This window comes from Lissotriton vulgaris, chromosome 1_1 (genome assembly GCF_964263255.1).
Source record: "Lissotriton vulgaris chromosome 1_1, aLisVul1.2, whole genome shotgun sequence".
In the NCBI taxonomy this organism is placed as follows: Eukaryota; Metazoa; Chordata; class Amphibia; order Caudata; family Salamandridae; genus Lissotriton; species Lissotriton vulgaris.
Genome location: NC_141685.1, coordinates 984,927,849 through 985,072,027, shown reverse-complemented (window position 1 = coordinate 985,072,027; position 144,179 = coordinate 984,927,849). Strand labels below are relative to the sequence as shown.

At 45.4% G+C, this 144,179-nt stretch overlaps 1 protein-coding gene across 2 annotated transcripts; it reads left to right on the top strand.

The window, feature by feature from the left end:
- The first annotated feature begins 33,980 nt into the window (after positions 1-33,980).
- Positions 33,981-109,313, top strand: LOC147748351 (macrophage mannose receptor 1-like). 2 transcript variants are annotated; one of them, XM_086936421.1, is made up of 8 exons: positions 33,981-34,614; positions 45,595-45,696; positions 52,476-52,589; positions 60,547-60,609; positions 61,975-62,376; positions 64,544-64,689; positions 82,603-82,712; positions 108,056-109,313. In XM_086936421.1, exons 1-8 carry the CDS (start codon positions 34,542-34,544, stop codon positions 108,183-108,185), a joined length of 1,140 nt encoding a protein of 379 aa, XP_086792547.1. In that variant the 5' UTR covers positions 33,981-34,541; the 3' UTR covers positions 108,186-109,313. The 2 variants fall into 2 exon arrangements, with proteins under 2 accessions (XP_086792547.1, XP_086792548.1); XM_086936422.1 differs by lacking the exon at positions 82,603-82,712.
- Positions 109,314-144,179: the final 34,866 nt, after the last annotated feature.

The window sequence follows — 144,179 nt, the reverse complement described above, 5'->3', positions numbered from 1 at the left end:
AGTACTCTCGGAGGAACTCTGAGAGCCTGCATGCTCATTGCTGCGACCCCGGTCGGCTGCCGGATACGAGAATTCCCGGCTTGGACAAGAGCCCCCGGACTGCCTGTGCATGGCGAATGACCCCGACCGCCCCCCTGATGTGATCGGCGTCGGGACCCGAGGCATCGGGACCCAGGGCACGGGGGAAGAGTTTGCAGAGGCAGCCAGCGAGAGACTGCTGCGGTGGGACGGGGGGGGCCCCCAACATTAAAAAGGAATCGCTGGCGCTTCCCCCGATCCGGGTCCCACTGGAGTCCCTGCAGAAGCGCGAACTTTGATTAACGGCCCGAACAAAATGGCAGTGCTTACTGGTTGGCAGTGATGGGGAAGGGAAGCGCATAAATCGCCGCTGGGGTGAGGGGAGCACGGGCCCACCGGGACAGGAGGCAGCGGGTGCCCTGGTCTCCCCTTGGCCCGGCCGTGTGATTCTTGACCGCAGCGGGAGCGGACCGCACACATAGAGGGAGCCGGACTCTAGGGTGGCCGCCGGGAGAACTGGAGGGAACGGAGGGGAGTAGCGGACGAGAGGCCCCAAATGAGGTGATGGGATCCATTAGGATGACTAATCAGCAGCAGTAGTGCACGGGCATAGGAGCCAAGACAAAAGGACACTCACAGAAAGCCGTTGGCCCTGCTAGCCGCCCCTGTGCACAGGGACTGAGCCTAGGAGTTGAAGGACATAGGGAAGAACTGAAGAGGCACGCACTCAAAGTGGAGGGAACCCGTGGGGCGCTCTGGAGGCATTTTGAGTCAGGGGACAACAGGGAGTCCACAAGAGCCTCACCACTGCCACCATCTGTTCGCTGAACTCCCCCCTCCCCCCAACTACAGTGCCTTTTTAAGTCCGGTAACCCTGGGACCTGGCGGTGCGGTGAGACAAATGAGCGGACCGGCACAGAACACTTCCCGACACCGGCGGCAGTAGTCATCGCCAATACTTAAACCTTTGCTGAGAGGCCCTCATGCTACACAAGACAGAAGGATCCACTAAGAGAGGAAGAGGAGGCAGACTGCGCTCCCATCTAAGAGATAATCACAAGCTTTCACACAGGGACCGCAACAAGGGATCAGTATCCGACCAGCACATAATGGGGAGGCAATGGATCACAGTCACAACGCCAGCCCCAGTGACGGGTAGACAGTCTTCCCCAGGCCCCTCGGGGGCAAAGCAGAATGAGGAACCCCCGCACTCGGACACTATGTCCGCCAAGCTCGACAAAGTCCTGGCAGCGATAGAACAGTTCCGGGTGATAATGGAGTGAGAATTCGGTGAATTCACCACGGACCTCAACCTTCTACGGGACGACCATAGGAAACTGGCGGACAGAGTCAAGCAGGGAGAAAGGACACTACTGGTCGTGGAACCACAAATCCAGACACATCAGGAGGCCATCAGAGAGCTACAGACCAAAGTGAAATCCTTGGAGCGCAAGACAGATGATCTGGAGGGCTGCTCCCTCCGAAGCAATATCTGGGTTCTTAATCTGCCGGAGGGAGCGGACAACCATACGGTACGTAGAAACATGGATCAGAACTTTCACCCAAGCACACAACCTATCACCATTCTTCTCGGTGGAGAGAGTGCACAGGGTTCTGGCCCGGAAGCCACCTCCAGGTTCCCCACCCAGACCGTTTCTGCTCAAACTACTTCACTACTGAGAGCTTTTTTTAGATCATTAGCCCATGAAAACCATTTATTTGGGCTCAATTTAAATTGTGACTCACCCATGCCAAAGCCTGTACTGAAGTCTTTTTTAAAGAAGTCTATAAGCACGATTAGTACAGCAAGAGATATAGCTTTAAGTCATCCTAAAGTTCGTAACGAGGTGATCCGTGTGAGTGCAACGGGGAGCGGACCCCAGCCCTATCTCTCATGGAATGTTCCACATGGCATCAGAAGGTTAATACTTCTTTTAAGAACTAACCGGTTGCCCTTGAGAGACGTAACGGGCATTTTGGAAAATACTCCTAGAGAGGAGAGAATTTGTGAACTGTGCCGCTCCCAAATACAGGATCTCAATCATGTGCTATTTGTGTGTCCAGAACTTTTAAGGGCAAGGCGTATGTTTTTGAGACCCTCTTTTATTAAATTTAATATTTGTTCCACTGAGGAGGCCCGATCTTTTGTGTTGTCTCCTCCTAATGAAATGATCTGCTATAGATTATTTCAATTTTTTAAAACATTTCTGGCTATTTATTAGAATTTCTGATTTTTAGTTCAGTTGGTATGTGTAATGTTTTGCTGATTGCTTAAGGCAGATTTTTGTATTTGTTATAAAGCATGTTTTTTTTATTGTATTGGTGTATTTTTTTATGGACCTCCGTTGGAGTTCCGTAACAAATAAATTAGTTGACTTGACTACTTCACTACCAGGACAGGGATACAGTACTACGAGCAGCCAGACAAGCAAGAACACTCAGTCGAAGACAAACAGGTGATGCTGTTCCCAGACTACTCACAGGTGGTTCAACGACAACGAGCCACATTCCTGGCGGTGAAACGCACCCTACGTCAAATCAGCATACAATACGCACTCCTATTCCCGGCCCACCTTAAGATCATCCACAGAGGATCCACGCACTTTTTCGCTGATCCGGCAGAGGCGAGGAGTTTGGTGGAGCAACACATCGGGGAACTGGCCGAACGCAAAGCCACAAACAATCAACGACCCCCCCAATGGGTGGCGGCAACAGCCTAAACGGGTCACTCTTACACAGCTGAGTCGTCCATCGGTTTCCATCACCAAGAGTTCCCCAGATCTGGAACAAATAATAGCGGAACGCAGAAGAGCCCTACAGGCAGCGACGGTGGCCCGGCAAGTGGGAGACAGTTCGGAAGGAGAGCGGGGACCACATCTCTTCACATCAGAAGAAGAACTCAGTGAGGCGCATACCTCCAGAGAAGGCTCGGTCAAACCACCACTAGTGACCCCACAAACCGCCGGCCCACTGATCTGATGAACATGATGAAACCGGACGATATGGGAGGAGTGAGGGGGGGCCCCATTCCGGCACATGCCATTTGGTACACCAACACACACTGGACACGAGCAGTCATGGCACAGCAGCAGCCAGGGCGTCCCAAGACTCCGTCAACCGCCAGACGTCACGAAAAGCAGAAAAGAGGAATGGACATCAATAGGCATATTTACCTCTACAACATGAAGTGGGCAGTTGCGACACTGACCCCCAGTGACGATGCCTAGGCACCCCCCACAGGTAACGGACTAGAGACAGTACGAGATGTACAGTTTGGACTTATTGTTTCGAGCAGTAGGCCTTTTAAGTTGGGAATGTTTCCCGAAATGTGTTTTCAGGTTTCCCCTTTTAAACCACCTTTCTAGAACCTCTGTGGGAGCGAACAGCTGGGAAAAGGCATTTGATACCCTGTTATGGCAGTATTTAGTTGAGGTCCTTAAAAAAATCAACATCAGTCCGGGTCTGATGGCATACACAAAGCTTCTTTACAAGCGCCTCACCTCTCGAGTCAGAATGGACAAATACATCTCCCTGGGGTTCGCAGTAGAAAGAGGAACCAGGCAGGGATGCCCACTATCTCCTCTTCTGTTCGCTGTTCTGGTCACCTGGCTCTACAAAGCTGTGCGGGAATTGATCCTTCCCTCATCCAACCCTTACGTCAAAAGTGGGAAACGGACATAGAATGGGTAGTCAATGACAAAGAATGGAGCACAGCCTTGAAGGACCCCAAAAAGGTTTCCAGGAATGCGCGATTTCGGAACATACAGTTCAATATCCTCCATAGAGGTTATCTCATGCCGCACCGTCTCCATAAGTTCTTCCCAGACACACACTTTGCATGTCCTCGTTGTCAAGCCCCTGATGCTGACTTCAAGCACATGTTTTGGGACTGCCCCACTATTCACAATTACTGGTACAGGGTCCATCGGACACTCAGGGCAACGATCAATATCACAACTATGTCCCCATGGGAGGCATGTGCTCTCCAGATCTTCCGCAGGCGGAAGACCGAAAAAGTGCAATGCCGCTTTATGTCCCTAGCCATCCTACTAGCGAAGAGAGGAATAGCCATGCACAGGAGATCCCCCACGGGGCCCCCAGAACCAACCTGGATAGAAGCTATGAAAAAATGGGGGAAAGCGGAGGAAGAGAGCCTCAGGAAAGAAGAACTAAAGGGAACCCGCAAACACCCTATCTCCTTAGAATGGGCATAATTAATACATACGTTTACACAAGAAACAAACCCCCCGGAGGCGCCCGCAGCTACACAGTCTCAGACCCCACCAGTCCCTCTAGCTAATCCTGACACATAGGTGCCACGAGAGACTCCGCCACTCCAGAGCCAATCCTGGGTAGTAACCACGTAGAGAACTCCCCCCTAGATGGAAAAGGGAATACCATAGAGGCTCACACCCCGACCCTTCCTCCGCACACACACTACCATGCCTTCACATCCTACTGAAGGAATACCACCACTGACATGAGCGATCCCATTAACTCTTGGTTGGAAAGCTCCCTCCCCTTTCTTCTCCTTATAGTTTACCCCCACAGTTGAAAAGTTCGTAAGATTGTGCAGGCGGATGACCCCGCCAGCGATTTATTGGGAACGCGTATAGGTACGATTTGACAAGACAACACTGGGAAGTTCACACAACAGCGAACAAGTCATGTATGCCCAGGGGCGGCAAACTCCACCCGATCATGACACAGTGTTGCTGACAAGTTAAGAACAATGTGTAGACTCCCCCCGACAGGCCTTTACCATGGGCAGTACAGTACTGACATTGTGGAACAGCAGAATGTACGTAGGCACGGAGTACACAGTTATAGAATTGCTAAACAGCAAAATAAACGCTGATGATCACGAGTACTTGCATTCCCTTGTAACTGTGTTTTAAAACATTGCGCTAATGTACTGAGTCAAAATGTCATAATAAATGTTAAAACCCAATAAACAAGTTTAAACAAAAAAAACAGCATACCAGTGTTCTTTTTCTTACCTGATTCTATCACAATACTTGACCCTATATATACAACAATTTCAGCCATGAAAAGCCCTAGGCCTGCATGCCTCAAGGGGGCGAAATACGTGTTGGCACATCTATGAACTATTAAGAATTTACATATTTGGGCTCTACAAAGAACATTTTGATTCATTATAAAAATCACTATCATAAAAAAGACTGACTGAAAACAAAAATATATCTATATACTGTCTGAAACTGTCCACCTTAATTTAACATTTTAGTGTTGCCCCATGTGAGATTAGGGGTTTGGCCCACATTGGGTTGAGGTAGTACTCAAAAAACCATAGTCATTAAATAGGGAGGCATAGTAAAACCACCATTTAATGAAGTCCTTATAGAAAAGCCCTTTAAGAACTTGGACAAAACAATGTTAAGGAGTATCTGCTAAAAGGCAGGTCGCTTATCACCATCATCACTCACCAGGCGAACCAGACTTTCTTACTCAATGCCCAAAGCCAGAGAGCTTGGTGGTACATGCGTCCACAAACTAACTTCTCAAGCTTTTCTCTACAGACAGTTTGATCAAGAATCTAAAAGAATAGACATGTGGAAAACTTATTTTTTCTCTATGCGCCTTGTCCTGAAGTAAGTGAATGCTAGCTGCCATTAAGGTCGCTACTCTCCTTCTCTTTGAGGTACAGTGGCACAAGTTTTATTGACTGTTCCAGATGACCTTCGGGCGTCATTTACCCAGGGTTTATAAGATGGTCTTGATGCTGCAATGTTTGTCATATGTTGGGGCATGGCCTCAGCACCGTCCAAGATGGCTGCGCAATACTGAAGCTCGGATGGCTCAAGTTGGGGAAAACTCGGTAATTGACCTGTGTCTACATCCAGCATAATCAACCTCTGCCTATATGCATAGGTGGCAACCTTGCGATATACATAACACCGTCAGAGCGAGGATGAGAGATCAGGACTCCAAAAACACAGTGAGTCGACAGGCGTCCCCGGCCCAACCTCGGAGGCGCCGAAGTGACAGCGCGACCACATGTGAGCCTGAGTTCAGGGGCCGTCGGACCCCATTGAGAAGCCCGCATCTCTCCCCGCTCCTATCTACCTGCAGCGCAACATATTTCTACCCCTTGGCTCCCCCAAAGATCCTGCACTGCTACTTGCCCAGGGGATCGCGACTCCTGTTCTGTGGACCGTCCTTGTTGCGAACGGACTACTTTGCCAGGGGCCCACATAACCCCTCGGATGGCTAGGATCATGTGATTTTGCGATGCCAGGTGCTGTGCTGCCTCTCACCCACTGATTACCATACTACATTGGGCTGCAGATCTGTGGGCCTACCAGCCATCTTTAAACTTTTTCTCCAGTACGGCCTAGTGGGCCTTGCGGCCACACCCACACTACGGGTCATTGTGCAGATACATAGCGTATGAAGATTAATCACCGTTAATCTATGTGGTACTATCCAGACTGAGTTGGTAATACTATGTTCGAGGCATATGAGCTGCAGATAGTACTCTTTGCAGATAGTACATTTTGCATAAATCTCCATCTGGTGTTGGACTCGGATGCTTGCACCTTGTTGTTGTCTTGGAAGAAGTCTTTTGTGGTCACAAGATAGGTGACTCCTCCCTTGGACGATAGTGCGCATGGGCATCGACTCCATCTTCAGATAGTTTTTTTCGCCATTGGGTTCGGATGTCACTTCTGCGCTCCAGTTCGGCACCATATTATCCAAACCTTTTCGACACGCAAAACCATCATAGACTCGACTGTATTGTTTCCGATTGCGTGATCTTTGACGCGCTCCTCAAATACTCAATTCCGGTCATCGATGTGGGCCGCTGGGCCTATCGACGCTGTTTGGGCCTACGGCTCATGGAAAGGACTCCATTTAAAAAATACCCTCAGTGTGGAGCTAAATTTCCACACAGTGACCACTACAAGGCTTGTGTCTCTCACCTGAGCACGACGAGAACAATTGGCAGGCCTGCGCCTCCTTTAGATCCAAAAAGACCATTGGTGATCGCCGGGCCCGATGACATATCATGACACAGAGAGCAGCTCCGGCACCGGCGGGCATCTTTGATGAAGGCCCCAGTATTCCACAAGAGGACTCTGAGGATCTGCAAATCGTGTCCGAAGCAGACGACTCCAACTCAGACCACCCCATCTCTCCAGGTCAACGAGTGAGTACAACTGCCCCTGCCCCACTCCCACCTCCAAAATAGAAGGCCCTGGTCAAAACTTTGCCTGCTGGCCCCAGTTGCGACCAAAAACAAGCTTCAAAAGCATCGCCCTCGGCTCCGAAGATTAAAATCAAGCCTTCCGGTAGCTCGGGACCGAGCAAACCGCATATCACTGTCCCACAAGCGCTACCGGCACCAAAGCACGGAGCGCAACCTACTCCCAAAAAGACGTCTGCATCGACCACCCCCGTGCCAAAGGAAAAGGCATTGGATCCAAAACCGAAACATTCGGAACCGAAAAAGATTTCCGCCTCCACATCGAAGCCAAAGGACCCAAAAACACCTTCCAAGGCTCTGGAGCAGAAATCCAAACCTCAATTGGACCCGAAAAAATCAGCGCCGAAAGTATCTACAGAAGAGGAAGAACGTTTTCGACCGGATCCTATTGATCCAAAACAAACAATACTCCATATAGACCCTAAAACAGGACATGTGTCTACTGTTCCACACAACAAAAGGAAATTGGACACCCCAGACATTCCTGCAGTGCCTGTAAAGAAGAAGGACTGTGCTACTTCACCTTTGCAACCCTTTTCTACTGTTCTTCCATCTAAGCCGGTCTCTCCTCCACACTCTCCTATACTTCCACCAAACCCACCACTACCACCCGGTGATGATTATTTAGGGGATGGGGGGACACAACACTGACCCTGTTGATGACCCTGATAACAATACAGATGTACTACAGGATGATTGGGACGATTATGATGACCCAGTGGATCCTCCAGACCTCCCTAATCCTCATGCATATACAACAAAGCCATCTCCCCCACATGACAATATTGGTTTTAACCAGCTTGTAAATAGGGCGGCTCAATACCATGGTGTCCCAATGCATTCAGACCCCGCAGAGGAAGATTTTCTACTAGACTCCTTTGAACAGTCACTAAAGACTGTACAAACACTGCCAATGTTAAAAGGTGTCATTAAACATGCCCCTGACATTTTCAAAGGCCCTGTTAGAACTAGGATTCTAAATCCAAGAATTGACAAAAAAAATAAGCCCGCTCCTAGTGATCCCGCCAAAATCAAAGGTCGACTTCCTTTAGATTCCCTAGTGTTAAGGAATGCTAGAAAACGTGCCAACTCTCAAACCTCTGGTGACGCGCCACCTCCGGACAAGGAGTCTAAATTATTAGATGCTTCTGGCAAACGAATAGCTGCCCAAGCTGCTGATAACTGGCGGATAGCCAACACACAAGCATTACTTGCTAGATATGATAGGGCTCACTATGACCAACTAGAAACCCTATTGCAACATTTACCTGATCAATTCAGGAGGTTAAGTTAATAACTAATGCATCAATCAAATGTGCCCTTGATGCAGCAGACACCGCCTCTGGGGCCATTAACACTAGCGTGTTACTCAGACAACATGCCTGGTTGCGCATCTCTGGCTTCAAAACACGAGATACAAACAACTATCCTCAATCAGCCGTTCATTCAGAAACAGCTTTTTGGATCCACTGTAGACACTGCTCTTGAGAAAATGAAAAAGTACACAGAGACTGCTAAATCCATGGGAGCATTGCAGTTTCCATCCCCACATGGTTCAGTTTGACGCTCCTTTTATAGGGGAGCACCCAAAAACATCAATACGGACACTGCTTCATACAAAAACACCACACAAACATCCCCCAACAGGGGATATTTTAGAGGGGGATACAGGGGAAACAACAACAAGGAAAGAGGCTGAGGTAATAACAACACTCCCACCTCCCCCAGTAATAAGCAGTGACGTCCCTCCACTCCCTCCAGACCATTCCACTCCGGTCAGGGGAAGACTATCACAGTTCCTACCTGTCTGGAATTCCATCACTACAGACAGGTGGGTAAGACAAATTATCCAATATGGTTACTGCCTGGAACTTACTGCTACTCCACCCAACATATCACCCAAACAGCGCTCAATGTCCGGGGAACATCTAACACTCCTCAAACAAGAGGTTCTTTTAGTGCTTCAAAAACATGCAATAGAACCAGTTCCCATGCAACATCAGGAAGCAGGGGTTTAGTCCCTGTATTTCCTAATACCCACAAAAGAGGGGACCCTAAGGCCAATACTGGACCTCAGAACTCTCAATTTCTTTATACAATCAGATCATTTTCATATGATCACTCTTCAGCCAGTTCTTCCCCTGCTTCAACAAGGCGACTTCCTTGCCACACTAGATCTCAAGGACGCCTACTTTCACATTCCCATACACCCTGCTCACAGAAAATACCAGGTTCACAGTGGACGGCCAGCACTATCAGTTCAAGGTCCTTCCATTTGGGGTGAACACAGCACCCAGGGTGTTCACAAAGTGCCTTGCAGTAGTAGCAGCACACTTGAAGACAGCAAATTCATGTATTTCCATACCTAGACGATTGGCTGATAAAAGCCAACTCATACAACCAGTGTATTTACCACACTTATCAAACAAATCAACTGTTACACAACTTGGGGTTCACACTGAACTACACCAAGTCACACCTTCAACACTCCCACAGACATCAGCATCTAGGAGCCACAATAGACACTTGCAAAGCTCTAGCATACCAAAATCCAGCAAGGATAGCCAGCATGCAAACCCTCATCAACAGGGTTCAGCCCCAACACACTCTCCCAGCATGAGTGTTTATGCAGCTCATAGGAATGATGGCCTCTTGCATTTTTTTCGTACCTCATGCAAAACTTCAGATGTGCCCTTTACAAGAATGTTTGGCACATCAGTGGAACCAGGCTACAGATCTGGTGTTGGTGGACAGCCGCACACATCGCTCTCTGCAGTGGTGGAACACACAAAACCTGTCCAAAGGGCGGCCATTCCTAGAGGAGCCGGTTCCACAGATAGTGCTAACATCAGACGCATTACTCACCGGCTGGGGACCCCATCTCCTAAACTATAAAATTCAGGGCAGGTGGCCCACCCAACAAAAACTGCTCCACATCAATCACCTAAAACTACTAGCAATATTTCTAGCCTTAAAGTCATTCCAAGTACATCTTCTCAACAAGACTGTCTTAGTCCGGACAGACATTATGACAACAGTGTATTACATACAAAAGCAAGGAGGAACACATTCTCTGCAGCTCTCTCGCCTAGCGCAAAGCATATAGAGATGGGCTATTCCACAAAACATATATCTTCTGGGGGACCATCTCCCAGGAGTAAACAATAAAATAGTGGATCTGTTAAGTCGGCAGACTCAACAAATACACATATGGGAACTACATCCACAAATTCTTCAACCTTTTTGCCAAATGTGAGGCCAACCAGACATAGATCTGTTCGCCACACGCAAACGCAAAATGGCCAACCTTCGCCGCCAGGTTCCCACACCTGCTCTCCAAGGACAATGCGATATGGTTGAGCTGGTCAGGCAGATTTGCGTACGCTTTTCCGCCACTCCCACTCATTCCACTAGTAGTACACAAGCTCAAACAACAGTCTCTCAAAATGATCCTAGTTGCTCCCACATGGCTAGAACAACCATGGTTCACAACACTACTCGAACTATCACTAGACCCTCATCAAAAATTACGCCTCTCCCCAAAACTGCTGTCGCAGAAACATGGAGAACTAAGGCACCCAGATCCAGCGCAACTTAATCTAGCGATCTGGCTCCTGAAGTCTTAGAGTTCGGTTACCTTAACCTGCCACCGGACTGCATGAATATTATTAAAGAAGCCAGGCGCCCCACTACTAGAGCTTGCTATGCAGCCAAATGGAAAAGATTTGTTATTTGCTGCAAAAACAACAAAATTAACTCATTAGATGCTTCAATACAAAACATTATTTGCTATTTGTTCCATCTACAAAGATGCAATCTTGCATACTCGTCAATTAGATTACATCTGACAGCCCTTGCTGCCTACTTACAAAACAGACAACATTTGTCATTGCTTCGAGTACCTGCTATCAAAGCCTTCATGGAAGGCCTTAAAAGGATAATTCCACACAGACTGTCATCATCTCTGGTGTGGAACCTGAACACTGTTCTTACTAGACTCATGGGTCCCCCATTTGAGCCTTTACATAAATGCGAATTACAATTCCTTACATGGAAAGTAGCGTTCCTTGTCGCAATCACATATCTTAGAAGAGTAAGTGAGATCCATGCTTTAACCGTACAAGAACCATTTTTACAAATACATCCAAACAAAGTGGTTCTTAGAACAAATCCTGAATTTCTTCTAAAAGTAATTTTTGCTTTCCATCTTAAACAATCAATAGAATTACCAGTGTTTTTCCAAAATCCTGATTCAGTAGCAGAAAGTGCTCTTCACACGCTCGACGTCAAAAGAGCTTTACTTTATTACAAAGACAGAACTAAAACCTTTAGGAAAACAAAACAACTGTTTGTATCTTTCTCTCTATCTCATAAAGGCAACCCCATCTCCAAAACAGGAATTGTCAGGTGGATAATCAAATGTATTCAAATTTGCTACCAAAGAGCAAAACGCACTTTAACAATTCCCTCTAGAGCGCATTCAACACGCAAACTAGGGGATACCATGGCATTCTTAGGGAACATTCCCCTAGAAGACATTTGTAAGGCAGCAACTTGGTCTACTACACACACCTTCACCATGCAGGCCAAGCAACAAGCTTCTGTGGGCCAAGCCGTTCTTAAAACACTTTTTCAAACTACTGCAACAAATACAGGTGACCACCGCTAGGGGAGATACTGCTGTACAATGTATGCAAAGTGTACTATCTGCAGCTCATATGCCTCGAACGGAAAATGCTACTTACCAGTATGCATCTGTTCTTGGCATGTAGAGCTGCAGAGTAGTACACACCCACCGCCTCTCCGGGACCTGTATTTGTTCCAGTTTTTATCTTAATTAGATACACTTACATGGACATCTATTCTATTTCTTGCAAACTCCATCTTTTCCCTTCACGGCGAAAAACAATCTGAGGATGGAGTCGATGCACATGCGAACTATCGTCCAAGGGAGGAGTCACCTATCTTGTGACCACAAAAGACTTCTTCCAAGACAACAAGGTGCAAACATCCAAGCACAACACCAGATGGCGGTTTATGCAAAGTGTACGATCTACAGAGTGTTCTACTCTGCAGCTCTACATGCCAAGAACAGATGCATACTGGTAAGTAGCATTTTCCTTTCTCCATCAGCAGAGACAGACAGTTCACCAGTACTTTGGCTAGGATTTTGTTGTCTAGATATAAAAGTGATTAGGGGCATCGATCTCTTCCGAGCTTAGGAAGAACCTTAATGACAGCTCCTGTGATGTTGAGATGGCCTCCACTAATGCCCTGAACAAGTGGGGTGCTAGGATGTTCTTGAAGGTTTTATAAAATACTGCTGGGTGGCCATCAGAGCCTGGATCTTTGGCCCCTGCCAGACCCTCAATGGGGTGGTGATTTTGAAGAATAGGTTATAGCAGTTATTCAGCTAAACTAGTGCAACCTTGTCTAAGTATCTCTCAATGAGTTTGGGTGGCTCAGTTGCCAGTGGTGTGTAGAGTTGGTTATAATAACCAATTCCCCTCTAATGTCTTCATTAGCTGTCTAGATTTCCATCCTTAGTGGTCACCTGTAGTATATGACTCAAAAGCCAGGCCAGAGTCTTACCCTGTCTCTCGCACTCCCTATACCGCTGGTCCTGAGTGTATCTGCCCACGTATTTCACCTATCTATCTGAGAGTTGTGTTGGAATTTAGGGCTCAAGTCCTTAAAAAAGAAGTGGGGGCTTATCAAGTTAGGCAGAATGGATATGACATCACTGCATGTGATATCACATGAAGTGACATCATCATGTGAGCCATTACAAGAAGTGAAATCACAGGAAGTGACATCACGGCACGTGACATTGTATGTGGCATCACAACCCATGACCTCACAGGAAGTGACATCAGATTTTAAGACCTCACATATGTTTAGCAGTTCTATCATGAGAACATTTGAACGGATTACAATATTTAACAAATTATATTTTGCATTAGTGTTGTGCCAAAATATTGATGCAACCCTGCCGCAAAATCTGGGTCTCAACTTTTACATTAATTTTTTTTAAACCCTGCCCCAAACAAATGGGCAACAAGGAGAAACATGACAGTAAATCTGTTCTGCTTAATTGGTTGCAATGACTTATTTTAAAATATCTTATGGGTTTAAGGCACCTGCTGCAGACATCTTTGTGTGCTCGCTAAATCTCAGGGAATAATAATAATGGTAAAATAATTCTGGAGGAGAATGTATATGCTGGAGAGATCTGTGTTTCGCCTAGTCCTAATTTTGAAACAAAGTAGCATATTGAGGTAATACTTCTCCTGTAAAGCACATTATGTACCACAGAGATGACAGGTTTTTTAATTTTGTGTAAATGGATAAGCGGGTTACTGCTTTTAAGACAGAGGACCTTTCGTTACTTGCAGTTCATAAATTGTAATCCTTTTACATTGAGGTATGAAGGACATGTGGCTCCAGCACCTTAAAACCCTCACTGTCTTATGTAACATATTCTTTATATTGATGTACACACATTTGATTTATAGTCAATGTAAAATCTGTATGTGCTGTGTAAAGTGCTCTGACACCCTGCATTGGGATGGGTAGTGCTAGTGCGCTATAAAAAAAAAAGTGATATTTATAAAATGTTATTTGTGTAACTACTCGGGAGACCAACACATCTGACATTCTTACACATCTCTTACATACAGGGAACAAAGTCAAATGCCTTTCTCTCTTAAGTATCTGTGAAGTGATAAGATGTGAGCCTTTGTTTCCCCTCCATTTCATCTAGGTGAGAGGCTCTCGATTGCTCCCAGCGAGGATACTCCAACAAAAAGAGGCCTAATAGCCCCTTAACTTCGGCTTTTGTTATGGGTGAAACTAGAATCTGATAGGCCCCTTCCTGCCTGCATGTTGCTGCTCAGAACAAAAGCAGATAATGTGCAGTCACTGCTGAAAGTGTCATGGTGTCAGATAATTACACTGGGATGAGTTCAGCATATATCTGTGAATTCCGGGAGAAGTAGAAAAGGAATGTGGCTCTCTGCTGAAGGTGGCCAGCTTTGCAGTAGGGTAGATGGTGTCTACCCTTGACTTGAGCCTTGCTGGTATTTCTGCAGGAGTAAAATTGTGGAGAACTGTATTTCCAAGTTCTTGTGCTCATCCTCCAATGATCCCAGTGGGGTGAGAATTTCTGTGAATATGCTATCATTTTGGGCGATTGCTGCACCCCTGATAAAGGCCTTCAACTCCTCCCATTAGTTAGCAATATCACCCACTGAACCCTGTCTTATCTAAGAATATTCCCCTATGTCCCCTTGCAGTTCCTCCTTGAACACCGGATCTATTAGCGCTTTAGGAGGGAACCTCTGCATGAAGCTTCTCAATCTAGAATGTGGAATAACAGGTGACCTCAATACTGGAGAGTGGTCGCAGAGGTGCATGGTTGATATATGTCAGTTACCCAAAAGCTCACATCTCTTGAGTTTAGCCAGTTATCTCTGCTTGACATTGAATTATGAGGGTATGAGTAAAAGGAGTACTCTGATCTAGTGGGTTTGCGTCGCATCCAGACATCCAACATATCAAGTAAACCAATTATTTCCTCAAGTTTTTCTGTAGAGAGCTACCGGCCAGTCTCTGCACTACTGATGTGGTCAAGAACTGGATTCCAAGTAAGCCCGAAATATTGATCCAGATTGGAGTGTGGACTTCCGTACTCCCCAGGGTGGTATTTATTTCCTGAAAGACCGGAGTTTAAACGTTGCGTGCATAAATATCCACCAAGACTAGCTTTTTATTGTTCAATGTCTCCACTGGCCTTTATGTATCTGCCCTGTCGATCCATAAACTGCTGGGATAGCCTAAAATCCACTTGCCCATGGATAAGGATGCATACCTTCCTCAAGTGTGAACTATAAGAGGCACAGTATCTGTCCCAGCTCCATTTCTTTGCCAGGCTATGAGAGCCTAGTGTGGAGATATGTGTTCCTGTAACATGCCCACACTTGACTTCGTGTCTGTCTAAATAGGACATTCCTCTGCAAATTTTTGGTGGTATATTCAATCCCCGGGCTGTATTCCAGGATATGAATTTTAATACCTCAACTGTAGTGAACACATCAGATATAAGGATTTTTCAGTCTGCCAGTATAATGTACACTGAATTCTCTCGTATAATTTTCTGTCATGCTCTGAAATTTCTGAATAAGCTTAAACATCCCCGAAGGCCAATTCCTCCTCCTCCCACGCTGACCGCACAGCTTTGAGTACCATGGGTCTCACCCGATCCAAGACTTCTGACAGGTAAAGTACATTATGGTATACATACTAAAGGGTATGGCTGGACAGCAGTCTACTCCTCCTAAGAGTGAATGTTCAGAATATGAATAGCGCCGAGGGCATGAAATAAATCAATAATGTATATATCAAAACATTCAATCAATGCTCACCTTGTCCTTTGGCACTATACCTCTACTTGATGGTGACACTACTACGCTACTTTCTTCCTACCGACCAATATATGAGACACATTGGGTCACTGATTCACCCTCCCGATGCCCTCACTCAGTGCGCTCTCTATACTAAAACACTGGTATAAGCCTGCCACACACCCAAGGTGTACCTGAACACCTCTGTAATTGGGATCAATGACTTGTGCCGTTTTATTACCCGTTCACCTGACTGTATATTGATATGTTTTATGTATTTTATTATTATCCTTTCATGTTAGTGACTACTACATTGCTCCCATTACCTCTGTTCATTCCTACTGCCCCTACCCTGTCATTGTGAAGCGCTCTGATATCTGTAAGGATCTTGTTCGCGCTATATAAAACTTTGAATAAATAAATAAATATAAATAAATTAGCAGAATGTCATCGGCGGTCATTTTCTCTGTACCTGCTAACCCCACCAATCAGAACTTGGTTGCGACCATTCCTAACCACGCAGAAATGTCAGCAATGCAACATAGCAGTAGTTTACCGAAGGATGCAGAGGTAGGAGAAGGACTGCTCCACATGGCTCAAACCCTGTGAAGTGGGTTCGCTGTCGTCCATACCTACTGTTTGATCCTGCTTCTGCAGTGATTTGCCCCATTGATATACATCCTACAGATTTTGGCGGCTTCATAGCTTAAGTGAACGCATGCACCCTATCTCCTAATACCACTCTTAGCTTGGCAGGGTACACAATGGAGAATTAAATGTCTCTGGCTCTGAATGTGCCTTTCAATGCAATAAACTTTTGTCTGGGTTCTTGCACTGCAGGAGTAAAGTCAGGATATATTAACGTGTCGAACACTGATGCTGTAGGAGACCCTGTTCTTTGGTCACCCCGAGGATCATGTCCTGGTCCCAGAAACTGAGAATCCTTGCAAGAAGTGGGCGTAGGGAGGCTCCCGGTGGGAGCTTAGGGAACAGGGATTCATGGGTAATTTCCGCAAGGGACATGCCGGTGAATGCAGATCCTGTGAGAACAGGCACCCCCAGGGGATACAGACCTTCTCAGGTACTGGCAATGCATACAATAATGTAAGACAGACACTCTTTGCTGGGTGACGCTGAGGGACCGCGAGCGGTCACTCAGTATTTATTTATGCCTTCGGGTTGCGCCCTGCCCTGGTTTTGGGATTGTTACAAAGTAAGGTAGAGGCCAGGTGGCACTCTACATCCCTTCCAACTTTTATCTTTATTGGATGACAACACTACATTCACTAAATTGGGTTATGACACAGATGGTCTCAGAGTCTCTGACTGGGAGCAGGATTGGGGCGTAGTCCATACTTCTGGCTGCAACAACTCACTTCCTGACTCACGGTTCGTCCATCATTCACACCTCCCTAGATATGAGGTCTCTAGTTGCTTTGCTCTTGTGAGGTCGCCGCCATTGTTTTTTGCCTTGCTGGCACTGCCTCCGAGCGGGTGTTAAACATGTCTGTTCCTGGATCGTCGGCTTCCAACATGTCACCTTGGTCATTGTTCTACTGGGTCTCTTCAGACTTAACACTCTTGAACCAGGTTGTATTTTTCGATACTGTGAACAGGCCACGTCAGACTGCTACCATTGTCCCCTGGATGTTGGTGTTCTCCTACACCTTTTTTTCTAATGGAGGTCGCAACTTCCATCCCTGGTGTCGATCTTTCATGATTACCTGATCTCAAACGGCAAGATCAGAGACCACAGTCCTTGCTGGCCTTGTCATTTGTTGCCTAACGCTTCTTCTGTGTGGCCTGAATGTCAATGACTGCATGACTCTATCTGGGCCCATCTGGGATGATGTCTCAAGCACATATTCTCATCAAGAGATCACTGGGTGTGTACCCTGTGGTGCTTTGTGGAGTCTGTCAGTATGCCTTCAGGAACCTGGGCAGGCAGCAGTCTGCATCTTCTCGACGCCCCACTCCAATCCGTAACACCCTGTTCAGGGTGCGTATGAAGTGCTTGACCACTCCATTTGCTTAGGGCCATTGTGGGGTCACCTTGAGATGCCTGATGTTTAGACTGTTGAGATATGACTGGAATAATTCTTGCTCCTGAAATGGGGGTCACCTCATTGGTAAAAAATTCTGGCTTTGGTGGGTGTCAAATTCGGTTGCGGCTAGAGTTTGTGGATTTGGTTTGAGTCCATGACATTCACAAATTTGCCCGTGTCAATGAGGGCTGTGATCTGTGCTACCCTGACTTCCACTGTGCACATTAGTGGGGGTCCCTTCCAATGGATCTCTCTCCCAACAAAGGACACAGTGCAAAGTTTGTTGTCATCCTCGGGGTGGCCCAGGATTTTAGGCCTTCTCGCCAAGTGCCCTGCTTCCTCGTCGTCCTGATAGAACTGATGGAGATTAGGATGACATCGACCCCTGTGTCCCATAAAGTAGTTCAAGCGGCCACACTTCAGACATGGCTTCCCTTGGACTGGGCAGATGTTGGGAATGCGGTGTGCCAGAGTACAGTTCCCGTACCCTTTCTCTGGTTGTCTAGGAGTGCCATGGCCCGGGTGGAATGTTTCTGGATGGTGTTGATCTGTTTTTCCTTTTTCTTGGCCGTCCGGGTCATAGGTGGTTGGGTAGTGCTTCTTGCTAGCGCCACCTCGTTATCATCAGCCCTGACGTCAGCAAGCTCATAGGATCTTGCTAGGTTGAGGATATTTTCCATGGAGATCTCTGGTTGGTGAAGTATGAGGTGATCATTAGTTTGCGAAGGAGCGCATAGAAGACATCTATGGACGTGTCTTTGGTTTGTCGGGGCTGATGCAGTTTGAACCTCTCATAATCCTGGTTGAGTTGGGGATCAAAATGTTGGTTGAGGGCTGCCATGGCAGCATCGAAGAAGTCATTTCCACCTGTGTTGGTGCGATGTGCAAATAGGTCATATAGTACTGCCCCTCCCACATGCAGCATCATGGACCTCGTCACCACTCCATCTGTTTTGTGTGTGGCGCGAAAGCAGGTTTGGAAACTCCCTATCCACTTGCTCCAGCGTGGGGCGGCTGTAGTAGGTTCAACCAGCTGGCTAAATGGGGCTAATGTGATTGATGCCTGTGTGCCTCATTGAGGGGCCGGCTGCGCTGCGTCTTGCCCCTACGCCAACATCTCTGTACCTGGCAACATGGGAGTGACTGTCTGTTCACTTGTGTGTGCTTGGCTTTAGTACTCGCACTGTCCTGCGATTTCGATCCCCCCTCTGCAGCAAAATCCTTGCACGATACGTACGTTGGACCCAGCAAACCTAGGTGGCCAGCAGCATGCAATTTAATAATTCCTTCCTTACACTTAGTTGTTTATCTATTTTATTTTCCTTACTGCATATCTTATTGTTTCTCTCTTTCCCAGCACAGTATCCAATAGTGTTGTCTGCACGGCCTCAGCTCCGTTCTCGCAGACTGATCACTAGACTTAGGTGGTGCTCAGGTGCCATTTCTGTTCGATGAGACCATTCCTCTGTGCCATTTTTAACCGCAAATTTGTGGAGGGGTTGCAGAACACTGCATTATGTGACCATCATGGCTTCACAGGAGTCCATCCATCCAGTCATCGTTTATTCAACTAAAAAATCCGCAATTATTCAGTAGATGTATGTGACAATTAATGTGCACCTTGTGATTCAGTAAAGTGAGTCAGGGCATTTTCAAGATGGTTAAAATCTTTGACCAAACTGAACTTGGGTTACGAGGGCTGACAGTGTATGTGGGAAGTATATTATGGTAATCCCGGTTTCCTCACACATCTAACAGTAAAACAAATTTTGAGGCAGGCACTGTACCCACAACAAACTCGGAAACAGAAGTCTGCCAGGAAAAAAGCAGGGTTCTCCTGAAACCAAACAATGGATATACAAGAATTATCTTGGCATCCTGTTCTCTTCCTTTCAAGTGTGCCCCAAGTGTTACACGTGGCACAACAAACCTTTCAAGCAGGTTTTGACACTGCAGTGTCAAAAAATATGCCCACAGCCCCCATCCTGCATATTCTGTGGAGTTCAGAGGAGTCATCTCTGCCCACTCAGGTCAACCTATTGTGTGCTCATGGGAGGCATTTCACATCAGAGCTGGCAGAGGATTATGCTAATTAGCCTCTGATAGTTCAGACAAAAAGGAACTTTCTAAAGCTACTTTTCCTTAATATGCATTGCAATTCGGACTTTGCCATTTCATTTCGATTTGTAATAACCATTTAAAATAGTTGTTTAATTATTTCTCTAGCTGGTTCCTTTTTTACTGATGCAGTAGCATTACCAGTGTGTTAGACCCGTCTGCTTCTGAGAGTCCCCTCACCACTATGATTTCTTTTGTTCCCCTGTACCTCCCAAAATTTGTCGCTTTTCTTTGTCTGCCAGGACTTTTTATGTGCTATTTCATGGGGCTAGATGTTACTTGACGCCCAGTTGCTCACAAGGTTTTTGGCACCTATTTACAAGGCGTCTGGCGAAACCTGTGGCATTATAGACCGGGATTGGCAACCTGTATGTATGGCCCTAAAGTGGTGGACATCCTTTTCCCTCATGTGAGTGACTCCCCTTGGAGCCTCCATGAACTCTGGCCTTTCAAGGTTTTGGCGCCCTTTTGTCTGGCGCACATTCCTGACAGGAATTCCTTTATTTCCCTCAGGTACACAAAATGGCTGCTCTAGAACCACAGTACGGTGGCTGCTAGGGTCCTAAATACACCTCAAAAGTGCCATGTCATTGACACAGCCAGAGAAGGTTCTAGAACCTTCTGGCTCGTGCCAGCGCCTCAGGGCACTGGCTATATAAGGTCCAGTCCCTGGCGGCCATTTTAGAGAGATTGAACAAGATTTGACCTTAAGAAGAAGGAGATTCCAGACTTGACACCAGATTGACACCTGCCCTGTTGACCCCTGAGGTGGCTGGTAGCGCGGGCAGTAGAGTAGCAAATGCCATTGGCATTGATTCTGACTGGTGTTCCAGTCAACTACGTGAGCGGTGACCTTGCGCCTACAGCGCCTGCCCAGCGAGTGCCTCATTACCCCCAAGAGACTGTGGCCAATTTCGTGTGCCTCCCCGCCCCCCCGGTGGTGAATTGCGACAGACTCCGAGTGTCGCGAGGTGAGAGCAAGTTCGCCGCGACCGTGATCATCTTCAGTGCCCCCTTCGCGACAGGCGCCTCCAGCGAGGAGCTCGGACGTCTCCGAGCCCCACCGGCTTAGAGTGCTTCCTGCGCGAACTGAAGGTGAGGTGGTGCGCCGGGGCAGGGAAAGGCCGGCCTTCGTTGGGCGGGACTAGTGTCTCTGCCCCTCCCCAGTGAATCGGGAGCTGTAGCTGTGGGCGGGAACCACCCCCGTATGAGGAAGTCAGAGGGAGGTCCGTGGAGCCCTGAGAACCCCGTCGCTGGCGTGAGAAGTGCTGTGCCCTGACTGAATCGCTTCCCGATTGCAGCCGATGCGAGGTGGGCCCGTTTCTTCAGGTGGTGTGCAGCGTTGTGAAAGAACTGTGAACCGGCATTTATTTGACTGAGCGCGAAGATTGTGTGACCTCTGCGGCAGCCCGTTCGTCAGTCTAAAGAGTTTGAACTGGTGCCGCCTGAGTGCTAGCGGTGACAAAGCCCGTAGGCGCGCCTAGACCCAACCGGCAAGCAGAGATCTCATCCCGGTGGCAGCAGAGTGCAAATGAAGTATTCACAGTGTTTCCTTGCCTTTTAGATACACGCGCATACTCCCCGAATGAACCTTAAAGAGTCCTAAAACTCATTCTGTGCCCAGAGAAGCCCGTATGCATTATCATTGAAACCAACACAAACTGTAAGAGTTATCTTTCCAAACTGAAACGTACTGCAAGTGTAATGTTTCTGAAGTATTTAATTGGTGGCAGCGATACCAGAATGAACATGTGTTTGTTTAGTTAAATGAACCAGTATTTATTCTGCTATGCAAAAGTGATATTTATTCTATTTATTGGTGATATTTATTCTATTTATTGGTGATATTTATTCCTGATATTTATTCTATTTATTGGTGATATTTATTTCTGATATTTATTCTATTTACTGGTGATATTTATTCCTGATATTATTTATAGTATTTATTTCAGAACTGAAACCCAGAAATTTGTGACTAAAAGAAATGTGTATGTGCTTTCCCAATTGAACTGTATTCACAACAGAGAGCTTTTATATAAAGGAATCGTATTTTTCTACAGCAGTGGTGTGGTGTCCTTCTTTTTGGTGTGACTGTACAGAGAGTTATTATTGGGTCAGAGCCGGCTTAGCACTAAAGCCTTCACTTGCCTTGTCACTTGAGCCAAGCTACCCCCTTTGTGCTGGGCTTGCCCATCGCATGTCCAACATAAAATTGGTGCTCAGCGGGTGGGATTACGAGCCATGCTTGTTTTGGACCCCATAATAATTCAGTGTGCGCCACAGGTACACACCCGGAGTTTTCTCCCAGCGGCCCTCCAATTCAATATTTTGCTTTTTCCAAATTCTCTTCTGGAGGTGACCCTCAGAGTTTCCTATCCTTGTAACCTACTTCGGGGTGGTTGTCCACACTTTTCACTGACAAGATGGAATTCGACATGTCGGACCTGGAGACCTATACTGTGGCACAGCTCAAGGATTTCTGTCAGGAAAGGGGAGTGTTCGTTAGGCGAGGGGCCAAAAGAGAGGAGCTCCGTATTAGTCTGCGAGCCTGGGTGGAAGCGCATCCGGAGGGAACGGTAGAGGAGGAGGAATCAGACAGAGGTCCTGTCATTGAGAGGACTGCGGAATGTCCCCCGGGGGTGGGTGAAATGCTAATCAGCCCCAAGGTAGCCTCACGGGAGGGCAGCAGTGCGTCATTAGGAGGGTTGTACGAGACCGAGTTAGCCGACAGAAGAGAGGAAGGACAATTAAGGTGGGAGTTAGCCAAGCTGGAGATGGAAGGGAGGAGGATGGAATACGAGCTCAAGCTACGAGAGCTCGACCTCAGGGCCCATAACATCCCTCCGGAGGGTGTTGAGTCTAAGGAATTTGCCAGGGAGCCCAGGCCTCACTTACCCAAGGACGTGGTCGCCAGTTATACCGCTGGAGATGACATAGCTAAGTGGCTGGCAGCCTATGAGGTCTCCTTAAGAGCCCATGGGATCCATGAGAAGCATAGGGGTAGTGGATTATACCGTTACATGCCTCCGACAGGTAGGGATGCCCTATTGGCCCTAGACCGGGAGGAGCAGGTAGATTACCCCGCCATGAAGGTGGTGCTCATCAGGAAGTTTGGGTTGACCCCAGAGAAATACCGGCAGAGGTTTAGGGGCAGCCACAAACTGAGCTCACAGAATTGGGTTGACTTCCTGGATTATGCCAAGAAAGCCCTGGATGGGTGGGTCCAAGGTAGTGAGGTGGAAGACTATCGAGGGTTGTACAACCTAGTACTCAAGGAACATCTACTCGAGAAATGTCTTCCCGAGCTGAGGCAGCACCTGGTAGACAGCAAACTTACTTGCCCCCGTAAGCTTGCTGAGGAGGCGGACATTTGGTTAAGTACCCGAGTGTCCACGAAGGGGACGGGAGGAGATTCTCAGAAGTCCGGACAGGGCACTCCCCAGAAGAAAGAGGGGGGAGATAACAAGAAACAGGAGTTCTCCAAAGGCCCCCAAAATAACTTTAAGGGGAAAGGGTTCTTTTCCAACTCTAAGGCTAACCCACAGAAGAACCCTAATCCTGGCCAGAGTCAGCAGCCAAGGGTTGTCCATTGCTTTGAGTGCGGTGGTGTTGGACATTATAAGGGAGACGTGAAATGCCCAAAGAGACCACCCCCTCCCACTGGAGGAAAGGCCCCGGGAGTCGCTAGTGTAGCACTCGGGGAGGAGATGCCCTTAGTTAAGGGGAGGGAGTGGGCGGGTGTCACCTTAGTGTCCCTAGGTGATCAGGAGATGGTTCCAAAGATCCAGGTGCCCGCAAATACTAACAAGTATGGGCAATGGGTCACCATCAATGGCCATAGAGGGGAAGCTCTGAGAGATACAGGAGCCAGTATGACTATAGTCAGGAGTCATCTGGTGTCCTCAGAGCAGGTGATCCCAGGCGTACTTCATCCAGCCGCGATGGCTGACGGCAGAATGAGCCACTATCCCGTGGCCGAGGTTCCCTTTGAGTGGGGAGGGGTTGCAGGTTCACTTTGAGTTGCCGTAAGCCCCGCCGTGCCAGTCGATTGTCTGCTGGGCAATGATATGGAGCACAATGTTTGGAAGGAGGTGGAATACCGGACTCATTCTGAGATGCTGGGAACACCTGATTGGGCCTGTGTGAGTACCAGGTCTACGGCTGCTCGAGAGGAGAAGTCGCGTGGGTTGGAGCCTGGAACAATGGCCCACCGAGCTGCTGATGAGGGAGCATCTCCAGGACAGGAGGAGCCTGCCTCGATGTCTGTGACCCGTGAGACAGATAGGCCACCGGAGGAGGTGGACCCGGAGTCCGCGGAGGAGGACATGGTTCCGTTGGAGGATCTGCCTATCCACGCTGAGTGGCAAGTGGAGGGAGGACCATCCAGAGAGGAACTGAGCAAGGGACAGAGGGAATGTCCCACCCTCGAGGGTCTGAGGCAACAGGTTGAAGCCCAGGCAGCAGGTAACGAGTCTGGGAACTATCGTGTTTACTGGGAGGATGGTCTCCTCTACAGTGAACCCAGGGCGCCAGTGCACGGATTGTCACGGGCTCTGGTAGTCCCACAGTGTTACCGAGCCTTCCTATTCGAGTTGGCTCACGAGATTCCCTTGGCAGAACACTTCAGTCAGGACAAGACCTTTGCCCGGCTTGTCCCCTACTTTTATTGGCCTCGAACGAGGGTGGCGTCCGACACATACTGTTGGTCGTGTGGGTCATGCCAAGCCAGTGGGAAAACAGGGATGAAGCTGAAGGCTCCCCTGGAACCACTTCCCGTCATTGGCACCCCCTTTGAAAGGGTGGGCATCGACATTGCTGAGCCCCTAGATCCACCGACATCATCTGGTCACAGGTTTATCCTGGTACTGGTGGATCACGCCACAAGGTATCCAGAGGCAATACCTCTGAGAACCATTACTGCGCCGGTAGTGGCGAAGGCCCTGATGGGGATCTTTACCCGAGTGGGATTCCCCAAAGAAGTTGTGTCTGACAGGGGGACCAACTTCATGTCAGCATATATGCGGGCAATGTGGAAGGAGTGTGGAGTGACCTACTGGTTTACCACTCCTTATCACCCACAGGCCAATGGCCTCGTGGAAAGGTTCAACCAAACCTTGAAGGGTATGATCAGAAGTCTACCCGAAAGCCTGCGGAGGAAATGGAACGTCCTCCTACCCTGTTTGCTCTTTTCCTACAGGGAAGTGCCACAGAAGGGAGTCGGTTTTAGGCCCTTCGAGCTTTTGTACGGGCACCCTGTACGTGGACCTCTCAGCCTGGTGAGGGACTCCTGGGAAAAGTCTCCCCGGAAAGTTCCCCAGGACGTGGTGAGCTACATGCTGGCCTTCCTGAGTCAAATGGCTAAGTTGTGGAAGCAAGCTTCTGACAACTTGGAAGCCAGTCAGGCAGTCATGAAAGCGTGGTATGACCACAATGCTCACCCAGTGGAGTTGGAGCCTGGCCAGAAGGTGTGGGTGATGGAGCCTGGAGAGCTGAGTGCCGTCCAGGACCATTGTAAAGGCCCCTATGAGGTGTTGGAGAAGATGGGCAAGGCTACCTATCTGGTGGACGTAAAGACCCCTCGGCATCCACATCGGGTGTTACATGCCAACCGCCTCAAGCCCCACTACGAGAGGCCCGAAGTCATGCTGGTTATGGTGACTGACGGATCGGAGGAAGAGGACACTGAGCCTCTCCCTGACCTCTTTGCGTCTCAAGAAAAGGATGGGTCGGTGGAGGGAGTGAAACTCTCGCCATCCCTGACTCCTGAGCAGCAGGAGGAATGTCGCCAGGTCTTGGGGTCATTCGCTCCTCTGTTCTCCCTTGTCCCGGGTAAGACCCACCTGTGTACCCATGACGTGGACACAGGAGACAGCCCACCTGTGAAGTCAAAGTCTTACCGGCTGTCTGACAAGGTGAATGCCAGCATTCGAAGCGAAGTAGCTAAGATGCTGGAGCTAGGAGTCATCGAACCTTCAAGTAGCCCTTGGTCTAGCCCGGTGGTTTTGGTGCCCAAAGCTGCTCCACCTGGCGCCACACCAGAATTGCGATTCTGTGTGGACTACCGAGGACTAAATTTGGTAACCAAGACGGATGCTCATCCGATCCCTCGGGCGGATGAACTGATTGACCGGTTGAGAGCTGCCCAATATCTCAGTACCATTGACCTCACTGCAGGGTACTGGCAGATTCCTATGACTGATGGAGCCAAGGAAAGATCAGCCTTCTCCACGCCTGATGGACACTACCAGTTCTGCGTCATGCCCTTCGTGCTCAAGAACGCTCCTGCCACTTTTCAGCGGTTGGTGAACACGATCCTCACCGGGATGGAGTCATTCTCTGCTGCCTACTTGGATGACATAGCTGTCTTCAGTAGCAGTTGGGAGGATCACTTACAGCACTTGCAAGCCGTTCTCCAGGCCCTGGAACGGGCTGGCTTGACGATCAAGGCCAGCAAATGTCAGATTGGACAGGGGTCGGTAGTGTACTTAGGTCACTTGGTGGGCAGGGGAAAGGTGCAGCCCCGTCAGGCGAAGATTGAGGCAATCATGGCCTGGAAACCCCCCAAGACCCAGACTGAGGTCCGAGCCTTCCTGGGCCTCACAGGTTACTACAGACGGTTCGTGAAGGGGTATGGCACTATCGTGGCACCCCTTACCGAACTCACGGCCAAGAAGCAACCCAGGAGAGTCATCTGGACGGAGGCTTGTCAGCGAGCCTTCGACACTCTGAAACAAGCATTGTGTAACACTCCAGTCCTGAAGGCTCCAGATTTCATGAAGGAATTCATTGTCCAGACAGATGCATCCGACATTGTTATTGGGGCGGTGCTATCGCAACTCAATGAAGAGGGTCTGGATCAACCCGTGGTCTTTCTGTCACGGAGACTGCTTCCCCGGGAACAGAGGTGGAGTACCATTGAGCGGGAAGCCTTTGCGGTGGTCTGGGCACTGAAGAAGCTGCGACCATACTTGTTTGGTTCACACTTCCTTGTTCAGACAGACCACCGACCCCTTCGCTGGCTCATGCAGATGAAGGGGGAAAACCCCAAACTGTTGAGGTGGTCTATCTCCCTACAGGGAATGGACTTTCGGGTGGAACACCGACCCGGAGTTGACCACGCCAATGCAGACGGTCTCTCCAGGTATTTCCGCCTTAGTGTTGAGAACTCCCAAGGGGTTGGGTAGCTCTCCCCACTTTCAGCTGGGGGGGACGCGTGTTAGACCCGTCTGCTTCTGAGAGTCCCCTCACCACTATGATTTCTTTTGTTCCCCTGTACCTCCCAAAATTTGTCGCTTTTCTTTGTCTGCCAGGACTTTTTATGTGCTATTTCATGGGGCTAGATGTTCCTTGACGCCCAGTTGCTCACAAGGTTTTTGGCACCTATTTACAAGGCGTCTGGCGAAATCTGTGGCATTATAGACCGGGATTGGCAACCTGTATGTATGGCCCTAAAATGGTGGACATCCTTTTCCCTCATGTGAGTGACTCCCCTTGGAGCCTCCATGAACTCTGGCCTTTCGAGGTTTTGACGCCCTTTTGTCTGGCGCACATTCCTGACAGGAATTCCTTTATTTCCCTCAGGTACACAAAATGGCTGCTCTAGAACCACAGTACGGTGGCTGCTAGGGTCCTAAATACACCTCAAAAATGCCATGTCATTGACACAGCCAGAGAAGGTTCTAGAACCTTCTGGCTCGTGCCAGCGCCTCAGGGCACTGGCTATATAAGGTCCAGTCCCTGGCGGCCATTTTAGAGAGATTGAACAAGATTTGACCTTAAGAAGAAGAAGGAGATTCCAGACTTGACACCAGATTGACACCTGCCCTGTTGACCCCTGAGGTGGCTGGTAGCGCGGGCAGTAGAGTAGCAAAGGTCATTGGCGTTGATTCTGACTGGCGTTCCAGTCAACTGCGTGAGCGGTGACCTTGCGCCTACAGCGCCTGCCCAGCGAGTGCCTCATTACCCCCAAGAGACTGTGGCCAATTTCGTGTGCCTCCCCGCCCCCCCGGTGGTGAATTGCGACAGACTCCTGATATTATTTATAGTATTTATTTCAGAACTGAAACCCAGAATTTTGTGACTAAAAGAAATGTGTATGTGCTTTCCCAATTGAACCCTATTCACAACAGAGAGCTTTTATATAAAAGAATCGTATTTTTCTACAGCAGTGGTGTGGTGTCCTTCTTTTTGGTGTGACTGTACAGGGAGTTATTATTGGGTCAGAGCCGGCTTAGCACTAAAGCCTTCACTTGCCTTGTCACTTGAGCCAAGCTACCCCCTTGTGCTGGGCTTGCCCATCGCAGGTCCAACACAGTGTATATATTTTTTCACACAAGTCTTCTGCTGAATGTTGTCTGGTTGTTTTGTTTAATAAATAATGACACAATGCCAGTTTTTGTTACTGTCATATGAGTTCAGATTGATCTACTAAAAGGTCTTGGTGAAAACTAAACAAAAGCTAGATTTATATTAATTTGTACAACCACAGAAACTTAAGGGGGTTACTTTCTTTTTCACATCACTGCATATATGTAGAAGTAACTCTAAAATTGTTGGTGATATTTCTCTTCCAAGATGGAGGCATGGTCGAGGCCAGGTTAGGCAGATCTGGTGGATAAAAGGTAAACACTGGTCTGGTGCAATTCAATCCTGTAACTCTAAAGAAAGATTAAAACTAATAATTAGGACAAACTCTCCGAGAATTGTACAAAAATATTTATTTTGGAACTTAGAATACAGCATCCGTCGCTTACTTATTTTAGGTCGCTTGAATCTTCTGCCCTTAAATGACCTTACAGTCAACTGGTCTCAGAATCCGAATACTGGGAACATTTGTAATTTGTGTATGCTGAGCACCCAGACTCTGGACCATGTTTTGTTTGTATGTCCAGCATTGGCACTGAGACGTTATCGTTGACTCCGTCCGATGTTTTTACAAAACTCCGTTAAAAAGGTAGCATCAGCTCGAGATTATCTCTTTAGTCCTAAAAACGAAGCAGTGTGCGTAAAATTATTTAATTATTTTAAGGTATATATTTTAACCCTGTAATGATGTTTTTTTGTTTTTTAATAGGATTGTGTATAAAATGTAGCACCAACTCGAGATTATCAAGTTTGGACAAAAAACGAAGCAGTGGGACTAAAACTTTTTAATTTCTCTTGTCTTTTTATTACACTTTTCAAACAGGTGGCTATCCTCTTAGCCAGCCTTTTAGCTAGCTCTCCATCTGTAGTAGTCTTTAGGTTTTTTAATTTGTATTTTGTACATTGATAGGCAGCTATTAACTGCTTTTTTCTCATAATTAGGGTTAGGTTGCTTTTTGCTTCCCACTATGTTCTGTTGTTAATTCTAAAAAACTTATATGCAGTGGGATTCAGGTGGTTTCTCTCTTGTGAGCTGGTTGCTACTGAATTGCCTTTTGAACAGGTCTGATTATGCCCATGTTTTACTTTGTCTTTAATTTTAAATTGATTCTCTAGTTGAAATGGAACTTTAGTTTTTTTATTAAATGAACGGTCAGCTTATATAATGTCCATTATATCATCCTAGGAGTTGTAATGTGGAAAATCTCAAGTACTGTATGATCAGGGCTTTCTGATAATATTGTTTGTTTCTACTTATTAAATTGTAAATTGATACTTGTATAGCGCACTATTCACCCGCAAGGGTCTCAAGGCGCTTGTACGAATACCGCTGTGGAACCCATCCTGGCTTTCCCTGTGAGGCGTCCACTTCTGGGCACTCCCAAGGTGGAGGCCAGGCATCCTTAGCGCTGTGGGGGGCGTTGTGGAGATTAAGCAAGCTATTGCCCAGAGTTTCAGAGTGGGACTCCATGATTGGAATAGGCACCGAGGCGAGAATTATCAGGTCAGTGGAATTTTGAGCCCAAGACCCGCCGAGGCGGGGAATTGAACCCTGTCCCGAGCTAGACCTCTGCATCAGGGTCTGCCGCTCTAATCATTGAGCCACACTTCTCGAAATTGAGCTAATCGAAGGCTGGTTCTTGATATTTTTATGATGGTGTGGGATTATGCTTGTTATGTGTTTCTGTTTTATTTGTAATTCTATGAACTCTTTTTATGTGGACCTCCTAGGAGTTCCAAATCTTTAATAAATATATTGAATTAGCCTGGTGCAAAATTGACACTAGCTAAGCTTATGAGATTCTTTGTATCGGTCAAGCTGGAGCTGTTTGGGGTCTATGTTTGCAAGTGTGGTGGGTAGTAGGACTCTGTGAGGGGTGACATTGTTTGAAGAGTAACTCTGCCCAAGAACTTGACTCACAGTGATTGCAAAAGTGTTTCTTGGACCAGCCTTGAAGTGACTTGGGGTTCTTTTTTTGGGTTGGTAAAAGTTGCCATGGGGAGTGGCTAGAAAGGGGGATGGTCCACCTCCATCAGTTACTATTGGCTTTCTGACGTCTGCTGTTTTTGAGGGATCTGTGCCAAATTGCAAAGAACCACAGGGAAGTCGCACTTGTGCAGACAGCCCTCACCGCTGAACCTGTCACTGGACGTATGTACCCAACCCCATGAGAAAATGGATTCTTCAAAACCAAGTTCTTGTTTAAACACGGAAGTCGGACCATTGCAGTGACAATGACCGGATCAGAAACCTCATACGCCTGGGCTGGACACTTTAATTGTTGCCATTAGATGGGAAAGAGCCCTTTCTGAAAGGCAGCACACATCACACCTTCTTTGAAGGGGCGGGAGACAATGACATGCTTCAGGGTGGCAGTTTAAGAGAGACCATGTCAAATACGAAAAAAACAAAAATATCACTGTTTATACATTTCCATGGGTGCTGCATGCAATTTAAAATGGCGACAGTTGCCCATCCTTAATGATGCCTCTCAGCTTGTTCGTTTCCACCCTGTGATTCTGGGCAAATCACTTAATCTCCCCGTGCCTGAATCAGGGTCGGATTGGCAAGGCGGGCATTCGGGAATGGGCCGAAGGGCCGGTGCCTCAGTGCCCTCTGTGGGCCGTTTTTTTTCTCCCCTGTCCCAGTCCACAGAGAGTGGACTAGGAAAGGGGAGAAAAAAAACCGGCCCACAGAGTGCACGGAGACAGAGACTTAAAATGAAAGCAGCCTCGCTGTGCGGCCAGACAGCGATTGTCAGCTGTGGCCTCTCCTTCACCCCTGCCCTGCCAAGCAATCAAGCTGAGGCTGGGCTGGGGAGGGGTGATTGTTTGTAAGAATCGGCCTCCCTGGGGGCCAGGTGTTTCTCAGGCCTTTGAGCCATTTGCACCTCGGCCCCCTGGCGCCCATGCAGCCCAGAAACGGTGTTAGTCTTAACACCTCGCCCACAGCCCTTCACATTCAGGGCATAGTGGGCGAGGAAGAATGGGTCTTGCTGTGGGGGCCTGGTGATGTTTGGAATTTTTTTGTTTTATTTATTTCTTTATGAGATTTTATATAGCGCGGACTTTACCCGAAGGTGTCAGAGCGCTTCAGACTAGGAACAGCAATAATACATGAGGAGAAAAATTATAATTGGACAAATTACAAAAGCAAACGTTAAGTTACATGAATCAAAAGTGACAATAGTGAGCAACCAAAATACAAGAGGAGCAAACGGTGCATTACAGGAGGAAAAAGAGATATGTGTGCAGGTTACAAAAGCGTACAAAATACAAGTAGAGGTATAATGCTGCAATTAATGGCAGACACTCCAGCACAAGAACAAACGTTACGTAGGCAATGGTGGCACTTGTGCAAGTATCTAAAGCAAACAAAAGTGAGAGGTAGCAAACAGTGTGTTACAAGAGAAAAGTGACTTGTGCAAGTTACAAAAGGGTACCATACACAGGTACAAGGGTAATACTACAGTAAATGTTAAATACTCAAACTGCCAGAACACACTGGGAAGGCACTTCCCATGCACCAGCTTCAGCCCAGCCTCCCCCCCTGGCTACCTGGCTACCTTGGATGACCCAGAAAGCTGTGTTTTGTGCTCCCCTGCCAGGACATTTTCCCAAGGCCTGGAGGGTTGATTAATTTACTAATTGCAGGGGCCTTACCTCTGTTCATGTGCTCCTGAGCTGAAGGTCTGGGGAGGGCTGAGTAGGTTAGTAATAGCAGGGGCTTTGCTGCTTTTCAGGTGCTCCTGTGCTGGAGGGCTGGAATAATTTTGTGACAAAAAGGGGCCTTGCTATTTTTTTTAGTTGCTCAGCATGTAGGCCATTGTCACCTTGGCCCTGTGTCGTGTGCAAGAACAGTATCCTCCCACTTTCATTCCTTGTCTGTGCAAATGGTGTTTCATGAAAGGGCACGCCCCTTGAATGTGGGCCACGCCCCTTAAATTTGGGCCACGCCTCTTGAATGTGGGCCACTTTTTTCATCAGTGCCCGGGCCGAATTGTGATCCCAATCCGACCCTGGCCTGAATGTGTCAAGTAAAAACGGTGCTCATGTAAAGCGCTCCAATACCTTCGGGTCGAGTTCGCGCTATATAATATATGCAACAACAACAACAAAAAAGATCCCACAAGGGATGCGACATAAGGGAATCACCCCGCCGGTGCCACCTCCGTTTCCTGCCAGTCGGTGGCGATGGCGATTGTTTGGCCATTGCTATAGTGAACCCTGGCGCTTCCACATTCTCAAAATGCCCGGTCAGGTGCCCCCTGCTCCACCGCCCCCAACCCCAGAGGTTAATGTAAGGTAATTCGTACAAAAATCCATCCCCTGTTTTTGCTGTCAAACTACGCTCCACGATCAGACGACGGGCGCAGGTGCCGGGGAGGTAGTGCACGGCCAATGATGAGTAATGGCAGGACAGGGGACAGTGGTAAAAAAAAAAATTAAAAAAGAGAGGCATACAGACCTCCCCCCCCCCCCAAAAAAAAAAAAAATAATAGTTGTATTATAATAGAGTGGAGCGTCTACAAATTAACTTCTTCTTTTTTAAATAAATGTAATTGTTTACACAGAAACAAACCCGAAATGTCAGTGGCACACAACAGGCTTTGGCTTTCTTGGGGTGGGGAGGGCAGGGCGTAAAGCGAAGCCCAGTATCCCCGGCGTGTTAGAGTTCAAGCCCCGCCCTACAGTGGCTGAGATAGGACACAAATGTTGCTAAAAGTTATTTGGTTTAAGAACAGTCCAACATTCAATATCCGTCATCATTTAACCCCATTGTGAATGTGGTCCATTTTTAGGCAGCTCTGTTTCTGACACTGTATTCAATTAATCTCATTCTTCTCGGTGACTGCCCTCCGTGGCACTGGCATCTCGAACGATGCCAACTGCTAACATATTATAATATGTCAAATTTTGCGAAAACCCTTCCATGCAGCTCGTTCGTGGTTTACAGCGCTCTGGCACCCAGGCCAGGGCACGGACGCTGCTCTGATAATTCCCTAAGTATATAAAAAAAATATATTAACAAATATGTCAGCAGTGAAAGTTTGACGTTTCCTTGATGCTTTGTGTCTTGGTTGCGCCTGTTCTCTGCGGCTTCCGCCCTCTGCCCGCGAGGCCCAGGCGAGAGATATGCCTTCAGGGTGGAATGTTCTTCAAGGAATATCTCCTCTCTCCAGCAGCTCTTCCTCCCCTCCCTGGGGCACTATCCGCTCACAGACACTTCCTCCTCTTCAGCAAGACCCCATCTCTGGGTGCAACCAAGCAGCGGGCGCGTGACATCCAGAGAGGATCTGTCTTCCAGAGCCTTCGGAGCGGGGAAGAGGATCTGGGCCCATGGACAGTAGAGGGGTCTTCAATTTAGAATGTGTGTCCATGAATTCCTACTGAGGGGTCTTCACACCAGGATCTACACCCAAGTCCCTCTTGTGGGAGTTTTCCTGCCAGGGCCTGCAGATTGTTGTCTCTTCGCATCAGGATCTCCTGCTCATTCACTTCTGCAGGGTCTTTGCGCCAGAACCGACACGCTGTTCCCTCCTCGGGGGGTCTCCAGTCAAGGATTGACACCCAGTAGCCTCCAGAGGGCTCTTCACACTAGGATCTGCACCCGAGTACTCCAGAGGGCTCTTCGCACTAGGATCTGCACCTGAGTACTCTAGAGGGCTCTTCGCACCAGGATCTGCACCCGAGTACTCCAGAGGGCTCTTCGCACTAGGATCTGCAGCCAAGTACTCCAGGGGGCTCTTCGCACTAGGATCTGCATCTGAGTACTCCAGAGGGCTCTTCGCACTAGGATCTGCAACCGAGTACTCCAGAGGGCTCTTCGCACTAGGATCTACACCTGAGTACTCCAGAGGGCTCTTCACACTAGGATCTGCACCTGAGTACTCCAGAGGGCTCTTCGCACCAGGATCTGCACCTGAGTACTCCAGAGGGCTCTTCGCACCAGGTTCTCCAGCTTGTTCACTTCTGCAGACTCCCTGCACCAGGATCTACACCCTGTACCTTCCAGAAGGGTTGCCACACCAGGATCTACAATTGATCCCTGCTGTAGGGTCTTCAAACCAGGATCTCTAGCCATTTTCTGCTGTTGGGGGTCTTCACAGATATGCAGATTGTTCCCTCCTAAGTGGTCCTCACACCAGCCTCTGCGGCCTGTTCCCTCCTGCGGAGTCTTCGGACCAGGATCTACGATTGTTCCCAACTGAGGTTCTTCACGCAAGGATCCCCACCCTGTTCCCTCCTGGTGGGGTCCCTTCATATCAGGGTCTGCAGATTGTCCCCTCCTGAAGGTCTTCACACGAGGATCCGTACCCTATCCCCTTTTGAAGGGTCTTCACAGCACCCAAGACCTGAAGGAACATGTATGGGAACGCTGAGGTCTTTAACCGTCTGGAGGGCCGACAGACCTCATATAAACAGACCCCAGAGTCAGGTAATGTGCTTGCGCCTTCCACCTGCTTTTTTTACCTACTGTTTGGTTTGCGAGGTCAGTGGGCCTTGGGTGCTGTGGCCACCTTAGGCTTGTCTGGTGGTGCAGCTGGTGCATTGTCCGGGAAGTGCTCCTTGAGCGCGCCCAATGATGCTATTGGTATGAGCCTCCACCCAAGGACTCATGGGGCTCAATTTATGAACTGCAATCTTGGAACACCTTCTACAAGACTGAGCCTATTCACGGGCTCAACCTTTGGGATTTAACCTATGGGACTTAAACCATGGAGTTTAGCCTGAATGACTCTACACATGAGACTCTGCCTGTGGTAGCTGAGCTGTAGGACTAACGCTATGAGACTCAAGCTTGTCCTGCAGGGCAGATCTTTGTCAGAATAGACAGGACAGTCTTTTACTACTTCAAAACATGGTCTCTCTCTGGATTATAAAATCCAGGGTAATATTAGGGTTCAACCTCTAAGATCATTCAGTTCCTGGCCTCTTTCGAGAGAGCTCTCTACTCGCAGTCTATTTTTAAAACATGCCCCTTCTGCCATATGCCTACAGGGCTGCTCTGAGGATCATGAGTTTGTCTCTTTAAGTGTTCTTTCAATCTTTCCTCTCCATAAACAGCACACCTGGAAGGGTGGGTCTACGTTTAGGTACATGTCTTAGTCTCTCTGCAGTACTTACCTCTGAGGGTTTTTTGGGGAACCTCAGTCTAGATCTTATTGAGTCATTGGCCTCTCTGCAGTGGTCACCTTTAAGAGTTCTGGGAAATATCATTTTCTGTGATCATTCAATCTTTGGCCTATCTCTTGGAGGATTCTCGTGCTGGGAGAGACGAATATCCCTTCCTGATACACAGCCAGACAAAAGCTCGTCTGAAGATCCTTGCAGCATCTAAATCTGATCAACAAAAGATTTCAATGCTGCCCAGAGGAGCTGACACTTGTCTGTCGGATAACACACCAATACCGCGGTCTGACCTGACAGTCACTCATTGACTTTATGCTTAACTGTGTACTGTGCAACGCTCCTCTGCCTCTTGTGCCAGTTTGCGCTACAGAAAAACTACATTCATACATACATACATAGATATATACATTCATACAAGCAAATATATTCACTGAAAAAAACAAAGGTTACTAGGACGTTATAGTTAGGTTCAGATTTCACTTGTACAAAAACAGTGAAATTCAGCAGTTATAGTTACCTAAGGTAACTATAACTTACACCCCCGCATTGCACTGCTTATGACTTCATATATGACAGCACTCATGACATGGTCAGTGACATCACTGATAACATCACTGATGACATCTCAAATGACATCACTGATGACCCCCCTTTTTCTCCGCCCCGCATGACGGAACCACCCAAAACTTTCCATGCACAACAAAACTCACAATGACACATTTTTTGGAAAATTTTGTGAAGATTTGTCAAACGACGCCAAAGATATAGGCAAGTCAAGAAACGCATTTTCTATAGAAACATGGTCCTAACTATAATCACCTACTGGCGACCGCCAGTAGGTAATAAACATACATATATACATAAGAGAGCTGCCAATGCGAGGCTCATGCCTTTCCAGCGGTAACATAAATGGAGTTACGAGACAAATTCACAGCAAGGGCGATAACATATCAAATGAAAAATCCCTCAGCACAAGAGAGCGTATTAAGATAAAACATAAAAACATTAACATAAATCACCTATCCCCTACCATTCATACAGTTTTAGGATCTAGTAATCTAATATTCTCTTGTTTACCTAAGTGAAATGTCTCAATCAATTTAGTGGTAAAAAGAAAGAATATGTACGAATGTTTAGTCACTAACAGGGTAACGAAATGCAAACAAATGTTAATTGAAAAATGAGAAAACATACCACGGGAGCACCAAAAGGAAAACTATTGCACATAACCTGTTTGTTAGACTTCTCACCAATGGCGGTAAACTCGTAATAAAATAGTTGAGTACAAAAGCAATTCATGAAGGGACCTACTTTTATAGCTGCTCTTGCCTCAGGCAACTTCGCACATCTTAAATGTGCCCGCTTTATATTAAAAGTCCCTCGACTGTGCTCATCCCATAACCTTGTGAGGTGCAGCTGAGAGCCCTATTGAATTGCCCCTCTTCCTTGTTAAAGCAATACGTCTAGCTATCTCTTTACTTGATGAACTGTATTAACTGTATGAGCTGCAACACAAATTCCTCTACAATTCTTTAAAATGTCCACATATATCACTGCATATGGTTTGCAGATTCATTAGGACATATACATTTTTAGTACTCTATATTCTCATAAGGTGACCCCGCAAATTCCCAAATCCCGGTGTATTGATATCTGTATAAATGACTAGATATTCGGGCCCTCTTCAACAAAGGCTATTCTAATATTCCCAGTTCAATTAACAATATTTATATCGCAGGACGGTGAAACATTGGTCTGCCATCGACCAAGTACGTGTTCTTCCTTGTCAGTTTGTGACAAAACTTTATTTAAAAAAAAAAATATATATATATATAAGCGTTTCAGTATTATCCCTGGACATGTAATGTACTTTCCTACTTTTAACACAGACATACAGCTTCTAATAAGTGTTTCGGTATTGTTCCTGGACATGTAATCTGTTTTTCCACTTTTAAAACAGGCAAACAGCTTCTTTTTTATGTTGTGTTCACCCTATCCGCCATCTCTATTGACACTTTAGCTACTTACACCCACAACTGTACTACTATCCACTCTACTCTATGCCACTCCACTCTACTCTACGCCACTGCACTCTGCGCCACTCCACTCCACTCCACCCCACGCTACTCCGCTCTACTCTACTCCACTCCACTCTATTCTCTGCCACTTCACAGCCCTCTATGTCATTCTACTCTATGGCACTCTACGTTCCTCCACTCTCTGCCACGCCACTCTACTCTATGCTACTCTAAATCCACTCTACTTCACTCCACTCAACTCTACTCCACTCCACTCTACTCCATGCCACCCCACTCTATGGCTCTCTACTTTATGCCACTCTCCTCCACTCTGCGCCATTCCGCTCTATGCTACACCAGTCTACTCTATGCCACTCCAGTCTACTCTAAACCATTCCATGCCACTCTACGCCACTTCACTTTACTACATGCCACTCTTCTCCAAAGCACCCCACTCTATGCCACTCTTCTCTAAGCCACTCTAGTCTATGTCACTCTACTCTGTAGCATTCCACTCTATGCCAATCTACTCTATACCTCTCTACTCTGCACCACTCTACACCACTCCACTCTATGCCACTCCACACAGTGGCATTCTACGGCAATTTGTGCCACTCCACTTTACTATATACCACTCTCCTCTATGGCACACCACTAACTTTTAACCATTCTCAGCAGCAGCTACACTGCTGTACAACACGGCTAAAAGAGATTGGCAAAGCCAATAGCACTGACATAGGTGATACATATTGCCTTTCACAATGCATGTGTTTCCTCAAGATAATCTCATTCCCGCTTCTATTCACAGCATCTTGTAATTATTAGAGAGGGCACTACTCAGCTCTGTTCTCTGCAGCGCATATTGGAGTCTTGACCATTGCCTTCCGGTAGGATCAGACTGGCTTATAGGCAGGGCCACTGGAATTATGCGGCAGGGGAGGACCAATTATGCTGCAGCATTAACTAAATTATGTAGCAGGAAAAGGCCAATTATGCAGCGTAACTTGCAATATATTTATTTTACATTCAGAATTTACTGTGATATGAAAAAAATAAAAAAAGTTTTGGTCTTTTTTTTAATGACATTCTTTTTAAGACACAAAACAGTTAAAGAGAAGTTGTGTGATGGTACTTTCATATCCCTGCCCCTTCACTCATTGTGACTATGCTAATTAATCTTCCTCCTTCGTATCACTGCAGCACTTTGTATTGTATTGTAATTGCATTTACATGGCACTTACTACTCGAGACAATGCATTGAAGCACTTCAAGACGAGTAGTACGGTATTCTCGTAGACAAAGTTAGTGGTTCATCCAGAGGTTATTGGTCATTGGTATTATATCTTGCGTTTCGGGGAAACCATTTCATGCATTTATTCTAGTTTCTTTGTGGAGTTTAAATGAATAGGAGTTAGGTGTTATCATTAGTGCGGGTATGTGAATTCGTGCAAGTGGTTGCTTGGATGAATAGAGAGGCTGGAGAAGAAAAGGTTTTTGCTCAGGGCCGACTGGCCGTAGCGGGCACCGGGCATTTCCCTGGTGGGCCGCCAGGGTTGGGGGCCGGTTTTGGGCCCCTGGGGGCTGATTTGGTTACAGGGCCGTTTTTGCAACATAGCTGCAATATCATTCGCTGTAACGAAATCGTCCGAAACTGGCCATGGCAAACAGCTCGGCCGCACCCTCAAACCCCGGGGGCCTGGCCAAGCACTTTGGCAGGGTTGGTTTTGGTTCCCAGTCCGGCCCTGTTTTTGCTACTCTACAGGGTATAGTTTCAAAGAAGGAACAATTGTGATCTATGAAATGAGGTGTGGGCAATTTGCAGAAATACAATTAAAGAGATTAAAGCAGACAAGATATCCATCTTGGAGTAGGCTATACTTAGAAGAGTCATGCAGAAGATGGAAGGTAAGGTTAGGGTCTTTCGAAAGAACGGAAGGCAAGTAAACAATCAAAGTTTTAAGTCACGGTAAGTCTGAATGCAGGCTTTTGGCAACATAGTGAGAAGAGGCTGTTTGAGATAGCATGAAATCCGAGGACTACCAATGAGGAAAAAATCATATTAAGCACTCAAAGGCCCTGGAATACCTATGCAGAGAGACCTGCCCCTTCGTTGAAACTATCACCCGCTATGAAGGACAAGACCCCATTCAGCCCCTATCTTGCCTCCTGATATCTTTGAGGACCCAACTTATTGTTCAAGCCCCCCAAATTACCATCCAGGGGTCATATTATGGAAAGTGCCCAGGGGGGCACAACAGGCATGCACCCCTTGGGCACTTTGGAATTACAGAAAGGACCGCAGATGCTTGTGCGGCCCTTTCTATAAGTCAGATAGCTCTGGAGCACATATAGCGCCAGCGCTATCTCCAGAGGGTGTTCCCTTATTTGCATGGGGGCGTGGCCATTGCAAGTGAGGAAATCCCTTTGCCTCTGCACCCGCACCATATTTTAGACTCCGGCGCAGGGCAGCCCGAATTCAGGGCTGCCCTGGGGGCATCGTAATCAATGTAACATGGAGCACTCTCCTTGATCGCACTGGGCGCACCTTTTGAAAGGTGCGCCCGGCGCAAACAAAGCAAACGAGCCATATTCTATAATATGGCCCCTGCTCTCTTTCCTAACCCTACCTTGCCTTGTTTCAAGAAATTCCTGATTGTTAAAGGCCATTGTGAACTTCAAGTCAGTAGTAAAAGACAGAAGACTATTTTCTTTCAGTTGTCAACATATCATTCAGATACCATCATCACTTACCCAGAATCTATTCTAACATTAAATGTATTGGCAAGAAGAGACATAGGGCGGGCATTCACTCTAATTGTCATCTGTCGCACAAGGAAATGATGCTTTTATTACAGATATTGCAAAGGCAAGAGGGATGAATAACATGTACTGCTTACAATTTTCCGGAGGAGCAGCAGCATTTAAGCGCTGAGGGATATGTGACCTGCGTATGGTTGCCTTGCAGAATACGACCTGGGTAACAATGCCATGCAGAATGGGGCCCGTGCATGGGTGCTATGCAGAATGGGGCCTGTGGATGGGTGCCATGCAGAATGGATCCTGTGCATGGGTGCCATGCAGAATGGGGCCTGTGGAGTGGGTGTAATGCAGAATGGGACCTGTGGAAGGGTGCCATGCAGAATGAGATCTGGGTAATGGCACCTTCCACTATGAGCCCTGTGTATGGCTTCCATGCAGAATGTTGCGTTCATGGGTGCCATGACAAAAGGGAGCTGCCCTTTCAAGTCATATCACAAACGTTTGATATGCTGCCTGACATGTTAGGGCATGCTCAATGTGGCAGCAGGGTGCATGCTCTTCAGCAACAGAAAATGACAGCGAAGCATGTGCAGTCCTCCCATCAAGGTCCCCTACTCAGACCTCTTCCTCCTAGTTTCTTTCTCACAATGTAGGGTAATGGGAGCATTTTTTCTTCTACCTTAGACAGGACATATCCAGAGTGCACATTATTTGCTTTAATTTCCCCCTCCTCATTTTTTTTTCAACATAGCAGTGCTTTTTGCAGCGCGTTCTGGTTTACATGATACTGACAGCAGGAAGCGGTAGTACTAACCAGGGATGTATCCTGTACCTGGGCCATGTGCATCGACTCCATGCTTGGCCCCACTGTCCATACCTCTGGAAGGGCCTAGTTCCACCAAAAGGCAATGTTTAGCTCTAGAGTCTGGGGGCACTTGAAGGTTCCCTCTTCTAACCTTGAGAGGTGATAGTAAGAAGGCTACACTTGTTCACAGGACACTTGTTCTACGTGACATCCTCTTTCTTTCTGGCTTTGTTTGGTGTGTAGGGAGTTGGGTATTCTCTACCAGAGACATGCAGCCACCGCTTCACTCTTCCAGAAGACCTGCACTACTTGACAGGGAGTGGAAGAACACAGCAACTTGCTCATCAGTAGGGAACCCGCCACAACTTCTTCTTGTCTTCATAGAGCTTATTGAATCGCTGTGCATCACTGTTGATGCTGATATCTATTCTTTCTAGATGGTACTTGATAATTCCAGGTGGCACAGATAAAGATGTCAAAAATATAGATGAAAAAATATAGAATTCAAAAATGTCGACTCCCTATACTAAACAAAAAATATCAGAAAAAAATATTGATGTTAAAAATATATTTGTACAAAATATCAATTTTTATATTTATAACAAATAAACATAATTAAAATTGTTAAACACACATACATAATAATAATATAAAAAAAATATATATATATACTTTAACACAAGTATTAAACTATTAATTGTAATTTATTTTATCGTTTTAAAATTATATAAACATTTACAAATATATATATATATATATATATATATATATATATATATATATATATATATATATATATATATATATATATATATATAATTTAAAATCTATTAAAAACACATTCTATTATAAATTAAAACATTAAACTATTTAAAAATCTTTAAACTTAAATTTACCTCTACAGTCAGTGCAACAGTAGGGAAAGTGTTGGATAGCAGAGGGCTAAAATTACTATTACCACTCCAGTTAGTGTAACAGTAGGGAAAGTGTTGGATAGCGGACGGGTAACATTTACGTTTCCCACTGCAGTAAGTGCAACAGTAGGGAAAGTGTTGGATAGCGGACGGGTAAAAATTACTTTTCCCACTTCAGTACGTGCAACAGTAGGGAAAGTGTTGGATAGCAGAGGGGTAAAACTTACTATTCCCACTCCAGTGGGTGTAACAGTAGGGGAAGTGATGGATAGTGGAGGGGTGGAAATTACTATTCCCAGTCCAGTGAGTGCAACAGTCGGGAAAGTGTTGGATAGTGGAGGGGTAAAATTTACTATTCCCACTTCAATCAGTGCAACAGTAGGGAAAGTGTTGGATAGCGGAGGGGTAACAATAATTTTCTCACTCCAGTCAGTTCAAAATGAAAAACAAACAAAATATTAACAACAACACTATTTAAAAAACAAAATAAATAAAAAAGATATAATATGTTAAAAATAAAATACAACTAAATGTAATATTACTAATTTAAAAACATATATATTTTAATGTTAAATGCATATGACACATACCTACAAATATTATATTAATAACATAAAACATTATTTTCGGACAAATACATATTTGTAATTCGAAATTAATTTGACACAAAAACATTAATTATTACAAAAATTTACTTTTTTAAATTTCCTACCCTATAACACCACACAATTCGCAATGCACAGCTAAAGTGAAAAAACTGTACTTACAAAATTAACATAATTAATTACCAATTAAAGAAAAGTATTAATTAAAAACAAATTAAAAGTCATAAAAATAATAAAATTCCCACACTTTACCCCTATAACCCCCACAAACCACAGCTAAAATTAAACTTTAAAAAAAATAATTACACAATTAAAACTTATTTTCAATTCAAAAACTAATAGTATTTAACAACTAATTCTTAAGTGAATAAAATTAATTTACTACCCACCCTTTACACCTATAAAAATGAAACCCACACACAAAAAATATAAACAATTACCCTAATTAAAGATCAATTAATTCATTAATATAATGATCAACTAATTATTAATTAAAAATCGTAAATTACTACCCACCCTTTTCGCTTATAAACCCCACAACCCACACCTAACATTAATTACACAATTTCCATATTTAACTTTCAATTAATTAATTAATTTTAATTAAGAACTAATTATTAATTATTGAAAAATAAATTACTTCCTGCCCTTTACCCCTATAAACCCCACAGCGCACACCTAAAATTATTACACAATATCCATATTTCATTTTCAATTAATTAATACTGATTACCAACTTATTATTAATTAATTAAAAATAAATTACTTTCCTCCCATTTACCCCTAAAAACCCCACAACCCGCACCTAAAAAATGACACATAAATAATTAGCAATTCATTAATTAATATTTATTAACAACCAATTAATAATTCATTAATAATAAATTACTTCCCAAAATTAACACTATAATACCCAATTAAATAAATATTGATAAATAAAAAATAATCATTAATTTATTATAATGAAATTACTTCCCACCCTATTCCCCTGTAAACCCACAACCCGCTACGGAACTTAAAAACACAAAATGTAATTAAAATAAAATAGATAACTACTAAAAATGTAACACATATACTAAAAAGCATAATCAATTCTTATACAAAAAAAAATACATCACATACATTTAAAATGTATACTAAAATACAATACACTAAGGGGCCGATTCCAATCCGGTAAAAAGCGCTCCGAATAGCTGTTCGGAGCGTTTTTCCCATATGAATTGTACCCTGCAACGTCCCCCCTACGTATGACGAAGTACGATTCGTACCAGGAGCCGGACTCCGTACAAATCGTACAGAGACCATACGACTCTAATCTACGTACGAGTCTCACTCTGAACCCGCTGTACGCGACGTCTGTACGCGACATCTGTACCGTTCGCGGCTGGTTTATACGACCCAGCAAGTACGATACGTGTTGGGTACGCACCGTACGACCCTTTTTCTACAGGAGCTGAAAACAGCCGTAAAAGCAGAGTTCACGACGAAACAGGTATGGAACAGCCCCCCCCGGCTACGGCGCGTACCCCCATGATCGGAGGGGTACGGCGTGTACCCCTGCGATCATGGGGGGTACGCACCGTACGGTTAGTATGTGATTGTGTGCTTTTCCGTACGAATTGCCCTTACCTGACGTGAACCGTACGACTCGCGTTCTGATACCCCGGTCCGGATCGTACTTGTCGGGTCGTACGGCATGTGTACGAGTCGTTCGGTTCACTGTTTCAGCCTTGCAATACGTACGGATCGCGACGATCCGGACGGATTGACGGAATACGGATCATACTACGTGACTCGGACGGACGGGTACGAATCGTACCGCGATGGCTACGGATAAAAATCGTACGGACGTTTTTTTTCCAGGATCGGAATCGGTACCTAAGTAAAAAATCGATATTTGAAACAACTATATTTTTGCAAACGATATTAATGACTTCTATATTTAAAAAAACGATATTTCTTACCTTAAAATCGATTTTCTTGACCAAGGTATTCTTGCTGTCGATATTTCTGACTCACGATATTTAAAACTCGATATTTCCGTAGGTCGACATTTCCAACTCTATATTCTGTGTCTGCACCAATTTGGTTTTCTATGCACAGCTTGGAAAAGATAGGATCACTTTGTTGACCTTCTAGAGACATGCTTCTATTAATGTCATCTGTGGTCCAGCTGCTGGGGCATCACCAATCACCTTCTTTGGCAGCCATCCTTTGGATGTCAGTTCTGATTTCCTCTTTGGACAATAATTATTTAAAGTATTTTCACTTAAACTTTGTTGTGGTTTTCTCGGATGATGATCACTATAGGGTTTGGTTGCTCTCCCCAAGATCTTCACATGCATAATGTCTCAAGTTCCTGGAATGTGGAAGTGAATGAACGTTACTCTCTATGGTATCCTCTGTATTCCTAGTCTATTATCCATTTCAGTGACAACGTCTATCCGGAATATGCCCTCTCTCTATATTTATGTTAAGCATGTCTTCTAAGACTTTAGAACCAGGAAAGCACCTCATGGAAGACTGAGTAAGGCATGGGAGATAGAAGTACGGGTTGGGCAATGATTGAACAAGGCTAGGGCTGCTTCAAGCTTGGCCCCACCATTGACTGAGAGTGGATGTCTAATGCAGAAAGGCTGAAATGGTACAAACAATGTTATAGCATATTTGAAAGCTATGAAGAACGTGTCGGTGTGGAAACACAAGGATTGGATTACGTATGACACATGGATTGCGCGATACCTGTGAGATGGATTTGATAGGGTGCCAATTATTATGATCCCTGAGGAAGTCCTTTTTGTTAGGATGAAACATTGGCTTGGCTGAGTATCTTTATTTGAAGAATAACATTGGACTCAATACCACTGGCTCTTCTGCATTAATAGACTGAATGAAGAATTAATGCAGAAATGGGCTTTGATTACACTAACTGGATATGATATATTAAAAGCGTTAGGGTGTTTTGAGATATTTGGAGTGCTCCCTTCATCATTTTCTTCTAAATTATAGTGAAGGATCTGGAGTGGTAGGACCCTGAGGGTTGAAGCGCAACTATTGCATACTGTTTTTGTGATTATCACATGTGCGATCTTGTTGTCTATTACTGGTCTTCTTTCTGGGGTTCTTTTTATGATGTTAAAGCTGTACTCATGTGTTTATTCAATTGTGTTCTTTCATTTGTAGCTGACTGTGACATCTATGAAGAGGAGAGCGTTTATGAGCCCATCCATGCGCTTGAAGCAACCAATAAGAGGACCCACCATGATAAGACTCCGCGAATACCAGGTAAAATATTAAAACTCTCAAAGGGACTTGATTCGCTTAAACCCTCTATAGGTGGTATCTTCAGAGGGAAGGACTCTTCTGCTGAGAGGATGGTGTTAATAAGTTAATAAAGACTTTTCCTAGCCCATGATTGGTTCATTGATAGCCACATATCTGCGAATAACTTGAAATATGCAGGGTGCCTTTCGGGTACACAGTTTATATGTTATGTCATGCCAGTGAAAATAAATGTGACACAATATACTAATAAAGGCAGATGCAGACACGTATTACTGTCCAACTTAACTCTTTTAAGAAAACAATTCTTAGCACCCAAAAATGTCCTTCTAGAATACCTTTAAAAAAGAAAACAACTGTGACCATGTTCACAAGGCCTGAATATTGTGATTCGTTTTTATTCACTGCATAGATTTAACCCTTTGCACTCTGGTTTTGGATAAATAACTTGTTAAAAAAATGAATACACATGAAACAACAGAGAATGCTGTACATGTATACAGTATATGCAGATGCACAGAGTGTAGTTAGCTATTTTCATACCATTGTTGAGGGAAGGGCAATATGACCTACTTGAGGTTTCACCTCTCATGCGTCATGGCCCCACAATGGTTCAAACATCATATTACAATCTGCACATCTGCATATTTTCGTGCACGTCCTATCTGAAGGATAACCGCGTAATGTCAGGCATTCAGGTGAAATCATAAACCATGAGGCATAAGGCCAAGTGTATTGTCACCGGACTCATGATTTAGCAATATAGGACAATATTACACATATTGCTTGGCGTTATGCGTTTTTTATATTACATGTTTATTTTGGGGCAGTGCACTTCAAATGGGACCTATTGAAAACATTAAGGCCTTTATTTACGAAGTTTTGGCGCAGGGCGTGCCACAAGGAATATTTCTGTGCAGCGCTGCCCTGCATCAAAAGAAAAGGGCAGGAATGCACCATATCCATGAGATAAGTCGCATTCCTATCCTTTTCCTCAGCACAGGCACACAATGGGCTGCCATGCACCAACGCAGGCACCCTTGCGCCATGCGCCAACACAGGCACCCTTGCGCCATGGTGCAAGGGTTTCTGCGTTGTAGGGGTGATTGTTTTTGTGCAGGAAGGGACACCTTGCTGCACAAAAGAATCAAGAGAGGTGTTTCCCTCTTTCTATAGAATGCAGCACACGTAGAAAAAGGAAAACCAAGGAGAAATAAGGATATTTCTCCATGTTGCACCTCTCTAACTCCACCCCTGGGGTGGTGGTAGAATCTGACGCATTTCCAGGTTTACGGTTCCTCGTAAACCTGGGAATGCTTCAGATTCCATGGGTGTTGCATGGGAACACCCACAGCATCACCCATATACGGCCCCTTTCACACGGTATTCTGTGTGAAAGGGCACTTATTGACAATGTCATGAAAAGCCAAGCAAAGTGGCTTTGCGGGGCCTTGTAAATATGCTGCGGCACATTGCGCCACTGAAGCATCAGAAAAGTGACGCTCCGGCAGCGCAAAAGTGCCACTAGAGACCTCGTAAATGAGGCCCACATTGTGATACTGGAATATACTGTTCAGGTTTCTGTAGAACGAAACGAGGAAATACACACACAAACACACACGTTTATATACACAATTGTGTCTGTATTGCTCGACAGCAAACAGGGTGCTTTAAGAAACCTCATAGGCATACCTTTCTCATGGGGGATTATTTAATTCGTTTAAACTTATTTTCAGATAGGTACAAAAGAAAGAACTTGCCACAATTGAGAATTATAAGAATTTAAGGGACTCCTGAATGGTGTAGGGAAGGAGGTTTTAGGTGTTTCCAGATTTAGGCTGAGCCTGAAAGATCTTGAGACATATACGGAAACCTGTGAGTCCACATGAGCATCCTTCTACATAGAGCGGCAGCATCTCCAGACGGCCCACAAACGGATAATCCTCACACAGTGTCCTAAGGACTCCTAGATAGGTCATCCCAGGAGACTAAAGCAATGTGCAATGAGCTGTACATCTGGGTGGACTCCTCAAAGGTACCAAGGAACAGGGATGTTGTAGGACTGCCAAGTATAGTAACATCTGAAAGACATTCCCCATTATTTAGTCAGACTAATTGGTGACTTGCTTCCAGGACCTAATAGGGTATAGTCATTGTTCTCCTCACTCTCTCACCCATATGGTTTAAGCTCAATTTCATGTTCCCTCACCCTCCCAGAGGCAGGTAAACATCCATGTTATGTTCCTCTCCTGACCCCGAGGCAGGTCAAACTCCATGTTGTCCTTCCTCCTCTCTACGAGGCGGGTCAACCTTCATGGCATGTTAACCCTTTCCATGAGGCAGGCCAAGCCCCATGTTGTGTCCACCTCTCTGTGGTGTGACTCAGGTTTGATGTTTTTTCCCTCTTTCTTTGTTATAGTTCGTCATATTCATATGCAAAATTCATGTTTTCTAAATATGATTTGGATGTCATGTTCTGGAGTCGGATGCCTGGAATGGCTCGAGCATGACGTCCTGTTTTTCTCTTTCTGATGAGGCTCTGGCTCAAGGTCTTTTTCTAACCTCCCTGGAATTGTTCACCTCTCTCTCTCTCTCTCACTCTCTCTCTCGCTTGTTCTCTCCCCTTTCTCTCGTCCCCTCTCTCTGCCTCTACCTCTCGCGCTCTGTCTCTCTCTCTCTTTCCTCTCTCCTCTCTTTCTCTCTCCCTCTCTCCCTTTCCTCTCTCTCTCTCATTCCTCTCTCCTCTCTCTTTCTCTCTCTCTCTATCCCTCCTCTCGCTTTCTCGCTCTCTTGCTCTCTCCCCTCTCTTTCGCCCCCTCTCTCCCTCTTGCTCTCTTTCTCTCTCTTTCTCTTTCCTCTCTCCTCTCTCCCTGCCCTTCTCTCTCTCTTAACTCTCTCTCTTCCTCCTCTCTCTCTTTCCTCTCTCTCTTTTTCCTCACTCTCCCTCTCCCACCTCCTTCTCTCTCTCTCTCTCTCTCCTCTCTCTCCCTCCTCTCTCTCTCTTCCTCTCTCCCCCCTTTCTCTCTCTGACTGCGCTGGTAAGGTTTATGTTTCATGTCTCGTTCCTATTTCTCACTGGTATGATTCAGCTCTAGATCGTGTTCTTGTCTCCCTGATATGGTTCAGGCTTTTTGTCTTGTTCTTTTCATTCTGATACGGGTCAGATTCCATGTCTTTTTCTGAACTATTTGGCAGTGTTCAGGTTCTGTGGTTCCCTGGCTTGTTCACCATTCTCCCTCTCTGTTGGAAAACGAGGCAGCCTCTGTGGGGCCTGCACAAATAACATGCTTACATTGGTCCTTCACTGGGAACCAACCTCCCAATTGTAGCGCCTGACTCTCAGAGGATAGCGTTGCAGAGCAGTCTGAGGCTTACTCAAGGGAGGTGGTGTGGGCTAGTAATCACCATTTGCAGGTGTGCAAAAATAACTCAATAATTGATTGTCCAGTCTGTACTTTGCTTTATAAAAGTAAGAGTACATTTATTAAACACACACACTACTCAATACTATGCACCAATTTACAAATATACATAAGCTGTTGGAATGACTTTGTGACATTGCATAACATCTCAACCCCTCCCGCAAGGGGAGTGGGGTCTAGTACCACAACTCCCATGTATGCATATCATCTTGCCCTCAAATGCAGGTAGTTGAACATAACCTGGAGCGTGGGCCCTGCGCACTGGCACCATCCCAGTGGTGACCCACCCGTTACCTCAATAAGCATTAAAAATGGGTATACCTGCCTTGGTGACACATGACCCTGACTGTGCATGTCCTACTGAACATGAAGTATGCACCTCTATATATTAGGGGCTAGCAGTCTGGGGTCTTCACCTAAATGCAGCAGGAAGAATACTTGTTTACGCAAACTTTAGAATGACAGCCCTCAGCACATTTGTGGCTCATTAGAATGCATTGCAATTATAGCCCCTAAAGGCATCACAGATGAAATCCATATACAGCAAGACACCCATATACAGCCAGACACCCTAGCTGGAGTGTCTGACAACATAACTACTCTTTGCTTATGACATCACCTTTATCATGTACTTCCCATTAAAAACATGAACTTTAGTCCCCCTACAAGAAATAACCATTGGTAAATGCAGTTCTGGTGCAATTACACCTCTACATCCCCTACTCAGCCCTTCACTCCATGAAACACTTTTCAATTCACCCTCAGCTGAAGAACAAAAGTTCCAGCCCAGAAAGTTTAAAATGCAGGCTGAGCCATTGAGAGGTTATTCTTTCCAATCTCCAAGACTCTTAGGGTGGTCCTTTTCTCCCCCCTTTCTCAGGGCTTCTCCAGCAGATCCCCCAGCACCTGCACATTCATGTGGTGGTGACCCCGTCCTCCTGGGGCCACCACAAGCATAGAACACGCTGTTTTGACCCTGCAGTCTGGTCCTGGCCGGCAAGGCATTATGGGTAGGCTCGCATATGGAAGCAGCGGCCCTCCCGCTGTGCCGGGGAGAGCCACAATCAGCTTTATGGCACCCTACGCCGCCTCCTAGGCCTCGGGGGGCCTGGTTCCACCCCGACCTCCAGGTAAGAGGATGCGGCTTGGGGAACCCATCCCCGGCTCCTCTGCCAGTGGTTAGGGGGCCCGGTCCCACTTGGGCCCGACGCGACTCAGTTGTTCCGGGGGTCCCGGTCCCATCCGGGACCCCCGCACGTCGCCTGTGCTGGAGGGCAGCCCAGGGAGCCCACTCCTGGCTGTCCCTGCCGGCTCCCGGCCCGGCCAGCACCTACAAGTGCTGCCGGTAGAGCTAGCAGTCCATTTCTGGTCTGCAGGCAGACGCGAGGCCGCTTCCTGCTCCAGCGGGCCTTTGGGGGAGTGCGATGGCACTCCCCCAACTCCGCCTCACCTTGTCCCAGGCCCCTCCTCCTCTAGATGGGGTTACGCGACAGTACGCCCCATCACCATTTTCGTCGGGGCCAGGATGAGCTCCGTGGGGGCATTCTCATGGGGGGCGCAACGCGGGGGTGCAATGGTGCTCCCCTGCCTCCATCTTCGGAGGGGGCCAGGGTGGGCTCCTGGCCCCCATGCACGGCTTTACTTCTCCTTGGGGGCAGCCCCCGGGACCTGACTCACCCCGGGGGCATCTCTGAGACCGGCGGCGGAGCCCCACGTGCTTTGTCATCGGTCTTCTTAGGGGTCAAAGGTCACCTACCTTCCGGGGGCTATATCTCAGCCACTTGGGGTCCAATCGGCCCCATGTTCGCGTCTTCTTGCTCCTCTGGCATCCCCCAGCCAGTGGGAGCCTCTCCTTTGCCCTCCGGAATTCTGCAGGGAGCGGTCTTCACTGACTCCCTATGCCTCTCTTCTCCTTGCGCAGAAGCCCCTGCTTCTGCGCACCGGTCCTGGGCGCTTCTTCTGGTGCAGTTAGGGTCCTGGGTGACAGTCAGGGGGTCTCTCTTTCCAACTGCCAATTGCCAGACTCCAGCACCTTCCGCCTCAGCAGACCACACCCCAGAGAGAGATTCTCTTCCTGTGCAAGTATTTTTTAAAAGTTGAGTAGGGGGCTGGCAGGAAGTCTTGGTGTGTCCTATCAAACAGCGGCACATCACTTTCCTGCCCCTGCTCCCTCATTCTTGTCCATCCTCTGGGTTGTTCAAAATGGAGTCGTCCAGTGTCTCTGGCCACATGCCCCCCCTTCCCCCAGTGCTGCCTTCACCTTGGTTCAGCTTGGTGTCTGGCACCCAGCGACCGCAGTTGATGGATTGGCTTGTAGCTCCACCTATCTTTTCTCCTTGGAGGGAAGATCTTCGCTCTGGGAAGAAAGGTCATTAATCTAACCTACCAGGGCCAGACCCCAGCCAGGGACTCAGAGAACTATGACATTTCTGGACGACCCAAAAGCAGTACAAATATGACTTTAGACTCTACAGATTACTTATTTTCACATACTCTACAAGGGACTTTAGTGCGTGTCTGGAATCTGTAGGCCTTGTGGAAGTTACTCTAGCCATGGGTTCCACCTCCCCATAAGGGAATAATGAAGTGAAAAACACAGTAAAACACACTGACTTTCCCTGGCATGTTTCCTTCCATTGTATAAAACCTATTCCATGTCACCACCCAATTCTGCATAAGTCCTGCCACACCATTCACTCTGTAGCTGCTCCTGGACTGCGCACGCTAGGAATCTCCCTTGTGCCGCGCCTACACATGTGCACACGCATGTACACATGTGTCTGCATGTAACCAGCGCGGTGCCCCATACTCCAGCTGCTGCGCAGCGGCCTAGTCAAGCCAGGGGGTCACCAGTAAAATCTCCATGCAGTCTCCTTCATTATGAGTTCACTGTGGGTGAATCCCAGATTATGAGGTTCCCCCACAGTAAAAGCTCAACAATTAGGTGCTCAAAAAGCGAAAAATCCGGGAGGCCCCTAGTGTCAGAACCACCTTCTAACACTCTCTTATATGGCTCCGGATCCATATCCCTTTTCACTGCTCTGGCTCCGTTCTCTTCTGTCTGTCTTGCTCCATGTCTTTTTCTCTGATTAAATGGTATTGAATCTATGCGTATTCACCAGTTTCTCTCTGGTATAGTTCAGGATCAATGTAACCTTTCACTGGTGTGGTTCTCCTTGTACTCGTTCTGATGTAGTTCAAGCTCCATGTTTCAAATCTCTCTCACTCTGATATAGTTTAAGCTCCATTCTTCTTTTGTCTCTGGTGGGGTTCAAGCTTTCTGTTGTGCTCCTAACCATGTGCTGTGTTTCAGGCCTGCGGACTCACATTGCTTTCTCGACTTTATTTTCTTGTTTTTAGTTATGAACTCAGCCAGGAGACATAGGACCCGGATACTGCTTGTCACCCTCTCGGCTCTGCTGGCCATCTCACTCCTTCTAATCTTCCTGCTTCTGGGACTTGGATTTGTGAAGCGTAAGTGATGCACTTTGGAGGTGACACTGAAGATGGGTTTGTTCCCCAAACAACCTCACCAATCTTCATTATGATTATTTTTAATAACCTTGCACAATTTAAATGATTTCCTAATTATCGTTTCATAACTACAAATGCTTAGAATAAATCCAATTCAGTTCTACCTGCATGAAGTATCAATGAAAACTCGAGAGCAACTCTAACAGGTGTTGGTTCCAGTCTCTATGTTTTCTCCTAAATTCCTCTAAATACTTTGGACCTCATTATGATGTCAATCGGACCGCAAAAGGCAGGCGTCGTTTGCGGTCTTACTGACATCTGGCTTTGCGGTCTCACCGCCGCATTATGATGCAGCAGTCGAAGGCAGTGGGTGGAGGGACCAACCGCTGCTTTTCCGACAGGCGGGCAGCGGTAGGAGTCTAATCCCTACAGTAGGGGCGGTGCCTGTTCAGGCACTGCGGTAGGGATTACGATGTCCCTTTCCGACAGCCTGTCTATGGCAGTCCAAACACAGAAGAAAGGCTGTTGGAAAGGGACTTTGGGGACCCTCTAGCAGGTTCCTCATCCCCTCTGGGCCTCCGCTATGGAGCCTGGGGGGCACCCGTAGTGCCCCCTTAAACATCCATGCACCCCACCAGGTGCATGGATGTTTAAAAAGTGGATTTTTTCTATTGTGGCTTGTGCTGCGGCCCGCCACAAATGTCGGAGCCTGTCCAGGAGTGTAACCAATTTAATCCACCCCTCTCCCTGGGTAATGTGCAGCATCACCACCTGTAGCTAATTCCATTGGACTGTATCAAATTCCTTTTGCAGGTCTAGGGATGAGATTACAGCATTTGGGTACTGATCCATGGGTGTCTCCTTAATGATCCTCAAAAGCTGTCTAATATTCAGGGAGGCGGTACACTGGGGTATGAAGCAGTTCTGATTAATGTTTTTTTAACATTGATAGATGCTGATGCAAACGTTACACCAGTATCTTACTAATGATCTTATAATTTAGGTTAAGCATAGTGAGGGTCGGTACAAGGACGCCGCACCAGCTTCCTTCCCTGGATTTCTGAGTAGAGACAATAAATGCCTTCCTTGTCATGTTAGGTAATACACCCCTGTCCCTCACCTCTTCATCGAGTTTTGCAAATGTGGTGTGAGTACTGTTGCATACTTTTGGTAAAATTCAGCAGGGATTCCATCAGTACCATGGATTTTGTTCCGCTCAAGGTCTTTGATTGTCATTTTGATTTCTGCTGTAGTTATCGGTCCTCCTAGCATCTCTCCCACATCAGCCGGGAGGTACGGTAGTACACCCTATCCAGAAACACCTGAATCCCCTTCTCTGATCCAGTTGTCATTACAGGCTCTCCTAGTACTGAATAAATTCCTCATGTACATCGAGCTGTGCACGTACCTCTACTTGGCTCCAGTTTCATTTTAGGAGATAGGGGCTCTCCTGCCCTCAGACTGCACCAGTCAAGTAAGCAGTCTGCCTGCCCTGCCATCCTCTGTGTGGTTCTTTGTGAACATTTGAGATGTGTGAGGGTGCACAGACATGCCAAGAAATCTGTGTGTTAGTCCCTGGCTTCTAGAAGGGCTTCCCTATCCGGTAGGGCAGTGTGCAGTCGCTGTTCTAAGTTAGGGATAGTGCCTTCCAAAGGAATGAGTTTGTTTTCTAAAGTTCTCCTAACACCAATAGCTTGGTCCAAACATTGTCTCCGAACCATCACTTTAAACGCCTCCCATTTGAAGCTCATACTGGTGGTGGTGTAATGACTGACTGAAAGTACTCCTATATAATGTCCCCTAGTCGATCCATAAACATGGGGTGTTGCAGAAATTGCACTGGCAACTACCACATGGGAATCGGACCCACTCTTGACCCCCACTTCAGCGTCACAAGTAGGAAGTCTGGTCTGGAAGTGTGGGACACAGGTACTGGGCATTGGTGAAAATGCCAATTAGTCTATGAGAACAAAGCAATTTGTTCAGCGGTACGTACAGATCGCAGACTGGAGAATAAAAGAAGCACTCTTTAAAGCTGCCATTCTTGTTGCGCCGTGGGTCTACCAGCCCCGGTTTTCAGTCCAGGGTGCGAAGTTCGGAGCAAGACTGAGTATGAGAAATTTTGATAAAGGTGTAGTAAAGAGGTCTAAGTCCACATCCAGAAAGCAGTTAAAGTCTTTTCCAGAAAGTGTAGGTACCAGTGATATGAGTAAGTGGTCCTGCCCCATTTTTGGATATTTATACTGTTCAGTAAACCCCGAGACCTGTCTACGGTCTCCAAATGTATCACATATTATCCCCCTTCGTCTATGTACGCAGTGTTCTTTTTATTGGGATACCAGGCTGCATCCAGATCAAAGACCCCCTTGCAAATGAAGAGGCTGTGATATGGAGCTGGCCCTTCCTGCGTCTCTGTAGCTTCACTACTTCCTGAGTTTCTAAGTGTGTTTCTTGGAGGAACACTGTATCTATTCCTTGTCATTTAAGTAAGGTCGGAACTCTATGCCTCTCTGTCACTGTCCTCATTTCTCTTATGTTCCAGGCTATGAACAAGTATTTATCAATGTATTGTGTCATGGCGAGCGCATGTAAGCAAGGGTGATAAAGTCTTCCTCAACTGGGGTGCTATGAGTACATTAGGGTATGGGGGCTACGTCTTCTGGGCCACACGAATACAAATGAACTTTCCCCAACTCCCGGAACTTCAGGGCTGACTGGCAAAAGCCAGCGTTCCAACAAACCAAAGTCCAGTTTGTGTCTCCATATCAGTTCTGGGTATAGATTGATTAGGGGATGCGTGTCTTGGGTACACTTGCATTCTTTCCCATAAACTGTCCAGCCTGCAGTATGGACGGGGTCCTGGGCCTGTTGTGTCGTCTGCATCTCCTGCATTTAAGGGGGTGGTAGTCTGTGCCATGCCACACCATCCGTGCCTGTTTTATACTGCTTAAGCCAGTCCCAGGTGTCAGGAGTATGGTCAAAGAACAGGGCAGGATCATTGACATATTAAGTCATGAATGGAACATAAGCACGTATTTAAGGCCAGTGTTGCACATTTCCTTTTTACCTGCCATGAAGGATGCTCTTTTCCATTGTGAACAAGTGTGTAGTCCTCGAAGATCATTACACATCTATTCTAAACTTGGAGGATCCCATGAGTTCACGCCTTTTGGAAGATCATATCCCTGTGTCTGAAATTAAAGAAGAGTGCCACCACCGGGCAGGGTGGCGCCTCCGGCAATGGGTGCCTTGCGTGCACCCTGTGCGCTTGCTCCAATACGAAAAAGGGAGGAAGACCCTGTTGTGACACCTCCACCACAATCCATTTCTCTAGATAGCCAACCATGTTGGAGCCCTCCACTCCCTCCCACAGGCCAACCACTTGGATATTGTTTCTCCTGCTGCAGCCCTCAGAATACTCTGCCGTGCGATCCAGGGTCTCCATTCTTTACAGGAGGTGCAACAGCTGTGTCCGGAGAATGCACCTGTCCAAGCATTTCCTCATAGCATTTATTCTTACAGTAAGGTGTTTGGGGTCTTCCCACAGAATACCAAGGTCCAGCCAACCTTTATCTATTTTAATCTCCTAGACCTCCGTGGAAGGGTAATTGGTCCAGCATGAATTCCGGGCTATAATCGGATGTCTCAACAGCATCTTCTGGGATATGCTGGTCTGCGCTGCGCAGGAGGGTGGTGCTCTGCCCTGCCCTTTTGGGTTCCAGGTACCTCCTTTAGGCTCCTGCTCATCGTCTCGTCCCCCTTCCCGCAGCAAGTCTCATCTTAAGAGGTATCCCACCAAATGCCAATTTTCGCTGCACCCTTGGTCTGCACCTCTGAGTTCTTCTTTCAGTGATGGGAGAGTGGTGGCCTGCTAATGAGCCCTTGTGGGGATGGGGGGGGAGGGGCGCCTTCGGGGGCACTTTCTGGATACACTCTCAATGCCACAGACTCACATTAGAGGCAATGTTCCCCAGCTCCTCTCCTCGCTCAGGGAACTCTACCATCTCCAACCAACTCGCCTAGAGTACCCTGTCTCCAGTCAGGCAGGACATTGCCAGAAGCAGCATACCTCTAGTGCGGCGGTGTACCTCTACGTCCCCCTTAGTCTTCAGTCAGGCCCACAGCCTCTCTCTGGTCTGCCATGCTGCATGGCCCTGGACAGCTTTCTCGGCCCAATTGGCCGTGCAACCATGTTACGGGCCAGGCTCTCCTTCAGAAGAGCACACCACGCTCCTAAATTTTCCTGATCCTCATAGACTTCCCTGCCGGGTGCCGCCTTGGCCTGCACATTCAGATGTCTCCAGGCTTAGTCCCTGGCCTTGCTCTCATCCTTCTGCGACGGTTGCGACACTTGAGTGGTGACTGGCCGCAGACAGCTTTTCGGGTGCTGCAATCGGCACGGGCATTGGACAGCCTTTTGGAACAAACAGCGTCAAGCGTGCTGCTCTGCATCCTTGTGAGCAATTAAGTATCGCTCTCTTGACAATACTGAATGTGCATTCTCAGAATTGCTCTTGTTGTCGTTTGTGAACCATTGATGAACAATTTATTTATGGTGTTGGTGAATACTTTCATGTAACCCTGTAATTACACAAACCCCAGCTAATTGTACCTTGTTAGTGGATCAGAGAGGAATTATGCAAAAGTGTAAAGGGGCAGATTTATGTTAACACCTTGGCTGCTACTTGAATTTTTCCCCTGTGCTGGACATTCCAGAACAGGGTGTGGTCGTGACGGAACCATTCCGTCATCAGCACAGCTCAGCCGTGACTGATGACGGAATGGTTCCGTCACAAGCATTGAAGGGGTTAACTGGCGCATCCCCAGGGATGCGCCAGTTAACGTGCGTCACGGTGCGCCACAGCTCCGCCACCCATGGTGCGCCGCATTTATAATGCGGCGCACCATGTTGCAAAAACGGCACAGATGCGTGACGCATCTGTGCCGGAAATGTGGTGCATTGCTGGAGTTGCGTCGTAAGCGCGACGCAGCTCCAGCAAGGCTAGGGGGTACACCATGTGCACAATGTTGCGTCAAGACCTACGCCTGCTTCAAGCAGGCGCAGGGTTTTGACGCAGCATTGCCATGAAAGTGACTGAGTGAAATCTCATAGATTTCACTCAGCCACTTTCAGGAGGCGTTCCTGCGCAGTAACGCCCAACCCTGCGCAGGAACGCCTCCTTATGGCGCAGTGCTTTACAACGTGACGCATCTCCTAGATGCGTAATGTTGTAAATAGGGCGCCTTGTTTCCGCCGCAGTTGCGTCAAATAAAGTGACGCAATTGCGGCGCAAAGAGGCGCAACAGCCTCATAAATCTGCCCCTAAGAGTTTAAAAAAAACCTCCTCTGGATTTATCACCTTTTGTTGCTGCAACCTTGATTTTTGGTCCTGATGATAACCCTCATCCAATTATCTTTATAGGGTCGAAACTTTGACAAATTTACTTGAGGACTGATTTAACTAATGATGTAATACACAATATTCTGATTCAGAGTAGTGTGGATGGAAGGTGTATTCTCATCAGCCCCTAGTTTTGTACATATGCTATGTATATAGCGTTTACTCATTCACTTTCCCTGCGTCATTTTTTGTAGCACCTTTATTGTAATGCAGTGTATTCTCACGTATACCCTGAAGATGTTTCAGAGCAAATAAATGTGATTCTACCCAATATAAAAAAATCTATTGATTTTTTCTCTAAATTCTCCAAGCGAGTTTAGGGTTACACTACCCCCGAGGGGACCAGTGTTTTACCTTATTAGCAATTGGTGGGGAGGCAGATGAGGGCAATTTGTTTGGGCTGAAGGTCCTTAATACATCACGATGGGAGGGATTCCGGGCGGGGGCTAAAGAGCTCATGGGAGTGCGGCCATCTTGCATCCCGCTAGCCGTGATAAGAGTTGACAGGGAAACAAGGAAACCCTATAAGTGAAGAGGGACCGACAAGGTGAACAGTATATTACAAGAAACAGTGGTCCCTACCAAAGGAACATAAAGTCATGGGCACAGAACTACAATTAGAGCTGTGTCAGTATACGTCCAAATGGAAAGAGTTGTAAATATCCAATAACGAAAGGAAGAACACAATATAAACACAATACAGTGGGTAAAAAGAACGGGGTATGGAAATCAACAGATATCCAGACCTCAGGCATTTGCATCCAAGGTGACTTTCAATGATACATATGTACAACAGTCACTGTGTGAGAAAACATCTTGTGCTCCATATAGATCATAATAAACCAATTGGAGTCAAGGTGTGGGTGTCGACGGCGTTTTAATGCTAACTACAATAGGGGAATCATCATCAGGACAAAGAGATCTATATGCCTGAGAGATAGCCTGAGTAGATACACGGGGGGGGGGTGAGTAGTTCCCTTATAAGAAGGTCCTCCGTATGGTATTCGATAACCATAAATATGCCAGCGAACATTGAAATAAGTAGAAGGGCCAAGAGACGATGTCCTGCCCGTAGTTCCCCAGGGCCCAGGCTCCGAATCGAGCAAATTAATTGGAACCTTGATACTACTGTGGTAGCATGAGGATGGAAATCGCCAGAATCTGGATATGGGAACCAGGGAACACCAGACGGAGGACCTTCTTGACTTGACTCCACTTGGTTTATTATGATCTATGTGGAGCACAAGATGTTTTCTCACACTGTGACTGTTGTAAATATGTATAGTTGAAAGTCACCTTGGATGCAAATGCCTGAGGTCTGGAAATCTGTTGATTTCCATACTCCGTTCTTTTTACCCACTGTATTGTGTTTATATTGTGCTCTTCCTTTCGTTATTGGATGTTTAAATAAATACAACTCTTTCCATTTGGACGTATACCAACCCAGCTCTAATTGTAGTTCTGTGCCCATGACTTTTTGTTCTTTTGGTAGGGACCACTGTTTCTTGCTAGCCATGACCTTTGTCAGTGGGAGGTCCACTAAGCCATATAAAGTCCATTTAATACTCCTTGTATTCCTCACAATGTAAGGATTATGATCTGATGTGCAAGGCTGATGTGGACAGTTTGTCCAAATTTTGGTCTCCTACATCAGAGAGTACATGAGACCATCCTGAGGTACTGGAAAACACAAATGGCCGACTCTTGAAAATCACAGCGCTCATGGAGATAAAAACGAATGAGTAGTACCTCCACTGTGAGGCACATACAGTCACTACAAGTCAAAGTTTGAATAGTTTCTGAAATATGAAACAAACTATTTTAAGGCCCGACCCTGTTTGATATGTAATGTTGCATGGTGCTCCTGTTACAGTCGAAGACGTTTAAGGGGAGCATGTGTTGGATGAGAATGGAAATGCCTCAATTTGTGGATGAGGTGGTAAATCTTCCATAGGAAGATTTGCCATCAGTGGGCAACCCTTTGGTTGAGTTACTACTGCCAAAGTGTACCTTTGTGCAGGTAATTCTGATGGAGGATTCTCCATTGGGGAGAACCTTCCAAGGGAAGTGTTATCACTTCCCTCACAAATCGAATGATTTCCCATTCCATCAAACTCATTATCAAGCCCTTGGTCTACATCCGGTTCATAGCCTCCTATGGCCTTTGATGCCCTTTACATTTTTAATGGTTTGTAACACCCTCTGGTTATTATTTTAGTTAGACCCACAATTGCTCCATGTGTGTCTTTTGTCACATTATAGCCTCTCATGCCACTGGCCCATAAATCAAGATTGTATGTTACAATAGCAAGGTCAATAAAATCGCCCTGCCTATTCACTGATACCTAAATGTTGACTACCATCATATTAGGTATGCATATATAGGGAAGTATAAATATACAATACTAAACTCCAGATTTTCTTACCTTAGCGATATGTTGGTTATCGATATTGTCAAGTGGATATAAATGCAGATCCTTATTTAAGGTTTGATATGATGGTAAAAACATCATAAGCCCATATAATTCCAACTCTGACTATTTTTCTATTTGCAGATTCTGCTCTGATTGCAGAACTGGAAGAAATAACATCTGAGAATGGCTTTCTGCGAAGTTACGGTAAGTGAACAGTGTTCGACATGTGACGAACAGTGATTGGTGGAGGCTGATTGACAGCGACAGAGGTGTTTTCTGAGAGAAAGCCGGACTTTGGTCGAATGGATTTGGCATGTTCTGGTCCGGAGAAAGCTAGCAGCAGCATTGCTCTGGTCTGGCTTGAGCAAAAGGTGGCAGTGACTTAGTTGTTGACTATTTAATCTTCCTACCTGGCGTTGATGGACAACTTCTGACTCATATAAACACTAGCTTTTGGATGATTATATGAGTACATATATATCTCTTTATTGCTTTAAGAGCTGCCTCAGCTTCTGCAGGTTCTAAAGTGAGCCTGGCTACAAATCCCCATGAAGGAGTGAGCCGGACTAATAATCAAGAGTGACTCCCAACACATGGGCCCAGTGTGATTTCTAGGCACTTTTCACACAGCCCTCCTGCCTTCCTCTTGGCTTCAGCTTTGTCCCCGTCAGCTTTCCTGCTCGTGTAAAAGATGAAGTGGAGGAAAGTGAAGGATAGGTCACATGGAAAACAAGGAGACTTAAAATGTCTTATTTGAGATCCCAACCTCTACATAGTCACTCATGGGAGCTCTGTAGAAGAGGGGAAACGGCCGGTACTTTCTTCTTGGCTTCAGCCCCCTCCTGATCTTGTTGCTCATTCTTCCTTTGTAATTCTTGGGTAATTTCTTAACTCCGATCATCATCATTATTCCTATTTGTTCATCTTGTTCTTTGGTGCTGGCCCTTCCTTTATTTGCTCTCATTGTTTTTTTTTCCCACCTTCTTCCTAGTTTTTCTTTGTTTCTTTGGTTGTTCCTGAGTCATTCCAGTTTACTGGATTTAATCCTTTTGATTGCTCTTTTTTTTCCCTGTAACTTTGTTCTGGTCCCCCTGTTGTGGTTCTTAGTCCACGCTCTATATTCAACGCCTTCTCTGGTCCTTCCTTTCTTCCTCTTGTCCATTGTTCCATTTCTGATACATTGACTCAAGTCATCCTTCTGTTTCTCTTTTCCAGTTGACTTTCATCTTGCTCAGCGCCAGTCTTTTCTTTTCTTTTTGGTTCTCATCCCAGCTGCCTATGTTCTTAGCTCAGCTGCTTCAATCGCATGTATTATTCCTGTTTCTGCTGTACATTCCTTTGAAATATTTGAGCTATTTCTATTCTTAACTCTGATTCACTTGATGCTCAACTGTCTCTTTGTAGTACTGACCATGTTCTTGATTTTTCCTGTTTCCTAGAATTTGTAGCCGGGTATGGTACTCCACAGCATGCCGACCTAGATGGACAGCCATCCAGTGTCGTTGACTTGACTTCCATTGTGAACCCCGTTTCATGTTACTTTCTACAACAATTTGTTGTTTCTTCCAGCTTCCAGCACCTTACAGATCTTTAATGAAGCCCACAACAAATGCGCAGAAGTGAGGGACAGCCGCTACCTGACGGCTGCGCCCTGTGACGCTAACTCAACTGCGCAGCAGTTCCAGTGGCTCCCTGGGGGCCGGCTGCTGAGCATGGCCGCCCGCCGGTGCGTTGGAGCCCAGAGGAAGGCCAGCAAGTTTCCTGTCCACCTCTACCCATGCAGCGAACGCAGTGAGCTCCAACAGTGGGAGTGCCCCAATGACACGCTGCTCGCCCTCCGAGGGGTGGAGCTCTATTTCAACTACGGCAATAACCGCCTCATGCTGATCATGCTGTACACAGGGGCCGGGCCATGGAGCCGATGGGTCATCCACGGTACCCAGGATAGTGTGTGCTCCTGGTCGTGTGAGGGTAGGTCCTGCAAACCAGTGCTCTGTTCCCTATGTGCAGGGACGCTGGAATTATGTGGCAGGGGAGGGCCAAATTATGCAGCAGTATTGAGTAAGTTATGTGGCAAGGAAGGCAAATTATGCTGCACATTTCGTGATAGTATTACCTAATTAGTTTGTAGTTTTTACACTTGTTAACACTGTCTGGGCATTGATTGCACCTCATTAGTACGTGTTTACCACCCACAAAATAGCAATAAGCAACTGAAAGATGACCAGTCAACCTTGGCAAATGGCCTTTCTATTGCGCGCAAACACATGTTGCTGCGTTTTTAGTAACCTTTGAACTGTTTGAGCAAGAAACTATAGGGCAGATTTACAATAACTGGCGCATCCCTGCATATCAGCAGGGATGCAGCAGTTATTTTGCGTCATGGCAGACACCTCTTGCGCCACTATGGTTGCGCCGCATTTACAATGCTGCGCACCATGGTGCAAGAATAGACAGATGCGTGACGCATCTGATGCCGTAAAGGTGACGCAGTGCTGAAGTTGTGTTGCAAGTGCGATGCAACTCCAGCAGTGCTTGGGGGTGCCCTATACTAGCTGTGCTGTGTCACTCCTAACGCCTGCTACAAGCAGGCGTATTATTTTGACGCAGCGGGGTCAGAAAAGTGTCTGAGTGAAATCTTTTCTGAGGCGTTCCTGCTCCGGAACACCCCACCCCCCTGCGCCGGAACACCCACATGAAACCTGACACAGGTTTCATGTGGAGCAGCGCTTTACAACGTGACGCATCTCCCTAGATGCGTCATGTTATAAATACCCTGCTGCATGGCGCTGGCTTTGCGCTGCCGATGCGTCACAAAAGTGATGCAACGGCGGCGCAAAAGTGGCGTACGGGGCTTGTAAATCTGCCCCTCTTTGTTTTGTTAAATCTGCAGTTTATGGAGCAAATGGTGGAGTATGTGGCAAATGCAGTAAATCCATAATTTGCAAAAAATGCTACGACCGCACAATCGCATAATTCCAGTGGCCCTGCCAATATGAAATTATATGCTGCTTGTGATAACTCTTCTGCATATTACATCACCCCTGCCACCTTTCCCTGTACTACAGGTTGCCACTGCAGCATGCATGCATTTTAGGCCCCATTACCTTTAGGGTACATAACAAAGCCACAGACTATAGGCCCAGCTGCCTCTTTTGTGTACTTAAGGACTTAGGCTGCCTCTATGAGAAACTATAGGAGCCACAATGTCTCTTTCACATACTATAATATACACCTTAGTCCACACTATCCCTTCTATGTGGATGGGTAGATTTACCAACTTTTTACACAACCAAAAGTTGTGGTGCTGAACTATGTGGATGGAGAGACCAGAACAGCATCATAACTATGATAGGGCACTGTTTTCTTCTCTCCCTGCGATGCCCCTCTTTAGGGTGCCAGGCGCCAATGCATACACACTTACACCATAGTGCAAGATTGTTTGCATCCTATTAAGCGTAGGTTTTGTACGGGAAGGAGTCCCTTCCAACACAACAACTATGCTGTAATACTTTTCCCACTTTGTATGTGTGATGTACAGTGCAGCAGAAGTGCAAAGTTAAAAAAAATTACAGAATTTAAACACTTGCTACTGCCTCAAGGGTGTGTAAGTTTTTGGCAGGAATCCCTGTGTACCAATGTTGGTGATAGGGATTTGCATCAAAACCCATCTGAGGTTGCATGGGGCAGCCATGTACCACCCATGGAACGCCATTTGACTGACTTTCCAATGCAAATCCAGGTTTGAGTTCCAAAGTAAATACCACCACAACACTGCACCTGATTTGTGTTACACAAGTAATGCAAACCTGGTGCAAAATGTTAGTAAATTTGGGCTATAATATTTGTCCTACATTTCCTCACCCATGTAGGGCACCAGCTGCGTGTTCTATGCTTTCTAGGGTCACACGACCTGCACTCCGCCCTATATTAAGGCCCCTGCTGCCTGTTCGTATGCTGGAGGACCCACACGTCCTAGTACTATAAGGTTCCCACTCTCTCTTCTATTTGTTAAAGGGCCCTCTTGGCTTCTTCTGCATGATACAATGCCTCCTCTGCAAATCACAGAGCTTTCCTTACAAGTTATGTACTAATTATGTGCCAATCTAAGGTCAGGATGTTATTTTCTGCTCTGCAGGATCATCGCCCTGCCAGAGAGGGTGGACCTTCTTCCAGGGTCACTGCTACTACTTCTCACACTCTACAGACTCTTGGGGTAGTGCCAGCCAGTGGTGCCTATCCCAGGCCTCGGTTCTGGTGACTATTGACAGCGAAGAAGAACAGGTAAGTGAAAAACCCCTCCAGGGAGTGGCCAATAAGGGGTGTAGTGAACATAAGCATAGTTGGGAGGCAATACAAAATATAGGAAATGTCTTGGTGCTGTTGTGGGCAGGAGTGGTCTTGGTGCAGTAGGATTAAAATGAGTGACAAATGGCATAGGTGCAGGCAGCATACATTGGTCTATGGGAATATTCTGTACCTGAGGGTGGCAAAAACGGTGCGGTTACAGGATAGATTTACATGGGATCTTGAGTTGTTTTTAGGCATTTTATGAGAATGCTTTGTTAATGGAACCAAGTTACATAAAACTTTTAGTTCCGTCAAATGGTTTGTTAATGGTTCCTTTCAGTAGTTTTCAGAAAAATGAATTCGTTTGAACAAATGCATGCATGTAAAATGTAATTGCATAATTAAAAGTGTACATTAAGAAGTCTATATCGCTATCCCTTCGCTTTAACAGTTTTTATCCAGTATGTTTGTAAGACCTGTGAGCCAATAATCCTTCTCTCCCACCATTGAATTGTAATAGGGGGTACTGATTTCCCTAGGTCTTGAAACCTTGTTTCGAATACAAGACATTGCAAAGGTAGTGTTGTGTATAGAAAGAAATACTTATAGTGAAGTAGTGTGGCTCACTGGTTAGAGGCGGCAGACCCGAGAGCAGAAGACGGCCCGGGACCAGGGTTCGATTCCCGGCGCGGCAGGTTTCTGGACCAGGGTCAGCGGACTCGATAATTCTCTCGCCTCGGTGCCCACTCTGATCAGCGATCACGCTCGGCAACTCTGGGCATTAGCTTGCCTCATGTTCACTAACGGCCCCATCAGACCGCTGGGGATGCCTGGTCTCACCCTGGAGATACCCATTAAGGGACCATCTCTCAGGGAAGCCAGGAAGGGTTTCGCAGCGGTCGAAGCGCCTTGGGACCCTACGGGTAAGTAGTGCGCTATATAAATGCCTATACATTTACATTTACATTTACATTTACAAAGAGCTATTAAACACAAAAGTGGTGCTTATGAAGAACATATAAAAACAAATAGGGTATTCAAATACAGACATTTACATACGAGTTTAACTTAACAGGGGATCCTAAAAACGAAATAAATGAACGAGAGGGCTGACATTTATGTACCGCGCCCCACACTCAAAAAATGAAAAAATACATGCTGGGAGTACAAGTCAATATGGTCTTACACATCCTCGTGTGCAAACTGCTGCAAACGTTGTATTCATTTTAAAAAGCAATGGCTGGCTAAAGATGTCACCAGTAGGATGTGGCTATCTTGCAAATAGGATTTTGTGTCATAAACAGTTATTTTGTTTGTGTGCGTTTTGAAGCAGACCTACAAAGCAGGACACATTTTAAATATTGGCCTGATTTTTGTTTTTTGAGAACATATATAATCTACTTTAAATATTAGTCACTAATCCCCCTGGAGAGAAGCAGGTTAGAATTTAAAAATTATTGTAAATAAATATTTATAACCTAGTTTGGGGAGGTGCCTTTGTTCATGTACATATATATATATATGCTATCTTTCTGAATCCAAATAACTGACTAGCCTATCCACCACTCAAATAACTTTCATATTTCACCATACTAATTCAACACTAATCCTTAATGGGTTCCGGAGTAGCGTGCTACTCGCCGAAAAAGCAATTTGAGGCCTCGTCAGGGGCAGTAGGTGCTATATAAATGCAACTACAATACAATACAATACATATATACTTGTTCCACTTCTTAGAGATTACACAGTTTATCCCATGCTAATTTCACAGCTCCGAGGCTACAGTGGTTTCCTCAGAGTAAGAAACGAAGGACTTATTTACAAGCCCCTTGTGCGGCCGTGCGTCACTTTTAATATGGGAAAAAGTGATGTACAGGCGGCTCAAGGGGCTTGTAAATAAGGCCCCAGGGGAGTAAGTAATTTATTGCACAGCTATTAAAATACATTACAGAAAGAATTATAGGACACTTCATCATTACAATAAAAGCTGCAATAACATTTTTTAAATATACAGAATTTAAGCTTTCCTATTAGCCTAAAACAAAGGTAGAAAAAATTGAAGTACATCCGAAGAGAAAACTTACTTCATTCAATCTAAAGAAAGCTACATAATAACGCCTCACAGGGCTACACATAAGCCAACCATGTTTAAGCTATTGTTAAGCACTATACATTGAAATGAAGTACTCTACAAAAAAAACGGAATATTATGGCTTAGGGTGATAGTCCTATATTTAGTTTCAGACAGGATGTCGCAGGCTTTATCTAGAGGGCTGCCCACTTTAGTTCTACATTTGTTCTCGTCTGAGATGACTGGAACCCTAGCTAGGCCAAATAACCCCCAACACTATAAAACTAGATTTTGTTCCAGGGTATAAGTGAGAGTAAAGATCTTCAAATATGGACAGGTCTGGTCGATGGTTTACTTTCATCAGGTTCATCATGGCTGTGCCTCTAAGCTTCAAAATTTGTCCAATTTTGATCTGAACTTCTTCCAGCGCCTTTATTGCGTGTAGCATAAATTTCACGGACGTAGCGAAAAGCGTCCCAACCCCAATAGTGGCTCACAGATACAAATTGTGTGCCCCACAGAGTCTGCAGATCCACTCCAAAGATCCAGTTAACCTGCAAAAGGGATATTTTTTATTCTGCACCTTAACCGTAGTAGATCTTTTTTTATGTTTGAAAAGCTTTATTGAAGAAAATTACAGACAAGCAAAGACATCAGCAGAAACAGGAAATATGTTCAAACATAGCATAGAACATTAACAGTGCTAATATCAATGAATGGGAAGCAAAACTCATTTTATGGGGATTTTAAAGATAAAGGGAAAGGAGAAAGAAGGAGAAAAATAGGAAAGGGAGGAAGGGGAGGGGGAAAGACAGTAGCAATGCAAAATATTAATAGTAAGGATAATTACAGCAGGCAATCAAATGGTTCAAATGATCAATTCAAACTGTACAGCATAGAAAGTAATATAACAAGAGAAACCTGTAAAAGATAACAAAATAACAAGAAGGAAAGAGTTGAAGTCCTTCAAGGAGGCTTAACATTTTCTGAGTTAATATGAGCAGATTTCTTCAGAGCCAATTGATCCAGGTATGTAGTGAGAGGTAACCAGTAAAGATCAGTGTTACGTATTGGTTTGCAGGAGGTGGCAAAGGCGACATCAAGCCTATGAAATGACATAAGGTGTTCCACCAACCTTGTATGGATATGTTTGTAAGGGATTTCCAATTGGAAGAGATGTGCTGGAAAGCAAGAGCGGTACAAAAGGGGGTGGTGATGGACGGAGCATCTGAATCAATCAAACACTCACACCCAGTCAAAGGATCTGGGTTTAATCCATCACCGTTCTTTAGCCCACTCTGTCACCCCAGTTCAGACATGGCTATATGCAAATCAGTCTGACCTTGTGCCTCATGGGAACAGCTCAGCCTGAACTGCCAAGCCATGTCTTCCCTGGACCGGAAACAAGCTTCCGAGGACCGGTTTCTGGCATTCCAGCCATCTTCAGCCCGGCTTGCTTGAATCCAGTGGCAAAGTGAGCAAGGGACTCACGTCTGAGCATACCCTGCCACACTTATGGCGGCCAAAAGCGGTACAAAAGGGGGTGGTAATGGACGGAGCATCTGAATCAAACAAACACTCACACCCAGTCAAAGGATCTGGGTTTAATCCATCACCGTTCTTTAGCCCACTCTGCCACCCCAGTTCAGACATGGCTATATGCAAATCAGTCTGACCCTGTGCCTCATGGGAACAGTTCAGCCCGAACTGCCAAGCCATGTCTTCCCTGGACCAGAAACAAGCTTCCGAGGACTGGTTTCTGGCATTCCAGCCGTCTTCAGCCCGGCTTGCTTGAATCCAGTGGCAAAGTGAGCAAGGGACTCACGTCTGAGCATACCCTGCCACACTTATGGTGGCCAAAAGCGGTACAAAAGGGGGTGGTGATGGACGGAGCAACTGAATCAATCAAACACTCACACCCAGTCAAAGGATCTGGGTTTAATCCATCACCGTTCTTTAGCCCACTCTGCCACCCCAGTTCAGACATGGCTATATGCAAATCAGTCTGACCCTGTGCCTCATGGGAACAGTTCAGCCCGAACTGCCAAGCCATGTCTTCCCTGGACCGGAAACAAGCTTCCGAGGACAGGTTTCTGGCATTCCAGCTGTCTTCAGCCCGGCTTGCTTGAAGCAAGAGCAAGCATGAGATCAAAAAGACCATGTGAGTGTGCAGGGAGTTCCAAAGAATCTGAAAGACTACCCAGAAAGAGAAGAGTGATTGAGTATGGAACAGAAAGTGTAAAAATGCAAGAAATGTATAGCCAAACTTTTTCCCAAAAAGCAGAAACAACAGGAGAGAAAAAGAAGAGATGTAAAAGATCAGCATTTAAAGTACCACAAGTTCAGCATTTAGAATCTGAAGAGGGTATGAAACGTGACAAAGAGGAGAAAGATAAAGTCTATAATATAGATAGAATAAAGATTGAGTGAGAGAGGCAGAACGAGAATTTTTTAAGAATCTGGACCAGAGTTTATCCCAGAGAGCAACAGACCAAGTACAATCAAAATCTGCTTCCCAAGCAAGCTCCAATTTAGTTTTAGCACTATCTGGGTGAGTAGAGGAGAAACATTTATAAATAAGAGATGCTTTAGGGAGGGTAGAGAGGATTTTAAGAAGAGGAGATTGAGGCATTAATAATGTTGAAGAAGGAAGAGAATAATAACGGTCAAGAATTATTGCCATGAGAGTAGTACATTTCTGCAAAAAAGATCAGGGACAGTGGAATAAAAGTTGAAATTGGGGGAAGGAGCAAGGTAATAATCCATCAAAGAGATGGTTAACCCACATAACACCTTTTAATCTCCAAGAGTTCCACGAGATGGGTCTATTATTTAAAAGGATAAGTGAGTTATACCAAATGGGGGTATTTAAAAAAGATTCACTCGTGATGGTAGCCGGGAGAACCAAGGGCTTTAAAAGAGAAGAAGTATGTTTGAATAAGGGAAATGTAGTATAGGGAGATTTGGTAGAGAAACGTACCACTTCACCGAAGGAAAAGGGTAATAATAATGTTTGTTCAATGAGGAGCCAAAGCGTGGTAAAAGGGGAAGGTTCTGATGAAAGCCAAAGCCTGGCGCAAAGAAAAGGATTTATGGTAGAGACGGAAATCTGGAAATTTAACTCCACCATCAGGTTTAGACCTACGAAGGCCTGCAAGAGAAATTCTAGATTTTTTATTTTTCCAAAGAAAGTTCGAGAGGGAGGAATCGATACGTTTAAAATAAAGGGCAGGAACATGAACAGGTAACATGGAAAAGATATAAATTAAAATAGGGGCTATCATCATTTTAATTGAGTCCAATCGACCCCACCAGGAGAGAAAAAGAGGGTTCCAGGTGGAGAACAATTGTTCAATTCGGGATAAAACTGCGGACATATTTGATTTAATTGAAGAAGAAATGGAGTTAGAGAACCAAATACCAAGATAATTAATCTTTGAACTATTCCAGGCAAAGCCAGACAAGGAGAAAAGATGAGGAAGACAGGTTTTGATTAGAGGAAGGATTTCAGTTTTATTTGAGTTAATCTTATATCCTGAGACCAGAGAGAATGAGTCGAATTCAGATGGTATGGGGTAAATAGACACTTCTGAATCGGAAATAACTAAAAGGATATCGTCTGCATATGCAGAAAGTTTCAACTGATTGTTGCCATAGAGAAATCCAGAAATAGAGTTATTGTTACGAATGGAGTACAAAAATGGTTCAAGAGCTAGGACAAAAAGAAGCGGGGATAATGGACAGCCCTGACGAACGCCCTGCCGAAGAGTAAAGGATGAGGATAGCTGACCATTTACAAGCACTGAGGCCTTGGGTGCAGAATATAACAGAGATATAAGGGATATGAATTTGGGACCAAAGCCACGTCAACTTAATGAAGCAATCAAAAAAGACAAATCAACCCTGTCAAAAGCCTTTTCCGCGTCAACAGAAATAGCAGCCAAAGGAATTGAAAGAGAGGGGGCCTTATTCAAAACATTAAGAAAAAGACGAGAGTTGTCAGAGGTGAGTCTGCCTTTAACAAAGCCACATTGCTCCTTGCCAATGAGATATGGCATAAAGGGGTCTAAGGGTAGTGCAATTCATTTAGCAAATAATTTGCAGTCCACATTAACTAAAGAAATTGGACGATAATTTTTACAAAGTTTGGGGTCACGACCATCTTTCAGGATAAGACAAAAAGTGGCATCCTGAAAGGTACCTTCTGCCTTACCGGATTAATAGAATGACCGAAAAAGCATTAAAGTTTTGGCAATAAAAGATTAGAAAAGTGTAAGTAAAATTCAACAGGGAAACCATCAGGGCCGGGTGTTTTACCTTTAGTAAGGGATGTCAGAGCTACAGAAAGTTCATGTAATGAGAGATCAAGTTCAAGGTCTGGAAAGTTGAGATGAGAATTTGGAGAATTAGGAAGCTTCTCAAAATATTTCTGAATAAGAGAAGGGGTAGGAGGAGATTCTGGGGTATAGAGCTGTTGGTAAAATGATTGAAATTGGTCAAGTATGTCCTTGTCCTTATGTAGGAGAGTATTATCAGAAGAGTAAATAGATTCTATTAGACTGCGTTCTTTACAAGATTTAAGATAATTAGCTAAGAGTTTCCCTGATTTATTACGACCACCATAATAACGAGCATTACTACGAAGGAGAATTGAAGATGCATTATAAGTAGTAAATGTATTACATTCTAATTTTGCTCGTAAAAGATCTGGTGACATACATTTATCTGAAGAGGTATCAAATGTATGCTCCAAAGACTTTATATATCCTAGAAACAAAGTCAATAATGAATCCTCGTGCAGTGGCCTTAAAGGAATCCCAGAGGATATGAGGAAGGGTACTAGGATCAGAATTAAATGGAAAGAAATCCATAGTAAAGGAACGAAAAGAGGAAGAGAAGTTTGGATCAGTGAGAAGTGCGCTATTTAAGCGTCAACAAGATGGCTTGGGACATTGCGGGATCAAATCAAGATCTGTTACATTAGGAGCATGGCCCGAAATAACTATGGGTTCAATAGAAGAAGACAGTAAGTTTTGAGATAAGAGAGAGAAAAATGTAGTCCAGTCGAGGAAAAGATGTATGAGGAGGAGAAAAAAAGGAGTAGTCCAAAGTATCAGGATGGTAGAGTCGCCAAGAGTCAATAAAGCGTGATTGCAAAATAGTGTCAAGAAATTGTTTATGAGTTTTGTGAGGTATGAAGCGAACTGTGAATTTACGATCAAGGAATGGGTCAACAATCTGGTTACAGTCACCACCTAAAATAAATAAGTCATCTTTATATTGAATACATTTGTTCGTAATTGAAGGCCAGAAAGAACAATCAGATTGAGTAGGGCCATAGACATTAAAAACAGTTAAAGGTATAGAATTAATTAGCAACTTAGTATCCATCTACCATCAGCATCATTTTCTTGTGAAAAAACTTTACATTTTAATTTCTTATGACATAAAATGGCAACTCCATTTTTTTTTATTATCGGAGGGTGAAAATAAAACTGTACCAACCCAACTCCTTTTTAATTTAATGGATTCAATTTCAGTAAGGTGGGATTCTTGCAGAAGGACTATATCAGGGTTATAGAAAGCTAAATGGGAAAGGACTCTCTGCCATTTAATGGGATTAATGAAACCCTTTACATTCCAAGAAACAACTCTGAATTTACTAAAAGCATAAAATTAATAGGAACAAAAAAATGCAAGAATGTGTATATGTAACATAAAGCCGAAAAATGAGAGGGGGTAGAAAGAAGTGAATATAACAAATAGCTTCAAAGAGGGGGCAGGGGTGAAGTGAAGGAAAGAAAAAAATATTCGTAATGCATTGATAATGGAATAGGGAAAACAAAAGTACATAGTGTAGGAGAAAGGAAGTAGGGAAGAAGGGAACAAATCTAAGGAATGAAGAAGAAATGCAAGGAGAGACAGTACATATCCAGGAGGGACGACTGAGAAGACATACCTGAGAGGGACGAATACAGGAGGAGACTGGGGCAATGGCGACGGACGGAAGACGGGACGTCCGAACAGGGAACCCAATCACACCAGGACAAATAGGGGAGAATAGGCGGCCCATAGTGAAAAAACTTTAAACTGTAAGAATGAAGAATGGAACCTGAAGAAAGTGAGAAGAGGGTAAAACAAGCTGTAACACAGCAATAATAAGCAAACTATTAAGGAGTGTAATAAAACAAACGAGAGAGAAATAAAGATTATAGCTAAGAAATAAATAAATAGAAGAAGAGGTGGAGCGACAGAATAAAAGAGTAATAGGTGAGTTAAAACAGGAGAAATGAACATATAGGAAATATATCAGAACAGAAGCAACTGTGCAAACATTTCATGCAATCAAGAAGAAAGCAGGAACAAAAGTTAAAAGTCAGCCATTGGATGGGCCAGTAGAAGTATCCATGTTGGCCGGAGAATGGGAGTTCAGAAACTTTCTAAGTTCCGCAGGTTCCTCAAAGGAGAGAGTGTGATCCTGAAAAGTCACCTTGAAGATGCATTGATGAAAAAAACTATAGGGTGCCCCCAAGGTACAAAGAGGTGGTCGAAGACTAAGGAACTCTTTACGCCTGGCAGCAGTGGTGTTGGAGACATCTTGAGAAAGAAAACCCCTTTGGTCAAGCCATGATATCTGCCGTTTTGCTCGGGCAACAGTGAGAACCGAAAGTAAATCTGTGTATTTCAAGAAGAGGATGATGACGCCACGAGGTCTGGCAGAGGATGAAGCTGAAGTTGAGGATGTGGAGAGTGGAGAACGAGGACCAAGTCTGTGAGCTCTTTGGATTTTGAGAGAAGTGGAAGGAGACATATCTAGTAGCTTTGGAAGAAAGGAAGTAAAAAAAAAGGCAGTAGGGTCGTCCCACTCCAAAGCTTCGGGCAAACCATAGACGCGGAGATTATTCCACCTGTTGCGATTTTCCAAATCTTCAGTATGATGCTGAAGCCTGCGGACCTCTTTTTCCAATGTAGTAATCCTTTGGGAATCGGCTTGAACAGCTGAAAGTTGATGTTCCATTTTAGAAACCCTCTCCTCCATTGAGGACCATTTTTCCTCTAGAGATAACATTTTGTTATTCGTTTCTTCCACAAATGGTTTTAGAGCACGTATTTCATCCAAAAGTAGTTCCATAGTGATAGTCGGAGTTGAATGATCTGGATGAGGAGAGTCTTGTTTCAGGCACTTAGGTGTGAGCACAGGCAGAGATGTTTTATTTTGTAGTACCTGCGATGAGTGACTGCGATTAGAAGATACACCAGCCATATTTGTATGCGGTGAGGAAATGTCATTTATAATTGATGCAGGAAGCGAAGGGAACACCACGGAGGAAGAGGTGGGTTTGAAGACGAATTGAGGTTTCCTTAGTCTGCCCATATACAGTTAATATTTTCAGCGTTAAAAATGGAGCTCGTCTTCCTGTCCACTCAGGAAGCTATATGACAATACGTGCCAGGGATACACACCCCCTTCATGGGTTAATAACTAATATGTGTAGGTCACATTAGACATCCTACATCGGAAATATTGAGTAATGTCACTGTAAGAGCAGATTAAGAACAACTAGCGATCAGTACATGATGGGACGCAAAACCCCACTGTAGGCAGAATTCACTCCAAGTAGATACAAATAAAAAGTCACAGGAAGAAAAAGAAAGTCACTATTTGGTGTAATAAATGGTGAAGAGCACGTTAACAGAGTGCGTACAGGGCATGCAGAAGCACATTCTGAGGTGGATTTGAAAAACAAAATGGCGGCCGCTATGAGGAGTAACGAAAAGTCGCTAAGAAAATGTAGAAAACTAAGGTAGCATTAGGCCAAAGACAGCTCACCATGTTTTGAAGGTGTTCCGCTGCCCATAATGTCCTGAAAGCTCCAGGAAAACGAAGTGAGGGATAAAGTGGAAACTTCTCACAATTCTGGGAACTCAAAATGGGGCCGATCTGCAGGAGGAAGCACTTATGCGAAAATAAGCATAAAAACAGCGAGGCGGGACTTCAAAATCCCGACAGGAGAGTCACGGCATGTTCCGACATGTGTTGATGTGGAGTCCGCTTAAAGAAAGTGCAAGGAAACGCACGTATGACATTAAAGGGGATCCGGTGTGACGGAGCCCGAAGGTCAGGCGGCCATCTCGCTCGGCGCCGAGACCACGCCCCCAGTAGATCTTTTTTAATGTGAAGGTTCAGCAGATAGTTCCGAAAACTTGTAATTTGGCCTGCATTGTGTAGATGTGGACTTGAGTTGATAAAGGAAGAGTGTGGCTCAATGGTTAGAGCGGCAGACCCTGATGCAGAGTTCTGGCCAGGGACCAGGGTTCGATTCCCACATTGGCGGGGTCTCGGGCTCAATTTCCTCGGACCTGTTAATTCTCGCCTCGGTGCCTATTCTAATCACGGGCCCCACGCTGCAACTCTGGGCAATAGCTTGCTTAGCCTCCACACCGGCCCCAACAGCGCTAAGGATGCCTGGCTTCACCCTGGGGATGCCCAGGAGTGGACACTTCACAGGGAAAGCCAGGAGGGGTTCCACAGCGGTATGAGTATCAGCACCAGGAAGCTGAATAGGCGACACCGCCTGGTGACAGTGTGCTCTATAAGTACCATGACATTTACATTTACATTTACAAAGGCAAGCCTTTTTACAGCTTCAGTGTCGAGATCTCTCGGATTAATTTTGCCTTTTTCAGAAGTAATCTACCTAATGATTTAGGAGGAATGGGGGATTCCCAAGGATCTCTAGCTCGTAAGAAATCCATCGAGGCTCTCAAATAATTGTGCCATCTTCAGTTTCATCCATAAGGATTTGCCAAATTGTGTGTTTCATAGTGTCTTTGCTTGCATACTTCGCGTTTAATCCTTATGCCAAAAAGCGTGCTTTTAGAATCAAGTTTTGCCTTGGTAAATTAAATTCCAATCACAATCACGCTCCTGGGGCAGCGTTTCGAAGTGCAAATACGGAGCAATAACATTTTTTTTATCTTGATCCAACCATGACTCCAGGCAATCTCTGAATTTATGTATTTATTAATTAAGCTTTTAAAGCGCGACAGCTACCCGAAAGGGTTTCCCGGCGCTGAGATAATGCAACTAGCAGAAGATAGAAAGAGGCCACTCAGTTATTGATCAAAAAGCCAGGTCTTGACGGCCTTGCAAAAGCGAGTGTAGCAATCCTCTGAGCGAATATCAAGAGGGAGGGAGTTCCATAGCTTGGGCACCAAATAGGCGAAGGATCTTCCGCCCATTCGGGAAAGTCTGAACTTAGGAACAGTAAACAGAATTTGGGAGGAGAACAGGCAGGAGAATAAAAATTCACCAAGGTTTGCAAGTAACTAGGAGCCAACTTTCTCCTGATCTTATGCATGTAACTGAGCGCCTTGAACTTCACTCGACTGGCCACCCTCAGCCAGTGAAGGTCACGAAGGTGACTCGATATATGATCAGTTCTGCGACAGCCACTGAGAAGGCGCGCCGCGGCATTTTGCACAAGTTGGAGGCGTCAAATGACTGCCTTGGTCACCCCCAGGTAGAGTATGTTGCCATAATCCGACTGAGAGGTGACCAAGGCATTCACCACGGATCTCTGGGTGTCATTGGGCAGCATCCATAAGATCGTTTTCAGCCAGCGCAAGATGGTAAAGCAGGTAGACGAGACCTTGTTGGCCTGATAATGCATTGTGAGACCCCTGTCAATAATCACTCCCAAGTTACGCACATGCTCCGCCGGGGAAGGAAGTGGGCCTAGCTCTGCAGGCCAGTGCCTGGAGGTCCAGAGGTCTAGCTTGTGCCCGAGGACAAGGACTTCCGTCTTCCCTCCATTCAGCTTGAGAAGATTTTGATTCATCCACTTGGCGATTTCCCCAAGTCCAGACTGAAGGAGGGAGGTAGAGGCCTTGTCAGATTTAGTAAGGGAAAAGACAACTTGTGAATCGTCGGCATACGTGAACAAAGTAAGTCCGACGCTGTCCGCGATGTGGGCCAGAGGGGTAACATAAAGATTGAAAAGTAAGGGACTGAGAATAGAACCCTGAGGAACACAGTGAGGTTGGGAGTAGATATTAGAGGTAGCTGTGTGAGAAAAAATTTGAAAGGTGCGATCGGAAAGGAAGGAGGCCAGCCAGTCAAGGGCTAGACCTTCAATGCCCATGATGGATAAGGATTCGAGGAGGATTTTGTGCGAGACAGTGTTGAACGCCGCGCTGAGGTCAAGTAATATCAGCGCGGCCGTTTCATCTCTGTCTATCAGGGACCGAAGGTTCTCTGTGACGCCAAGAAGCGTTGTTACCGTGGAGAAACCCGGGCGGGATCCTGACTGCGAAGGATGCAATAAATTGTTGATAGTAACAAACTGAGTCAAATGGGGGTGAATATGTCGCTCTAGAACCTTAGAAAAGGCAGACAACAGATAAATAGGGCAATAGTTGGAAAAGACCCCAGGGTCTGCAGTAGGCTTTTTCAGCAGCGGCGTAACCACTGCATGCTTCCAACTGGCTGGAACCGTAGCGGTTTTGAGGGAGAGATTCAAAGTAGTGCAAATCGCGGAGAGCTGGGGGGGATCCAGTGACCTGAGTACAGGAATGGGCAAAGGGTCAGTAGGGCAGCCAGATTTTACTTTGCACAGGATTTTATAGAGAGCATCAGGCTGTAGATCGGGCCAGGTAAGTAACGGACCCGAGGTAGAAGCCAAGCAGCGGTTGGCACCCATTAATGTGAATGCTTCATATATTAAATCTGGCATTAGCTTACTGTTGATGACCTTGTGGGCCATTCATTTTTTTGTATCAGCTTGCCAGGAGTCAAAATCAGTGCCCCACGGGCGTTCTTCTGGGAGGGGAAGTGGGCAGTATGAGTGCTTCGTTCATTGAGAAAGACACCCAAGCCTTTTATGGATTTGACTCTTTCCAGCTTCCTATCACATAGATACCATGCTCCTTTTGTATGGACTTTCCTACTTAATACTATGATCTTGCTATTGGCGGTGTTTCTTTGAATGTTATTCATCTTGCTGTATGACTTCAAGGCAGTCAGCGAGCGCTGGAGGCCAATCCGAGTATGGTCGAAGATAATGGTGTTGTCCGCATATAGGAGCAGTTGTATTTTCAGACCCGCAATTCTCGTGGGAATGCTATCGCTTTTTCTAAATGGGCATTGATATCAGCCAGGTACAGGTTAAAGGGGAAGGGGGGGGGCGGAATGCAACCTTCCGTTACCCCCTTTGATGTTGCAATCTTACATGTCATGACCCAGTTAGATGTTATTGGTATCCGCACCTACGTTTGGGAGTAGAAACTGATTGTGGCATTTAGCAATGGAGTTTGGAGACTCCAGTTTTGCAGCTTGGACCATAGTAAACCTCTTATCACTCTTATTGAAGGCAGTAGAAAAGTCTATGAATGCTGTGAACAGAGGGGAAACACCTTTTTTTCCATTGCTGCTTCCGACAGAGCATCCACTGCTGTCAGGTTGTCCTTGGTCCCACATCCTTTTAGGAAGCCTGTCTGGATACACGGTATTAGCTCATTAACCATAGCCCAATGTTCCAGCTCTTGAAGAAGTACTTTTGCGAATGCTTTACCATCCACAACCAACATGGCGACGAGCCTATAATTTTGTGGTAAATCTCCAGGGCCCTTCTTATGTATTTGAACAGAATGGAGCCTCTCCATCTTTGTGGCATTATGTTAAAAAGCAGACTGTTCTTAAATAGTGGGACTAGAACCTCAGCCCACTCATGACTAGCTGTCTTCACAATTGCTGGCAGGCCATGAGGGCAGCCAGGGAGCCCCTGTGGCTCGCAAAGGCTTGATTTCAGTTAGTCCTGGGCATAATTTAGGATCAGTGCTTGGAGGTACATCTGCCCTCTTCTTCATTGGCTCTAAGCTCCAATGGATATACTGCCTCACCCGCCGCATACAGGGTGGCAATATACCTAGACCATGATGCAACTGAGACATTACTGTGAAGCGAAGGTTTATTTTACCCCAGTAATTGATTCCACATAATTCAAACCCTAGTCTACAAGCTTTTCTGGAGGACACAGATTCTCATGGCGCAATACACAGCGCCTCCTGTCTGCATTACACAGCTCATGGAGTGCACAGGCCCTTGAATCCATATTACACTGCTCATAGAGTACAGCGGTCCCCATATCAGCATTACCTAGCTTGGGGACTACACAGTCCCTTGCATTCATAGAGCACATCTTAATGAGTGCACAGACCTGCATTGCTACATTGCACAGCTCATGGGGTGCACATGCCCTTGTATGCAAATTATACACCTCATACAGCGCACTGACCATGAGAGCATATCCTTATGTCACATTACAAAGCTCCAGAGATCAAAGCTACTCGTAACAGCAGGACAGGTCCTAGAATGCACAGACCATCATATCTTATTACATAGTGTCTGGAGTGCACACACTATTATTACCACATCACACAGCTTCTAGACTGCACGGGAACTTGTATGTATGTTACACATCTTCTTGAACACACAGGCCTCCATGTTCATAATACACAGCTCACAGATTGCATAGGCCTTCATATCCACATTGAGCAGCTCCTCATATGTACAGGCCCATAGATCCACATTACACAGCTCACTGAGTGCATATGCCTTTGTGTCCACATTGCGCAGCTCCTCATGTGTACAGGCTCATATATCTACATTACTTAGCTCCCGGAGTGCATAGGCCTTCACATAGGCCTTAATATCCACATTGCGCAGCTCCTCATGTGTACAGGCTCATATAACCACACAACACAGCTCATGGAGTGCATAGGCCTTCGTATCCACATTGACCAGGTCCTCATGTGTACAGGCCCATATATCCACACTACACAGCCCCGAGTGCATAGGCTTATATGTACATATTGCTCAGCTCCTAATGTGTACAGGCTCCATATATCCACATTACACAGCTCACGGAGTGCATAGGCCTTCATGTCCACATTGTGCAGTTCCTCATGTATACATGCCCATATATCCACATTACACAGCTTCAGGAGTGCATAACCCTTATTGTCCACATTGCGCAGCTCCTCATGTGTACAGGCCCATATATCCACATTACACCGCCCCCGGAGTGCATAGGCCTTCATGTCCACATTGCGCAGCTCCTACTTTGTACAGGCCCATATGTCCACATTACACACCTCACGGAGCGCATAGGCCTTCATAGCCATATTGCGCAGCTTCTGATGTGTACAGGCTCATATATCCACATTACACACCTCAAGGAGTGCATACATCTTCATATCCATTTTGCGCAGCTCCTCGTGTGTACATGATTCAGAAAAGGGGGTGGTGATGAACAGAGTGTCTGAATTAAGCAGACCACTCTTACCCAGTCCAAAGAGCAGGGCTTGATCCATCACCGTTTTTTAGCTCACTGCACCATCCCAGCTCAGAACTTGGCTATATGCAAATTAGTCTAACCCTGGCCCAGTGCATCATGGGAACAGGGCAGACCAAACTACCAAGCCAATTCTTATACTGGGAAGGAAACAAGCTACTGGGGACCGGTTTCTGGCATTTCAGCCGTCTTCGGCCCGGCTTGCTTGAATCCTGATGGTGCAATGAGCTAGGGACTCACATCTGAGTATACCCTTCCACGCTTATGGTGGACAAAAATGATTCAGAAAAGGGGGTGGTGATGAACAGAGTGTCTGAATTAAGCAGACCACTCTTACCCAGTCCAAAGATCAGGGCTTGATCCATCACTGTTTTTTAGCTCACTGCACCATCCCAGCTCAGAACTTGGCTATATGCAAATTAGTCTAATCCTGGCCCAGTGCATCATGGGAACAGGGCAGACCAAACTACCAAGCCAATTCTTATACTGGGAAGGAAACAAGCTACTGGGGACCGGTTTCTGGCATTTCAGCCGTCTTCGGCCCGGCTTGCTTGAATCCTGATGGTGCAATGAGCTAGGGACTCACATCTGAGTATACCCTTCCACGCTTATGGTGGACAAAAATGATTCAGAAAAGGGGGTGGTGATGAACAGAGTGTCTGAATTAAGCAGACCACTCTTACCCAGTCCAAAGATCAGGGCTTGATCAATCACCGTTTTTTAGCTCACTGCACCATCCCAGCTCAGAACTTGGCTATATGCAAATTAGTCTAACCCTGGCCCAGTGCATCATGGGAACAGGGCAGACCAAACTACCAAGCCAATTCTTATACTGGGAAGGAAACAAGCTACTGGGGACCGGTTTCTGGCACAGGCTCATATATCCACACTACACAGCTCACGGAGTGCAGAGGCCTTCATGCCAACATTGTGCAGTTCCTCATATGTACAGGCCCATGTATCCACATTACACAGCCCGAGTGCATAGGCCTTCATGTCAACATTGTGCAGTTCCTCATATGTACAGGCCCATGTATCCACTTTACACAGCCCCGAGTGCATAGGCCTTCATGTCCACATTGCCCAGCTCCTCATGTATACAGGCTCCATATATCCACACTACACAGCTCACGGAGTGCATAGGCCTTCATGTCCACATTGTGCAGCTCCTCATGTATACAGGCTCCATATATCCTCATTACACATAGCTAACGGAGTGCATAGGCCTTCAAATCCACATTGACCAGGTCCTCATGTGTACAGGCCCTTATATCCACATTACACAGCTCCCATAGTGCATAGGCCTTCATGTCCACATTGTGCAGTTCCTCATGTGTACAGGCTCATATATCCACATTACTCAGCTCCCGGAGTTCATAGGCCTTCACATAGGCCTTCATATGCATTTTTCGTAGCTCCTCATGTGTACAGGCTCATATATCCACACTACACAGCCCCCAGAGTGCATAGGCCTTCATATCCACATTGACCAGGTCCTCATGTGTACATGCCCATATATCCACATTACACAGCTCCCAGAGTGCATAGGCCTTCATGTCCACATTGTGCAGTTCCTCATGTGTATAGGCCCATATATCCACATTACACAGCCCCCAGAGTGCATAGGCCTTCATATCCATATCTCGCAGCTCCTCATGTATACAGGCTCATATATCCACATTACACAGCTCCCGGAGTGCATAGGCCTTCAAATAGGTCTTCATATTGCGCAGCTCCTCATGTGTACAGACTCATATATCCACATTACACAGCTCCTGGAGTGTATAGGCCTTCAAATAGGTCTTCATATCGCGCAGCTCCTCATGTGTACAGACTCATATATCCACATTACACAGCTCCTGGAGTGTATAGGCCTTTATATCCATATTGCGCAGCTCCTCATGTTTACAGGCTCATATAACCACATTATATAGTTCACGTAGTTCATAGGCCTTCATATTCACATTGGGCAGCTCCTCATGTGTACAGGCTCATATATCCACATTACACAGCTCACGAAGCGCATAGGCCTTCATATCCACATTGTGCAGCTCCGCATGTGTACAGGCTCATATATCCACATTGCACAGCTCCCGGAGTGCATAGGCTTTCATATCCATATTGCGCAGCTCCTCATGTGTACAGGCTCATATATCCACATTACACAGCTCCCGGAGTGCATAGGCTTTCATATCCATATTGCGCAGCTCCTCATGTGTACAGGCTCATATATCCACATTACACAGCTCACGAAGGGCATAGGCTTTCATATCCACATTGTGCAGCTCTGCATGTGTACAGGCTCATATATCCACATTACACAGCTCCCGGAGTGCATAGGCCTTCATATCCACATTGCGCAGCTCCTCATGTGTACAGGCCCATATATCCACATTATACAGCTCACTGAGTGTACACACCACCATATCCACATCAATCTTGAGCTGAGAAGACTGTAACCGATTGTCTGGTGCATTGCAGGCATTCATCGCAGAAGCCACCAGGCCCCGGTTCTTCTGGCTTGGACTGACGGATCAGAAATCTGAAGGGTCCTGGCAGTGGACGGATGGGACAGCCTTGTCTGGAATGAGGTACTGCACTGAGGTTTAGCTTGGAGGGAGGGGAATGAAGGGCTTTGGGGGGCTGAGGGGTCGCAATGATGTCTCCTTGGGGAGGGTAGCCTAATTGTTGCAATACTGGGAACAAAGATCTCTAATTGGAAACCGTGAATTCCACTCTAGCACAAGGCACTTTTCCAGATGCTTTTAAAGTGTACCATATTCACCATCTATTACAAAATGCTAACAACTGTGAGAGCAGGCGACCAATCAGAATCCTCCACGCTCAAGACGATAGACGTCTCCTTTCTGATGTTTGATAACGATAAAGTCTAGGTGCTGAGGTTTCGATACCAACTGCAACACTTTATGCAATAAGATGTGCATCGAAGGCACAGTAATGGTACAGTTGAAAGGACACCTCCCTAACACACACAAGCATTAAAACAGGTAATTCCATGTCAACCACCACACCCATTCCATTTGGAATGCAACAAGGATCAGTTCTGGAGCTCTTATTCGGCAACTTTTACGTTAACCTTTTTGTTGATCCTCTCAAAAGCAGGTTTGGACATCTCGCCCATATACAGCAACTGCCTTCCTGTCCATACAGAGCAATCATGCAGTTGTGCCTCAAGATTGACAGAACAGGAACCTATGACACACTGCCTAATGCCTATCTCACATAAACCCAAGGATGAGTCAAACTTAAATTTAACCCTTAAAAGACTGACTTCCGCCTAGGATCACGTAACACCTCTCTGGTCCTCTCTCTAGACTGGATCAATAAACTACAGCATCGGGGTATCTTTGTTAATATTGTGAAATAGATATCTGAATGTTAATTCCACATTAAAGAAATCATTAATAGTGACAGATTTCAACTGAAGCTGTTCTTTAACGTCCGACCCTGCATCCCAGATATGACTTCAAAGCCACTCTACAGTAGTCATGGGCGAATTTTGCGAATCTCGCGTTCGCGAATTTTGCGGATTTGCGAACTCGCAATCCGCAAAATCCGCGAATTCTCGCGAATTTGCGGAATTTTTTTTGTGTTCGCGCGGGTTTCTGCCAGTTCGCGAGGGTTTTGTACAATTTCGCAAACGCAAACTTACCTGTCGGGTCGCAAGTTTTGCGAACTTGTTGTTTCTACGTGTCCAGCCTGTTTGGGACACTCTTCTTCATCACTGCCACTCTCTGTCACCACTGCCACTCTCTGACTACTCATGCCACCCTCTGGCCCACCCATGCCACCCTCTGTTTCATCACAGCACCCTCTGGTTGTCCAGTCAGTGTACATTATTGTGGCAAAGCAAAGCACACCTTCCCTGCCTCAAGTGACCTGAATTAATTTGGGGCTGATTAATGTGTCACAGAATATTTTTTTAGCTGGCACCTGCTTCCTTAGTGCTTCCTGATTAGTGATCTTTTGCACTTGCTAAGTGCTTTCATTGTTGCAAAATTAGTTACAACACCTGCCCTGCCCCAACTGACAATAATGAATTAGGGGCTGATTAATGGATTTGAACTTCCAGCCTGGCTCCTGCTTGTCTCCCTTAGCTGTAATTCAGGACCTTTGTGGCATATGTGTAACTATTCTGAGGTTCAGAGCAGGGTCACATAATAGTTGCAACTGGCAACTGAACTCTGGAGGGGCCCCTCAGGAAGCACTACAGGAAATGGCTACTAATGATGAGCCTGAACTTTTGAACCTGGTAAGTAGTTTCAGTTTTGCTAAGATCGTATTTCCGCAATTTAGCGCTTATTCGCGGGGCGCGAAGTTGTACTGGGAAGCCGCGAACTCACGCGAACAGTGCGAGCAAGCCATAAAATCCGCTGCTCGCGGATTTGCGGATTTTGCGGGAGATTCGCGAATCTCACGGATTGCGAATTTACCGAAAATCCGCAAAATCCGCGAGCGAAACGGATTTTCCGCCCATGCTTACTCTACAGGCACTTGTGATGTACTGCATAGAATACTCAAGTTCCACCTGAACACTTCAAACCTTTCTCCCACCCTGCAGCAAGGCTCATCATGCATGCAGAAGAACTGACAGAACCTAAAATCCTCGGAAAGCTGCCGCTTGAATGCCACTCTACTTATAAAGCAGCATGACTAGCATGCAAAGCCTGACACCTACATTTCTCCCTTTCCCTTGCACAAATGCTGGAATTATCCGATAAAACGAGAAACCTAAAAAGGAAACCTAAATTACTTCTCAAAACAGGGCCTTATTTATAAGGCTATTGTGCCGCCTGTTCGTCACTTTTTTTGACTCATTGGCGATGCTGTGCACCTGCCCATATTTACAAGACCACGTAAAGTCGCTCTGCATGACTTTTCACGGCCTTGTAAATATTGGCCCCTTTCATGCATTACTCTGCATGAAAGGGCCATTCCATGGGTGTGCTGTGGGTGTTCCCACTCAACATCAATTGAACCTGACACATTCACAGATTTAAAAAGTTTTGTAAAGCTAGAAATGCATCAGAATCCTACGCCTCCCCAGGGGAGGTGTAGGAGTGGCGCAACGAGGAGAAATACTTTTATTTCTCCTTGATTGTTTTTTCCTCTTTCCGCATTCTGCAGCACACATAGAAGGAGGAAAATGCCATTATGGATTATTTGTGTGCAGGAAGGTGCCCTTTCCTGCACAGAAACAATCATCCCCGCAACGCAGGCACCCGTGTTTTTAATTGCACTTTCACCACTTTGCGCACCCTAACATGCAATGCATGATATCATTCACAGTGCTGTATGTACATTGGAGTGAACTGCACACTCTTTATTTCCGAACACTTATTTTCATGTACGGCTCTAGTGTTTTTGGGTATCCCTCTCCCGCTTTGCATTTGGAGCCCTCCCCCACCCTCTGAAAACAAACATAGCGTTTCCCTTCCCCAACCCCTCCCTTTCCGTGTGTTTGGAGTGAGGCAGCAAGAGGCACACGCACCCGCTTAGCACCGGGTTGGTTACACTGCACTCGGCCAGCCGCTGGGCTGAGTTTCTTAGCCTCTCTTGTCTATTGCACCGTTACCGATACCCTGTCCTTCCTTACTTTGCTCCAGTAAATATATTGCGATCTTTACTAACAGCCAGATTCATCAAACCAGAATCGTCTCGCAAAGGGCCAGATTCTGAGAATCTGGCCCTTTGCGAGCGCTATTTTTGCATTTGGGATGCATCATCCCAAATGCAAAAATTGCAAATGTAGAAATCGCTAAATTGCGATTAATTGCATTTAAGGAATCTCAATTTGAGATTCCTTAAATGCAATTCATGAATCATTTTAAAATTGCGAAATCGCAATCTGGGGCTGCTATTTACCGCGAAGTCTAACTACGTGGTAAATAGCAAAAACCTAGAAAAATGCACTTTAGTGCATTTTTCTAAGTTGTATGTTACAACTTTGGGACATGTGTGTGCGCAACATCAGTGGACATTACCATTTCAGGGTTGCAACAGGGTGTCCTTTGGACACCCTGGCACCCTTGGAATTGCTTTCTTAATTGCGATTTGCTGATTGCTAATCGCAAATAAGGAATGACTCCCCATTCATTCCTATGGGCCTTTAGGCCCATAGGAATGAATGGGAAAGCCATTCCTTATTTGCGATTAGCAATTAGCGAATCGCAAATAAGGAAGCTGTAGAAATCGCTAAAATTATTGGGATTTCTACATGCATCCTGTTTTGCGAGTCTTTAATAGCGAATCCTTAATATTCGCTATTAAGGACTCGCAAAACAGGACTTTGATGATTCTGGGGGTATCAGCCTTCTGCTCTTCAACTATACCTAGAGCAGTTCCTCTTATGTTACCCTGGATGCTCTACTTCATTTTTCTTTTGCTAATTTACCGTTAGCTTTTCCTTTTTAGCCCAAGCCGAGCTTCTTCCTTGTGTGTCATTGCCTTCCCCTGCTCACTCCTCCAGTGTGCTGCCGCATAATTATTGGGCCTTTCCTGTTCTTATCTGGAACAATTACCACCCACACCCTGCATCGTGTGGTTTCTCCTTCCATCCCCACCAGTATGTGGTCTTTTCCTCGTTTCAGCAGGTTCGTACAACTTTATTCACTTGGTCATTTTGATTTATTACTCAAACATGTTTATTATTATCCAAATGTTCCATGTAATACACTTGAAAGAGCTATAATACAGCGATGTACTGTATCTGATTGTTCTGTGACATTGAGCCCTCTGTTAGTGTTCCTGAACCTCAGCCTACATATGCACAATACTAACATCCAGAAGTTCTACCATGGCAGCAAACTTGAACTTTTGAATAGACATCTGTACTCTACGCCTACATTATATGCATACCCACAGTGAGGCGAACTTTTTTTTTTATAACATCTTGGGCCAGATGTAGGTAATCCCAGATTACGATTCTTAAATACCGAATCATACCGATTCGGTATTTAAGAACAGGCAAATGGTATGTAGGTAATTTTTCCGAAAAAATTACCGAATCGGTAAGTTTCGGTAATTACCGAATTGGTATTTACTTATTCGGTAAATGGGGGAAACATTGAAGGGTGGCAGGGTGTCACTTTGACACACAGTTGCACCTCTCAAATGTGTATGGGTGCTCATGTTGCAGACATACATGCCCTAAGGGCATGTATGTCTGCAACATGGCACTGTTTGAAAAGCAACAAAAATGCTTTTTCTAAGGTTTTCATTATTTACCACCAACTTCTAGTTGGTGGTAAATAACGAATCCTAAAATGGGAAAAACACTCATTTGAGTGCTCCCTACATTTCAGATTCGGTATTTTTAAGAATCGGTAATTTACCGAATTCTTAAATACCGATTCGGTAAATAACCGAATCTGAAATGAAGCCGTTACCGACCGGAATTACGCTACCTACATCTGGCCCCTTGTTTCTTGCTAACCCCCTGTACAGCAATGATTGCCAACGCTCAGCACTCGGGGATGTAATGTTATGTTTGTGGCAACAATCATTATTGTCCCTTTAGTCACAGTGGTCGGATGAATAGTATTTAGACATCCTAATATGTTCCTTAATTAAACGCAGCTACTTACACTCCTTCACTGTTTATGTGGTCGTTTTAGCACACTTTAATTACGTAGTGTTTACTGGACATGTGTTTTCATTAAGTGTACTCAGTGGCACTTTTGATCAATCTCTGTGAGCAGTGGTATGACTGTGACATTCTGCCTGTTCAATTAACATTCACCTATATACTTCCTTTGCTTAGTTAACATCCAGTGCATGTGCTTTCAAACGCTTTCTAATGACCTTCATAAACATCTAATGCACGACCCTGGTAACGTTAAGGACAATGTTCACTCCACTGCAAACAAAAATAAAAAGACATTTTCATTTGCAGCACCAATGGTAGCTTTAACTTTCACGAATGCCAGACTGATTGCATTGCAAATGCTTGTTTGCTGTGCAATACTGCTCAAGGAAGAGCAACAGCGCCACCCAGTGAACATTTCAAGAATCAGCATGGACTGGTGGGGAGATGGTAACTGTGATTGTAATTGGACAACAGCCTCAAGGCCTAGTGGACATTTCAAGGCAAGATTTGCTCTGCTGGTGTAGCCTCTGTGCTGTGCAGCGGGCCGAGCTGCAGAGCAGCAGCGCCACTCAATGGGCTGTTCTGGTATTGTATGATGCGAATGTGGCATGACTGTTGTGTTTCTGCTACTTTGGATCACCGCTGGTCGTTAATGGAACGAGCCTTACTACAAATCCAGGACTGACACTGCTTTAGACCGTTAGTGTTAGTGTGACAGTTGCTTTTTCATCGTAGACAAATGCCACTGTTCTGGCTACCGGGTAATGCAAGGTTTGTAGAGATTGGCGACCCAACGATTTAACAGGGAGAACCGAGCCATGGTCGGCTCTGGCTCTAACAGCTCATGCACTAGCTGAGCAGTGACAGATTTTGTCAGGCAAATCATGCCACATACATCCTGTAAAAATATTTTTTTAAAGTCTATAAAAAAGTGTCTTTATTTAACATACAGAAGCGTTGCACCTTATTATTTTAGAAGCATCCTTAGGCCCCAACCTGTTAGTTAACTAAGAAACAAGTCATTTGTCTTGCGAAGCCTATATTATGCTGCTAGATTCTTCTTACAGTTGGAGCAAAATTATAGGGCCAGATGTAGGAAGCCTAATTCCGGTCGGTAACTGCCGAAATTACCGAATTTCAGCCGTTACCGAATGGAATTAGGCTTTTCATATGTAGGTGGCTACATTTCAGATTCGGTAATTTACCGAATCAGTATTTAAGAATTCGGTAAATTACCGATTCTTAAAAATACCGAAATGGTAAATTATCGAATCTGAAATATAGGGAGCACTCAAATGAGTGCTTCCCATTTTAGGATTAGTTATTTACCACCGACTATAAGTTGGTGGTAAATAACAAATACCTTTGAAAATGCAAACCTGTGCATTTTCATAGGTGCCATGTGACAGACATACATGCCCTTAGGGCATGTATGTGTGCCACATGTGCACCCATACACAATTGAGGGGTGCAACAGGGTGTCAAAGTGACACCCTGCCACCCTTCAATGTTTTCCCCCTTTTACCGAATCCAGGCCCATAGGAATGAATGGCAATTACCGAATCGGAAAATACTGCTTCGGTAATTACCGAATCTTACCGATTCGGTAATTTTTAACGAAAAATGACCTGCATCCCATTTACCTATTCTTAAATACCGAATCGGTAAAATTTGGTATTTGATAATAGGTAAATAGAGATTACCTACATCTGGCCCATAGTGTTTTAGATCAAACGAGTGACGTTTTTGTAAGGCACACACACATCTTGAACTCACTTACTTGACAGTGATATGTGATTTTAGTATGTGATAAAGAAGAAAAAGTAGGCTCAGTAACATAATGCATTTGCCTCTGATCACATAATATGGTCCAGCAGGGAAGCTAGGATTGATCCCTGGTTTCCCAGTTTCACATTGTGCAATTCAGCCACTAAATGGATATCTCTTTCTCACGTTAAAGGTCAATGCTTTGTCTTTATTTCTTGCAAAAACAACAGTTGATGGACAGAATGCAGAACAATGTCATACATTCACCCCAGTACAGAGATCTGGGCCTAAATCCATCGTTTTTTTGCACTCCACACCTCCCCAGTTCAGACATGGCCATATGCAAATCAGCCTTGACCTTGTGCCTCATGGGAACAGTCCAGCCCGAACTGCCAAGCCATGTCTTTCCTGGACCGGAATCAAGCATCCTAGCAACGGTTTCTGACTATCAGCCGTCTTCAGCCAGGATAGCTTGACTCCAGTGGTTTGGAGAGCATGGGACTCACGTCTGAGCATACCCATCTCACTCGGGGTGACAAATGCAAAAACAACAGTTGATGGACAGAATGCAGAACCATGTCATACATTAATAATAAATAATAATTACGCATTTATATAGCGCACAACTACCCGGAGGCATCTCGGCGCTTGTACGAATACCGCCGAGGAACCCTTCCTAGCCTTTCCCGGTGAGGAGCCCACTCCTGGGCACCCCCAAGGTGAAGTCAGGCATCCTCAGTGTTGTTGGGGCCGTTGTAGAGATTAAGCAAGCTATTGCCCAGAGGTGCAGAGTGGGGCTCATGATCAGAATAGGCACCGAGGCGAGAATTATCAGGTCTGAGGAAATAGAGCCCGAACCCGCCGAGGCGGGAATTGAACCCTGGTCCCGGCCAGACTACTGCATCAGGGTCTGCCGCTCTAACCATTGAGCCACACTTCTCTACAGAGGGTGGTGTGGAGTGCAAAAAAACGATGGATTTAGGACCAGATCTCCATACTGGGGTGAATGTATGACATTGTTCTGCATTCTGTCCATCAATTGTTGTTTTTGCATTTGTCTTTATTTCTTGGCATATGAAGGCAGAGCATGTGTGGTAAACAGAAACCACACGTTTTTGGCAGTTTTTCGTAGCACAAACCTTCCTTGTGGACGTAAGAGCACTTCACAACAGACCCACACTACCTTACACATTTTTATTTTCAGTCACAGGGAGATTACTTATTTCTACCTGGATTCACAGGAGGTTGAGCTGAGGCCAGGTTTTGAAACTGTAACTGGTGACCCATGTCCCAGAGTCTGCATCTGTAGCCTCTAGGCCACATACCTTCCCATGAAAGCTCGGCTCGTTTTGGGCTTGAGGTCCTTAAACTGAGCTAGAGCCACGGATCTGTCTTGAGCCGCTCTGGCTCCAGCCATGTTCAAGCTTTCAGTGGTTCGCCCACATCAAAAGACTTAATGTCTGTCAAGGGTAGAGGATCGAGATGTTGGCCTTGTTGCTTACTCTGCATGCAGGTACTCGGAGTTGGTCTGTTTTACAGGGATAGGCTGCTCTGTAGTGGGAAGTGAAAGGTGTCCTGGTGAAGGAACTTCCTCACGGTATACAGCGGTTAGCACGCATTTTTTACAACGCGGTGCTGTTACCACGCTACTTTTACCACGCAAGTCGTTACCACGACTTGCGCTGGAGGGCGCTCAAGGATAGTAAATAGTTTAATTTACTATCCAACTCCTTCCCTAGAGTCCACGGGGACTGGAGTTGGAATAGTAAATTAAAAAATTTACTATCCAGCGCCCCTCCCGCAAGTCGTTGTAACGACTTGCGCGGTAAAAGTAGCGTTGTAACGGTACGTGTTGTAAAAGTACGCGTGGTACCGTCATATATCCCTTCCTCACAAGGGCTGATGGCGGAGTCAGTCATTTTGTCGCTCTCTGCCAAGTCACAACACAGAAATGTATTGTGCAGGCTTGACTTTTTAGTAAGCTACAGCCTGCAAAAAACTGAGAAGGGATGTGCTTGGAATAATGCCGGTATTTCAAATCACTAGAGAATCCAGGTTGGTGTGTGGTGCCTTAATCAGCCAATCATACAGGTAATATAGATCTGAAATGCTCTTTTTGTAAGATCTCAGCCTCCCACTACATCACTTAGGTACACAATGTGGTACACAATGTGGTACACAATGTGGTACACAATGTGGTTGCAGGGGTCGAGGTGTGCAGCATCAGCGCTCCACACTGGTAATGATCACCACTTCCATACACCTGAGAATCCTCAAAATCGAACCCAAATTAGGCTCTGGAAATAGGCCTCATAGTTGTCAATCAGCGTCTACCAGACTTCCTGTTACAGAGACTGTTATAAACAGAAGATCTTTGAGCCAGGTATACAAAACAGGACACGTTTATTTGAGCTTAGTTCCAGGTTAAGTTTCAGGTAATCAAGAAGAATATAGCAAAGCCCCACAAGGAGCAGCCTCCCTGCTGCTCAGCCTGCATCCACCAACTGCCACTCGTCACATCTCCAGACCCCCAAGCATTCCGTGACATCACACACATCCAACCTTCCAAACATCATCAAGCGCACCAGCACTCATTCTGGCTGAGCAGTAGGGAAGAGACAGCTAGGGAAGAGGAATGGCAACACATAAGTTATAACAGAGACAAAAACATTTGCTGAAGGGTGACCATCTGTAGAGTCTTGACAGGTAGCAATGTGTTGAAATCAAACTGGACCAAATTTCCCATCCTTTTTTCAATTTCAAAACCTGTGGAGTAACGCGGCAACTCCTATCTTCAGACGGGAACCAGTTCTACTCCTCCCAACTCTGTAAGCTTCTTGACTTCCTGGTGAAGGATCTCTGAACTGGATTGCCTCGACAGCGGATGAGGCAGCGGACGAGAAAGGGGAGTGGATGGTAATTCATTGCCTTCATCCACCACGGAGGGCATCCATCCACCAGGAGTTATTTTTGCCAGTTCTGAAGCTAGTTAAGGATTTATTCTCCACAGAAAAAAGGACATGCTTGAACAGTGGAGGGGGGCCAGCCAAATACCTGCATTACAAGTCAGCATCTTTCTTTTCCTCAGCAGAATTGCCAGAAGAAGGCCTAAAGGTAAAATATGGAGTGAAACGTGTTACGTCTTCTTTTTGTGAGGTAGAAGAGTGATCTGTCCTCTGCCTCATCTTTTAGTTTTGCTGAAGCCGAGCAATGATCTAATGCAGTAAGACGAAAGAAAAGATGGTAAAAGAGGTGGATGTCCTGCAGTAGGAGATTATTGAAAGAGAATTGGAGGTCATGCCTTACTTGAAATTTTCGTCATTAGTGAGATGAACATGAGGACCATTGGGTGGAATGCTATTAATTTATCCAGAGCCGGACTGGAGAACAAAAAGCAGCCCTGGCAAAAATGCTCACACCAGCCCACTATCTTCGTTTCTTTGAGCTATCTCTCTCTTTTCATTAATCCATACTCTCCATCTCCTCTCTCTCTTCTCCCTCTCTGATCACTTTCTCTCTTCCTCCCTCTAAATCTTTCTCTCTCTCTTGAAGCCTCACCATACCTGCTGCGATTAACTTCAGGGATCTGGTGAAAGCGACAGAGGCACCAGATGCAGCCCTGGGCTTTCAAAACTGACCACCAGGCACTGCATCCCACCGATGAAATGCCCGGTGGAACAAAAGGCCTGTCTGACGCTGAATCTACATAGTGATTCATAAATCGAAAATGAGGGGATTGACCAGGCCTGATGCGTGGCCGGGCTCTGTCAAGGACTGAACATCAAAAGTTATGTTAAGTTGCTTTCTTGACTGACCAGGGAAAGTGAGACTACTTCAAGTAGCATTGGCACGTCCCTGCACAGACTAATGTATGTGAAAGGTACCAAGTATATCCTTCAGAGGGTCGTAGTTAAGATGAAAACCCCACAAAGGTGAAAATCCTCCTTGGCAATCATGTAGCTCTTAATTGAAGATGAAGATTGATTTGAAGAATAACAGCAAAGCATCAAACAACACCTGCAAAAACCACAGTTGGAGGACAGAATGCAGAACAATGTCATACATTCACCCCAGTACAGAGATCTGGGCCTAAATCCATCGTTTTTTTGCACTCCACATGATGAAAAATAGGAAACACGTGTTGTGATGCATCCATCATTTGGAAATGAAGGATATTGACAGGAACTAATATCACAAGAAAGACTCAGTCACATCTTGGATTGGAAATCTCCATTAACATTGCATGGGCAAGGGACCATTTTTGGGTAGGGCTGGCATATAAGCCTTGTGCACTTTCCTGTTCTGAATCCATTGTGTTTCACCAGCTGGACCAAGCTGAGGCTCAAGTTTGACATTCTTCAGCCAGCGCAGCGTTCCATGGTTCTGCTGCTGCCTTCCAATCCCAGTGCCCCGAATAGCTCACGGAATATCTGTCCAGGGGACAGCAAGCCTAGAAACACCAGGTTGGCTCGGACACCGCGGGTGCTCTAATAGGTGTTGTATGTGGCATTTGAGGACACTTTGCCAGTAACGTGAGATGTGGTTTTTCGTCAGCACGGGTGAAGACTCTGGTAAGTTCCCATTTGCCTTCTCGTGACAGTTCCCACTGCTGTGGCCTTTTCTGAAGAAACCACTTCTGGATAACAGATTACACTTAAAATGTCATAGGTTGGTTCATTCATGTCTGTTATTGATACATGTGTTGTTGTCTGTGATATTTAATAAGCAAGCGCTTAGCTGGGGCGCAATGGAGCGCTGTCCTACTTGAAATATAACAACATGATTCCATATTAATGAACAAAATGGGAGGGGCTTGCGGAATCGCTTGGTGTTGGACTAGCGGAGTGGCAAACTCCGAGGCTCTTTCTATATGGCTGATGAGATGTTCATTTGCTGTCTTCTGACATGAAGGAGCTGAGCTGGTGGCCGCCTATGGGATTCCATATTTTGGAGCACAATTCTTGAGAAGATTTATCTCTTTGAATATTTTTCTTTTTGCATTCTTTGCCTTCCAGCTGGACAATGTCCTGGTGCTTGTGTTGTGTTTGTCCGCGGAGAGGTTGAGTTTGTCTTGCCAGGTGGGCTAGGCCACTGTTCATGTGATGCAACTGATCTGGAAGAAGGTGTGGACACTGAGGGGTGAGTGAATATCCATCAGAGTGGAAGAGATGAGATCAGATCTCTTCATTTCTTTGCTGTGGCTTGCTGTACGTGCAGGATATGCTTTATTATGTCCAGGGCACCAATTGCCATTGCCAGCAGGCTCACAGAGATGAAAGTGAATCCAAGTGATTCTACATTATTGTGGGTTGTGGTGTGAACCAGTCCAGTTTCTTGATGCAGGACCAGAACTAGATATGGACTTGTTTGGTACAACTGGCAAAGAGAATGACTAAGTCTTGGTTGGGTTTAATGTGGCATAGATAGTGACGCTCCTCCGCCGTAACAGAGGCGCCACTCCTGATGATTACCGTAGGGGTGGCAGTGCAGGTACCAACTAAGGCACTGACATTAGAATATACAATGGTACTGAAGTAGGTATCAGTGTGAGAGCTATCTTTGAGTCCTGGGGCAGTCAATGGTGACTTGGCAGTGGGAAACATCCTTTACAACGAAACTTTTTCCACGCAGTACCTTTACAATGCAGGAATTACAACGCAAGTCGTTACAACGACTTGCGCTGGAGGGCGCTGTAGGATAGGGAATAGTTTAATTTACTATCCAAAACCTTCCCTACTATCCACGGGGACTGGAGTTGGAATAGTAAATTAAACTATTCACTATCCAGCGCCCCCAACGCAAGTCGTTGTAACGACTTGCGTTGTAAAACCTGCGTTGTAAAGGCATGCGTGGAAAAAGCATGCGTTGGAACGACATACATCCCTTGGCAGTATTCTTCGCGGGCTAATGGCTCTGTTGTTGGTTTCCCACGGCCACGGTACTATTCCACTCCAAAGACGTAACCAGCTTACTCCTTTTCCACAAATGATTGTGCAGTGATACAGAGCCGTCAAGACTTTCTCCAGGAGGTGGCAGTATCTTTGAAAATCAAAAACAGAGTGACAAAGTAATCACTTACCATAAACTCAATAGTCCAGTTGAAGCTACATGTTATTTTTTTTTAAGTCTGTATTGACGAATAGGAATTATTAGGCAGGCCTTTTCCAGCTTTTTCCATCTATGCACTTGGGATTTGGAACAACATCCCCTATCCATCAGGGCCGCCTCAATATTACTCCATTTTAGGAAAGAGTTGAAGTTGCACCTCGTTAAAGAGCACTGCTCCACAATGCATTAACCATGCACAACCCAGCTTTCTCTCCTCTTCCTCGTTGCGCTATAGAATTATCATATACATATATAATTCATAAAATGTGGCCGAGATATGACCTTAAACAATTTAACAGAGCGTCTGCAGTGCATTTTTCAAGCCAGAAAATCTACAGCCTCAGTAAACAAGTATTTGCAATGCAAAAAGGCTAGCATTTACGTGAGTTTAAGCTATTGGCATTGTAAATGACAATGTGTTTTATTTATGTTTAAAAAACTAAAACATAAATAAAAGACATTGCTTGTTTGCCTGTGCTACACTAAACTGATGCACACGGCGTGCAAATTGATTAAATAAAGCAGCGCGGCCCCTAAAGTGAAAGCCGACCGCATTAATGAAAATAGTGCTCACCCACTGCATAATTGAGACCGTGTAATGAGCCAAGTAAAAGGTCTAGTCATGGGCGGTAACAAATGCAGACAAAGTGGTATCAAGGCGGGACTAATAATCCTATGTACAAATCAAAAGCCAACATTTTCGAAGAACAATGACACAAGTCAATTACAAATATGGGCAGAGACATGGGAGGCTAAAAAGGCCGGAATTAAAAACCCCATGACCGGATGGACGCGCACACGCATATCTGCATGAGGGCACATTAACCGTCTGAGCTAGCGCAGATATCCACATTGCGATATTATCCCACTAATGAAAACCATACATATGAAGGATACGCCTTCTTCGTTCAAAGTCATTTGGGGAGAGGGTGTGGGTAAAATATTTGGAATCACTAGCCTAATGTCAAGTGACAGGCCTCACGTCCTCCCCTTCTACTAATATGGCGGCTCTTCGATTATTTATTTATTTTCTTCTTAGCAAATTCAAATATTAATTCCTTCTTCCAGCAGTCACGAATATAAAAAAAAATGAATTGCACCATAAGGGCTATAATCTGAAAACTGCACAAATTCTACTGAAAAAAAAAGTGATTAGTTTGTGGGCGTCTGTCTGTCACTCTCAGCCTGTGCAAATGGGTTCCATGTTGGCTTTAACCTTTACAAGTTCTTTTTATACTTGAGTTGTGCTGCTGATCAGTGCATGGCATGAGTAATGGTAGCGCGTGTTAATGACTTTCCGGTCTACAACTAATCGTTTTACTAAGGGCATGCCATACAAATGGTGCAGTGTATACATGTTATTTTAGCTTATCCCAAAAGAACCCATAAGCCATGATGAAAACAGAAACAGGGAGTAACATTAACTGAATCCTGTGAAAATAATTCTCACTCTGTGATCTCCCATACTAACAATAATGGCCTTCTGTAGTAGTCACCCCAGTGCAAAGGACCACTGAAATGATGTGACTCTGGCAAATTCCGCATAATTATAGATTCCATACACTCTCCGACTCCGCCACCTTTAACGCAAAACATTACTTTTCTAGCTCAAATGGATCAACAATTACTAAAACAAAAGCACCACACATGCTGCAACACAGGGAAATCCCTTGTCAAAGTCTGTCAACGTTCAGTTGCTGATTGCTGTAGTTGGGTCTTAAACTAGTACGAGCGAGGTCCTTTGTTTGCCCTGACATTTCTAATTTGCTTTAAAATATCAAAATTATGCTGCCATGGGTTGTGCCATAATTCTCTGCATATTTTGACTTTTCTTGCCAATTATGTCACCCTTCAATTTTGCCATAATTCCAGTGGCTCTGGGTACTCCTTACATTTGGGATAGAGCAGACAGTGCACTCAAAGAAATCCTCTGCAGCAGGATGCCTGTGATTTCGCTGCCTACTACGCTTAAGTAAAATAAACCAGAATATCGAGTTATCCGGCCTCCTGTGATTCACAGTATGTGTGCGTGGGATAGGTGTGCAAGGCGTCGCGCTTAGAGAAGCAGCTTTGAAAGGGAGAGGCTACAAAGAGAGTACTGTCAGTGCTGAGACTGACATGGATGAGCCAACGGTGGGTGTTTATACAACTGAAGCACACAATATTACATCAACCCCAAAGCAGTGAAATGGTTAGCGGAATCCATGTTACTGGTTAAAACATTGGCTCACTGAGCACAACAAAGGATGCTGAAAGGCTGAGCAGAACCTATCACATTCAATTTTTTTTAAAAAGAGCTCATGGAGAAAAGTAAAAAAAAAAGTGGATGCAAGAGTCCGATTGCACAGCAACTTACGGTCTCGTGTCTGCACCAATTTAATTGAGGCATTAAAACGCCCATGTTTTGCTTTCTCCGCTGCATTGGCATGGACAGACTTAGCTGCCCGAAGAGAAATGACAGATCCCAGTATAGTGAAAGGATGTTGGACTCTGAAAATGGAAGTTAAAGGCATGATGTGTTGCGCGATTTTAGACTCCACTTCCCCCCATGCTGTTTGACAAGCTGCATGACGCTACTTGTGCCCCTCTACACACTCCACATTTACCTGGTCTGTCTCCTGCGGCGGGCTCTGGCTCCAGCTGCTCCCTGGGCCTTGTGCCCGGCAGTGCACCCTTGGACTTCCAGAGGAGCCGGACCCCCGGAAAATCTTTGGCAGGTCCCAGGACGAGGCGGCCAGGCGGCCCACTGGAAACCGTTGCGGCTCCTCGGCAGCCCCCCAACTCCATCCAAGCTCGGCCAAGGAGAGGATGCGGTCCAGCACTGGCCTTCCGCCCACTGGCCGCCCCTGCTGCAGGCGGGCACTGGCTCCACTGAAGTGTAAAGAACAGCAGCCACCCGTCAAAAAGCAAACTGCCGCCATTATCCCGGCTGTTTCAAAAGTGAAAGCGGACATGGCCCACTAAATGTAAGCGAAGCATGTTGTCGCGCCTAATGAAGAAACTCAATAAGGGAAATAGGAGACGCCCCCTGTAACAACCAAGTAAAGGGGCCAGTAGCCTTGGGAGGATCCAAATGACGACATGGCTGTACTAAGGCGGGGGTAACAGGCCTATTTAGGAATCAGTAGACAGCATTTAGGAAGGACAAAGACACAAGCCAGTGACAAATATGGACCGGGGAGTGGGCGGGGCTTTTAATCCGTACTGAACTACAACAGATCTTCGCCAGAGCAGCGCTTGCACGCTGGCTCAGGCTCGACCTAAAAATGCCAGATAGACACGGTTCTCTGCACAGGTTGGAGGTGTCACCCCTAATGCCCGATCCACAGGGGAAGAAGTGTGGAGCCCAAAACTCTAGCTATTGCAGCAGCATGGCCAGTGGTTGTGCCCAGTGCCGGGGAACGGTACGCATTTGTGAACCCTGCTTCACAGCAGGAGACTCAGAACTGTTGAGGGGCTGAGCTAAGATGTACAGAAGTCGGACCGCTTGTCAGCCTCCCTGAATTGTTTGATGGGTCCGGCTGGGCAGTTAGGTCAGCAAGTGATGACCATAATAATTGTTTTAACGGTGCCGCATTTGAGAACTCTTTTTTCATGTTTCGTTGTATTGCCCCATACAAGAAGTAGGGAACACCCGCTGATTCATGGCCCGACGCACAGCCGTTTCTTCAGGATTAATAATTAAGAGGGTGAAAAAAACATCCCATTATTGGTTTCTGTTGTGTTCCACTCCGCCGATGCACCTTTGAGGGCTGAGAATGTATCTTAATAGGCCAACACTGCCCTCCAGTGGTTAGTCAGAGTCAGTGTGGGCATTTGACGCCGAGAGAATAGCTTTCGGGGATGAAATAGCAGGGTTTGACCAAACCAGTCATTTTGGCTTTTGCCACTCTAAAAACGTTTTTGAAGCTGCGGTTTTACACGCAGAAAGGAGAATAATACAACAGCAGTGGAAGCTCAACTCGTGCACAGAACGGGAACAGAAAGTGCATCAGCAATGCAAGCTTCATACAAGCAAAACAGATTTAAGGACAGAGGCACTGCTCGCTTCCCCGACACAGAAAACATCTACTATAAGGACAGCATCCGTGCATGCTTGCCTCATACACAGAGCATGACCAGTATGGCCTCAATAGTTCACATTTCATTACAAGACAATTACAGCAAGTGTAGCTAGAGTGCAAGCTTTCCTCATACAGAGCAGGTGTCGGACTAGCAACAACAGTGGGATCCTCATATAACACACACCACACACCACCTCTCCTCCCTCAGGTACAGTGTAATCCCTCAAGCATTTATACATAATAAAGAAAATCATGGACAGTTGCTGTGCAAACATGACTGGGACACAGAAGAGGTACACCAAAGACAGCATCAATGGAAGCCTCCTTCATTCACTGAACAAATTCAGCAAGAATAGCAGAAATGCAAGCTTAACTCATACACAGAAAAGGCACTACAAGGACAACAGCAGTGCACACGTGTCTCTTGTAGAGAACAGGTACAATATGAACACATTAGTGCATAGTACAGGTACAGCAAGTGCTGCTGGTATGCACGCCTCCCTCAAAGCAGGGGCGGCCTTAGGCATGTGCAAGCTGTGCACCTGCACAGGGCCACCAAACCCCAGGGGCCAGCACGCCAATATATATATATATATCCTTAATATAATAATCCTCTGAGGATGGATACATATTTGCGTGGCGGCCACTGGCAGGGATTTGGTGGCCTCCAGCTCTGTTCTACTTCCAAACACCCTGACCCACCCCCATCACTGGCCTCTGCGCTCCGCCCCACCCGGACCCCCTATTCCGGGGCCTCCCTGGGCTCCCTGCCCAGGGCCGCCATGAGCCTAGAGCCTATCGTGTCCAGGATAAGGGCACTAGGACCCTGAGACAGCGCAGGGGTGAGGGGACACCGGACACCACATCCGGTCAAGGGGTGGGGAGAGGAAACACTCTGCTGCTGGACATCGAGACAGGAGGTCATGAAACATGCATGCTGTAACCAGACGAATATAGAGAATACCTGTATAATCCACGTCGTGTACTGTGTGAGTTCCTTGGTTGTAGGACATGACAGAGCCGCCCCTGCTCAAAGAGATCAGGTGTAGTATGAGCGGTAGAAGTTACAGCCTCCTACAGCAAACAATCACACACATACAACTTTTCTCCCTGTATAGTCAACAAACAGCAACAATGAAAATGTCCTTTTACAAAGAGAAAAGGTGCAGCACATCAGTAGAAACACACCCACGCACACACACACACACACACACAACTGCTTCAGCACACGCATTGAGTGGAATTGTCCAACTTTACACACACTCACAGAATAATTAATTGTGTATATAGTATTTTAACTTCACACATGCCTTGATATTGAGGCAAGTTATAGAGATGATCAAAGTAAATGTCACTGCTCTTTTGATACATTTGCCCAAAAGTACCTAAACACACTATGTCGATGGGTCTGCATAGTGCTGTGAGCCTCAAACCAATGTTGTTTGTCTTTATCAGTCTTTAGCAACAATTTAATAACCAATTTGGTCTCCATAATGTGTGCCAGACACACATGCATTGGTCATTCCCTAACATACTATGAGGAGTTCCACTCATGCCTAGACTTGGGGCTAGGTTATTGGTAACAAGGGAACCAGTGTGTCGCCTGGAACTTGGGTTAGCTTATGCATAAAGAATAGTGGTCCTAACACATACATATCACAATCAAATAAATGTACAAATACATCAAATGATCAATGTATTCAATCGTATATAAAAGCATTGAAAACCATGTGACTGCACAGTGGGTGTGTAGTGTGAAAAGTGCTCGGTGCTCTCATACAATTAATACACATGTTTAATAATACATGAGCAACAGTGTATATCATGTAGGAACAACCCAGCCCATTTTATTATTATGTGCAATCAGATTGAGTTTGTGGAACTAGTCAATGATGTTTCGATCTTTTAGACACATAGAACGATCATCATCAGGGCTCTAAGAATACATGAGCCTGAGAAAAATAAAGGATGGGCACTAACCAAACGTTGCTAAAAGCACCAATGGGCTCAATTCAACTACTGCTGTTCAAGGTTTGTATAGACTCCCAAAGTAGTCAAAAATTGCCAGTGTAGTTCAGATGGGGGCAGGGGATCTAATAATGGGCTCTAGGAGAAGTAGAAATCATTTGAAGCACAGCCAGCCAACTTCACTAAGCTCTCGCATCAAGCAGTATTTTCTGCTGTCTAGGAAGATCTTGTGATACCCCTATGGAGGCCCTTTTACATCCTAGAAGTGGTCTACTTTGCCCCACTCCCATTACCAGAGCCCCTGGAAAACATTGCAAACCTCACTGACAATTTCTGTTGAGTTTTGTTTGGAGTCTATACAATCCATGCACAGTTGTAGCTGATTCAAATCCATTGGTGGCTTCAGCAATGCCTGATTAGTGCCATCATCTATTTTTCTCAGGCTCATGTATTCTTAGGGGTACAAAAGTGGGTGGTGATGGACGGAGCATCTGAACCAATCAAACACTCACACCCAGTCAACAGATCTGAGTTTAATGCATCACCATTCTTTAGCCCACGCTGCCACCCCAGTTCAGACATGGCCATATGCAAATCAGTCTGACCCTGTGCCTCATGGGAACAGTCCAGCCCGAACTGCCAAGCCATGCCTTCCCTGGACCGGAAACAAGCTTCCTAGGACCGGTTTCTGGCAATCCAGCCGTCTTCAGCCTGGCTTGCTTGAATCCAGTGGCAAAGTGAGCAAGGGACTCACATCTGAGCATACCCTGCCAACTTATGGCGAACAAAGCGGTACAAAAGGGGGTGGTGATGGACGGAGCATCTGAACCAATCAAACACTCACCCCCAGTCAACAGATCTGGGTTTAATCCATCACCGTTCTTTAGCCCACTCTGCCACCCCAGTTCAGACATGGCCATATGTAAATCAGTCTGACCCTGTGCCTCATGTATTCTTAGGGTCCTGATTATACTCCTTCTATCTGTGAAAATGATCAACACATCATCCACTAGTTCTACGGACCCAATTTGAGTGTGCATAAAAATAAAATGGTCCGTGTTGCTCTTACTTGATACATACTTTTGATCATGTCTTGTCACACATGTGTATCACTTGTATGAGAGCACTGAGCATGTTTCTCACCACACACCCACTGCGCCGTCACATTGTTTATATTGTTTTTTATATACCATTGAATAAATTGATAGTTTGATGCATTTGTACATGGATTGTGATATCTATGGTCTTGGGACCACTGTTCTTTATGGATGGACTTGGAGCTAGACACGCAGCATAGAAAATAGTTCAAGGCTGAGAGGCTGAAAATACTGTTGGCCTTCTGTATAGTACTTTTGTTGTGTCACCTACAGTGACAGGTACTGATGTATGGGAGCTGACCCCCAATAATTTCCTGAACCCCAATATTGTATGAACTGCAATGTTTTACCTTAGGCAGTTCAGCTCCGCGGATCTTCTCATTGATCTGGTGTTTAAGAGACCACCCTCCACATCAATAGCTGAAACTTAGCAGAGTAAAATCATATTTAGAAACTGGGACCCCTAAACAGCTGCGTTCTAGATCAAAAAAGATTTACAGAGGAATGCATAATTTTTTCATGAAGACTCGAAATACAGAATCATAAATTGCAACAGAACCCCGATCCGTTAATTAAAAAACCTCTAAATTCTAAGTGCCAAGCTCATAAGGAGTACTTCACAATACAAGCTTTCTAATACTATAATCTATTTACGTCATTACGCTCTGAGCTCCGCATTAACAGTGAGGCGCGAAGACTTTCGTTGGGCAGCTGATTGGGAGACAGCAATAAGCAGAAGTGAAATGAGCAGAACACTAGAAACCGCATCCATTTTAAGTAATTGGTGTCTTGCATTAAAATGTGCATAACTATACCACATGGTTTATTATAGTTCTAAATGAGAAAATAATATATTTTTAAGTACAAAATCATTAGGTCACCCATTACAGTCATATGCATCATTAAAATTACTAGTTCATGCAAACAACTTGCCACCCAAAACGTTTTTAACAGATGCACCAGCCCAGTAGGTCAAGACACAGCTGCTATGCAGCCACACCATAGACCTGTGATGCTGCACTTTGCTTGGCAGCTACTTGACTGCCCAGCTCAAGATTCCAAGGTTGGAACAGGGTGATGCCATGGTGTCAGGAAGCCAGTGGGATAGGTTAACAAAACAAGGGACTCTGACATTCGTGGACCCACTTCATCATTACTGGAATCCTGGGACCCCCACTGAGTCATTGCTGGAAGCTGGGGACCCCGGCATAAGCAATTTCGATGATTTGAACTTCAAAGCAATACAAAAAATAGAAAGAAGCATATATCAAACAAATACAAAACATTTCACAAATGGTGAATTGTTTAAATTAATTCACAAACAAAAAAAATCTAAATTTTAAATTTAAGTGCGAAGTTGAAGGCCACCCCATCATCCATACTATACTGTCTTTGATGCAATTGCGCTGCTCCCACGAAGCAATTTGAGGATACCAGTTTAGACCCTGATTTACAATTGCTTTGCGTCGGTTTACTTTTATAACGTAAACCCAACGGTAAACATTCAGGTGAGTTTGACTATCCAACTCAAATCATGATTTGCATTGGATAGGACACAAAGTTGAGCAATGCATTACTTTGCATCAGGGGGGCATTCCATGGGTGGTGCATGGATGTTCCCATGCAACCACACCAGGGTATCAATGCAAATCACTATCTACAGAGAATCGAAGACAGGGATTTGCGCCAAAATCCAATGCCTCCTCTAGGCAAGCACAGCGAGAAGAAATGTTTTAATTTCTGGTAATATTTCCCACTTTGCATGTATGCTGCATTGTACGGCACACTTACAAACTGGGAAAAGCGTGAAAGCACAGATTTTCTACTTGAAGGGACTCTTTCCTGCAGAAAACCTATTCTTCAGGCAATGCAGACACCCTTGCACTATGGCAAGAGGGTGTCTGCATTGGTGCAAAGCTCCTTAAAGTGTGTTAGCACAAGGAGAAAGCAGAACAGGGCCACATCAAGTAGATATGGTGCTGTTCCACTCTTTCCCTTTCACGCAATGCAGCGGAGCAGCTATACTTGGTTCTCTGTGTTGTGTGACTACTTGATAAATTGGCCCATCATTTCTAGCCTCCAATTTCAAATTCTTTCACATTTACAGAACATCCTAAAATGTTCTATTTTACGTTTTGAATCTTTATTTAGATGTACTTTATTAATCTGTTAATATTGTAGATTTTCTAAGCAGTAGTGGACCCCCTGATAAGGCGTCATGGACGCCAAGGGGTCCGCGGACCAGGGCTGGACTGGAAACGCAAGGCCATCCCGGCAATTTTGTCGACCGAGCCAGGGGTGGGGGCATGGGGATTCTGGTGCAAGTGTGCAGCACTGTTACTTTTGTTACTGGGGGCCGATATTGGAGCACAGATGAAAAACTGAACCCCAGTAACAAAACCGGCCCCCACCACTGTAAAACCTGTCCCACGCTTCCAGCCTCCCGGGGAAACACCCGATGCTTGGTATGCCCAGTCCGGCCCTGCCACAGACCACAAGAACCGTTGTTCAAGATGGTCTTAAAAAGATTTAACAAATGAGCAGGACTGCAGATCCCGGGCTGGAACTAGATCCAGCCTCCTCACAGCACCCTGGGGGAGGGGGGGGGGTGTGAGTGGGGGGGGGGGGGGGAGCCTACATGTGTTCGGGGGCTTTCAGCCTCTGGAGAAAGAAGCAACAGGGGTACTGGACAGGGAGAGGCATCAAGGAAGAGGAAAAGAAGAAAAGGACAAAGGCAACAGTAGCAACTTCAGTGGAGCAAAGAACCTTTATTTTGCAAACGCATGTATGAGAATCATGAAAAGAAACAACAGGCAGTTCATATGGCATAGCCGCTTCATGTTTGAACTGGGCGGATTCATGTGCTTCACTGAGGAGTGCATTTAGCATATGATATTATAATAACACATTATATGGTGTTGCTGAGTCTATATTCAAACACTGTGCAGGCTTAGCTTTGGAGCAACAGGGCACTTCATGCCCTAGGGGTCATGGAACACGATTATCTACAAAAGAGGGTTTGAGGGAGCAGGGGCGGCTCTAGGATCATGGCAGCCCTGGGCAGGGAGCGTAGGTAGGGGGCCCCGGAAGAGGGTGTCCGGGCAGGGCAGAGCCTCCCGGAGCTCAGGAGGGGGGTCAGGGTGTTAAGGAAGTTGAACAGGGGCCGCCAGACAAATATGTATCCATCCTCAGAGGATTATTATATTAAGGATATATATTGGCCTGGCTGGAGGATCCTGGGGTTTGGTGGCCCTGTGCAGGTGCACAGCTGGAGGGAGGACTTGGGGGATTCTCTTCGGGATTCTGTCCCTGGGCACTTGGAGAATATTCATATGACATGAATAAAGTTCAGCGTAAAGAGATGAGTATTCAGCTCTTTTCTAAAGAGGAGTGTAAAATAAATGTCGGTGGTCTTACAGCTTACTATAATCATACTCTACAATAGGTATTTTATTGACAAGTGGTGGGTGAAACCTGTGGCATGCAGGTATCACAAAAATCTCAACAGTGAGCTACCTTAACACGTAGTCATTGTTCATGTGAGACCGCCTAGTGCTCCAGGCCATCCCTATATAAAGCCTATGCAGCCTGTATAAGAAAAACCCCAAGTAAGATGCTCAGAGGCTCTCAGGCTTGTAGACAGAGGTATTCAGGACTGAATGATGAGGCTGGAGGGGTTTTGTCCACTCAGGGGTGCCGCGTGTCAGTTAAGCCTACGTGATTGGCTGTGTCTCTGCCCTTCCAATAATTCGCAGGTACCAGCCAATTAAGAGATTTCCTGGATCCTTATATGCCATCAAGTCTCTCCTTGGGACAGTGGCTTAATGAAACTTGAGCCCCCTCCCCTGCAAAGTACATGGAGGAGGCCTGCATGCTATAGACCCCGTCAGGATCTCTCAGGCCAGGGGCCCACCATCCGTGCACAGTGCTGGAGGGGCCCCTTGTAGCTCGGGGCTCCTCTAAACCACGGGGGCTGTGGGCCTAATGTTACACTACTGCCTTGGAAGAAGATGGGTGGAAGATATGGGTTTTAATGTTGGCTAACACTTGTAATCCTGGGCCAATCATGTTACATTGCTGTTCCTGGGATCCCATGGATACTGCTCAGTTACTCCAATTGTGCCCACATACTTTACTTCTACTTACTGGCTCCGGCCGTGCTCACTGGCTCCACCCCTGCTTACTGGCTCCACCCCTGCTTACTGGCTCCACCCACTGCTCACTGAGCCTACTCCTCACCACTGACACCATCACTTTTCTGTTTCCAATCAAATCTCCTTAGTGCTTTTCCGCTGTCTGTTTGGAATTCTTTATATTTCCTGGATCAGCCATTTCTCAGTCTTTTTTCCACTGTTTCTGTGCACCACCTCTGCTCATTGGATCTAGGGTTGCCAGTTGCCACCTGGCCATTTTTTACCGGCCTGGTCTGTATTATTAGGACTTTGTGAGGAAAGTATTTAGAAAGTGCTTGAGGGCTGCCTAAATTAATTAGACACGAGTGTTAAAGCAAACAGCAGCATAAATGCTGTGTTACAAAAGAATACTGTGAATTTTACATAAATTATTTTTCGTACACCAACACTTGGCCCTTTCAGAGTAGCAAAATGTAAACAAATGGCCAATATTCTTTCTGATAAAGGTGGCAACCCTAATTGGCTCTGCCCAGTTCGCAAACTCCTCCCAGAGGCAGGCGCGGTTGATTCAGATAAGAGCGGTGAGGCGGGTTGGGGCAGGGGGAAAGTCGACAAATGACGGAGTAGGGAAAATAAATTAAAAAACAAATGAAACCACTTACCTTGCGTTTGCCACATCGGCGATGTGGTGAGTTTAAGGTAAGTGGTTTCATTGCTTTCTTAATTGTATTTTTCCTATTTCATCGTCTGTCGATTTTATCCAGCCTTGCCCCCTCGCTCTTACCTAAACCAGCCGCGCCAGCCTACAAGTTCTTTCGTGCTCACTAACTCCAGTTGTGCTACAGAGCTTTTCCCTGCTCATGAGCTCCTGCCCTGCTCACACGCTTAGGCCCCCTCACTAGTGCTACCCATGCTACAAGCTTTGCTTCTGATCCCACTTTTCTCTGACCCAGAACACCACATGGCTACCATGGTCCACCTCAGCTGGCTCTGCTCCTGATGTCCGGTTCAATCTCATTTCACTTGTCCGCTGCTACTCACAACCTTGCCTCCCTTATCATTGGTTGCCTTTTGTAACAGGACACACTGCAAGTCTTTTTTTGCTCTTGGCCCTCCTTACATAGACTATGTTGGACAGAATGGTTATGTTCCTTGTCTCTAATTTTTTTTCTTTAATTTTGACTCTAGATACTGGGCAGCGAATGAACCCAACGGTCTCCATCAAGAGAACTGTGCAAGCACCCACGGAGACTCTGGAGCCTGGCAGGATGTCTCCTGCTTGGAGAGGCTTCACTGGGTCTGTGAGAGAAAAGTGTAGACCCACCTGCTTTAGGAGGCTTGCACCCTGTAGCGATTTGAAGCCCCCCCCCAGAGCAAAGCCAGGCTCCTGGAGGGTGCTAGAGGGCCCAACGCTCGCTTCCAACGTGGAGGGGTATCCATTGACGGTGCTACTGGCTCAAACCCTCTTAAGACTGAGAAATGATCTCTGATGATGATAGGGGGTTCAAATTCCTCCCATAGCATGGAGGGGGTGTCCCTTGACTGGGGGTTCTGAATGTTTTGGGGTTGCTGCTGTAAACCACATTGGAGTAGCACATGTGCGCTATTACCAGGACGTTTGGCACCTCTACTCTGTGGTTGGTTTGATGAAATGGCGGGATCCCTGAGAGAACTGAGAGTTGCAAATCTTGGATATCAGTAGGTTGCATATGTGAAGTCCTTGGATACAGGATTACTGTCTGGACCAGCGGAACAGAGCACCTCTCTGGCGTAGAACATTCCCTTTTTTTTAACCTACAGAAAACCCTCACACGTTAATCAGCTAACGTTTGCAAAGAGCAATGTTTGTCGAGAAATTCTCTTGATTCTTCTACATCTACCTGAAGACGTGACCTCTGTGCTGCATGCTTGTGTACTACGTGTAGGTGTCATAATATGGACCCCCACGTCCAGTCTTTAAACAATTGGAGCTAGATCAGAACTGTTGGTTCACTCAGTTTGCGATCCATTATCTGCTGGACCACTAGTGCTGACCGGATATCAGCAGTGATTGAGATTTGGATACCCTGGGGATCCAAGCCTAAGTGTATTTCTGGACCAGTAGTGCTGACCGAACATCAGCTGTGAATGAGATTTGGATACCCTGGGGATCCAGTGTGAAAGTATCTGCTGGACCAGCAGTGCTGAGTGGGTATCAGCTGTGATTGAGATTAGGATACCCTGGAGAACCAAACCTAAAAGTATCTCCTGGACCAGTAGTGCCTACTGGGCATCAGCAGTGATTCAGATTTGGATACCTTGGGGGATCCAAGCCTAAGAGTATCTGCTGGACCAGTAGTGCTGGCCAGGCATCAGCTGTGAATGATTTTAGGATACCCTGGGGATCCAAGTGTGAAGGTATTTGCTGGACCAGCAGTGTTGTTCGGATATCAGTTGTGATTGAGATTGGGATGAATGTCTGACAAAATATCGAAGTCACAATTATCGATATACAAAAATATCGGAACCAAAATGTCGATGCCAAAAATATCGGAATCCTATCCCTAACAAGGTAAGTACAAATATATCGAAAAAAATATATAGAATGACAAAAATATCGTTTTTTGTTAAATATCGCTTTTTTAATATAAAATAATTATGTAATATTACCAAAAACATACTTATAAATGTAATAAACATATTTAAAAATGTACTATAATAGTTAAAATTAAAACCTAATTTAATACAAATTAATATTAATAAATATATAATACATAATATTTTTTTCATTAATAACTCTAAAGTAATTATTTTCATAACTTATAAAGAAATAATAATATAATAAATTACTAATACATTTATATACATTAAATAATCATATAAATAACAATTAATATCAACATAAAAGTAATACAAAACCAAAATACATTTTAGATAGCGTATGAGTAAAAATTACTATTCCCACTCCAGAGAGTGCGACAGTAGGGAAAGTGTTGGATAGCGTAGGGGTAAAAATTACTATTCCCACTCCAGAGAGTGCAACAGTAGGGAAAGTGTTGGATAGCGTAGGGGTAACAATTACTATTCCAACTCCAGAGAGTGCAACAGTAGGGAAAGTGTTGGATAGAGTAGGGGTAAAAATTACTATTCCCACTCCAGAGAGTGCAACAGTAGGGAAAGTGTTGGATAGCGTAGGGGTAAAAATTACTATTCCCACTCCAGAGAGTACAACAGTAGGGAAAGTGTTGGATAGCGTAGGGGTAACAATTACTATTCCCACTCCAGAGAGTGCAACAGTAGGGAAAGTGTTGGATAGCGTAGGGGTAACAATTACTATTCCCACTCCAGAGAGTGCAACAGTAGGGAAAGTGTTTGATAGCGCAGGGATAATAATTACTATTCCCACTCCAGAGAGTGCAACAGTAGGGAAAGTGTTGGATAGCGCAGGGGTAAAAATTACTATTCCCACTCCAGAGAGTGCAACATTAGGGAAAGTGTTGGATAGCGTAGGGGTAACAATTACTATTCCAACTCCAGAGAATGCAACAGTACACCCATAACCCGCTACAGAACATATTTATCAATTATTCAATTAACTAAAATTAAATTAAAAAATCTCAATTAATTAATAAATCCTACTAATTATTAATTATTTTACCATAATTAAATTACTACCCACACTATTCCCCTATAAAACCATAACCCGCAACAGAACATATTTATCAATTAATCAATTAATTAAAATTATTTAAAAATTATTCTTAATTAATTAATTAATAATTCCTACTAATTAATAATTCATGTAACATAATTAAATTACTTCCCACCCTATTTCCCTATAAACCCATAACCCGCTACAGAACATATTTATCAAATAATCAATTAATTAAAATTAATTAAAAATTATTCTCAATTAATTAATTAATAATACCTACTAATTAATAATTAATGTAACATAAATTACTTCCCACTCTATTCCCCTATAAACTCATAACCCGCTACAGAACATATTTATCAATTAATCAATTAATTAAAATTAATCAAAAATTATTCTCAATTAATAAATTAATATTTCATACTAATTAATAATTAATTTAACATAATTAAATTACTTCCACCCTATTCCCCTATAAACCCATAACCCGCTACAGAACATATTTATCAATTAATCAATTAATTAAAATTAGTTAAATATTATTCTCAATTAATTAATTAATAATTCCTACTAATTAATAATTAATTTAAAATAATTAAATTACTTCCCACCCTATTCCCCTATAATTAATTAATAATTAATGTAACATAAATTACTTCCCAACCTATTCCCCCATAAACCCATAACCCGCTACAGAACATATTTATCAATTAATCAATTAATTAAAATTAATCAAAAATTATTCTCAATTAATTAATTAATAATTCCTACTAATTAATAATTAATTTAACATAATTAAATTACTTCCCACCCTATTCCCCTATAAACCCACAACCCGCTACAGTACTAAAACACAACTTTTAATTAAATTACATTAAAAATACATGATAAAACATAATTAATACTATATAATATACACTAAATTTATTTAAAAATCGATATTAGTAACATCGAAATTATTTACTTCGATATTACTGACATCGATATTTAAAACTTCGATATTACTAATATCAATATTAAAAGTGTCGATATTACTTACCTTCTATATTATGTCCCTTCGATATTTAAACTTCGATATAATTGTATATCGAAATTTAAAACTCGATATTTTGTCTGTGTACCATTGGGATACCTTGGGGGATCCAAGCCTAAGTGTATTTCTGGACCAGTAGTGCTGACCGAACATCAGCTGTGAATGAGATTAGGATACCCTGTGGATCCTAGCACAACAGCACTGCAATTTAGAAGTGTGTTTTTAAGAATATACAGAAAACGTTTTAGTTGTAGGATTAGCAACAGAAAGGATTACATTTATTGATTATATTGTGTGAGTTTGTTTAGATAGCCTGTCTTGAAGAGGAACTCCCAGTCTTTGTTTTGTTCATAAGGATCAACATGTGAACTGTCTGGTTGATTACAGGATATAATTGTATTTTTTTTAAAACTAACTCTAACCTTTTTTGATGATGTATTATTAGGAAATAAACATTTTTGTGTCACATTATTATACACACATCGCTTGGCTTAAAAAATCACTGGTTTATTTCTGAAACATTGTCTGGAGCACAAATGATGGGTTGTAATTTATTATTTTAAATTGTGTTTTTGCAACCCATTTGAAATAATGAAATAGCTACAAGTAATCAGCCCTAGAGAATCTCTTACGCTGCCTTGTCCGTTATTATAGTCCAGAATTTCCGAGGGATACCGGGTTGCCCTATTCTTTAACCCCTTTGATGCTGATGAGGAGCTGAGCTCGTCATCAGCTACGGCGCTCGTATGCTGATGAGGAGCTGAGCTCGTCATGTAACGCGGTAATTTAAAAAATGCCGCACACAGCGGGAAAAGCCGCCGCAGCGATGCGGTTATAATGATTTTTTCAAGTTCAAAAGTTACAGACTATTCTTTTAGCCTCCCTTAAAAAGTATTCCTTGCAGATACAATTACTACAAGCACAGAAAATTGGCCCTAGGTCCTACTATCTTACAAAGCATGCATATGGTGATTCTGGTAAAGGAGGAGTGACTTTTGTGAAGGTGCAGTGGTCAGAAGTAAACTTTGTTGCTTACTAGAACACTAAAGTGAGAGAACTTCTTCTGTGCCCTGCCATAGATTCTGCTTCCAAACCCCTTGAGTTGGTGAAGAAATGTATTCTTGTGGCGTACACTGCTTTTTATTGCATAATACTGCAGCCAATAAAGAATGAATAGTAAAAAAATGTGTTACAGAAATGTTTGGTATCTGGTAAATAGGTTGATTTCGAAACATGGATACAAAGGTTTAGTAAGTTTAAGGAGTGAGTCACCAAGATACTTAAAGTAATTCTAGGTAAGCCAAGGCTGTCAGAAGAGAGAGAGGAGAGAAGGGGGCATGATACCTCAGGCCCTGCTTGTTTATTAATGCAACGAATACAGATAAGACCACTATAAGCGCCAGGTGCGGGAACTGCTGTTTCTAGGATAACATTTTTTTTGTAACTCAGAAGAAGGTCTTGTTAAGTGTGGACCAGGTATGGTGTTTTTGACCTGGGCCCCACAAAAAATTCTAACATGCTTTGAGTAAGTGTTATTGCAGTTAGCATCACCATAAACTCTGTGTGTGGCTGTGTGGGAACTTCCACTTGTAAAGGGAACCACAAATAACCCCCAATGCCCTCTGCGTGGCGTGTATTTATGTACAGGGAATCGGTGCCCAAGTTCACAAGCAGATAATTTCTCGAATGAACACAATGATCTCAATCAAGCCATCATGGTACCTCCCATGTACAATGTACTTAAATTAATTAGGTTCTTAATCAATATGTTTATGTATTTGGCAAGAGTTTCCAGTGCAGAGACACTTCCTGACACTATGGGGCGACTTAGCAGCTTAGTGATAACTTTGTGCCTCTTTGGAGACATATATGTGACCCGGTTTTGCACCTCTTATTCATAAGGTAATGATTTTCGTTTTTGTTGATGAGAGAGTGAGTACCTTGTCGCTTGAAAGATACTCAATTCAAGAAGGGAGTCTACTGTAAATTTCTGGTACTGTTTCGGAAATCCCTGTGTTGTGCACATCAGTGGCCGACAAATTCACAAAATGGAGAATACCTGTATGACAAAACCAGGCTGATGAAATTCCTTTTTGAGAAATTGTAAAAATAAGGATCATCCACTCCAGGAAAATCAGAATTTATTTTTGGAAAACAAATACTGGACCCCGGTGTGATTCACGGGTCCGGCATATGCAACACCTCAAAAACGTATTACAATTCTTTTAGTTGTGGAATTGGAAGAACTTTTTTTTCTAATAAGTGGGGGGAAATGAGAGGATTACACAAAAAGATTTAGGTTGTATGGATCACTGCAGCCCATTTTCAATGTTTACTGTGATAAGTGTAATCTTCATCCCATCTGGAGATAATGTAGGAGTGCACCATATTCATGCACATTCAGCACTCAAATATACTCTGTTATGACTAATTTACTGAAGGGAGGAGAGTAGTATATGCTAAAAGGTATTTGGTTTGAAATACATATATTTAGAATGTGATTATAAAGGTTCTTGACAAGCTATGTATTACCTTAACTGGAGAAAATAACATGACATGTTGTATTGTGAGATGCTTAATTAGGAGATGTGCAACTAATGCTTAACGTTTATACCCATAATTTGAAATAATCATGTGCAAATGCATTTACACTGAGATGTTTAGAATTCACTGCATTTATTCATGCTTTAAGCCGTTGCATTTATATTTTTATGTATAGAAAGGTACACATATTCTGTAACCCTGTGCACATGTTAACTTAGCAAAACTAGGCCTCGAGAGGAAATTAGTTCAGTTGCTGCTCGCATTAAATTTGAAATGTAATTCAAAAGCCTTTATTATGGAATGTATGTTGCTGAGTTGTTTTTATTGCAGGTGTAGATAAGCCTTATTATCTAGAATAAAGGAATTTTGTGGAAATAGATAGCAAAGCATGAGAAAGAGGAGTGGGCCTAGAGAATCGTGGTAACGAGCGAGGATAGGAGTTCTCAAGGGAGAGGAATGGCCAAGGAAGAGAAGAAATAATGTGCTATCTGAAAGTATCCGGTTGTGCCAGAGCCATGGAAATTTCCAAAGGAGGAGCCACATGAGAGGTGTCATGTCGAAGGCAGATGATATTATGTGCTGTGTTTAGTTAGGAAGAGAATCCATCTTGGTTGTCCTTAGGGAGAAGACCTATGCTACTGCTTGCGTGGTTTTAAGCTACTTGACCCATTGTCTGAGTATTTCTATTGAAGCCTCTGATGACTGACACCTTTCTTCTTTCCATATTTGATTATGTTCTTACTCACATTCTTTAGTTTAGAATTGCCTTTTTTGAGGTAGTGTAGGGAAAGTTATGTTAATCATACTCGTTAAAGATAATCATTTGATGCAATTTAACAATCAATTCTTCTTTCTGCTTACCTGCATAATTATTTTAGAGTTAGTCATTTGCTTTGTACTATGTAGGGTACATCTCTTAAGGTGATTTGGACTTACTCTGATATTTTTGTATTTTTATACGATTATACTGAGATTAATCTATATTGATTTGTTTCTGAACTTATAATTAAACCTACTAAATTCAAATCAAAGAGTTGAGTGGATTAATGAGTAGCCACATTGGTTGCACTGTATTGAAATGTAACCAGTGATTTGATTCCTTTCACCGCTCACTGTACTAGAAAGACCTATATATTCTGGAGAGAATTGTGTAAATGGGCCTAGACTTGAGAAACCGCAACCTGAAAAACAAAAACCGTACAGGGAGAAACAAAAAGATGGCCACAAAAACAGGGTAAAAAAGACAAGGTACGTTTTTTTTAAACTTAGGGTGGGAGGGAAAAGGTGGCAAAGTTGTGGTGGGTAATAATACAAAGGGGAGAGCAATAAAAAGGGGTAGAAAGTAAAGGTGGTAGGGGAGTAGTGGTTAACAAAAAAGAAGGGCTTCACCAGCATTCTGGATGGCAAGGAGTGAATGATGGTGGGCAGGAAATGTAAAATATTAAAATAAATAAATAAAAGTAGGGTGGACGTTAGAGGGCAATGGCTCTGTATGGAAGTGAAAAAAGAACATAAAAGTGTTGAGGTGAAGTAGGCACAATAATACGAAGAGGAGGGGAGAAGTTAATACCAGGGGAGTTGAGAAGCACCCTCCCCCATTAAATAAACATAGTGTAGGAGGGGAAGCAAAAATGTAACATATGGGGAAAAAAAGGAATTATACATTTTCACCAAGAAGGGCAATCACTGGGTTAGTTTCATCAACCTGGTAAATGCCTTAAACTGTGAAAATGTTTTGGAAAACAGTTTGACGAAAAAGGTTTGACAGAACCGGTTTCTGCAACTTAGACTGTTGTCAAATACACATGCACCCCATCGATGACCTTATACCAATATCTCCCCATTTAGCAGGACCTTTGACTGTAATTGGATCATTTTATTTGAGGGTAGTAAGGGCTTCTCTTATTTAGTGATACTGTACGGTGACGTAAAACAATAAAGAACTCTGGTGGGATTAGGAGTGCACGAGGATAGAAACTAGAGTGGTCCAAAAACACCCAGAGTGCATGGTAAAAGTTCTCCATAAACATACAATGCAGTCTGCTTTATCTAAAAAGAATAAAGAAAAAAAACTCCAATAGTTAAGGTTCCAATTTTGAGAAATCAGTTTACTCTGTAAGTATGAATTATAACTATTTAATAATGAGAGAAAGTTTCTCAAGAGAATGTGTGGCTAGATCAATCAATCCATAGGTTTGTAGAGTGCTACTTGTCACCTGTGAGGGTATCCAGGCACCAGCAGTGTCCAGTTGATTAGCCAAACAGCCAGGTCTGCAGGAACTATTGGAACTCTGGAGAGGTGGGGAGGCCCATAGATGAAAGAGTAGATTGTTCCATATCTTTGCTGCTAGCTAGGAGTAGGAGCAACCACCGCATCAGCTGCATTGGATGCAGGATATGAAGGTTTGAGAAATGGACGTGGAGTGGAGGTGTCTGGCAGGCTGATGGAAGTGCAGGTGATAGATCAAGTAGTCGGGCAAGCAATTGTTAGACCTGGCACCATTGGCATGGGTCACCCTTCCATTTATTTGCTTTTGCCTCCTGTGTTTTTGCTATTTTTTTGCTGGTCTAAATGCTTTGGGGACTTTGCCACTGCTATTCAGTGCCAGAGTGCAAGTGCTCCTTTTTTTAAATTGTTGTAATAGGTTAGTGACTCCATGATTGACTATTTGATTTATTTATCAGACCCTAGTACAGTGCACCATGGCTCCAGCATTCTGATGGGTCAGGGCTTGGCTGAATAGGACCTGCATTGAATAGAAAGTAGGGAGAGGAGATTTCCTTTTAGCTACCCAGGCCAAGTCTTCTTTCAACAATGCTGTCTCCACCTCTTGCCAGGAAGTTGCATCAGGGAGGAGAAAACTGGTTTTGACTAGGTACAGACACTCTCTGCCTTCAGAGAACAAAGGATTTAGTCATATAAATATTGGGGCCCGGACCCCAGAACTTTAGATCACTCCTGGGAATCCAGACAAACCTTTGCCAAGGAGAGAAACCAAGGAAGCTGAAGGAGGAGACTGCCCCTGTGCTGTGTGCTGTTTTGAGGTTGGGCTGCAGTGGTTACTTATTGCCATGGAAAGGAGAAAAGGACCTTTGTGTGTACTTTGTCATCTTGAGGAAGATCTCCAAGGGCTTGAAGCTGAGCTTGCGTCCTGTTCTGAAGTCTCAGGGACACAAAGACTTCACCACCAGCTCCCCTGAATATCCTTGCTGGGAATTCTACCTGCAGAGAGGCGCTTGCTGCTGTTTTTGGGGACCTCTAGAGACTGCGTGTCGCTGGGAGCTGGAAGCGCGATGCAACGAGGAAGAAGAGTCGCCGCCGCAGCTGTTTTCCGACGCATCACCAAAGAAGCGTGTTGCATCGCGTGAGAAGCATTTCGCTGCCGCAGAGGTTGCCGTTGCATCACGGGAGAAGTGTGTCACAGGGCCTGTCGTGGCTCAATAGTCCACTGGATCGCCGCACGGCTGTCGGGCATGCACGCATCGCATCCAAGTTGTCGCATCGCACCAAAAATGCAATTTTGTCGCATCGCACCGGATCATCATATCGCATCGAGGCACCATCTTCTCGCATCGTAACCGGACCACAGTAAGAAACCGACGCATCACCTCCTCTCCCATAAGATACCGACGCATCACCTCCCCTGCGCTGCAGTAAGGAACCGACGCATCACCTCCCATGCGCTGCAGTAAGGAACCGACGCATCACCTCCCCCGAAGCAAGGAACCGCCGCATCACCTTCCTTGCGACCCTTTTGTTTGTTTTGCATGACGCATCCAAGGTACTTTGAGAGTAAAATGTTGCATTTACCATCTACATTGAACTAAGCTATTTCTACAATTTTAAAGTCATATTCTTGATAGTGAATTGTGGATTTTTGTTGTTTGGTCTTGTTTTAAGTCTAGTAAAGATTACTTATTTTTTCACTAAACTGCTGTGGTGTCCATTTGTAGTGTTTTCACTGTATTACTGTATGTGTTCACAAATGTTTTACACACTGCCTCTGAGATAAGCATGTCTGGTCGTGCCAAGCTACCAAGGGGGTGAGCAGGGGTTATTTTCAGAGTGTATCCCCCTTTCCCTGACTAGAAGCAAGGGTCCCTATTTGGATAAAGGTGCAAACCAATGCCAACTAGAGACCCCTATTTCTAATATGCCTTTAATGCATGGGTGAGAAGCTTGAACTGGCATCTTTTCTGTACAGAGAGCCAGTGGAGTTCCCTGAGGTAGGGGGTGATGTGGGTTCATCTAGGGAGTTACAGGACCAGTCTGGCTGCTGTGTTCTGTATGGTCCGTAGTCAGTGGAGGAGGTGAGCTGCGAATCCTGCATAGAGAGCTTTGCCATAGTCCATTCAACTGGAGAGAAGGGACTGGGTGATGGTATATCTTGAGCTTTGGGGTAGCCATTTGAATATCTTATGAAGCATGTGGAGGATAAAGAAGCAGGAGGAGGAGACCGATGATCTGAGTTATAATGGTTAGCCTGTTGTCCAGAATGATGCCTATGATGCTAGCATGGTCAGTGCGGTTAAAAGTAGATCCAAGTTCTGCAGGCCACCAGGATGCATACCATGGGGATCTTATGTTTCAGAAAATCAGTACCTCTGTCTTGTCCGTATTGAGCTTCAGGCAGTTGTCCTTCATCCAGTTGGCGATACCTGTCATGTAGTTGTGGACAGTGGTCCGTGGGTTTTGCAAATGATGGCCAGAGGTGTCATATAAGGGTTGAAGAGGGTGGGGCTGCGAAAGGATCCTTGGAGTACTCCAGAGATGATTCATTTTGACTTGGAGGTGATGGGGAAAGCAAACCTTTTGCGATCTTCTGGTGAGGCAAGAGGCAATCTATCTGAGAGCGGCTCCTTGGCTGCCCATTTCGGCAGCCTTGTGATGAACATGTGGTGGAAGCCCTTATCAAAGGCTGCCGAGAGATCTAGGAGGATCAGAGCTGCAGTCGCTCCTCTGTTGAGTAGGGCTGGAATGTTGTCGGTAGCCAAGATAAGGGTTGTCTCTGCGCTGTTATTGCTGCAGAAGCCGGATTGGAAGGAGTCAAGTAGGAGGTTCCATTCCAGATGTGAGGAGAGTTGTTGGTTGATGGCTTTTTCCAATACTTTGGCCAGGAATGGGAGCAGGGAGATCAACCAGTAGTTGTTGAGTTTGCTGGGGTCTGCCAATGGGTTCTTTAGGAGAATGTTGACTGCTGCATGTTTCCAGTTCTTAGGGAAGGTGGCTGTAGCAATTGAGGTGTTGAACAAGGTGGTGAGTACCTGACTGATTCTGGCTTTGTTCAGGTTGGAGATAAGCATGGGCGGAAAATCCGATTCGCTCGCGGATTTTGCGGATTTTCGGTAAATTCGCAATCCGCGAGATTCGCGAATCTCCCGCAAAATCCGCAAATCCGCGAGCAGCGGATTTTATGGCTTGCTCGCACTGTTCGCGTGAGTTCGCGGCTTCCCAGTACAACTTCGCGCCCCGCGAATAAGCGCTAAATTGCAGAAATACGATCTTAGCAAAACTGAAACTACTTACCAGGTTCAAAAGTTCAGGCTCATCATTAGTAGCCATTTCCTGTAGTGCTTCCTGAGGGGCCCCTCCAGAGTTCAGTTGCCAGTTGCAACTATTATGTGACCCTGCTCTGAACCTCAGAATAGTTACACATATGCCACAAAGGTCCTGAATTACAGCTAAGGGAGACAAGCAGGAGCCAGGCTGGAAGTTCAAATCCATTAATCCGCCCCTAATTCATTATTGTCAGTTGGGGCAGGGCAGGTGTTGTAACTAATTTTGCAACAATGAAAGCACTTAGCAAGTGCAAAAGATCACTAATCAGGAAGCACTAAGGAAGCAGGTGCCAGCTAAAAAAATATTCTGTGACACATTAATCAGCCCCAAATTAATTCAGGTCACTTGAGGCAGGGAAGGTGTGCTTTGCTTTGCCACAATAATGTACACTGACTGGACAACCAGAGGGTGCTGTGATGAAACAGAGGGTGGCATGGGTGGGCCAGAGGGTGGCATGAGTAGTCAGAGAGTGGCAGTGGTGACAGAGAGTGGCAGTGATGAAGAAGAGTGTCCCAAACAGGCTGGACACGTAGAAACAACAAGTTCGCGAAACTTGCGACCCGACAGGTAAGTTCGCGTTTGCGAAATTGTACAAAACCCTCGCAAACTGGCAGAAACCCGCGCGAACACAAAAAAAAATCCGCAAATTCGCGAGAATTCGTGGATTTTGCGGATTGCGAGTTCGCAAATCCGCAAAATTCGCGAACGCGAGATTCACAAAATTCGCCCATGCTTAGTTGGATATGTGGTGAGTGCATGGGTCGGTTGGGGCCCCTGAATGAACCGAATTCAAGATGGAGGCAGTGTCCTGTGGGGTTAGCGGGATCCATTCGGTTAGTCAGTTGTCTGTGGTTATAGCGGGATCGGTGTATTGCTTGAAGAAGTTGGTGAGCTTGGGCTGGGGTTTGAAGTTTCTGTAGATATTGGCGATCTTGTCGTGGAAAAGGTTTGCAAGTTTGTCATGTATGAGGGGTAATATTGTTTGTTGCAGCTGAGGGGTTTGAGATGTCTTTGATGATGTTGAAGAGTTCCTTGGTGTTAATGGAACTAGATTTGATGCGTGAGACTAAGGCCTCTTTGATTCTCTCAACTGTCTATAGTAGAGGGTGAGGGCTATCTTTAAGGTGGTCTTGTACTTGCTGTTGCGCCATCCCTTTCCCAGTTGTTTACAGTGTTGTTTAGAGGTTCTGAGGTCTTCAGTCTACCAGCTACCCAGCTTGGTGGACCTTCTGTGGGGGTTGTGGCCAATAGGAGCGACGGGGTTGACGTAGTTCATGATCCAATTATTGATGTTTTGAACATTCTGGTCTAGATTGTTGGAGGAGATGGGGTGTGTGGTGTTGAGAGCATTGATCCGTGTGTCCTTTGAGACTTTGCTCCAGCTGCAGTTCTGGAGGGTTGGGCCGACTAGGGAAGGAGGTCCATGAGCTGGGGATGTTGAAGTGGATGATGGAGTCCACAATGGATGCTGTTTGTCTTATGAGTGATACTGTTACCACTAATGTTGGTGTTATGTTTGTCACTCTACCATTTTGTTTGGTAATGCATGTCTGTAAATGTTGAAATTCTGTGAGTGATTTCTGTCTTTGCTTATTTTACCATTTTTAGGGGATTTTCTCAGTTTAATTGTTCAGAATGTTTGGTAGATATATGGCTTTGATTTTTTGTTTTCCATTTGTGACGTATGTCAGTCTATCTTTGATTGTTCAGCATGTGGTAGACACCTGCCTTTGATTGGTGGCAGTTTTTGAGAGATACCTGCTATGATTGATGGTTATATTTAAATTCATAAGCTGCAGATTGTGCCTGCTGTATGAATGCCTGTCCAGTGATTGCTAGCACTGCAGCTTCCTCCTGCACCTTTTTCAGGGTGAAATTAAACCCTGTGAGAGAGCTGGATCTCTCTTCCCCCTGTGTTGTGCTCGTGCCTGCCCACATGTCACATTCCTGGATGGCCAGGTGCAGAGCTCACGCGAAGTTCACAGAGGCTCGCAGTAGACCAGCTGCTGTAGGAGAGGACCTCTGAGGTCTAACACCCACACCTTCGCAGGAGATTGTTCTGGTTCTTGGCCTGGTACTGACTTGGCCTCAGCTACACTAGTCACTCCAGGCTTCCCCTTTCAGGCCCCGTGTAGCAGTCTGCAGCCCTCAACCTCTGCTGTTACTGTCAAGCCACTGTGTTCAACTCACACCGGGAGCCAGGTGAGTACGGGCGTGCATCAGGGTGGCGGTTAGTTTTCTGTGGCCAGGGTGGCTGAGGGCAGCCGTAGTGGGTGGACCAATGCCAGATTTTTGGACTTGCAAAAGCCTCTGAAGGCACCCTTCACTAAAGGGAAAACTCTCCACGATGCGGTGGTGACGGGCATCCCACTTGGACGCCTTGAGAATAGAGCCACTCTGAGTATTTCAGAGGAACCCTAAGCACAGAGTACTGGTGTTATATAGGTGTCCCAACAGGTGTTTCTACAGTTTATTCTGCATTGGGCTGCTGTGGGTCGAGGTGGCTTTCAACACCAAAGATCAACAAGATCAAGAAAGGAGGTAAGTGGCTGCTACTGGTTGATGCTGTTTTGTTTTTATTCTTCACAAATACATATTTGATCTGCCACTGCATGCAGGGACTCTAACAGACTAACAGTGTAATAGACCCTGCAACCCCTTGGACACTTGGGGGGTATATTTACAAGAACTGCCGTTAACTAGGGTTAGTTAGCAGCAGTTTTCTTAATGCGGCGTATCACCTAAAACCATCGCCCAGTTAGCAATGTATTTACGATACGTCGCTACATGGCAATAGTATTAGCTAGCCGCAGTGAAAACTGTGGCTAACACTAGCATCAAGGTGATAAAACTTTTGAAACTAGCTAGAGAAAAGTGGCAAAAGGTCAATTAGCGACAAAAAACTCACGTTAGTCAGCCCAACATCACCTTTTTGCCTCCAGAGGCAAAAATAACCTATAAGTCCAGCTCCAATGAAAAAAATAAACTAAAAACAATGGAATGCAGAATGGAGCGGCCAGGGCTAATTGCAGCATAGACCAACAACCCCCCTGCCCCCGCTCCCACACAACTCCTCAACAGCCAGAGTCCCAGGTGAAGAGAAATGCAGATTCAGGACTACATTTATGAAATGAGGCGCATCGCTCGGAAAAACCAGTGATGCATAATTTTTCATAGTGCCCTTGCAATACCATGACACCAAAACCTTGAAAGTGCGTACAATCCCCGGGGCCTGCGTCTGTGACCTGGAGTGGGAGGCAGAGGTGCTGTGGAGTTGTTGGGCCATGGCAGTAGACATTGAGGTGTTGGCGATCGCCCTTACCTGGTGGTGAAGTCTGGCAGGTAGCATGAAGAAACTTTGCTGACCTGTATGAGAAGTCTGCCTGGTGCCCATTGGAGCTGTGAATGGTAGAGGCGCTCCTGCACACCAACGTAGGGAGGTCTGCATCGCATTCCACGCACCACCACTACACCGGGGTGCACAGAGGAGATTACCAATGGTGGGCCGTACCTCTCTGCATCACAGGTCGGGGGATGTTGCGCTGGCCGGATGCTGTGGAGGGTGAGGCCCTGAGCTGTGCTGAACTTGTGTGGCCGGAGTGCTGGAAATTCACGCCTAAGGGGGCCCTGTTGCATCACCTGCATCAGGAGGTTCCCCAGCGGACTTGGCGGTGACTGCTGAACCCAGGCTTGTGAAATCCCACCTGGCTGAGGCTCCTGCTGGCTGAGTGACAGATTTGGAGAGATTGCAGGGCATTGAGCCCTGGAGCCAATGTCCAGGTAAGGAGAAGGTGGGACGCATAGCAGAGGAGGCCTGGGGTCAGGTTGGGCCCAGGCCTAGTGCCTGTGGGTGATGCACACTAAGCCCTGAGCAATCCCTGCTCTGCGGCTGACTTACATCACTGAGGGCACTGCACAAGACTGGTTGGGGACTCCACTAACTGGCTCAAGTCGCTGAGATCGGCTATTGGTGGCAGTGGGTGCCAGGGACATGGGACCGGTTCAGGCCCAGGCCCAGGCCGTTTAGTATGCAGCTGGATCTGCTTTTACTCACTGGGGAACTTCGGGAACACAAAATCCGGTCACCACTGTTAGATCAGAAGTGGTGCTTACTTTCCTTGCCCCCTGTTCGTTTGCTTTTGGGTGTACGGGGACTATCCCTTAGTGGACTTCCTCTTCCCACAGCGCCGCACCATCTGGTTGCTGCTACTGCTGGTCCCATCTGCTGCTGCTGGTTCCTCTGACCCGGAGTTCAGGTGTTTGAGTCCCTCCTCTAACTGCAGGCTCCTGCCTGTGCCTCATCCCTGGTAGTCTAGTGGTAGAGTGTCTCTGCAGCTTGACTGCCCTCCTATCCCTATTTTCTGCTGATCCTATCCATCTTTCTGCTCTTCTCCATTGCTTTTCTACCTTAGTTGTTTATCTTTGCTTTGTTCGGCTTTGTTTTTCCTGTGCTTTTTTTCAGTTCCTTTTTCCCTGTCCTCTCCCTCGTTGCCGCTGCGATCCCACGTCTCCCCGCCCCCTCCAGTGTCCTTTCCCGCACTTCCCAGCTGTGCAGCCCCCCCTGCCGCACTACTTAATGGTGGATGCTGTGCGACCTTGTGCAGCTGGCATGCCACTAGTGAGCCAAAGGCAAGCAAAAGGCAGGCCCAGCTATGCCCGTCCGCCCCTGTACCGCACCCAGCACCAGGGATCCTGGCTCTTGGGCACTCCACCACTATTTTTCGGTCTTAAAAAACTGCCTCTAACTGGACTTAGAGGCAGTTTTTTCACTTTTGCACAATGCAAGGAATTCCTTGTAAATATCGCGAAGTGTGGTTAGTGACAGTTTTTTCACCGGAAAGCCTACACTGCATCTCATTTTTGTCAAGTCCCGCTAACAGAAGTGGCAATCTTGAAAATGCACGTTTAGGCTGGAAAAGTGTCGCTAACTGCAGTTAGCGGCAGCATGTAAATAAGGTGATAAAAAAAGCAGCGTAACATCAAAAAATGTACGCTGAGGAGGCGTTAAGTCCTTGTAAATATGCACCAGAAAGAAGTCCGTGAGTTCCAAATAATATCCTTTGGACATTTTTTTTTTTTTAATGTCCGGATGAGGGACCGATTCTGTGGGAATCTACATTGACCAGGACGATTGGCCGCTACACTGGCCCTTGGGATTCTGAAATAATGAAAATAATTACTCCTTGCGATGCACCTTTCCTGGTACATGAAGGAATTGGGCTAATATTTTGGGCCTTCAATTTTGGACGATTGTGGGACACTGAAATTGAGTAGTCCAAAAGTCTTTCAGCTAGATTCATCATAGTGCCGTTTTGCGAGTCCTTAATAGCGATTATTAAGGAATCGCTATTAAGGTCTTGCAAAACGGGATTCATGTAGGAATCGATAAAGAAATTGCGATTCCTACACATTCCTTATTTGCGAATAGCAAATTGCTAATCGCAAATAAGGAATAACTCCCCATTCATTCCTATGGGCCTAAGGCCCATAGGAATGAATGGGGAGTTATTCCTTATTTGGGATTAGCAATTTGCTATTCGCAAATAAGGATGCGATTTCAAGGGTGCCAGGGGTGTCCAAAGGACACCCTGTAGCACCCTTGAAATGTAATCTACATTGGTGTTGCGCACACACATGTCCAAAGGACATGTGTGTGTGTAACATGCAACTTAGAAAAATGCATTTAAATGCATTTTTCTAAGTTTTCGCTATTTACCACGAGGTTTGACCTCGCGGTAAATAGCGGGCCAAAATTGCGATTTCGCAATTTTAAAATGGTTCATGAATTGCATTTAAGGAATCTCAAATAGAGATTCCTTAAATGCAATTCCTCGCAAATGTGCGAATTCTTTATTAGCGAATTTTGCATTTGGGATGATGAATCCCAAATGCAAAAATTGCACTCGCAAAGGGCCAGATTCTCCGAATCTGGCCCTTTGCGAGCGCAATTAAGCTTGATGATTCTGGCCGTTAATTTCTTACGAACCAAGGCCTCTATTTGCCTTGACTGAATTTTGGAAAAATTGACCCATGCGCACAAAGTAATCGGACTGTGTTTTAAATATTGGAGCCCTGACAAAGTTCCATTTGGAACGAAATGCGTTGGTGATGTGCAATTTTAAACTATTGCTACAATAAAGGATAATATTTGGATATATTCGGAACTCACTGACTTCTTTCTGGTGCACCTTCCTTTTCTTTATGAATTTACTGATCTGGTTTCCAGCGGAGTAAAAGTGCGACGAACTCTGGAAGTTGATGCACAGACTTTCTAAATTAATTTTTTACATTTAGGAACTGAGGTGGTGAACGATGGTCAGCCGCATATTGCTTGTTTATTCTGCCTTGTAAATATGCCCCTTGGTGGCTGCTATTCCTGCTGTTGCTGACTGGGGCCAGGCCTTTGGCCTGCCAATACAGGCGGTTTTCCTTGCTTTATTTGCTTTACCTGCATATTGGCCCTTGCTGGGGTCCCCCAGCATTCCACCTGAGCTAAGGGGTCAAGGAGCCAGGGCGAGGCCCATGTTGCTTAGTTATGCTCCAGGAGCACTGCTGGACTTATAGCCAAGCCTGGCCCGCTCTGCTAACACTTACGGCCAGATTCGTTTTGCGAGTCTGAAATAGCGATTCATAAGGAATCGCTATTACAGAGTCGCAAAACGGGATTCATGTAGGAGTCGCAAAATTAAATGCGATTCCTACAGATTCCTTATTTGCGATTAGCAAATTGCTAATCGCAAATAAGGAATAACTCCCCATTCATTCCTATGGGCAAAAAGGCCCATAGGAATGAATGGGGAGTATTCCTTATTTGCGATTAGCAATTAGCTAATCGCAAATAAGATAGCGATTTTAAGGGTGCCAGGGGTGTCCAAAGGACACCCTGTAGCACCCCTTAAATGCAAATTGAAACAGGTGTTGCGCACACACATGTCCAAAGGACATGTGTGTGTGCAACATGCAACTTAGAAAAATGCTTTTAAAAGCATTTTTCTAAGTTTCCGCTATTTACCACGAGGTTTGACCTCGCGGTAAATAGCGGGCCGAAATTGCGAATTCGCAATTTTTAAATGGATGATGAATTGCATTTAAGGAATCTCAAATAGAGATTCCTTAAATGTAATTCCTCGCAAAATTGCGAAATCGCTATTACCGATTTTTGCATTTGGGATGATGAATCCCAAATGCAAAAATAGCGCTCGCAAAGGGCCAGATTCTCAGAATCTGGCACTTTGCGAGCCGATTTCGGCTTGATGAATCAGGCTGCAAGACTCCAAGGCAATTAGCCCTAAATTTATTGGGGCGATGTTAGTCAGTGGCATAGCAATGGGGAAGCGCAAAATAACCCTCCTCAGTCCCCACATCAGGTACGACCCTGGACAGTTTTGTGTAGCGGTTAGTGGGAGTTAAAAAAGAAGAAATTGAACTCTCCAAAAAGGCATTTGTCCCGGTCATTAGCACCAGTTATATGTGTCTCGCTAGAGCCAACCATTGGTATAGTGACCTCTGTTGGCACGCCTGTTAAGGATCAGGCTACTATTCCATCACCTGTATCTCTATCTACTATCTCCATGTTAAACCAGGACGACCATGGAGAAGGACCACCAACTCCAGTTTCAAATTCAGGTAAAGGGGAAAAAAATGAAGATAATAGGAGGGAAAAGTTAAAAAGCGAGGGTGTCAAAGGCCAAAAGACCATGCTGGGGATTACTAACAGGCCAGCATAGCCCAGGGCGACCAACAGTCAAATCTAACTTACTGCCTTGGGGGGAGCAAACCACCATGATGGTTGAAGAGATCCCCAGTGGTGTTCTCTTATCTCTCTCAGCCGCACTGAGTCCCATAGTAACACGTCTGGAAAAATTGAAGAAAAGCTACCTAATTTGAATTTGGATCTTGGGGACGACAGGCATACTGGCCTGCTGCAAACTGGCCTGCTGGACATTTCCTCAATCCCTTTACCTCCAGGAAGGTTACTACTGCCACAAAAGGGGATACTTCCTTATAGGAAGCCAGATAAATCGACTTCGAGGAGGTCTATTCATTCAGTTGTTGAGGGGAAGAACTTTCTCAGGGAAAGGAACCACAGATCTCAAAGACCATCTAATGAGTGGGATGTCGCCCTTGCGGGGACATTGTCAAGGAATGGTCTGTCAAGCAGTCCAGCAAATTGCCCCTCAGAATCTTCAAGATTTCCAACATTCCAACTTCCACCCCATACAACCCTCTACGTGAGGGTCCTCAAAGGCGTCCTCCCTTGGAGGTATAAAATAAAGGAAGACCATGGTCGGCTATTGAACAAGGCAGTGCACTGGATAAACGGTAGGATAGAGGGCCCACAGCTGCTGCATAATCAGGGCAACCTAGTTCAAAGCGTGGCTTGGGTGGACCACACCACGATTCCAGACAAATATGATTGCATCGTTGTCAACTTTAAAGATAAGGCAGCCACAAAGGACACCCTGACAAGGATCCATTTTTCTGGGTGGCCACCCACGCAAATTGAGACACTCCCTTTGGGCCTTTTTTTACAGACCGTAGAGGCGAATGTCTTCAGCCCCTGTGCTCACCTCTCATTTGGTGCCCCCCACTAATAGTTATTCACCCCTTGCAGAGCTGGACCAATTGGAGTGACGCCCTGACGGAATGACTTCTCCTCTTGGCCAACTCCACCCCTAAAGAATATGGCCTTAAGTTGGAAAGGCCCTACCCCCTCCCAACCGATGAAGACCAAGTCAAAACTGTTATCTCATGAAACATTACTTGGTGTGCCAATCAAACCTGACTCAGAGGACAGATTGAAAACGTTAAGAATGCTCATATAATATGCACACAAGAAACCTGGATGACCAACCCAATTGATCTTGACGTATTTGTGCCATTTTGCACTGCAGCCACGCCTGCTAATATGGAAGGGCCAAGGGAGGCCTGGTAACACTTATCTCTACCAGTCTTTTACCAATTGTGAGGAGTAGCTCCCTAAAAATTGGATCCTGGTCTCATTAGAAGGCAACCCAGACATATTAGTATCAATATTTATAACAATGTCTGTGATTCAACCTCGGCTGATGTTCTTAAAGACTTGAAACTGATCTGGACAACTTGCTCCAACAGTTTAGTGAGGAATACTATTTGGGCTGGGGATTTTAACATCACGGCCGGTCCCAAACAGGTTTGTGGATTTAATGACACCAGGGCAAACACCATGGCCCATTTCACACACAACCCATATGAAGCAGCTCTCAATAACCTTATAATGAAAGACAACTTGAAACTAGCAGAGCGCGGTAGCTATAGCAATTGTATTTAGCCTTCAACTTTCAAAGGGAGAGGCTCTAACAGAAACACTGACCCACATTTTCATACCAGATAGTGACAGAGTTAGTGTGCAAGATTTGCAGGTGAGACCCAACTGCATAAGGGACCATAAACCCAGTCTTTTTCAATTGAAAGCTTAATCCTTCTTTAAGTCAACACGCATGGAAAATTGAGAACATCACACTCTCAGGCATGAATGGCACTAGAATAAAGTGGGTGGGTTTCGATCCCTCTAGTTAAAAAAAATATTTAGTGGCTAAAAACCTGGACCTCCATATAATAGGCCGGGCGGCCCCAGAAAAAAATCATGAAGAGGCCCAGGAAGTGCATATGCAAATCTCAAATTGATTAAAACAACTACTAACTGGGATGTCAAAGTCACAAAAGATTGATTGAAGGGGGTGGTTTAATCAGCAATGCTGAGGAGCACGGAGCAATCTCTTCAAAACAATACATCAGCAGCCAAGGGATCACTAACACCGCATTTAAAAATATTGCAAGGGGAAGCCTGGAAGAATGTATTGCAGGCCGCAGAAAGCAAGAACAGTACCATGTTCTGGCGCACAAATAATGCCCCGTTGTTCGCCAAGAGGATAGGTCCCAACCTGGAACCCTCAATTACCCCTGCTCAATGGATGGCCATGTTGGCTCGATATTCTCATGCACAAGAGAAGATGAGGGAATTCAACAGTATCCAGAGGTCCACTTAACAACCGCTATGGTCTTTACTTTAGAAGAGGTGATAAGGGTAATAAACAAAAGCCCCAAGGGAAAGACCCCCAGCCCATGGGCTCCATTGAAGACTAAGGTCCTAGATGTGGCCGGAGCAGGTTATGTACCCCCATCCTGGTCACATTCACTCATCATTCCTATTTTCAAGGAGGGATCAAGGAATGACCCAAAATGGTATCACCCAATCTCCCTACTCAGCTCCTCCTCCAAGCTTTTGGGGAGGGTCCTGTTGAGAGATTGGCAACCTGGGCAGAGGAGAACGCAATTTTGTAAAACGCCCAATATGGGTTTAGGAAAGGGCTTGGGACGGCTTTATTGACCCAAGCTGCGCCTTTGGCCTGGTCAACCACAGCAAACTTAATGAGTCTGCATGGACAAATTGGGGGCCTCAAAGGAGATGATTTCACTCTCAGCACATTTGCACGCCAATCTTTTAGCTAAAGTCTGCTATGAGACAAAGGGAGAGCTGACCCCACCGTTTGATATTAGGAGAGGGGTTCGGCGGGGGTGCGTACTTGCTCCTTTCCTCTTCTCCCTATATATAAACGGAGTGGAGGAAGCACTGCAGGCAGCAGGGGTAGACACCCCTAGAGTTGGGAGGCGGAAAATACCTATACTTCTTTATGCCAAGGATGCAGCCATGTTGGCCCTAACCCCAAGAAACCTGCAGAGTTTAATTCATTGCTTTTATGACTTTAGGGAACACAGAGATTTGAAAATGAATATGGCCAAATAAGGGTTAGGCCCAATATTTTCCATATCAAGAAGAGCAATGTACAAACCACTAAGGGCCAGATCTACTAACTGTTTTTGCATGCACATACGTGTTTGCGAACCCATTTGCGAATGCAAAAACATATTGGGCCATATACATAGCCTATTTAGCGAGCTGCAATTTATTTGCAATTCGCTACATAGGTTTTGCAACTCGCTATTTGGAAGGGTCGTTCCCTTCCAAAAAGCGAGTCTTAAAACAATGTACTAATGTTTTGCAACCGCAATTGCAGTAGCAAAACACTCGCAATTACCACCTACTTCAAACCAAATAAAGTTATACCAGACTTGAAACTCTGGGATTGCAATTTTTTTAAGGAGCATGGAAAGTATGTTCATTTCGGAAGGGAAAGGATGTTGTCCCCTGGACAACTCAGGGGCGCCTTCTTTCCATTTATTGGGGATTTGTGAAATGTCTCACAGCGCTGATGCTTCCCACAATGCCATATAGCACTACAGAATTGCACAAATAAACAGTGGGACAATCTCAAGGATCCGTTGATTTTTTTCCTTTTTGCCCTGGAGGTCTGAAAAGGAGGCCCATCGAAACTTCTTTTTTCTTAGAGAACAAGAAAAAAATACATTTGCTTCGCCCTTCCCACACTTTGGAAACTGTGGGGACCTGCAGCCCTCTAACCCTTCAAAGCACACGAAGTCTTAGTTCTCCAACCTCCAAGTCTGGCCAAATCCCCCCTTCCTCCTTCCCAGCAGACACGCACCTTAAATGCAGACTGGGAATTTGTATGTTTAATCATTTCTATTACTGCACATTAAAATCCGCAGCGTTTGCCTTTCTTCACCTCCCTCTCACACTATTGGCGGGTTCTGGTGGTCTCACCCTTCTGCAGGAAATGGGGGCAGCTCAGGAATTAGAAACATCTGACCCCGGCCTCTCTCCTTGTCATATCTGCTCCAGAAAGGGGATAAATGACTCCAGGGGAAGGAGCTCCTTGTCTGGAGGCCAGGCCTGGGAACAGCACAGCTCGGGCTCCAGACAGGAGCATTCATTTTAAACAAAATCTACGTCAGATGTGGGGCTTGTGAGAGGTCTGGGCTTCACAGACCACACGCTGATGCTTCTCCCGAGAAACATAAGGGCAGAACGGACACAGGGATAACTAGATTATGTGTAGCGCTTAAACTGTACAAAGAGGTTCCAAGGCGCTGTTTAAAGAGCTGTATATAGAGTGATGGTCCATCCTTAAAGGCTGCAGAGTTAGGAAACAAACCTTGATATACTCAAACTAAGGCAGACAATTGTAATTGTATTTTTACAGCACTTACTATCCCTGGCGGGGTGTCGAAGCGCTTTTCGGCAGATAGCATGCTACTCTGGAACCCAAAAAGGATTAGTGGTGAATTAGTATGGGGAAACATAGGTTCATTTGAGCTTGAACATTAAATTGAATAGGATAAGGGAGGGGTAGAATAGAGAAGAGTCTAGAAAGTGTTTTTGGGAGCTCATAGTAGTGAGAAGAGGTTTGAGCTGAGTAAAAGGAGAGATGGCGGACGAAAGAGTCTCTAACAAAGGTATTAGGGAGGTCACAGTTTTAAATTGAGGTTTGAGATTAGTCAAAGAAGGGATACACAAGGGAAGAATTTAGAAAGGGTTGTTTGGGAAGTCATGGTAGTAAAATGAGGTTTGAGGTGAGCCAAGGAGGGAAGAGTTTGGAAAGGGTTATTTTGGATACCATAGTAGTAGATTGAGGTTTGAGATGAGTCAGAGAGGGGAGGTAGGGGATATATATTGAGAGAGGAATAGGGGGAGACAGAGTAGTGCATTGGAGAGAGTCAACATCTTTTTTTTCTTCTTCTACAGTAGGAGTAAAGAAATAATTATATAGATACATAACTATATAGAAAGGGTATGCATGTATAAGGAAGATAATAAAGAGAGATTTGACATGGTATAAACTCAGACTTTCGAATGTTGCTGTACTTGAAGCTAATTTATTTGTGCATTTGTTTATCTATTTTTAAAATGCATTGGGAATGTGGGCTAGTGGCTTTACATGTAGGAGTAATCTGGCAGCAGAGTTCTGAAGCCATTGTAGTCTTTTCATAGTTGATACATGTAGGAGAGTAGGGTCTGCTTCTTATGGTTACCCGCACTTTTTGTTGTGATTCTCTGGTTTTTCGACTTTAGTCTGGCTGTGGCCCTGCTAATCAGGCCCACAGCCTAGCTGTTCTCTCTCTAAATTGATACCATGTACTTTCGGTACATACCAGATTGGTTACTGGGTCACCCTTGTGAGCCCCTGTACAGTGTACCCTAGGTACCCAGGGCAAAGGTGCACCCTAGGCCTACCAGGGGCTGCAGTATGTATTGTGCCACCCCTAGTTTGCCTTATAAACTGACACCACAGGTCTGTTCACACAGCCTGGGTAAGGTGGTGTAATCATCCCTTACTTAGATATAGTATACCTATATCTATATATATACATATATACACATATACACCTATAAGCCACTCCTAAGGCAGACCTCGACAATCCTGGAGGTAGAGTGCTTGGTTTTATATGAGAGGGTGCCCTAGCATGAGCTGAGCCCCTCTGCAGCTTTTGGAACCATCTCCTTAAAGCTGTTCTATGATATAGCCATACCATATACTCTTAAGTGCATTATAATCCTCGCGGTTAATGCTAACTTTGGTTTGGCTTTCTCAAAACATGTTGTGTAAGGTGTCAAACACTTTGGAATACTACCCCACCACCAGTCCTGGCGGCGGAGGTAGCATTCCACCCTTCTAGATGGAGAAGACATGTAGTTATTGGTTTACCCTGTTAAAGTTAAACAGAGCCTCAGCATCACAAAATGGATGCTGCTGCCACAGACAAAAGTCTGACCTCCTGTTGCTGGACGAAACTCCAACAGGGGAGGCTTGGACAATAGGTTTCCTGTCCAAGAAGGTGCTGGCACCTCCCCAGACAGGGTTTTGTGTATTGGGGCAGGGAGGGCTACCTTCAGTGAAGGCTTTCCAGACACTGCCTGGGGCACACTAGATGCTCCATGAATTTCCCAGTTCAAACTGGTTGCTGGGGCACTCTGCCCCAGCTCTGGCGTAAAACTGGACAAAGGGAAAAGGGTGTAACCACCCCCTTCCCAGGTCCACCCATAGGAGGGCCCTTACAGGTAGTCCAACCCCTACACTTAGTATAAGTATAGGAGCTGTGTCCCTAGGACTTTAGATTACCTTGGATGAAACATTGAAACACAAATCCTGGACCTTCGACATTCCATTTCGACTGGAAGATGGAAGACATCTCCCTTGTGGTTAAGGAGTGACCACCCTGTTCAAACAGGCACCAACAGCAACTTTGCCGGTCTGCATTGTTCGAGGCTCCCACCAGATCCCGAAGAATCTGTGACACAGGAAACAGACCTCCAGGCATCTCTGATGCTGCTCAACATTCCCAGCAAAGCTGAGATCCGTGGCGGACTCGAGAGACGTGGGACTGGAACTCCTGGACATCTTGCATTTTTGCTAACTGCATCGAGGTATCTCGCAGTTGTGCATTGGGGTACAAGAAGCCCTAGCCCCGAGCACCATTTGCACTGAAGCTCAGGCCCCCACACTCCACGAGTGTCCCATGGGGCTGCTCTTGCTTTTCAGCTTGACTCGTCTTCCCGGTTCCTAGTCCATTGGCTAGTGAGCCCCTGGAAGACTTCATTTTGAATCTAACTTGCTTTCCTGGTTGCTCCAGGCTTGCTCCAGTTTCCCTACAAAGGAGAAGCGCAACAGACCTTGCTGGTCTGCAAGAAAGCCAATCTCGATATCCTGCGTGGATTGCGTTTGCCAAGGCTAGTGGGGTCCAATCCAGATACCAACACCGCAGTCAACTAGATCCTTCATGGGACAGCTCGAATCCAGCTGAAGAGACAAGCTTCACCTTTTTCACCTGAAATCACCCGACATCGCCTGGTTCCTTCCTGGTTCCATCCTGGTTCCATCCTGGTCACTGGCAAGTGACCCAGACTCTGACACTTCTGCTTACAGGTTCTTCAGATCTTCGATCTACCCTTGGATACATCCGAACACTTTTCCTCTGGTCGCCTGCAGCACTTCTTTGCAGCTCTCCATTGAAATCGACGACGAAACCCAACATCAAAAGACACCTATGCACCTGGCTTCCGTGGGTGAGGTAACACGAGTACTCTGGTATTCTCGAGGGTATTAGCCCTCCTAGTGTCTAACAGCCAGATTCATCAAACCATAATCGACTCGCAAAGGGCCAGATTCTGAGAATCTGGCCCTTTGCGAGCGCTATTTTTGCATTTGGGATGCATCATCCCAAATGCAAAAATCACAAATCTAGAAATCGCTAAATTGCGATTAATTGCATTTAAGGAATCTCAATTTGAGATTCCTTAAATGCAATTCATGAACCATTTTAAAATTGAAAAATCGCAATCTAGGGCCCCTATTTACCGCGAAGTCTAACTATGTGGTAAATAGCAAAAACTTAGAAATATGCACTTTCGTGTATTTTTCTAAGTTGTATGTTACACACACACATGTCCTTGGGACATGTGTGTGCGCAACACCAGTGGACATTATCATTTCAGGGGTGCAACAGGGTGTCCTTTGGACACCCTGGCACCCTTTGAATTGCTTCCTTATTTGCGATTCGCTAATTGCGAATCGCAACTAAGGAATGACTTCTCATTCATTCCTATGGGCCTTTAGGCCCATAGGAATGAATGGGAAAGCCATTCCTTATTTGCGATTCGCAATTAGTGAATCGCAAATAAGGAAGCTGTAGACATCGCAAAAATTATTGCGATATCTACATGCATCCCGTTTTGCGAGTCTTTAATAGCGAATCCTTGAAATTCGCTATTAAGGACTCGCAAAACAGGACTTTGATGAATCTGGGGAAAAGTCTAAAAGGGTTTCATCGTAGTCCATCTGAAAGTATCCTTAAACTGTAAAATTGTAACTTGTTTGTTTCCCATAGAAAGTCAATGGTAACCCGCGGCTGTGTTTAGACACTGCACGCGTCTCTCGTGTGCCTCCTACTTCCTAACCTTTGGCTGTTTAGAGTAGCCCCAGCGATTCCACAGGCCCCAGGCCTGCTTTCTAATTCTCACGTGGTTCTTATACCACTATTTTAGTATATGGTTTGTAAGGCCCCTAGGGCAAAATGTATACTGTGCAACATATCGTATGCTAATTGAGCAACATGAATTGTACTTTTACCTCTGACTTCATAAAGAGTGCAGAGGGGTTGCGTTTAGAATAATTATATATATATTTGATATATACCTTGTGTAGTGTGCTTTCATTTGGTACTCAAGGGATTATAATTAGTAAAACAACTTGCTTAACAGCGCCTACTGAAGTCTTAGCCTGATGACTGCTGGTCCACGCTACCACTAGGATAGCTTTTTTTAAGGTTGACTTTACAACCACCATCAATAAGGGTCGATTAGACTGGTGCAAGGTGCCCACTGGAACTAGTGGACATCATATGCCAGGCTAACTTCTCACATTGGTGTCAGCAGAAGGATAAGAGCTTGCATTATTTTACCAAATAATCTTAAGAATATCATTTGAAAAATCACATCAAGGTACATGTAGGTACATATGAATCAAGTCTTATAATACATAGGTTCTACTGAACTTAGCAGTTGTAGGTGGTAAGGGCTTAGCACACCCTGACTACAACTCCTAGAGAGGTTCTAGTAGGAAAACAAGTAGTGTAGGTAGTGCACACACCGCACCTCACTAGTCATGTCTTTAAGAGCAGGAGGTAGTACCTCTATGCCAGATGTCAGCCATGTGCAGACAACTAAGTATGTCACTTTAGTTTCCAAGATTTGAGAAGCTTGTGTGTTGTCAGAAAGTTAAGACAAGGACATAGTCCAACCACCCATCACCTAGTAAATCTCTTAGTGGCAGATGACTTAGAAAAGGCATCAGACCCTGATGCACAGGGTAGCAGGGTAGCAGGGAGGGGCCATCCCTCATCAGAGGAAGATCCTCCTGGGGTTCCCCAGGTGGATGATGATGCTGATGATGAGGATGCAGACCAGGATGAGGTTGGTGACCCCAACCTGGGAAACACAGGACTACCTGAGAATGGGGAAGGCCTAGGAAGACCTCACTCCAGACCTCCAAGTAGGCCTATTGGTGAGCCCAGAAGACACAGATCTTATTCAGAAGAATCTGAACATTCTGACTCATCAGTAGGGTCCAATGCCTCAGCTCTAAGGAGAATGACTGCCCCTCAGAGAAGAGAGCATAAAGCTAGAATGAAAGAAGTCAAGCTTAGGATCAAGAGGCAAGAAATTGCCCTTGCAAAAGAGACCGTAGCTCTTGAAAGAGAGAAGAAATTGTGTGGGCTATAGCGCCCACTAGTGGCAGCAACAACCCTAGTGGTAGGGAAAGGTCTCATGACCATAGAAACCTGAACAAAATGGTACCTCCCTATCAGATTGGGGATGACATCCACAAGTGGATCACTGCTTTGGAGAGGGCCTGCAAAGTACAGCAGGTACCCCACAATCCGTGGGCAGCAATTTTGTGGCTCTCCTTTGCAGACAAAGGCAGAGACAAGCTCCTCACTGTTAGAGAAGAGGATGCTGACAACTACTATGTCCTGAAGAGTGCCCCGATAGATGGGTTTGGCCTAACCACTGAACAGTACAGATTGGTGTTCAGAGACACTCAGAAGACACAGACTCAGGACTGGACAGACGTTGTAGATTGTGCTACTAAGGCTCTGGAAGGCTGGTTACTGGGCAGTAAAGTAAGGGAATATACAGGATTGTATAACCTTATAATGAGAGAACAGATTCTTAATAATTGTCAGAACCAGTTTTTGCATCAGCACTTGGTTGACTCTGATTTGACCTCTCCCCAAGAATTGGGTAAGAAGGCAGACAAATTGGTCAGAACCAGGGTGAAGCAGAAGGTACAGAACTAAGGTGGTGACCAGAAGAAGCAAGATCAAAGGGTGGGGAGAAAGCAAAAGACCTGAAGTCTTCTCAAGGTCCACAAAAAGCTTCTAATGTTGGGGTACCCAACAATCCAAAAAGAAAGAAGATCCAAAGAAACCTTGGTGCAAGATTTGTAAAGTAAATACTCACTGGACCAGTGATTGTGCCAAGAAGGAGACAGCTCGAGCCACCATTGCCCCTAAGGCAACTGTTCCCCTAGTTCAGCTCCAAGTGGTGATTCTCAACAGAAGGGTGTAGTAGGGTTAACCCCGGGAACTGAGATGGATTATGGCCTAGTCAAAATACCAACTCAAGCTGTTTTGATCTGTGATGGGGACATAGCCATGTCCTCTACCGTGAGTCCCATTAACTTGGGCAAGAACAGACAAACTCCTTTATTTAATGATAAAGGGGCTCAGACCTACAGGGACACCTGTGCTAGTGTCACCATGGTGACGCCCAGCTTTGTGGACCCTGGACAGATCATACTAGGTGAGAATTACCTAGTGACCAATGCTAGCAATGTCACTACCGCACACAGTATGGCAGTTGTTAATTTCTCCTGGGGAGGGGTAACTGGCCTTAAGAAGGTTGTTGTTAGCTCAGACCTCCATGTAGAATGTTTGCTTGGCAATGACCTAGAGACTTCAGCCTGGTCTGAAGTGGAGTATAGGACACATGCAGAAATGTTAAGCATCTCAGCACATGTGCTTGCTGCGACTAGGTCACAGGTCAAAAATTGCAACACTGAGCAGGCACTGTATTCTGGAATAATGGACCAGTTGCCTACCAGGAGGAGAAGCAGTAGGGTTAAGGCAGTGCCTTCCCCCTTGCCTCAGGAAGAGGATCAGCCTTCTGAGGAAGCTGATTCTGAGACCCAGGAAGGACCTTGAGCCTGATTAGGTTGACTTTCTTGGGATAGGGGAACCCTCCAGGGCAGATCTGAGACAGGCGCAGTTGGACTGCCCTTCCCTTGAACCCCTCAGACAGCAAGCTGCTGCTGAGGCTGCAGGGAATGCTAGTGGAACCCATAAGGTGTACTGGGATGAAGGGTTCTTAAGTCAGAGGCTGGAGACCCCAAGCCTGGAGCTTCCAGGTGGTTGGTCATACCTTTGGCATTCAGGGGCTTCCTTTTGACACTAGCCCATGATATTCCCCTTGCAGGACATCTTGGCCAGAATAAGACTTGGGACAGGCTTGTCCCTCACTTTCACTGGCCTCGCATGTCAGAAGACACCAAGGAGTTGTGTCGCTCCTGTGTCACCTGCCAAGCCAGTGGCAAATCAGGTGGCACTACAAAGGCCCACCCTTTTACCACTACCTGTGGTGGGGGTTCCCTTTGAAAGTTTAGGGATTGACATTGTTGGACCAATGGATCCCCAAACAGCCTCTGGGCACCGGTTTATTCTGGTGGTAGTGGATCATGCCACAAGATACCCAGAAGCTATTCCCCTTAGGACCACAACAGCCTCTGTTGTGGCAAGAGCTCTTTTGGGAGTTTTCTCAAGAGTGGGGTTCCCTAAGGAGGTTGTTTCAGACAGAGGTGCAACTTCATATCTAGTTACCTGACTGCAATGTGGAAGGAGTGTGGAGTGAACTATAAGTTTACCACACCCTATCACCCACAATGCAATGATCTAGTTGAAAGATTCAAAAAGACCTTAAAGGGCATGATTAATGGTCTCCCTGAAAAGCTCAGGCGAAGATGGGACATCCTACTGCCCTGCCTTTTGTTTACTTATAGAGAGGTCCCACAAAAGAGAGTTGGCTACAGCCCTTTTGAACTTTTGTTTGGGCATCCTGTAAGAAGACCCCTTTGTCTGATGAAGGAAGGATGGGAGTTACCGCTCAAACTTCCCAAACAAGACATTGTGGACCATGTACTTGGTCTCAGCTCCAGGATGGCTGAGTACATGAAAAAGGCATCCAAAAACTTTGAGGTTAGTCAGGAATTGCAAAAGGCCTGGTATGACCAAAAGTCTGTACTGACTGTTTACCAGCCAGGACAGAAAGTGTGGGTGTTGTAGCCTGTGGCCCATGCAGCTCTCCAAGACAGTTGGAGTGGACCCCACACTATTGTTGAACACAAGGGAGAAGTCACCTATTTGGTTGATCTTGGAACTCCCGGGAACCCCCAGAGGGGGCTTCATGTCAACAGACTGAAACCATATGTTGACAGGGCAGACTTGGGCTTGCTCATGGCTACTGATGAAGGACAGGAGGAAGAGAGTGGCCCTCTCCCAGACCTGCTCTCTCAGAACCCTGACGATGGGTCAGTTGATGGTGTAGCCTTGGCAGGCAGCCTCACTGATGAGCAGCAGAGTGACTGTAGACAAGTTCTGCAGGCCTACAGACATATGTTTTCACTGACTCCAAGTCAGACTACCCGGTGCACTCATGAAGTGGACACTGGGGACACTCTTCCTGTTAAAAGTAAGATTTACAGGCAACCTGATCATGTCAGGGACTGTATCAGGACAGAAGTTTAGAAGATGTTGGAATTGGGTGTCATTGAACCCTCAGAGAGCCCTTGGACCAGTCCAGTAGTCCTGGTGCCTACATCTCACACCTAAGATGGTAAGAGAGAGATGAGGTTTTGTGTGTACTACAGAGGTCTCAATGCTGTCACTAGGACAGATGCCCTTCCAATACCCAGGGCAGATGAGCTCATAGACAGATTGGCATCTGCCAAGTTTTTGAGCACATTTGATCTGACAGCTGGCCACTGGCAGATCAGACTAGCTGATGATGCAAAGCCAAAGACAGCATTTTCAACCCCTTGTGGACATTATCAATTTGTGGTAATGCCCTTTGGTCTGGAAAATGCACCTGCCATATTTCAAAGGTTGGTGAACCAAGTCCTCTCAGGCCTGGATGACTACTGTGCAGCTTATCTAGATGATATTGCTGTGTTTAGCTCCACCTGGGAAGATCACCTGATCCACCTGAAAAATGTTTCGGAGGCCCTGCAAAAGGCAGGCCTAACTATCAAGGCTACCAAGTGCCAGATAGGGCAGAGTCAGGTTGTATACCTGGGCCACCTTGTAGGTGGAGGCCAGGTTCAACCATCGCAGAGCAAAATCCAGACCATAATGGACTGAACTGCTCCAACCACCCAGACTCATGTCAGAGCTTTCTTGGGCCTGACTGGGTATTACAGGAAATTTGTCAAGGGGTATGGTTCCATTGTGACACCCCTTAATGACTTAACTTCCAAGAAAATGCCTAAGAAAGTTCAGTGGACAGTCAGCTGTCAAAAGGCATTTGATGACCTGAAGCAGGCCATGTGCACTGCACCAATTCTGCAAAGTCCAGACTACTCCAAAGAATTCATTGTTCAAACAGATGCATCTGAGTTGGGGGTAGGGGCTGTGCTATCACAATTGAATAAAGATGGTCAAGACCAGCCAGTAGCTTTAATTAGCAGAAGGCTGACCCCTAGAGAGAAACGTTGGTCAGCTATTGAGAGAGTGGTCTTTGCTGTGGTTTGGGCACTGAAGAAGCTGAGGCCATACTTGTTTGGTACTCACTTCACAGTTCAGACAGACCACAAGCCCCTCTTGTGGCTAAAACAGATGAAGGGTGAACATCCCAAACTGCTCAGGTGGTCCATTTCCCTACAGGGAATGGATTTTACAGTGGAACATAGACCTGGGAGTAACCATGCCAATGCAGATGGACTCTCCAGATATGTCCACTTAGAACCTGAAGACTCAACTGGTCAAGGTTAGTTTAATGTCCCTGCGTTGGGGGGGGGGGGTTGTATAGGAGAGTAGGGTCTGCTTCCTATGGTCACCCCCACTTTTTGCTGTGATTCTCTGGTTTTTCAACTATAGTCTGGCTGTGGCCCTGCTAATCAGGCCCACAGCCTAGCTGTTCTCTATCTAAATTGATACCATGTACTTTAGGTACATACCATATTGGTTACTGGGTCACCCTTGTGAGCCCCTGTATAGTGTACCCTAGGTACCCAGGGCAAATGTGCACCGTAGCCCTACCAGGGGCTGCAGCATGTATTATGCCACCCCGGTTCACCTTCCAAACTGACACCACAGGTCTGTTCACACAGCCTGGGTAAGGTGGTGTAATCACCCCTTACTTAGATATAGTATACCTATATCTATATATACATATAGACACATATACACCTATAAGCCACTCCTAAGGCAGACCTTGACAATCCTGGAGGTACAGTGCTTGGTTTTATGTGAGAGGGTGCCCTAGCATGAACTGAGCCCCTCTGCAGCTTTCGGAACCATCTCCTTATAGCTGTTCTATGATTTAGCCATACCATATACTCTTAAGTGCATTATAATCCTCGTGGTTAATGCTAACTTTGGTTTGGCTTTATCAAAACATGTCATGTAAGGTGTCAAACACTTTGGAATACTACCCCACCACCAGTCCTGGCGGCGGGGGTAGCATTCCACCCTTCTAGAGGGAGAAGACATGTAGTTACTGGTTTACCCGGTTAAAGTTAAACAGAGCCTCAGCATCACAAAATGGATGCTGCTGCCACAGACACGTGTCTGACCTCCTGTTGCTGGATGAAACTCCGGCAGGGGAGGCCTGGACAATAGGTTTCCTGTCCAAGAAGGTGCTGGCACCTCCCCAGACAGGGTTTTGTGTATTGGGACAGGGAGGGCTGCCTTCAGGGAAGGCTTTCCCGACACTGCCTGGGGCACACTAGGTGCTCCATGCATTTCCCAGTTCAAACTGGTTGCTGTGCATGTCTTTTTGGCTGGCCGTCTTGTGACAGCCAGCCACACATGCACACTTTAAACAGCTCCTACCCAGCTATCTTAAGAGGGCTAGGTTACAGCAAGCCAAAGCCTCCAGAGCACTGTAGCGTGTCGAGTGAGGCAGCTCTCACCAGTCCTAGGGCTGCTCTCATGCTGGTGAGAGCAGCCTTAGGATTTGCCAAGGGAGTTGCTGCATCCGGTTCCAGTGTTGAAAGAAAAGGTTTGGAGTGAGGACGTCGGCGAGTTCAGGTATGTTTTTTTTATATATACATATATTATTTTAAGCGCTCGCCCACCTCCCCCCCCTGTAGATGCAAGCCGCCACTGGATTAACCGGCGGCTCCCCCCTGGGTCGCCACACCTTTGGGCTCCCTCTGGGCTGATGTTGCCTCTGGGGTGTCACCTCCTGGTTCGTCTTTACAAGCAGATTTGAAGATGATCGTTGTGTTTTCTCTGTGTCCCGCTGTCGATTTAAAAGGGCGCTCTGGCTCAGACAAAAGAAACTGTTCCTATTTGGCCAGCAAATGAAGGAGACATTTCAGGTTGTCTCGTTTCCACTTGCCTGACGTTGGATGTCTTTTTTTTCACCTTGATCGTGGAAGCCCTGACAAATTAAAGGGACCTTGTTTGGCTCTAGTACAGGAGAGTCTGGGTACAATACCCAGGAAAATCCTCCAGGTAGTGTCGCAGTCCGCCTCCACTACCTGACGACCCGACAGCATCACTGCACTGTACACCACTCTATTCCACTCTATTCCACTCTGCACCACTGTACTCTACACCAGTCTACTCTGCGCCACTGCACTCTGTGCCACTCAACTGCACCACTGCACTCTACGCCAATACGCCAATGCACTCCACTTCACTCTACTATACACCACTGCATTCAATGACAGTATACTCTGCAACACTGCACTCTCTACCTCTCTACTTAATGCCACTCTACGCCACTGAATTCTATGCCACTCTATGCTACTGTGCTCTGCATCCCTCCACCCTACACCACTGCACTTTACGGCAATCCACTCTATGCCACTCTAATCTACTCTGCACTCCACAACACTCGACTCTATACCACATCACTCTAAGTACCTTCACTCTACTCTGAATCAATCTACTGTATGCCACTGCAGTCTACGCCACTCTATTCCACTCTGCGCCACTCCAAACCATGCCACTATAACCCACTGCATTATACGCAACTGCACTCTACACCAATGAACTCTCCACCACTTTACTCAAAACCAATACACTCTAAGCCACTGCACGCTTGTCAATCCATTCTGCACCACTGCACTGTACACCACTATGCTCTACTCTATGCCACTGCACTCTACTCTACAGCACTACATTCTCGCCACTGAACTGTCTGCCACTCTACTCAACGCCCCTCTACTCTACACCTTTGCACACTCTACACCATTGCACTCTGTCACTTTACTCTGCACCACAGTATGCCACTGCACTCTGCACCACTGCACTCTATGCCACCCTACTCTACATCACTGCACTCATTGACACTCTACACTACAGCACTGCAGTCTATGCCTCCCTTACCACCGGAATAGTTCCTACCAAGTGGAAAGAGGCGAGGGTCAAGGCTCTCCTTAAAAAGCCCAACCTGGACCTGGTAGATTTGGGCAACTACCGCCCCATTTCCCTTCTACGAGCCATAAGCAAGGTAACAGAGAAACACGTTAACCTAACTCTCTCTGGGTTCCTTGAAAGCCATAACCTGCTCCATTCTTCTCAAACTGGGTTCCCACCATGCCAAAGTACGGAAACCTCTCTATCGGCGGTGGTAGAGGAAAGTAGGAAAATCCTGGACTCAGGAGGTTCAGCCGCCATTCTACTCCTGGACCTGAGCGCCGCATTTGATACGGTGAATCATTCAATTCTGATTCGGCGACTCAGGAATATAGGAGTGGAGAGTATGGCGCTCCAATGGCTATCCTCCTTTCTGGAGGGGAGAACCTTTCAGGTTTTCGAAGGAAATATCGTATCTAAGCCCACTTCACTGAGCGGGGTGCCA

Excerpts from the sequence above, each read along its gene's own strand:
- LOC147748351 (XM_086936421.1), top strand. The coding sequence starts at position 34,542 with ATGTATGGGAACGCTGAGGTCTTTAACCGTCTGGAGGGCCGACAGACC. Across the intron at positions 60,610-61,974 it reads TGGCTTTCTGCGAAGTTACG|CTTCCAGCACCTTACAGATC; the intron begins GTAAGTGAACAG and ends TGTTTCTTCCAG. Across the intron at positions 62,377-64,543 it reads GTGCTCCTGGTCGTGTGAGG|GATCATCGCCCTGCCAGAGA; the intron begins GTAGGTCCTGCA and ends TCTGCTCTGCAG.